This window comes from Amia ocellicauda, chromosome 20, assembly GCF_036373705.1.
Source record: "Amia ocellicauda isolate fAmiCal2 chromosome 20, fAmiCal2.hap1, whole genome shotgun sequence".
NCBI lineage: Eukaryota > Metazoa > Chordata > Actinopteri > Amiiformes > Amiidae > Amia > Amia ocellicauda.
In genome coordinates this window covers 24,417,445-24,561,623 of record NC_089869.1, presented here as the reverse complement: position 1 = coordinate 24,561,623, position 144,179 = coordinate 24,417,445, and the positions used below count along the sequence as shown (strand labels likewise).

The 144,179-nt window shown below is 45.0% G+C and overlaps 2 protein-coding genes across 2 annotated transcripts; both read right to left on the bottom strand.

Annotated features, from left to right (window-relative positions):
• Positions 1-18,174: 18,174 nt before the first annotated feature.
• wdr11 (WD repeat domain 11) lies at positions 18,175-46,506 on the bottom strand. The gene is made up of 29 exons (XM_066693006.1): positions 46,305-46,506; positions 44,889-45,000; positions 43,975-44,128; positions 43,095-43,268; positions 42,742-42,928; positions 41,167-41,332; positions 40,525-40,627; positions 40,031-40,229; positions 39,687-39,787; positions 38,864-39,040; positions 37,470-37,554; positions 35,810-35,916; positions 32,715-32,790; positions 31,554-31,662; positions 30,784-30,905; positions 29,585-29,732; positions 27,897-28,003; positions 27,666-27,780; positions 27,271-27,442; positions 26,883-26,991; positions 26,626-26,688; positions 26,258-26,323; positions 25,038-25,221; positions 23,076-23,171; positions 22,619-22,784; positions 21,058-21,155; positions 20,553-20,698; positions 20,041-20,120; positions 18,175-19,333 (listed from the first exon to the last, which is right to left on the bottom strand). The coding sequence occupies exons 1-29, from the start codon at positions 46,388-46,390 to the stop codon at positions 19,173-19,175; spliced, it is 3,669 nt and encodes a 1,222-aa protein (XP_066549103.1). The 5' UTR covers positions 46,391-46,506; the 3' UTR covers positions 18,175-19,172.
• A 48,877-nt stretch (positions 46,507-95,383) lies between these two features.
• plpp4 (phospholipid phosphatase 4) lies at positions 95,384-129,604 on the bottom strand. The gene is made up of 7 exons (XM_066693549.1): positions 129,146-129,604; positions 112,493-112,601; positions 111,232-111,322; positions 109,468-109,531; positions 108,742-108,866; positions 101,036-101,206; positions 95,384-98,295 (listed from the first exon to the last, which is right to left on the bottom strand). The coding sequence occupies exons 1-7, from the start codon at positions 129,232-129,234 to the stop codon at positions 98,096-98,098; spliced, it is 849 nt and encodes a 282-aa protein (XP_066549646.1). The 5' UTR covers positions 129,235-129,604; the 3' UTR covers positions 95,384-98,095.
• Positions 129,605-144,179: the final 14,575 nt, after the last annotated feature.

Sequence of the window (144,179 nt, the reverse complement as noted above, 5' to 3'; positions counted from 1 at the left end):
GAGCTGAATCTGGGGTGTTGAATTACCCCCAGAAGGCTGTGGCCCGAGTAGATGTTGGGGGGTCTCCAAGACCACCGTGGGGGATCCTCTCGGTGGTCTCACCGGTGAAGATGTTTGATCCCACTTAGACGGAGAAATTGTCCTCAAAAGCTCATCCACCGAATGACTATCCCAAGAGTCTTGGGAAGAATAAAAAATACATTACATTTATATCATTAAACGGTGACCGAAATCAAACTTAAAACAACCTGAGCAGGACATTCAAAACCTTTAGCTTTTTTAGACCTGAAAATAGCCTTAGACATTCACTACACCGCCTTATTATTTACAGACACTATATTTATTAGGACTTAATAAAATCTAAAACCTTATAATAAATGTAAAACAGAGAAGCCGATGAAAATAAGTTGTTTCTTAACCGTTTCTTTAAAAACTATAATATAAAACACATTTATATACACACACACACACACACACACACACACACACTGCAACATTTCATTTTTAAACGAACCTTCCAAGTGTAAACGCTTCCTGATCCCGGGACTTCCTGTTTCACAAGCGTTTTCATGATATGTTTAAATATTAAATACAATGAACACAATCAATGCTTTTCCAACAACCACTTTAAAACAGAAGTATAATAGCGGTAGATATGCCAAACAACTTACTAAACCCTTTCGGACGGCTTAACTTCCTAACCAGACGGTACGGCAATCGGCCATTTCTAAACACGTTTCCCAGAAACAAGCCTAGACATGTCCGGACTTCTACAGGTCTTTCCCAGAACCCCCTGCCCTACATGAAACAGGCTCACATCCCTTAAATATTAACCCTCAACCCTCAGCGGGCAAACAAATCCCTTTTAAAAACATTAAAGTTTGAAAGATCTTACTTACCTCCACAGAATAATAAATTCGTATGTTTTTCGGCTGGTTTAGCTTTTTGCACCGCTGTGAAGGTAAGAGACATGTTTAACCTTTAGCCATGCCGCTTTATAAAAGGCTTTAACCTCTTATTTACAGGCTGCAGATATATACTCACAGCTATCAGATACCGGGGCTGACGGCCTTTCAGATTCTTGAAAGGTTACGGTTCTCGAAGGTAAAACGAAACAAGCCCTCGATGTGGAAGGGCTTTCGTTGTCTCGAACCACGTTTCTTAATACTGTTAGGAAGGATAATTTTTTTTTTTTAATTAACAAAACTGAACTCAAACATCTTACAGAAACGTGATACAAACAACCAGGGGTTTAGTTCTTACCCGGTCGGCAGACAGCCCGTCTAGGGGCAACCACTTCTCTCGGTCGATCCTCAGAGACATTAACCCCGGGCCTTTCGATAGTTTCTGTGTAATTAAAGAGACCGGCATTAATATATATTAAAACGTTTTCAAAACTCTAATGATCCGCTTCAAAACCACACACCCCCCACACACACATCCTTGCATAAGAACCCATGAGCGCAAACACAAAAAGCTTACCGGCGTTGTTCCAGATGATCTCCTCAGCATTGGGAATTAACTCCTGTTGACTGGCTGAAAAATAATTTTACAGAGCTTAAAACAGATGCTATAGCCTTATTTACAATACATGTACACAACACGCTCTGAGTCAATGAAATTAATCTGAAGACTTACCTAAAAACTCGTTTAAATCGAAGTCGCTGATGTTGTTTCTGGCCATTGTTGATCTTTAGTCTTAAATCGAAAGGTCAGTATGAGTCTGTCGAGCTGAAGACCTGACCTTTATACTTATACAGCTGTCCATATGCCGGAGCTGTTTGTAAGGCATTGTTCTGGTCAGGACTTTGTGCCGCCCTGTTACCAATTAACATATCAAAACCAACCAATCAAATGGCACTGCATCAAATTTCAAATGGAAACCAAGAATGAGCCGATCTCTCTCCTCTCAACTCTAAACTTAGAACCTTTTTGGCTCTCAAAAAAACATTTTTAAATAATCTAGACCTATAGTCAACAACCACTAAGAATATTTCAGGCCTTTATAAGAGCTAAAAAACAACCTGAACCAAGAAAATAACTATAAAGATCTAAAAACCATCGCTCTAATAGTTTTTACAGTGATTTTTTTTTTAAATAGCTATGCATTGTTTGGTATTAAACAAGTCACAAACTACCCAGAACAGCGTTTATCACCACAAAAGAGATATTTTTTTTTTTTTTTTTTTTTTTTTTTACAAAAACAATTAACCTATACAGACACACACACACACACGCTTTTTACATTTTATTTTTAATTAAATTTGTCTTATTATTAAACAAACTGAACATCCTCAGATGTTTCCAGAGATTGGTGGGGAGAGACAGAGACAGTGTGGATAACATAAGTACCCTATGCAAAACAGGCATTGTTAAGACCTGGGCCCATTACAGACAACAGAACTTGTTGATCTTATAATGGTTTAGATTTTCTAAACCATAACATGTATATTTATAATAAAAAAAAAAAAAAAAAAAAAAAAAAAAGCCCCCCCAACCACTAAAGGAGGATCTGACCCATTCACACTCTACAGTTGACCAACAAGAACAACAAGAACAACAGGGTTATGGGTGGTCTTGTTGTTCAGGGTTTTATGGGTGTACACTTTCTGCCGGATATGACGTAGGGATAATTAAGGAAATAACTCTACCTAAAATCACGCCCCCCCAATTATGACGTAGGAATATTAATAAGGTTAGGTCATATGTCATAACAAAATAGGCCGCGCCCATAGGACCCTACTATCTACTTACCTTAATTAGTAACGGGTGTTCCAAATTGCCTCAGTGTTTGGAATTAACTCTTGTTGACTTTCTGTAAAATATGGTTACAGAGCTTAAAACGGAGGTTATAGCCTTATTTACGCAACATGAACATAACTCGTGCTGAAACAGTGAATCTGAAGACGTACCGAAAAATGCGTTTAAATTGAAATCCGTGATGCGGTTTTCTGCCTTTGGAGCTCTTCAGTAATCCACTGACTTCTCCCAGATTTGAAGTCGTTGGTGAGGATGCCATGATTACCCTGCCAGCCATTATTTATACCGTTGAGAGTGCGGTGTGGGCATTCTGGGTATTTGTTTTTGTGTCAGACAATTTGTTTTATAAATGAGCTTTTCCCTGAATTGGAGGGGCTATAACGCGTGAAAAGGATGCCGAAGTCTTATCAAAACCTCTGCTTAATATCCATAAGGTAGAGCATTATAATCTGGCATAAGCACTCTTCATGTATACCACCCGAAACCTTTTGTTTTTGTGCTCTCTTTTCCAGCTTCACCATCTGATTTCCGGAAGTAGTAATCTTACGAGAGCAGTGGTTATACTGTAATTGGTTTTAAGTAGGTAGTTCAAGCTCGGACAGGGTTTCTCACCCAAGGCATCAAACATTTCAAGCAAATCCGAATTGACTGTGGGGGGGATTCTATAGGGGGGCATGGCACGAGGCAATTATGTAGATCATTTACAATTTGTAACAGGCCAGGATTCAATTGTAAGTCTGAAAAATCGGGGGTTGATTTGAGGGGATTAATTCTATCGGTGGCAATGGTAGGGGCAGGTTATTTGACTCTTTGTAATAGTTCCGGCTTCATTGGAACATCTGAGGATTCCTCAACATTCACCTTCTCACCTAGAGGGTCTTTGGGGTACCTGTCTTTAGGTATGCTGTTTTGCCCCTCTACCACAAGTCTTTGATTTTCTAACAAGACTGTTAGCAACTCATGCAGAGCCTCTGGGATGAGCTCTGGGGGCTGGGGCCCTGGTGCAGCTTCAAAGGGTAATCCTCTCTGGCCTGGGACATCCACGGCTGCTCTCTGTCCAATCATTTCTTCCCCTGCGGCGTGTTTTTGCCAGGTTGAAAACCAAAGCCATCTCCTTCTCCTTCAACCCCCTCCTCTTTACAGTTTGTTTACCGGTAACACTTCAAAATATGGTTACATTAATAAGCCTTAATAAATGGTTTATAAGGGGTCAATACACAATGTATAACAGGTTATACACTCACCTAAAGGATTATTAGGAACACCATACTAATACTGTGTTTGACCCCCTTTCGCCTTCAGAACTGCCTTAATTCTACGTGGCATTGATTCAACAAGGTGCTGAAAGCATTCTTTAGAAATGTTGGCCCATATTGATAGGATAGCATCTTGCAGTTGATGGAGATTTGTGGGATGCACATCCAGGGCACGAAGCTCCCGTTCCACCACATCCCAAAGATGCTCTATTGGGTTGAGATCTGGTGACTGTGGGGGCCAGTTTAGTACAGTGAACTCATTGTCATGTTCAAGAAACCAATTTGAAATGATTCGACCTTTGTGACATGGTACATTATCCTGCTGGAAGTAGCCATCAGAGGATGGGTACATGGTGGTCATAAAGGGATGGACATGGTCAGAAACAATGCTCAGGTAGGCCGTGGCATTTAAACGATGCCCAATTGGCACTAAGGGGCCTAAAGTGTGCCAAGAAAATATCCCCCACACCATTACACCACCACCACCAGCCTGCACAGTGGTAACAAGGCATGATGGATCCATGTTCTCATTCTGTTTACGCCAAATTGTGACTCTACCATCTGAATGTCTCAACAGAAATCGAGACTCATCAGACCAGGCAACATTTTTCCAGTCTTCAACTGTCCAATTTTGGTGAGCTTGTGCAAATTGTAGCCTCTTTTTCCTATTTGTAGTGGAGATGAGTGGTACCCGGTGGGGTCTTCTGCTGTTGTAGCCCATCCGCCTCAAGGTTGTACGTGTTGTGGCTTCACAAATGCTTTGCTGCATACCTCGGTTGTAACGAGTGGTTATTTCAGTCAAAGTTGCTCTTCTATCAGCTTGAATCAGTCGGCCCGTTCTCCTCTGACCTCTAGCATCAACAAGGCATTTTCGCCCACAGGACTGCCGCATACTGGATGTTTTTCCCTTTTCACACCATTCTTTGTAAACCCTAGAAATGGTTGTGCGTGAAAATCCCAGTAACTGAGCAGATTGTGAAATACTCAGACCGGCCCGTCTGGCACCAACAACCATGCCACGCTCAAAATTGCTTAAATCACCTTTCTTTCCCATTCAGACATTCAGGAGATTGTCTTGACCAGGACCACACCCCTAAATGCATTGAAGCAACTGCCATGTGATTGGTTGGTTAGATAATTGCATTAATGAGAAATTGAACAGGTGTTCCTAATAATCCTTTAGGTGAGTGTATAAACTTTAGTGCATGTATAAATGTATGAAGGGGTTTATTGGCATTCAATAATGAATATACACATCTAAAACTGCTTACAAATGTTGAATAACATTAGCTATGTAGCAACAAAATATTAAAGCCTAGGATATACAGTGTGTGATTTTAGTAGCCCTCAACACAACCTTACAAAGAAAGACACTATAGGTCCCTTTAAATTAAGCATCACATATTTCAATAGATCATCATATAACAAATCAATGGTTTTAGTTGAACTATGAATATGACTAACCTTACTGATGCACTTCAACATCAGGTATAATTTAAAATGATCGTTTTACCTTTATTTTGTCTACCTATGCGATATTGGCAGCAATTTAATTTTTAAATGTTCGTAATTGGATATAGGATTACTGGGCAATATATTCAGAGCTGATTTAAAGTGTCCTCTCTCTAGTTCAAATACACAGGCCAGAGACACCTTCTACCCCAAATTTACCAGCAGGGTCCCTAATTTTCCCTAGGTAGACAAACCGAACAAATGAAAAATAGTTCTAGGGGAACACAGAGAGACAGCTGAAATATGAACAATGCCACAGAATGAGGGAACAGTAGCCACAAATGCATAATAATATCTCCAAATTGTACTAATTGTTTCTCTTCTTCCTTTATAATATTAAAAAAAAAAAACGTAATACCCCGCGACCCTTGCCATGATAAGTGGGTTCAAAAATTTGATGGATGGATTTATTATAATAGTAATTGTTTATGTATGTATATTTCTATTTTTAAAATACTTTATTTTAATGATTGTACAATTTTAAAAGAATAATCTGTATCCTGTATTATGTTTTGTACTTAATCTGTTACCTTCAGTAGTTTGCTGTAAATGGTTTGGAAATACTTAGAACATTTACAGAAAGAAAGTTTACAAATGAGAGGAGGCCATTCGCCCCATCGTGCTCGTTTGGTGTCCATTAATAACGAAGTGATCCAAGGATCCTATCCAGTCTGTTTTTGAATGTTCCCAAATTGTCTCTTCAGCCACATCGCTGGGGAGTTTGTTCAGATTGTGACGCCTCTCTGTGTGAAGAAGTGTCTCCTGTTGTCTGTCTTGAATGCCTTGAAGCCCAATTTCCATTTGTGTCCCGGATGCGTGTGTCCCTGCTGATCTGGAAAAGCTCCTCTGGTTTGATGTGGTCGATGCCCTTCATGATTTTGAAGACTTGGATCAAGTCCCCACGTAGTCTCCTCTGTTCCAGGGTGAAAAGGTTCAGGTCCTGAGTCTCTCAGTAGGACATTCCCTTCAGACCTGGAATAAGTCTGGTTGCTCTCCTCTGAACTGCCTCTAGAGCAGCGATATCTTTCTTGAAGTGTGGAGCCCAGAACTGTCCACAGTATCCAGATGAGCTCTAACTAGTGCATTGTACAGTCTGAACAGCACTGCCCTTGTTCTCAATTCTACACTTTTGATAATATACCCTAGCATTGCGTTTGCCTTTTTTATTGCTTCCCCACATTGCTTGGATGGAGAAAGTGAGGAGTCCACGTAGACTCCTAGGTCCTCCCATAGTGTAATTATAGTGGACATTTTTGTTACCTGCGTGTAATACCTTGCACTTGTCCACATTGAATTTCATTTGCCAGGTGTCGGCCCACAACTGGATATGATCTAAGTCCCTCTGAATAGCCTGTGCTGCCAAGATTGTATCTGCTGAGCCGCCTATTTTAGTATCATCTGCAAATTTGACAAGTTTGCTAACTATCCCAGAGTCCAGATCATTAATATAGATTAGAAAAAGCACAGGCCCTAGTACTGATCCCTGTGGAACTCCACTAACAACCTCACTCCAGTTAGAAGCGACTCCTCTAATCGACACCCTCTGTTTCCTATACATCAACCAGTTCATAATCCATCTACTTACATTACCCTGAATGCCTACAGCTTCCAATTTGAGGATCAGTCTTTGGTGTGGAACCTTATCAAAAGCTTTTTGGAAATCTAAGTATATCAGATCATATGCTTTCACATGATCTACAGCTGCAGTTGTGTGTTCAAAAAATTATAATAAATTAGTAAGACATGCTCTGCCTCGTCTAAACCCATGTTGACTATCTCCAAGAATATGGTTTTCATTAAGATGCTCCTCTATTTTCTGTCTAATATTTTTTTCCAACATTTTACAGGTGATGCAGGTGAGACTGATTGGTCTGTAATTTCCTGGCTCAGTTTTGTCCCCTTTCTTCTGGATTGGTTTGACATTTGCTGTCTTCCAGTCAGTTGGCACATCCCCTGTTCTAAGTGTCATTTGGAATATTTGAGTTAGCGGTCTATAAATAATTTTCCTAATTTCTTTAAGTACTGTTGGAAATATCCCATCTGGCCCAGGTGATTTGTTTGTTTTTAATTCTGCTAGTCCCTTTAGTACCTCCTCCTCATTTATCCTGATCTCTCTTAGGGTTTGACTGGACTGACTGTCAACCTGTGGCATGTCATCTGTTTTTTCTTTTGTAAAAACCTCTGTGAAATACTCATTTAGAACATTTGCCACATCTTGTTCGTTTTCCAAGATACCTCAATTTTTGCCCTTTATCTGTTTCACTTCCTTCTTTATTGACCTCTTGCTGTTGTAATATTGAAAAAAGCTCTTTGCATTGGTTTTAGCTCCAGAGCTATGTTTCTTTCTATTTCCCTCTTTGCTTTCCTGATCCCTTTCTTAAGATCTCTTTGCAGCTCAACATATTCTATGTATTTTGTTTCGTCACTTGTATAACGTTGTCATGCCAATAAAGCCCTTTTGAATTTGTATTATCATTTAATATATTTTTGTCAAATTCTATTTGTTTTCAATGTAAATATATTACAACATTAAACTATGATGATTATGATGCAGCTGTGTTGATCATTATTCTGGACTGATACCTGAAAGGTTCTTGGTTCAAATCCCCTCTGGAGCACACTTACCACATGGAGTTTTGCTCCATATAAACCAGTGAGACCCTACTAATATAATTTTACATAACACACAGTACATATTGGGACAATGCAATTATTTCACAGTAGAAGTAAAATAAAATGTATGTATAGGGCTGTACATTTAAAATTGTATTATTGTCACTTTTATTTTCACGTAGGCTTGTTTAAATTAACCTATTGTAGCTGGTCTAATATAAATCATAGCAGTCTTGTATTATATGTATTATTTAGACATGTATTGGATGCCTTATAAGAGTAGACAAAGTAAAAACTAGGTTCAACATCAAATAAAAATATGATCAAATAATAGCCCTATATTCATCGTGGTACTAATCTGAAACTGCAATTCCAGGAGTAAAATCAAGAAAGTCAAAACGTTTTGTTTGCAAAGTCTTCTGGCAATTCCTTGGTGTGATTATTCTATGAGATAATTCTGTATCCTCCTCCATGCTCAAGGACAGATCGTACAGAAGTAGAAAGCGTCAACACCTGTGGAAAGTCAATGAGTGAGTCTACAGTGGGCATGTCATGTAAATAAGACTACAAACAAAATGTCGATTTTACTAAAGCTTAACGGAAGACACCATTTTACATGTTTTATTGTTAACCGCGAAAAATAACATTTCCACAAACTTTAGGAAGCAGTACTGCATTACTTTCCATGTAGTGTAGAGGACAGCGTTATATTACAAACAGATGTTCTAATAAATAAAACTAATATTAATACAAAAATCGGGTGTATGTTTATTTAAATGTATGCAAGCTGCTGATGTTGATGTTTGACAATGTAAGAGGATTTGTTTTCCTAAGCATGGTTTGGTGTAACTGAAACTCATAGGCAAATTATAATGACCTCAGTAAGATTAGTGCACACCTGTGACTTGACAGTGTCTTCCCTCTGATCATTTGTGACCGATTTTATACACTGAAATATTTTTGTTAAAAAAAAATATATATATATAGAATTAATGTAAAATTGTGAGGTGTATGTTGGGTCAAAATTTTCTGATCCCAGATAATCCGCTTGCGCACGTGACTTTGCTCCAAAGCCTGTATCAAAATGACAATGTGTCGAAACACTATGCTACATTATGCACTTTGATCTTCTGCAGGAAGTGCTTTCCATCCAACAGGAAGTGACCTGACACCTCTCAATACAGACATTGTAAACATACTCCACTAGGTGGCAGCGAAAGTGAAGACCATGCCGATGTACCGCACTGCACTCAGCCGCCGCCCCGCGCTGCTGCTTCACACAGCAGAGAGGAGATCTACAGCAGCGCCATCTGTCTCCGGCTACAGGGTGAACTAGAGACACTGAGAGGACTGCGTGACCGAGGCTGTGCCGCCACCTTGTGATGCACACTGGGCCACAGCGCCTCGGCTCCACCGGTGAACGGATGTGTGTCCGAAGCTATAGAGTGTGTTAGCTTTAGGACACTGGACTGCGCCACTCGGATTCGACCCCTGCAAACTCACCCGCACCCTCCCCACACAGGATGCTTGGATCTTGTCCAACAAGACACCAGGTAAGAATATAACCGGTTTATTAAATGAACAGTTTATACACTCGAACACAGTGCGAAGCATGAAGTGGGTAGCTGCCAGTAACGCAATAAAGTAGGGAATTAATACAAATAGTAAAATCAGCTAAAACCTATACTAAAATGCCTTTAATAAAGTTGACTGAAATACTTAATGTATAAACTTTAAAAAGACAATATTGTTGTTCCCTACAGGTCTTCGTGGAGTTTCACTCAACCTCTATTAAAGATGTATCACGTTAGCAGCTACAGTGAGGGAAATAAGTATTTTATCCCATATCAATCAGCAAGATTTCTGGCTCCCAGGTGTCTTTTATACAGGTAACAAGCTGAGACTCTCTTAAAGGGACTCTCCTAATCTCAGCTCGTTACCGGTATAAAAGACACCTGTCCACAGAAGCAATCAATCAATCAGATTCCAAACTCTCCACCATGGCCAAGACCAAAGAGCTGTCCAAGGATGTCAGGGACAAGATTGTAGACCTACACAAGGCTGGAATGGGCTACAAGACCATCGCCAAGCAGCTTGGTGAGAAGGTCTCCTTCGGTCTGGGGCTCCATGCAAGATCTCACCTCGTGGAGTTTCAATGATCATGAGAATGGTGAGGAATCAGCCCAGAACTACACGGGAGGATCTTGTTAATGATCTCAAGGCAGCTGGGACCATAGTCACCAAGAAAACAATTGGTAACACACTACGCCGTGAAGGACTGAAATCCTGCAGCGCCCGCAAGGCCCCCCTGCTCAAGAAAGCACATGTACAGGCCCGTCTGAAGTTTGCCAATGAACATCTGAATGATTCAGAGGAGAACTGGGTGAAAGTGTTGTGGTCAGATGAGACCAAAATCGAGCTCTTTGGCATCAACTCAACTCACTGTGTTTGGAGGAGGAGGAATGACCCCAAGGACACCATCCCCACCGTCAAACATGGAGGTGGAAACATTATGCTTTGGGGGTGTTTTTCTGCTAAGGGGACAGGACAACTGCACCGCATCAAAGGGACGATGGATGGGGCCATGTACCGTCAAATCTTGGGTGAGAACCTCCTTCCCTCAGCCAGGGCATTGAAAATGGGTCGTGGATGGGTATTCCAGCATGACAATGACCCAAAACACACTGCCAAGGCAACAAAGGAGTGGCTCAAGAAGAAGCACATTGAGGTCCTGGAGTGGCCTAGCCAGTCTCCAGACCTTAATCCCATAGAAAATCTGTGGAGGGAGCTGAAGGTTCGAGTTGCCAAACGTCAGCCTCGAAACCTTAATGACTTGGAGAGGATCTGCAAAGAGGAGTGGGACAAAATCCCTCCTGAGATGTGTGCAAACCTGGCGGCCAACTACAAGAAACATCTGACCTCTGTGATTGCCAACAAGGGTTTTGCCACCAAGTACTAAGTCGAAGGGGTCAAATACTTATTTCCCTCATTAACATGCAAATCAATGTATAACTTTTTTGAAATGCATTTTTCTGGATTTTTTTGTTGTTATTCTGTCTCTCACTGTTAAAATACACCTACCATTAAAATTATAGACTGAGCATTTCTTTGTCAGTGGGCAAACGTACAAAATCAGCAGGGGATCAAATACTTTTTTCTCTCACTGTAGGTCCCATCACACACACCGCTCTTGTTTAAATAGCTGCCAAGATAAGTAATAAGTTCTGGTTCGTCTCCCTCTTCAGGTCGCTGGACGCAGCGAGGAAGACTGTGGAATCAGACGGGTGAATGACCACTGATATTCTTAGTCTATAGACAATGTCCTCTTTTGGGGAAGCAGCGCACCAGCCTATAAGGGGAATAACGCAAGTCTGTATCGCTGTCTCTGTAACCAATAAAGACATTCAACAACCCAGCTGTTCAGTGTCCAGTCTCCTGCGTATTTTCCCATGGCACACATGTCCAATCACTCCAGGCTTCCCCGTAGGACCCTCCTCCCGCCCTGTACCGCCACACTCGTCCCCCTCACTGGCAGCCGTTCTGTGCTGATCTTATGGTTCGGCTGAGGTGTTCCCTGCTGCGGCAAGGATGACTCTCATCGAAGGCAATTATCCGGTCCAGGGCTGGCATTGCCGCGCTCCTGCTTCCCCTGGTTCAAACATGCTTTCCTGGTCGTCTGGACAAAGCTCTTTGTTGTGGTAACCTTCCTTCCTCCTGGCTTACATCCCTCACATGGGGCAGGACAGGTGCTGGTGATTGGACTGCACTGCAAGGGCCGATCCAGAGTGCAAATGCAAACAATACGTGATTAATAAACCCAAAACAACCAAATTAACCCATCATTGTGCTGTGGAAATGTGTATGGTTATTTGTACACTGATAGTCAAAGGAGACCTAACCATGTGCATAAAAAGCAATACATCTACAAAAATAAAATGCAATTAAACTGAGTTTGTGACATGTGTAGTCAGTGTCACTCACTACAGCCTGAGGTAGAGACTCCTGTGACGCCACACACATAAGAACATAAGAACATAAGAAAGTTTACAAACAAGAGGAGGCCATTCGCCCCATCGTGCTCGTTTGGTGTCCATTAATATTTAAGTGATCCAAGGATCCTATCCAGTCTGTTTTTAAATGTTCCCAAACTTTCAGCTTCTACCACATCGCTGGGGACTTTGTTCAGATTGTGACGCCTCTCTGTGTGAAGAAGTGTCTCCTGTTTTCTGTCTTGAATGCCTTGAAGCCCAATTTCCATTTGTGTCCCCGGGTGCGTGTGTCCCTGCTGATCTGGAAAAGCTCCTCTGGTTTGATGTGGTCGATGTCTTTCATGATTTTGAAGACTTGGATCAAGTCCCCACGTAGTCTCCTCTGTTCCAGGGTGAAAAGGTTCAGGTCCTCAGTCTCTCAGTAGGACATTCCCTTCAGACCTGGAATAAGTCTGGTTGCTCTCCTCTGAACTGCCTCTAGAGCAGCGATATCTTTCTTGAAGTGTGGAGCCCAGAACTGTCCACAGTATCCAGATGAGCTCTAACTAGTGCATTGTACAGTCTGAACATCACTGCCCTTGTTCTCAATTCTACACTTTTGACAATATACCCTAGCATTGCGTTTGCCTTTTTTATTGCTTCCCCACATTGTTTGGATGGAGAAAGTGAGGAGTCCACATAGACTCCTAGGTCTTTCTCATGCGTTACTTCATCCAGTTCTATTCCTCCCATAGTGTAATTATAGTAAACATTTTTGTTGCCTGCATGTAGTATCTTGCACTTGTCCACATTGAATTTCATCTGCCAGGTGTCAGCCCACACCTGAAAATTATCTAAGTCCCTTTGAATAGCCTGTGCTGCCGCTGAGCCACCTATTTTAGTATCATCTGCAAATTTGACAAGTTTGCTAACTATCCCAGAGTCCAGATCATTAATATAGATTAGAAAAAGCACAGGCCCTAGTACTGATCCCTGTGGAACTCCACTAACAACCTCACTCCAGTCTAATCGACACCCTCTGTTTCCTAGACATCAGTCAGTTCATAATCCATCTACTTACATTACCCTGAATGCCTACAGCTTCCAATTTGAGGATCAGTCTTTGGTGTGGAATCTTATCAAAAGCTTTTTGGAAATCTAAGTATATCAGATCATATGCTTTCACATGATCTACAGCTGCAGTTGTGTGTTCAAAAAATTCTAATAAATTAGTAAGACATGCTCTGCCTCGTCTAAACCCATGTTGACTATCTCCAAGAATATGGTTTTCATTAAGATGCTCCTCTATTTTCTGTCTAATCATTTTTTCCAACATTTTACAGGTGATGCAGGTGAGACTGATTGGTCTGTAATTTCCTGGCTCAGTTTAGTCTCCTTTCTTGAGGATTGGTATGACATTTGCTGTCTTCCAGTCAGTTGGCACATCCCCTGTTCTAAGTGTCACACACGGGCACAGCCTTTATTATCACCACAGTGATGGAATCTAATCACGGTCTAGTCAATGTGAGGAGAGATGAGGAAGAGAGGGGGTGATGGCACAAGAGGGAGGAGGAGCAGTGCATCTGCAACACCATATATTTCCCCTATTGCGCAGGTGGGGTCAAAGCATAAACTCTCTCATAGGCTGAGAGCACTGCCACTCAACAGGACTTCCACGGCTCCGCCCCAATATTTCATATAGTGGGAAACTCAAACCCGGCAGATGTATATAAATTAAATAATAATAATAATAATAATATAAAAGGATTTCTTTGTGTTCTGTTTTGAAGTGTAAGTAAATTGCCACTGGGAAACGATTGTTTGAAAAGTACTTTTAATATAAAAAGGAAATAACAAACAAGTTCAAGTAGATTTACAGCGGCTCCCGGATGCTGCATTTAACGAATAAGTAAAATTAAGAAGAATAAAGAAAATAACTCTGCATGGAATATTACAGGGCCTTTCACAGGACAATGTGGACAAACTATAAAATACAGACCTTAAATGTTGGAAAGAATAATTTAAAATATATAATATTGCAAACTGAATAACAACTTTACAAAATTCAAATGTGTTGATTTGTTTGGCTTACACAACGTATAACTTTATTTTGAAATTAATAAAAGTATAATAGATTAAACATACTTTTACAAAAAGGTGTAATAAAAGCAGTTGATCCGTTTTCTGATAGGTGACACATAATTCAATTAGCCTGTTAACTTAAAATATTGCACTTGGTGTCGATATCTACCTGTAACATTGTAAAATAGGCTCCAACTTACACCTCCGTGCCGGTCATGCACGGTCATGCTCCAGATGTTCAGACCAGGCCTGACAGAGAAACAGAAACCGAAAGCAACGCAAAACTGTGTTGCTGTGTCTGAAATTAAAAGCACGTTTTCTCCATTGGGCGAGGAAAGAGGTGGCATTGTTGGACGGAGAAAGAGGAGGAGGTCAGAGAGGGAGAGGCATTTATTAACTGGGGTCTTAACACACATCTGTCCGGACTGTCTGCGTGGCTTCGACCTCCCGACCACCGGGTTGAATTGCGGCCCTGGCTCGGGGCCCTGTGTGAGGCTCCTGGAGGGAGGCAGCATGAGCCAGGCCCTCAGTGCTGGGGCTGCACTTTCACTCGCCCCCCCCCAGCTCCAGCGAGATTCAGGTCATATTGACTCTGTGATAAGGAGAGAGGAAGTGCCTCAGACTTGGCACAGACTGTCCATTAAAGCAGTGAAGTATTCGTGAAGGGGAGAGTGGAGATCCTCTCTGGAGATCTGCTGAGAGCAGGTAAGGGGGCTGGCAGAGGAACTCAGGAAGAGGGAGAGAGACGAGGAGAGAGAGAGTGGATAATAATAATCATCATCATGCTAATAAGCAAGCAATGGACTCATTACTCAATAAGGAACGTCGCTTTAGTCATTTCTCCTCAGTGCCCAAGAACTGTTTTCATCACAAACATCATAAAACCCTGAACTGGAATTGCACGGCTGCTTCTCAGACACAAACGACGATTCTGTGTCGTCTTAACTTTTGAAATTCGGAGTCGTCTTTTAGTTAAAAAAGCACACATAAACAACAGGCAGGGGGAGGTGGCTGTCTCTCGGCAAGCAGGGTTTCAGGCCTGTGAGGGAGGCCTTTCTTCAGAGGAGGGAATTACAAGAGCCGGGCCCTCGGGCGTCGGGACAAAAGTCTCACAGGAGACGCTGAAGCCCCATTCAGGCTGAGCGGAGTTTGGGATGAGCGCTGGCTCCGAGCTCCGCTTCTCCGCGGGGCTGAGTGGCTCTGGGAACAGATCCAAGCTGTGATTGAAACGCCTCACAGACTCGTCTGCTCCGAGTGCAACTAAAAACAAGCCCATCTTAGCCAGAGCCTCCGTTAGCGACATATGACTCTCTAAAACCGCTGTAAAACTGCAGCACGACACTTCTCTCTTCTCTTCTCCACAAATTTATAAACACGGAAAACAAACCGAGTCAAGAGAAAAGCCACTGTTCAGACTGATGCGAGAGAATGAATGAGTACAATCAGAAATTAACTTCATGTGTGATTTGAGCACCGTGTTGGTGCTGAGCCCACAGCCGAGCTGCACCAGCTCTGCCCAGAGAGACTGAAAACACACCCATTTACTTGATTGTATCCCCCACTTATTGTGACCCTGTTTAAGTGATTTGTACTGATTTGGTCGAAACCCAGACGTCACTTTAAAAGTTTTCTTGAAGCATTTACTGACAGTGAAGGTGATTCATATTGCTGACATCTACTACACTTTTAAAGGGCAGCACTGACATCTAGTGCTCAACAATGTTCACTGCAGGTGACTTTTAAAGTTATTTTTCAATGAGACAGTCAATTCGGACCAGAACAGAATCACACGCACCCTGGGACACAAATGGAAATTGGGCATTCAAGACAGAAAACAGGAGACACTTCTTCACACAGAGAGGTGTCACAATCTGAACAAACTCCCCAGAGATGTGGCTGAAGAGACAATTTGGGAACATTCAAAAACAGACTGGATAGGATCCTTGATCACTTAGTTATTAATGGACACCAAACGAGCACGATGTGGCGAATGGGCTCCTCTCAATTGGACACTCTCTTATGTTCTCAAGAAAGATCTTATGTAATGCAGGGGGGTGGGGTTTATAGCTACTGATGGCTGTGGATTTTCAATCTCTTCAAGTAAAATATCTTCCCTTAAATCCTTCCAAGGCAGGAAGAGTTCAAGTAACATTTTGGGGTGTGTATAGTTTTGTGTATACCTCATACATGCATACAAATGGGTGACAAATTAAAGGAAAAACCTGACTGGAGGAACATAACGAATGCAGATGCCTCCAAACAGGTGTACTGCATGATACAATTAAGCAATTAACATCCTGTCATGCTCTGTGGCATGTATACAAATGCTGAGCAGGTCCAGCTGACCTTGAGTTTGGGATCAAGATGGCGAGAGGAAAGGATCTAAGCGACTTTGAAAGAGGGGTCATTATTGGGGCACACTGGCACTGTTGTACAGAGATGTGGAAAAAGTGATCTGGTCAGATGAGTCATCCTTCACCATATTCTGGACAAGTGGGCGAGTGCATGTGTGGGACACCAAGAGATCGGGACAGGCCTGACTGCTGGACCCTACAGTGAGGGGGTCCGGAGGCTCTGTTGTGCTGTGGGGGGCATTTTCCTGGCATGGTTTGGGTCCACTTGTCCCCTTAGAGGGAAGGGTCACTGCAAATCATGACAGTTATTCTGAGTGATCACCTTTATCCTGTGGTGACACATTTCTGTCCTGATGGGAGTGGTCTCTTCCAGGATGACAATGCCCATCCACAGGGCACGAGGGTCACTGAATGGTGTGATGAGTATGACAATGATGTGACTCATATGCTCTGGCCTTCGCAGTCACGAGATCTCAACCCAGTTGAACACCTATGGGAGATTCTGGACTGACGTGTTAGACAGCGCTCTCCGCCACCATCATCAAAACCCCAAATGAGGGAATATCTTTTGGAAGAATGGTGTCCATCCCTCCAGTCAAGTCCAGAGACTCGCAGAATCTGTGCCAAGAGCATTGAAGCTGTTCTGGGGCGTGTGGTGGACCAACATCTCACTGAGACACTGTATTTTGGTTTTTCCTTTAATTTGTCACCCGTCTGTACACACATACAATAAGACCATTTCTAACCTCACTTTCTGGAACCCAAAGAACCACAGCCAGCTCAGTGCAGCGTGAACACAGAGTCCCGGCCTGTATATATAATCGAACCCGTGGCTCTGTGTACCAGAGGACGTCTCCAATTCAACGTACACGGACACTCACTCACAAATGCCACTAGCAATAAGGAACGACACCACAGAAAGATTTTAAAGTATTTTATTGCATCTATAAATACAACCCAATTAACAACAGAATCGAATATAAGCCGGTCCCTATGATACCGTTTAGAATCACAAACATGGACAGAAACGGGGACGGCACAAATGATCAGTCTGTGACAAGAATCACAAGCAGCTGTAATACAGGTGTGTGTTTGTACGGAATATTCTGAACATTCAACAAGCAACAGATTCAACACTGAAATAATCCTCACAATCATAAAAAGACAGTAACTGTACTTCATTTGGTTTAATTATCTCAAGTTTAACTCTGGAAATCTTTAGCAATGAGTTCCTGCCTCGAGTCCACAGAGTCTTTCATCCTGACCAGGCATCCCCCCGAGACACAGGCCCGACACGGCACCCCAACACGGCACCCCCCCCCCGAGACACAGGCCCGACACGGCACCCCAACACGGCACCCCCCCCCCCCCCGAGACACAGGCCCGACACGGAACCCCCCCCGAGACACAGGCCCCGACTCGGCAACCCCCCCCGAGACACACGCCTGACACAGCACCCCTCCGAAAGAGATGCCCCGACACGGCATTTTTTTTTTTTCCAAGCTGTAACTTAAAAAAATGTAAAAAAACAAAAGAGGTAAACTACCATCTCATTTCAGCGCTTATGGTTGGTTTAAAATACAATAAATTAATAATTATAATAATAGCAATCATTTTGATAAGGTAGTGCTAAAAAAAAAAAAAAAAAAAAGGGAGACAGATTAATTTCCTCCCACTCTTTACAGAAGAGCTCGCATTTCTCCCCAAGGGATCGAATACTTTGAAATACTGTGCTGTTGCGCTGTTGCTCTGTTGCGCTGCGGTGGCGCAGTCTGCTGTGCGTAGTCTCTGCGACGCTGTTGCTGTGTCAACTACACACAGGGTCCACAAGCCAGCACTCTGCTCGGCCCTCCCAACATGGCTGCCGGGCACAGCAGGACCCCACAGTGGGCGGAGCCTGCAAGTTCCCTATAAACGTCGCTCTCCACCTTGCATAGCATCGCACTGTGTCTTATATTCTTTGATCTGAGCTCAAATTATTTAATTTATTCCTTATCTGCTTCCCACTCTGCAGAGTGCTTTCTGAGCTGTATCCAACACCCTGACAGACACTTGTCCACAGACTGGGTGCCCCCCTGAGGGGGCACAAAGTGCTTCTTTGCGCAGAGACTTGATTCCACCGGGTTACAGTTGATTTTTAATCAGATTACAACTGTTATCGATTTTGTTATGATTTTAAAGCTTAAAAAAACCTTTAATAAACAACCAGGACGGTCCAGGTCTGCCGGCCGACAGGAACCACCCGTGCTTCACCTCTGTGCCATCTGGGTCTGTCCAGAGCACGCCGTGGTCACAGGGAGCCGGCCTGGCACTCAGTATCAGTATCAGAAGGCAAAGGGTTAATTAGTAGTTGTATTAATAATAATGAAAAATCTATAGAAAGAACAGGAACAAAATCATCACTTGAATCACTGTACCACAAACCCTCCCGGACTGTGGAAAGAAACGCTCCCCTCTCCCGGTCAGAGACGCACACAGCGGTGAACACTGGAGGAGCAGGGGCCGCAGGGTGGAGAGCGGAGCAGGGCGTGTGGCGAGGGGGCAGGTCTAGGCAGAGGGGAGCGGGGAGCGGGGAGCGGGGAGCGGCCTCAGCGGGCAGTCAGTGGGGCGGCTCAGCCCAGCCCCTCTCAGCCCTCCTTCTCCGCCCTCTCCGAGGGGTCCGCCAGCTCGGCCAGCAGGTCCTCCCCGGCCCCCCCGGCGCGCGACGCCCACAGCAGTGCCCCCTCGCGCAGCCCCAGGCCCCTCAGCAGGCGCGCGTAGTCCGCGTACACCGAGCCCATCAGCTTATGTGCAGGAGGGTTAAGGAAAGACGGGAGAGTCGATCGAGCCCATGAGCCAATCACAGGCTGCCCTCGTATGCTTTCTGCACACCACCGAGGGCCGGGACTCTGTGCCCCACTGGGTCACCACAACCATTGTGGAAGCAATAAAAAAGACAAACACAATGCTAGGATATATTGTCAAAAGTGTAGAATTGAGAACAAGGGCAGTGATGTTCAGACTGTACAATGCACTAGTTAGAGCTCATCTGGATACTGTGGACAGTTCTGGGCTCCACACTTCAAGAAAGATATCGCTGCTCTAGAGGCAGTTCAGAGGAGAGCAGCCAGACTTATTCCAGGTCTGAAGGGAATGTCCTACTGAGAGACTGAGGAACTGAACCTTTTCACCCTGGAACAGAGGAGACTACATGGGGACTTGATCCAAGTCTTCAAAATCATGAAGGGCATCGACCACATCAAACCAGAGGAGACTGGATAGGATCCTTGGATCACTCAGTTACTAATGGACACCAAACGAGCGCGATGGGGTGAATGGCCTCCTCTCGATTGGACACTGTCTCATGCTCTTATGTCACCAAGGGAGCTCTCCATGGGTCTTTAAACTAAAAGCTGGAGGCCGTTAGGGGCTGGAGCTGAAGACACTTCACACTCGGGAGGCGACTCAATTAACCTCGTCCCCCCGGGTGTTATTCTCACACATTTCAAAGGATATAGGTGTTGTCGTTGGCTTCCATCACCCCGCACTTCAGCGAGGCTTCGATGAACAGCGCTGCTCTGTCAAAGTACCTCATGCTGCAGGACCGGGGGGGGGACCAAAAACACATTAAAAATGCAATAACTTCCCCATCAGCATCTGGGAAACACGTCAACACACATCTCTTGCCCCCGTTATTTAATTCCATGTCATATTTTAATTTACTGTGCATCACATTCACGCAGAGGCGGCTGTCAGGAAGTTTCGGGAAAGAAGATAAAACTCAGTTCTTATCCTGAAGCTGTCGGCTCGGCTGCTCATTAAACCGGCTTTCTAATAAACAGGGCACAACAAACACCTGACTGACGAGAGTTCAGACACCGACGCAGAGACAGAGAAACTGCGCCTACTTCACACAAGCTAACTACACCCTCCTTCCCAGGGGGCTCTGAGAGACACTACGCCCCCTAGTGGCTGAGGTGTCACTGTGGGGGGGGGGCAGAGTGTGGTTCTACAGTAGCGGACGTTACCTGTGCAGCATTTCTGCCACCCTCTGGAAGCAGCCCAGGGACAGGAGCACCAGCATGGCCTTGGACTTCTGGTTGACCTGGGGAGAGCACAGGTGATCCACCCAGCGCTTCAGCACCTCCGAGCACTCGGGGAAGCTCAGACGCACCTGGGGGGGAAACGGCAGATCAGTCCTGGCACACCGGTGCGTCACAACACCCCCCCTTGCCTGGCAAGAGCAAAGGGTTGGCAGTGGGCAACATCATAAACACCACCATGACGGCAACGTTATTGCACCAGCGGAATCAGAGGAAATGACACGTTCACAGCAGACAAAAACCCTGATAGTGACACAGAATGACACAGAAAAAGATCCCTGGCATGTCTGTGCCGAGAGGGAAGCGGCTCAGAGACACTGGTGCCCTGCCATGATCTAGCCCAGCCCGGCACACAGACCCATCTCTCTGTGACACTCTGACTGCAAACTGAGGCTGCATGCAGTTTCAGATAATACTGCCCCCCCCTTACCTTGGCCAGCCAGGCCGCGCGGTTCCACTCCCCGTACGTCTGCAGATAGCGGCAGGCATCAGCGGCTTTATCTATCAGGCACAGCAGCTGCACCCCCTCTGGAAGAGACGCGGCCACAGTAAACCAGCAGCACAGCAAGGACCAGTCAGGGAGATCTATTTCACTCAGGCCTTCGTTTACAGTCCGCTTCTCTCAATCAGGAGAGAGCGGGGATAAGACAGGAACGTTTACTGCGCTGGCTGGCGCCTTGGGAAAACCGTCTCTCTCGGCTTTCAAAGCGGAATGTCGGCTGAGGTGGACGGGATGCCAGAAGCGGACCAGGAAGGACTGAGATGCTTACAAACACAATTACTTCCCTTTACTTTTTTCGAAAACCTCGAATTCGTATTGCCTTGCGAAAATTAAACACTTTAGAGCACAAATCAAGTCTGCTCTTTCCCGATAGTTCCTCAGCACAAGGGGTTTTACCAGCGCAGATGACATCTCCATCATTTACACCTGACTGTCAGGCAGCCCGGTGCCGGCCAACATTAGTGTCGATGGGAGATAATAGGTCTGCCAGCACAGCAGTCACTTTATTTTCTCTCTGTCACGAAGCTAAAAACCTATCAGCGCAGTGTCGGCGATCGTCTCTGTGACATCGGAGAGACACGGTGCCTCAGGCTGCGTAGGATCCTTAACTGCAGGCCTGGAGACAACAGTTCCATGGCTGTCTCGATTAAGTCACTAAGAGTTTGCATTCAGTCAATACGGGCTGCACTGCAGGTTCTTCCAGACTATGATCCAACCCGTCTCATAAGAGGACACTTCTGTTGTATCCCCCCAGAACAACTCTCACCTCCTGACTCCTCCCACCACAGACCCCCAGATACAATTTTTCTCCTGTGGAGTTTTTTTAATTGCATCTCTCCCTTTTCTGTGCCTGATGGATATATTGACCACCGTGCCATATCTGTCCCTGTCTGTCTTCAACCTGTGACAGTCAGAGGAGAGCAACCAGACTTACTCCAAGTCTGAAGGGAATGTCCTACTGAGAGACTGAGGGAACTGAACCTTCTCATCCTGGAACAGAGGAAGCTACGTGGGGACTTGATTCAAGTCTTCAAAATCATGAAGGGCATCGACCACATCAAACCAGAGGAGCTTTTCCAGATCAGCAGGGACACACGCACCCGGGACACAAATGGAAATTGGGCTTCAAGGCATTCAAGACAGAAAACAGGAGACACTTCTTCACACAGAGAGGCGTCACAATCTGAACAAACTCCCCAGCGATGTGGCTGAAGAGACAATTTGGGAACATTCAAAAACAGACTGGATAGGATCCTTGATCACTCAGTTATTAATGGACACCAAACGAGCACGATGGGGTGAATGGCCTCCTCTCAACTGGACACTGTCTCATGTTCTTATGTTCTTAACATAGTATGATATTGTATTATGGCATAAAACGAGCACGATGGGGCGAATGCTCTATGTCAACTTGCTGTGAAGGGCGCTATACAGACTAAAAACTGAGTGAGGATCGATATTTAAACCCAGAAGAGACGTGCCGACATACCTGCCAGCTTCCCGTTGGCGATCATGTTGGTGGCGACCAGTTTGATGGTGCTCTGCGAGGGGCCGGAGGAGGTGATGGTGGTGACCAGGCAGGCCTTCAGGGAGTCGCAGTAGTAGCTGGGGTTCTCCGCACTCGTCTCCAGCAGCAGCTGCACGGCCCTGTCGGTCTGAGAGTGCAGGCGGGGGGGTGAGCAGGGACTGGACCGCAGAGAGAAACGCTTCCCTCAGACAGGAGGCTCTTTCAGTACATCCCTGAGTGGATACGGGGGTCTCTACCAAGGCCAGACAGAGAACATCTCCAACTAACAGAAACAGGCTCCCACTGAATGGACGATGTCTGCTCTGCATTTTTATCAGCCACACTCTTTTCGGCAAATTATCTAAATTATCTTAATTCTGCACGGACTCCGTCCGTAGGTCTGGAAATGCGTCCGTGTGCACGGGGTGCAGTAACTCACCTGGCCCAGCAGCAGGAGCTGGTCGGCACACTTTTTGGTGTGTTCGTAATTGGACCTCTTCACCTCCTGCAGGTGCACCCTCTCCAGCTGGGAGCGCTGGGGCAGAAGAACAGACGGATGAAGAAATACACAGTCACAGTCCGAGAGCCTCGGCTGTCAGTGAGCGATGGGGAAAAGCTCGGAGCCGCAGACGTCGGCGGGAGGGTGACCCGGGGGACCCCAGTGGGCTGTGAGGGCCAGGGGCCATCTGGAGCCGCACAGGAGACACTGAGGTTCAGTCCCTTACTATTCTACACAACTTTACTGCAACCTATTTATGATATTTGTTTTGCCCCCAATTTAAAGTACAAATTATTTTAATCTGCTGTTCAGCCTAATTGAATAGTCATTAAAAATCAGTGTAGTGCTGGTGATGACATGGCTGAGAGAGGGGAGAGAAGGGACAGAGAGGGGAAAGAGGAAGGAGTACGGAGAGGAGAGAGAGGACAGAGAGGACAGAGAGGACAGAGGGGAGAGAGGGAGAGAGAGAGGGGAGAGAATAATCATAATCATCATTGTGCTAGAAAGCAAGGAATGGCCTCATTACTCAATGAGGAATGTATTCAGAGAAAGCTGCTCCAATGCAATCGAGGTTAATATCAATAACGACTTCCCCCAAAAAGCAGAGCAAATCAAAACCCCCGGGCAACTGGAGGAAGTATAACGATGCTCGTTATCAATCAGCAGACACCGCAGGCCGAGCGATATCCAGTCCTGCTACACCACAAGGCAACAGAGTACGAATCCGCACGGGGCTCAATTATATTGCTCAAGCGTGTGTTTTTGTTTTTAAATGCTGGTTTACTGTGGCCGCGTCACTGTGTTTTATTCTCTTCTGCATAGTCAGTCTGGGAGACGTGTAATCACACAATAGAGCATCTCGATTTGTGTAGCAGCTGCTGACGCACTTCACAGCGCAGGCGGGGCAGAGAGCCACACAGGAACACACTCACGCCGCGCACAGGTCTCACAGGCTGTAAATCCACTCTGATTGAGCTCACTGCAGGGACGAGACGCAGGCGTTAATCGCAGGAATGTGTTGAAGCGTACGGAGCGCGGCCGCTTCCTGACACGGCGAGGGAACTGGGGCTGAACGGCCCTCAGCCCACCTTCTCCTTTGTCAATACGCATGTTACTGAACAGGTGTAACACTGACCTCAGAACACCTAACTGGCCACAGGGAGGACGGGCTGAGGGTCCAGGCTTTCCTCTTTCCATCCCCCTCCGTTTCACACTCTCCCTCCCCCTCCCTCTTTCTTCCTCCCCTCCTGCCTTCCCTCTCCCCCCCCTTCCCCTCCCCCCCTCCATCCCTCTTCCTTTCCCTCTCCCTCGGCCCGTGTCATGCCTGTGAATTCCATTTGCTACACTTAGACAACCTGTCTCCTTGAGCAGATCAATATTCAGACGGCGACTCGGTGGAGAAGAGGCTTGTCTCCTGACGGCTGGCGGCTCTTTTCATCGTTGGCATATTCATTTCCGCTCCAGACAGAGCGGATAATAAATGGAAGTTGACTTTTCACCTCGTCTGCCTCTCGTTACAGCGGGTCCCCTCGGATTGTGGCAGGTCACAAAACACACAGAGGAACCTCCTAGCTTGGCATGAACTACACATGTAGCTGGAAGGAGGCCAGAGCATCTCCGTGTGAAACTGAGCACAAGATCCACAACACGGCACTCCCTGTGTCTGCGGCACACACACCTGGGCACAACACACAAAATCAAGCGACCACAGACGTTTGTGCGTGTGTGTGTCACAGTTATATGATCTGTAAATGTTTGTGTGTGTAATTCATTGACACATGTTTAGAAGGAACCTCTGTTAGCAGTGCAGAGACAGAGGCTGTACTAGTGCGTTATGAATGTGTGTATTTAGGTGTGTGTGTCTGTGCATTAATCTAGGTGGGGGTGTGGAGGAGGCGGTACCTGGAAGTAGGCGCTCTCGCACAGCGTGTCGTGGCAGATGTCCAGGTGCCCCCCCACCGGCCTGTCCTGCGCGGCAGACGCACTGTCCTCACTGGGCGTGCTCAGCTGCCAGCCCTGGGAGAAGGCGTGCAGGTAATGCACCGCCACCGTCCAGAACTGCAGCTCCGACTCGTCCCCGAAAAGCCTGCGCACGAGACACAACACTGTAAACCTCACACGAGAAGCCAGAGCAGCATTTTCACACATGCCTACACCTCTCATCTTGTGTGTTAATGTCACCCTGTTCAGCGAATCATCTGTTATTAAACAGTACTCAGTTACCGGCGACGGTTCGGGGCACTTGAATGCTGGTGGTGCCAGTTTCACAGGAGGTCCGACTGTTTTTAAAAGTCTCGTTATGTTTAACCAGGATGGAAACACAACACCGATTGGCTGCTGTAGGTCAGTTACGCAGATTCTGCACCGAAACATTTAAGACGAAGAAAAAGGGGGTTGATTGTTAATTGTAACTACAATAAATGTGTGTGTAAGAGACCTGAATTGATTGACACAACGTGCACACGATGACATCAGGAGACCCTTTCACGAGACCCGTTAACTTCTACACAACACTCTCAACACACCTCTGTGACCCAGGCAATGCAGTACCGCTGAAGTTCGCCGGGAGGAGAGTCCCTGACTCTGAAGATATTAAAAACCTGAACAAGCGAACTGCAGAGACTGAGTTGACTGCACCTCCAGCATGGTAAACAGAACTGGAATCACTAATGAATGAATTGATTAATGAACTGATCTTGGGAGAATCTGTAATTACTTTCTCCAGTCCTTCATTAGCGCCTGACCTCTGTGTAACAAGTTTTAAGCAACGAGACCACAGGCCTGATTATCCCACCGCACAGCTGAAGGATGACCAGCGGCCATGGTGGCCCCCAGAGTTCTCCCTCTCCATCTCTCTCTTTCTCTGTGTCTCCATCCCTCTGCATCATTCTCCTCCATCTCCATCTCTCTCTCCCTCTCCCACAGTTACATATTTGTCCTGATTTTTAACCCCCTTCTTCTAAGCGTCCCTCTTGTATTTACATTGTTTCAACATCATTCTGATTTGTGTCACGCTTTTCCCTTAAAGGTTGTCTATTCTAACTTCCTGTTGACACATGCATTGCCTCGAAATGCGGCAGCCCGAAAGGCGCTATATACACAAACCCAAACCTCAAAGTTACCTTGAGACCAGCAGGCACCTCTGCAGGAGACTGAATTCGGGATCCAGCAAAAGGCTTTTAATGTCGCTGAGGGAACAGAAAACATGGAACAGAACGGGTCAGCCTTACAATCTCCTCGTCTCTGCCCACCGTGGGACTCTATAAATATCTTCACAGGGCCAGTAATGGCTGCCACCCCCAGCCGCTGCGTGTTTATTTATGTATTATTGATGACTGTTTCTCTCTCCATGTGGTGAAAGCTGTCCGATATACAGAATAACACGGGCTGAGTCAGCATCTACTTGCCAAGCAGTTCTGTCCTCTCCAAAAATATAAACAGATTAATTAACCAGAGACAACGGGAGTAATTGAGGGGAGAGTGGACTCACTTGGACAGTGAATTGAGCTGCTCCTGGATCTGGACTTTAACCTCTTCCTTCTCTCTGTAGTCACTGCAGGGGGGGAGGGACAGCAGACGCATTAGCAGCCGAATAAAACACAAACGCGAACACAGACACGACCCCTCTCTCCGAACTACACACTGCTGACAGTAAACCCTTCACAGGCCGATCTCAGAAGCAACACCCGACCCCCTGTCCTCCACACAGCGTCACCCACATCTCCACCCCAGCGGAGTCACACCTACACGAGGGAGAGGTCCAGGGTGTAGGAGTCGCCCCAGGGCTGGTGCAGCAGGAAGGCCTTGAGAGAGAGGGCAGCGCGGGGCAGGAGCAGGTAGGGGCACCAGAGCGGGTCTGAGGGAGACAGAGGCCAGATCTAAGACAGAGTGCAGGGCAAACAAAACACGCACACACACACATACTCACACGCGCAAACTCACACACAGATAGACACCAGGACACAGACTCTCACGCACACACACACGCACACACCATTAGTCCAGGGGCATGGCAATAATGATAATAATGATGATGATAATTAAATGTGAAAAAGGCCCAGGACCGGGTCATCAGCGCCAGACCCAGAGTAACGCACACGCGTGCCCCAGAAGGCCGAGACGCCGCTGGCCCCACCTGTGAGCTCCTGCTCGTCCACCCGGTAACTGGCCGACTTCATGGCCATCTCCAGCACCCGGACGCAGCCGTCGTCCGAGGCCAGCACCACCTTGTCGGAGGTGCACCAGTCGATGTCCAGCACCTTGTAGTTGACGTTGCGGCCGGTCCGGAGGTTGCTCACCATGGTGACCTGCGGGACCACATGACATCAGAGTAACGACCTCTCAACAAACACACCTCAGCTGTGTCCAGATGTTCTGTAAAAGACCTGCATGTGTGGCGTTGTTTTTCTAGATATCTGTGTCATATCAGATGCTAAATGTGTGGTGGTCACTGGCCCAAGGTGTGTTAGAGCGTGCTCACTGTGCTGCTGCCATTCTGTCTCAAAGGCATGTCAATAACAAGATGCTCACCTCCTTGGTGTCCCAGACCTCGGCCCCATCATTGTACATGACCAGCAGCTTCTGGTTGCCCTTCCCCGGGGCGAACCGGATCTTCTTTACCCAGCCACGGTGCGTGGGGATCCCCCTGCAAGCAGCAGGAGAGGTGGAGATGTATAGAGAGGTGGATATAGATTCATATTTCTGCAGAACCTGACACAGCTGTGCAGGAAGAGCCTGACTTCAGGGGGGGCCTCTGCGCACCTGGACAGCCTAGCCTTCAGATCCCAGAAGTTCAGGTTCCCGTCCACGTCGCCCAGCACCAGGGTGTCTCCCTTCCACGCGATGCAGGCCATGCTGCCCATACTGCCCTGAGGAGACAAGGGGAGGAAAAATGACAGAGAGACCCAGGCAGGGAGGACCGGAGCCGAGCGAGAGACCCAGACAGGGAGGACCGGACCCTCGCACCCCTTTGGGCTGAGCTGAGTCACCCAACGCTGCCTGAACGCCGCTCAATTCACACAGCACGTCTTGCCACCCATCTCTATGCAGACATAAACTTAATAAAGGAAAAAAAAAAAACTTTAAGAAATAAATTATATTACCTGTAATAACTGTTGGATTATTTTACATGAACGCAGAAAACTTTTCTATCGCCACTCTAAAAATTAATATAAATGCAAACAAAGACGAATGCGATTAGCTTCGGTGCCCAGCCTTCCCCACAATAAGAGGTAATTTCATAGTGGCAGCTCGCGCACACGGGCATTGTTGTTCTGATGAGCAGAGGAAGGAGATAATAAGCTTTAAGTATCCGTGTGCGGTGATAATTGAATTGCGTACTTTTTTAATATGCTCTCTGGAGTCACACGGGCCGTGTATAAATGGGTATAAATGTAATCGAATGTTAATGACCGAGGCTTTCTTTTAACCGTAGCTGTGAGAGATAACCTGAATAAGTGGACCGAGTATCAATACACACTCTGTCTTCACAACGCTATGAGTTTTGTGTGTTTTACTAGAACCCTTCAGCCCTCTCCACAGAACCACTTCAACAACAGCCTCAGTCCTGCTGGTGTTACAGCACAGGGACAGGGCTTAACAACCACATCAACAAAGAATAACACAAACGAGCGAGATGCAAAGCCCTCAGCCAGGGTTTGATGACAAAGCAGCGCAAGGTCTGAGAGGCCCAGGGCAGCAGGCGTGCCGATCAAATGCGAGGCGAGGAAGCCAAACAGCAGTCAAACTCCTGAGACCCGGCCTCGGCAGAGAGGCCAGTCAGTCGGAGATGAAGGACAAGGTCGCCCGTCCAGCCTGATCTCAGCCTCACTGGGATCAGTCAGACCTTGTGCGAAGGCTGGTAATGGATCAATCAATCAAACTGATTTTATATATTTTTCAGTGAAGAAGGACATTATCCTCAAACTCTCATGCACTCACACATACACTCTCACTCACTCTCTCACACTTGCGCACACACACACACACACTCTCTCACACTTGTGCAGACACACACACACACTCTCACTCTCTCACACTTGCGCACACACTCTCACACTTGCACACACACACACACTCACACAATCTCACACTTGCACACACACACACACACACACACACACACTCACACTCACACACACACACATGGATATGACTCTGACACTCCTCTGGTCCTTTCAGTATTTCCTGTTTCTTAGATGCTGTTTTTGAACATTATGCTTCAACACTTCCCTGCAGCAAAGCAGGACACAGGAAACTGCTCACACAATGCCAGGGCACATCTCTGAGAGAGTGAGATGGAAAAAGATATCTTAAGTGAGGGAGGGAGGGAGAGAGAGAGAGACAGAGAGAGAAAAGGGGGGAGTGAAAGATCTGGAGAGGGTGAGAAAACTCGAGACGGCGCGAGACGATACGAGGGGGAACATGGGAGATGGGGGGCTGACTCTTACGTCGGGGGGGATCCTGGCGCCGTCCTTCACAGTGTTGCCCTCCACAGTCAGGTGGTACACCTGGCCGTCCGTGTCCGTAAACACAAAGTGCTCCCGCGCCGAGATGTTCTGGCTCAGCTCCGACTTGCTCTCAGCCTCCTGCAACAGACTGGACACACAACATCACACCATGACTGACTGAACTATAGCTCTACTGTCTGTGCCCCCGACACAGAACCATGCTGCCCTGTAGCTGCACAGCGACAAGAGGGGCTGGGTTATGTTATGTTGTCTGTACTGTAACTGTAACTATACCTGTAACTGACACTGTAACTGACTGAAATTATAACAAATTCTAACTGACACTGCACCTATGACTGAAATTATAAACTGACTGAACTATAACTAACTGAAACTGTACTGTAACTGAACTGAAACTAACGAACTAAAACTATAACTGACTGAACTATAACTAACTGAAACTGTGAGACTGAAAACTAATTGAACTATAACTGAAATTGTAACTGACTGTACTATAACTATAAGTAACTGAACTGCCACTGAAACTGACTGAACAATAAGTAGCTGAAACTGTAACTGACGGAACTGAAACAAACTGTAACTGAAACTGAACTATAACTGAAACTGAAACAAACTGAAACTAACTGAAACTAAAACCGTAACTGACTGAAACTGTAACTGAAACTGTAACTGACTGAACTATAACTAACTGAAAATGATAACTATAACTAACTGAATTATAACTAACTGAAACTGTAACTGAAACTGACAACTATAACTAACTGAAACTAACCGAAAAACTGAAACTATATCAGAAACTGAAACAAACTGATTAAACTATAACTAACAAACTGGATCTGATAACAAACTAACTGATACTGAAACTGTAAGTGACTGAACTATAACTAACTGAAACTGACAACAATAACTAACTGAATTATAACTAACTGAAACTGACAACTATAACTAACTGAAACTGTAACTGAAAGTAACTGAAACTATAGCAGAAACTGAAACTAACTGATTGAACTATAACTAACAAACTGTATCTGAAACAAACTGATACTGAAACTGTAAGTGACTGAACTATAACTAACTGAAACTGTATCTGAAACAGAAACTATAACAAAAACTGAAACTGTATGACTGACCTATAACTAACTGAAACTGAAACTGAACTGTAACTCTAACTGTCGTACCTGATGACCGAGGACTCCACGTTGCTCTGCTCTGCGTCGGACACGGTCTGCCTGGCCATGGCCTCCCGGGCGGCCAGCTGCTTCTTCCTCAGGCTCTTCAGGTTGTGGGAGGGCGACCATTCCTGAGACACACAGGGGCAAAACACGGAAACTTTGACTGGGGCCCGAACACAACCAAAACTAAAAATTCGGAAGGAGGATCTTTTCTTTCTGGCCAATGCAAACCTCCCGAAGCGTACGTTTTTAAACTCGCAGTCAGGTATTTGTTTATTTTGTTAAAACTGTTAAAGTATCCAAAAGGCGAAAGGTTGGCTTCTGACTCTTATTTCTGAGGGTTTTTATCAGAGGCTGATCGGAAAGAAAATATAAAATAAACAAAGTACTGAAACAGCCAAACACCCAAACCGTGGCGGTTGATGCCCCCCGCAGTGTGCAGGCAGGGCTGTGGAGACTGAAGAGGCACAGAGCATCCCGTGACAGCCTCCTGCCACTGAGGCTGACCCCCCCATCTCCACGCCTCTCACTCTCAAAACTCAATTAAATAAATAAAGCAATGTGACGCTCCCTGCTCTGATAAAAGCACAACGGAAATAGAACCTCATAAGAAATTATATATATAGACATAGGGGAAGAAATTAATTAGACACAATCAACATGCATTAAGATTGCAGAGCATCTCCTGGCACGACCGTTTTGGTTTCCACTCGCCGTCTGCGCTACAGTGCCGTGCAAAAATACTGGATGACAGTCCATGTCTGGGGAGCTCTTACCAGGGCCGTGACCGTGGGGAAGTTCTTGGCCATCTCCCGCAGCAGCGTGCCGGTCCTCACATCCCACAGCTCCAGCGGCTTCTCCCGGAAAACCACCACCAGGTACTGCCTGCAGCGACACAGGGGACAGCTGAGTGACACACCCGCACGGCCGGGGGCAACTGAGCGACACACCCGCACGGCCGGGTAAATTAAAACACAAATAAATGAAATACATAAATACGAAATGTATGTATATATTCAAATACATAAATTATTCATAAATATACTCAATTTCTGTGTGAGAATTAGGATTATGCAATTCTTTTTGCATTTAGATGAATACATTTAAAACGCAGGACCCTCTGAGGACCTGCTCTTCTCGGCGGCTGAACGCTGTTGCCGTCGCGCCACACTGGGGGGTGCAGAGCAGAGAGCTTTTACTGCCCCCTGCGGGATCGACACGGAGCTGCAGACACCTGCCTGAACCAATCAGTGCGCTTATCTATTTATTTAACCAAAACAAATGGGATATCAGAGTCAAATGAAAACACAGAGAAATAAAGCCCTGTCTTGAAGCCAGTGGGTGAAAAGAAGCCCCATTTCCTACAGGTTTGACGGTTTTATTTCTGGTGCAGAGCATCAAATTCAGTCTCAGAAGCGATCGAGTGGGAATGAAAAGCTCCAGTGACACCAAAACACAGACCACTGGGCCCCAGAAGTGACACAGCAGGTCTGAACACCAGGGGCCAAGACACAGGAAAACAAAAACTGCTGAAATGGCAGAGGAAGAAAGGAGGACACGATCGGGCCACGGCAGCTAATTAAGGCTATTGAGCTTTAAACGGTTCAAGGAGGGGGTGTGTGGGGCTGCAGGGAAACAAAGGCAGATCCGACATCACGTCACACTTCGAACTCCCTGGAGATTTCATTTTTTTAAGTTTAATTTAGGCCATCTGTCCTTGGAAAACATTTAATCGGCCATATTCTTCCTCTCGCACAGTGCCTGGGTGAATAATGAAAACCTCTGCTAGGCAATCAGCTCCTGATTGACAACCCAGGCTTTAATCAACTAACTGACAGCGAGGGAAAAAGAAAAGACAGAGGAAAAGAGAAAGAGAGAGAGAGCGCATTATTAAGGCTTATATACTTAAGCACAGTCCGGGCCCAGGGCGTACTTACTTCAGATGAGACACTTTAATCATCTCGATCGCCGGCTCGTCACCACCTCTCTCGCCGCGGAACGCCACGCTCCTGCCTGGAGGGAGAAGATATTTAGACAATCAGAGAGAGATCTCACCCGGGGAGCGCGCGGTGCGGCCGGTGTAATTGACCTGTCACATCCCCTCTGTCTCTCCAGCTCCCCCACCCCTCTGCACCACGCTGCAGCCGCATGCTGACAGGTAATCGCACCTCAAGGGAACTTTTCTGCACAGCTTGAACCGTTTCATTAGAGAAAAAACAACACCTCGACACTCGAAACAGAAGAGGACAAACAAACAACCACACACAGGCGCACATGCTGGTTCCCGGACAAGGGCTGCGGCGCTGCACCTATTCAATCTGGCATCTTACACTGCCGAACAGCACACAGGAAGGCGGCGAGATCACGGTGAAGCACTGATGAATGGGGAAATGTAATCAGAGGAATAAAGCGCCGTGATTGTATGAGAGAGACTGTTTGGGTTGTTAATGTCTTGGTAATGAACAGCTGCAGCCCCCTCCCCATGGCAAACTGCAGCCCATGCACCGGCATGAGGGCCCTCACCGAAACCAACACCGGAAACAATGAGGCTTTAGGATGGTTTAGGGGCCGCTACTGAACAGCACACAACATTGAATAAATCAAGAAGAGGAAGAACCTCCATGATCTGTATGCTTCACACACACTCTCGATACACAAAAAATGAAAAGAAATACAAATAAAAAATGCAGACTCTCGGCAGCTTCAGAGGATCAAACCCTGCGCGGAGCAGAGGAATAACGCGCCAGCACACACCGGGGAGACTGAAGAGCCGGCAATCAGCGGCCTTGTAAATGAAATGCTAATGCGCCCCACTTTACCGCTCTCGTTCACCAGCGATGAACCACCCACATCCCCAGATTGTCTCGCTAATTAGATTTTAATTTTTCATGCGCTCCGTTCCCCCGTCTCCTGGTCTCCGTTACCTGTAATTATGGCGCTCCAGGGTACCCGAGACGCCACCTCCGGGGGGCACACCGGTGCCACCTGCACACACAATCCAGCCAACTCGGGGGAAAGAGGTGCCTAATTGACTAATTATAGTAACGCTTCCCACCCGCTTCCAACACGTAATCCTTTCCATCAGGTCCTACTAAGGGGGCGTCTGAGGATTGTCCCAGCCTGCTGTACTCGTCACCTGGTGGTGCATGTGTCTGCCACCACCTTCAGACATGCAGACACATAAAGACTCTCACACCCGTTCCCTAGGGTGTTTCCAGGCCGTGTTACTGAGTTAGTGCCCCAGCCTGGAGCTCGGTATCCGAGTCACTGATATACAGCAAATGCCAAAAGTACAGCAAAGTTCACAGCCCTCTCTCTGCTCAACACCATTAGACCCACAACAGACAACAACACATTCTCGTCCCCTGTGCTTCACATCAACCGAGAGCTGGTTTCCCCTCTCCCAGATCCGACTGCACTCGTCTATAAACACCGAGCATTTGCCTGCACTGTGAGATATTGGGCTAATTATGATGAAGATTATTTAAGGCACGTTTCACCCTGCGCTCGCTCCACACCAGGCCGACAGATTTCTGCATTTGTTTTTACTTCTCCGATTGTGCCACGGATTCTCATTAATTCTGAATTCCTTCTGCAACCCGTGACAGCCTCCTGCCACTGAGGCTGACCTCCCGTCCCCAAACCCCTCGCGCTCAAAACACAATTAAATAAATAAAGCAACGTGACGCTCCCTGCTCTGATAAAAGCACAACGGAAATAGAACCTCGTAAGAAATTATATATACATGCATTAAGATTGCCGAGCGTCTCCAGGCACGACCATTTGGTTTCCACTTGCCACCTGCGCTACAGTGCCCTGCAAAAATACTGCACCACAGTCCGAGTCACTACGGCAGCTGTATAAAGGTGCATCAGGACAAGTACATGGAAACCTGGGCTTCCACTTTCAATTTTTCTGCCGAAGAGTGGCCCTTTCTTTCCTCGGTCTTCCTTGCATCTTTCCACTCACCGGAACACCCCTGCTCCTACACCCTTTCTGTGCCCTTTAAAACTCAGCGCACCAGATTCCTGACACGGTATGGTTACAGCCAGACCGTCGCATTTCGTATAAGGAGACGACATGAGGAAGAAAGGCGATCCTGTAAAACCACATTTTAGAGAACAGACTGTTCTTGTTCATAACTAGTTTACGAGACACTCGGCTGAATTCCATCACTTCCCGCCATTATCCGCGATCGAGGAACATCATCTCTCTGCCCCTGAACACAGCAGCAATAAACAAGCCACCGCAGAAAAGCACAATAAAGCGTCTGCACTGGCGAATCAATGCAAACGATGCCCAAGCCGTGAAGGATACAGACTCTAATGTGCCAAGCGTTTGATTGCTTTTTTAATCGACTGAAGTTCCTGCTCTGCAGTAATAAAGCAGCCGACACCGGCCCTGGTCGTGTGTTTGACTCGCAACACACGCTGCCGCAGTATCAATTATTCAGCGGTGTGCTGCGCTAGCGAGAGGCAGGCGCCGCGGTCCCCGAGCCTCTCGTTGAGGGGAAGACAGAGAGCCTGGTGTTTGTGTGAGGAGCCGCGCTGCTGGGGCTCATTAGGGCTGTGATTGCATCTCTCACAGAGAGCGCTGTGGGAAGCCAAACGCACCGCACTCACAGATATGCTTTTAAGATCACTGCTGCGTTAGTGTGTTTATGTTGATACACACACTGGCAGCATAGCTACATTTATAAACACAAATAATCAGTGTGTGATCTGGGAAAAGCTACAAACTAAAACAGTAATAATTAGCAAAACCCCCCAATGAGACGAGCGCATGCAGAATGAAGCTGCGGATCCAATCTCCCTCCCCTCTGGCGGCCTGAGCTGCCAGCCTGCTCTGATCTGTGTGATATCTGAATCCCCACCAAGGAGCGCTGACCCGGGAGACGGCTGATCTGCTCCTGGGTGGAGGGAGACCTTGCAGTAACGTACAGCCGCCTGGGCGGAGGTGCGGGCTGTGCGGTCAGCGCTGGGGGGCCCTGTGCTCAGGCCAGGTACACAGGTACACACAGGCACTCACTCACCGGTGGGCAGGTCCACGTGCTGCAGCTCGTTCCGCACCAGACCCAGGTTGTTGGGAGTGGAGGTGGCGAAGGAAAGGAAGCTGGTCAGACTCGCCCACTCAATCCCCCTGCAGAGAGAATACAGCAACACACAACTCTGAGGATCACATACGTCACTGCAGGACAGCGCAGACACACAGAGGTATGTCACATGCGAACACACGTGCCCTGGGCCAGAGATGCCCCAAACACACGTGACCTGGGACAGAGAGCCCCGAACACGCGTGACCTGGGACAGAGAGCCGCGAACACGCGTGACCTGGGACAGAGAGCAGCGAACACGCGTGCCGGGGGAGACAGAACCCCCCTAACACGCGTGCTGGGGGGAGACTGGGATGCTCGGCGCCTGAGCAGGGAGGCATGGCACAGCAGGATGATTAATTAGAGCCAGTCCAGAAATAAGAAGGCAGAGAAGAAATCCCCTGGCAGAGAGAAGGAGGCAGATTCATTCCATCCATTGTGTTCATTAAAATGTGCACAACATGTTTTCACTTCTATACACACGGGTTTACAGATATATTGATTTAATTTAAGAAGTGTGTGTGTGTGTGTGTGGGGGGGAGGGGGTAAAGAACTGGAGTTGAAACTTGGTAAGATAATAGTAATAATAATAATAATAATAATAATAATAATAATAATAATAATGAATTAGGGACTGCTATGTCAGTTTTAAAGTGGCCCATTCAGCACCCAGTCCGCCCTCAGCCCTGGTGACCGCAGTGGAACAAAACACAGCTCCACAGCAGGGGGGAGGAGAGAAAAACAAGGGAGGAGATGTGAAAGAAGAGGAGCAGGACCGTGTCCCCACTGTCGTCTTTGACCACAGAGAGGCATTTGAAGGCGTCAGAGCAGAGGAGCTTGGGGGGGGACTGTGCATGTAAAACACCAGCCTCTCCCTCTCTGGGCAGGACGGGTCTCTCCATAGGCTCAGTAAAAATTTCCTCCAGACAGGAGCCCACTGGGTCACTGGAGTATCACACGTGTGTGTGCCGAGTCTGGTCTCTGGTGCTCCAGTGAGAAAGAAGCTTCTTCCTTCAGCAGAGACACAGCAACAGAGACGCCAACAGCAGAGGCGCAGCAGCAAAGAGATTCAGAGACATAAGAGCATGAGACAGTGTCCAATCGAGAGGAGCCCATTCGTCCCATCGTGCTCGTTTGGTGTCCATTAATAACTCAGTGATCAAGGATCCTATCCAGTCTGTTTTTGAATGATCCCAAATTGTCTCTTCAGCCACATCGCTGGGGAGTTTGTTCAGATTGTGACGCCTCTCTGTGTGAAGAAGTGTCTCCTGTTTTCTGTCTTGAATGCCTTGAAGCCCAATTTCCATTTGTGTCCCGGGTGCGTGTGTCCCTGCTGATCTGGAAAAGCTCCTCTGGTTTGATGTGGTCGATGCCTTTCATATATATATATATATATTCTCCCTCAGATCGAGTTAACTCCCGCTGGCACACGATGCCCAATAACCCACATGGAGAGGGCCCATCTTTAACTGCTAGTGTCCACATGCCAGAAGGTAGAGTGACAGCGAGGGATCGGTCATTCACTCTCCTAAGTTTCTCCCGTCCTGACGCTGTGGAGAGAATGACCGATTACAGTCCTGCTCAGTAACTCGGCTCTTACTTGACTTCGCAGGCGTGGACACTCAGCTCCTTGTGCAGCAGCCCACTGGTGAGGTTATAGACCAGCACGGACCCATTGCTCGTACCTGAGAGAGAGAGAGAGAGAGAGAGAGAGAGAGAAAGAGGACACAGACATGTTCAAGTGTGTGGTGTATATTCTCATTAAACCCGGCCCTGCTCCTCCAGTCTCCCTAGGCCAGCTCAATCAGTCAGCAGTCCTGTTTCAGCTCCTTATCAACAAGCCAGTTTACGGGCATCTGTGGGACATTTTAAATTGAATTCTCTCGCCTCGAAGACATGCACTGACTGGCAAAGCCCCAGTCCCGGGGCGACAATGCCGCACACAAACAAACGAACAACAATGAGGTGACAAACGGCGGAGTTAATATGGAGAATGATCTCCCCTCGAAGGCCCTTGATTGGTGGAGCCGTGCAAGGAAGGAGCCCCTCTTCGCCTCACCGCTCCCGGTCGATCGCTGCCAGAGCCGGGAGGCGTCGTTCACAGCAGCTGCCGCCGCGGTGCAGCCATGCCGTCTGATTGCACTCGTCAGCTTCGTTAATAGGAATGGCTGATATTCATATTGTCACTGATGGCTGAGCATGGACTTTCTGAACGAGGACAGGCTGTGTTTGTGTGTTTGTTTTGGTGCGGGTTGTGTTGAGATGTTGTGCCCTCTCTCACTCCTCAACTAAAAGGTGTAGTTGTTTCCTGAGGGAAACCCAGAAAGAACCGCTGGACAAAACCGCACCTTTTAGTTGAGGAGTGACAGAGAGAGAGAGACGGACAAACAGACAAATGATCTGTAATTCATGATTATTGTTATTTATTAATTTAATTATTTTCATGATGTTTAATTGATCTATACATTCTTGTTGTTTTTTTATGTATTACCACCTGTATAATACATGCTTTGGCAATACTTGTATTAACATGTCATGCCAATAACACTCGTTTTGAATTTGAGAGAGACGAACAGAGTGAGAGAGACAGAGAGACACAGACAGACAGACACAGAGAGACAGACAGAGAGGGTTGCAGTAAACCCAGAGGAGAACAAGGAGCTACAGACTGTTTAATCTCATTGCACCCCCTCCTTTGTGAAGCACCTGCACTCGAATTAAAATAATAATAATAAAATGCCACTACTTATTAGATCACAAACGGCTCCATTCACGCTAATTCCCCGTCTAACACACAGGGCTCGATTCTGCTCGTAATCAGGAAGCCTTAATTAAAAAATAAAAGAAAAAAATCCTCCCCCATCGCAGCTTAAACGCAGAACACGGGGACTCGATTAATTAGCACCTCGCACCGGGAGACGCATAATTGAGGGATTTTGTTTCAGGTAAACGGAGAACAGGGAAAATGATAAATGTCGCGGCCGCTCTACTCACCCACGGCCAGCAGGGGCTGATAGTGGCCGATGTTCTTGGTGGTGAGGGGGGGGCACATGCGGATCACGAAGGGGGGGTGCGGGAGCCCCGACAGCAGGCCGGTCAGCAGGAACTTGAGCTGGACCTCCTGCTGCAGGGGGGTGCGGGGCGGCTCGTCCCCCGAGATCAGGCTCTGTCCTGTGGGGAGACAGGCGGCCGGTGTGAGAAGACAGGCCCCTCCACTCAGACTCCTGTTCATTCATCCTTTCATTCCCAGACTCGTGGTCATTATTCCATCTATTCACTCACTCGCAGACACCTGATCAGTCATCCATCCATTAATTAATTCCCAGACTCCTGATCAGTCATTCATCCATCCATTAATTCCCAGACTCGTATTCATTCATCCATCCACCCTTTCATTCCCAGACTCATGTTCATTCATCCTTCCATTCCCAGACTTGTAGTCATTCATCCATCCATCCACTCCCAGACTCCTAGTCATTCATTCATTCCCAGACTCCTATTCTTAATCTATCCATCCATTCATTCCCAGTCTCCTCTTCAGTCATTCATCCATCCAACCATTCATTCCCAGACTCCTGATCAGTCATTCATCCATGCATTCATTAATTCCCAGACTCCTGATCAGTCATTCATCCATCTTTTCATTCCCAGACATCCATCAGTCTGTGTCAATGTGAGCGCCCCCCCACGGAGCCGGGGACAAAAACACAAACCCATCAGACGCATCAGACGCACTCTGACGTGCTCAGCGCTGCTGGCAGGCGTGTCTCTGGGGCACTTCTCTCTCTCCAGTGTGGGAGTAAAGGCGCTACATTACCGATCATGCTGTCCAGCGACAGGTCGGGGATCCTCTTCTGATGCAGCGCCAGGGGGATCCCACAGAACGAGGCCGGAGAGAAGAGAGGAGACACGCCCGAGCTGCCAGACAAGAGAGACGCACACAAAGAGCATGGATCGGTGTGTGCGTGAGAGTCCCAGGTGTGAGTCATGCGTGTGTCTGGTGTGTGTGTCATGCGTGTGTCCGGTATGTATGTCATGCCTGCGTCCGGTGTGTGTGTCATGCCTGTGTGTCATGCGTGTGTCCGATGTGTGTGTCATGCGTGTGTCCGGTGTGTTTGAGTTCCGGTGTGAGAGTCCCGTGTGTGTTTGGCCGGGGAGTACCTGTGGTGCTGGCTGGGCCGGGCCGGGTGGGCCTTGAGCTCCCACAGCATCACCCTGCCGTCGCTGATGAAGAGCGCCGCCGCGTTCTCGCTGCTGGGGCACAGCGCCATGCTGAACGGACGCACTGTCTTCGTCACGCGGATGGCGTCGCACTGGGAGCGCAGGTCATACACTAGCTCCTGCACACTCTGCTCTGGGTCTGCCGGGACCGTGGGGGGGGGGGGGGGAAGAGAACACGCTCAAACACGTGAGAACATGCAAGGGCTTTCTCTTCTGTACGCACTTATTGCCTTCTAGGGCTAAATGACATGAACTAAAGGGCTAAACAGACACCATGTATCAGCCGTGTAAAGGTGAAAGCACGCTCTCGCTGAAGGCCTCGCCTGTTCTTTCTGCACATGTCGCAGGCATGTGTTAGGAAACAGATGAACATTAATACCGTGTCCAGAAGCGCAAAGAGCACAGCGTGTGACGGAGCTCTGGCCGTGACTTGCCTGCGTCCTCCTGCGCCGCACAGCTGGAGCGGCAGATGCGCAGACTGATGCAGCCGTTCTCGTGCAGGCAGAACAGCGCGTCCCTCTGGGTGCACGGCGCGACCTACGGGGGGAGAGCTTCATCATGCGGGGCTCTGAGGGGCTGCAGACCGGGGCCACAGCCGACGTGTGCACCGTGGACACTGCGCCCCTCAGATCTCACCACATCAGAGCAGACAGGATTAAAACACCCATCAGCAGTGATCCTGCCTCCGCTCCCCAGAGATCACTCATTCATCGGCCCTAAACGACAGTCTTCTCCTATCACACAACCAATATTTCCTATTTACACACTTACCGCACGTGGCACACTTTCTCATTTTATTTAGCTTTTCGGGGGAGGACAGCACGTCTCCTCCAGCCTGGATCCGCTGCCTGGGCTCTGGGTGTGTAACTGGTGATGCACATTGCATCCCTGGCACATTTATAACACGGAAGAGAGCCTGAGCCGAGTGGAGGAGCGTGACAGGAGGTCAGACACACTTCATCCGAGTCACTAAAGCACAACGGGGTCCGCATCAGGAATGCTCTGAGCAGGAACGGCAAGGGACGTGCGAACACAAACGCACACGCACACGCACACACACACACACACACACGTACCTGTATGAAGGGCACACCGGTCCGCTCGATGGCCACCACGCCCACCGTCTGGCTGACCTCCAGGTCCAGCACTAGGATCTCGCGCGGGTACAGCAGCAGCATGTGGTTCCTTTTGCAGGGCAGGTACGCGAGCTGCAGGCAGTCATTGAGCGTCACAGACTCGGCGCTGCCCGGGAGGAGCACAAACATAGAACCTCAATTCCCCTGCGCGGCCCAGGACATACTGACACAGAGCCCCGGCACACGCACAGGGGCCCCCGACACACGAGCCAGCACAGATTGACATCACATTGAAACTGAAAACAGCAGTAGCAGCACATCATTAGTCCTATGGAAAATAATATATTTATTATACAGGGTCCTGTACAACTGTATCTTGTAAACTGTCACTGACGGCACAGTAAGATGATGATGTTTATACCTCGTGTCCTGCAATATCGCACTGGGACCCACACGGCCCCCAGCAGACTGCGTGAGATTCAGACTGCAAGAGATTTTCTCCGAAAGGAAATCTCAAAGGAAGCATCACTACCCGACAGCTGAGCTGAATGCTGTGAAACACACGCACCGTGGCCGGGACCCGGAGCCGCTATTAAACAGCCTCCCGCGGGCCGCGCTCCGGTACTACACAGTCGCAGCACCAGCGCACATCCGAGTCAGTCACGCAGACGCAGTCGAGACAGAGTTATCCTCCTTTCTTTTTCCACGCTGATTACTGTTTTGCAGTGGAACATTATGCACTAGTTCTCGAACCAGAAGTTAATATTAATTCATGCATTGTGATATTCATATTTTTTTAACGCAAATTAAGGCAAAAAGTCAAGGATTTCTGAAAATGTAACCAAATATTCCGAAGTCACATTTTATGTATTTTTAGGTGTTAAATGTGCACTGAAGTGAGTAAAAAAGGGACCTTATTTTAAAGGCCTACTCTCTCATGCCAGTCACACAACTGTTCATCAAATTAAATATATATTTCTTTATATCTTCCCCCCCCATTGGGCCGGACTGTCTGACTACAATCCAGTAACAGAGTACGACAACAGGAGAACAACCCCGGCATGTGTGGGATCGCAATCGGCACAACCGCCGCAAACCAGGGGCGTCCGTCTCCCCGACAGAGCGCCTAATGGAATTGTACACAGCTAAACAACACCCGTAATGAAAATGAAATACAGCACAGCAACATGGCCCTCGGTCCGGCAGCGACTGAACATTTAAACCACGATCTGATGAGGGGGGATCAATGAGCGCAGATTAGAGGAGGGACACCGGCTGAATATAGAACCAAAAAAAGAGCGCATTTCACAAAAAGCACAGAAATAAATAAATAAATCTACAGTGGCTGGCCCGTGCAGCTGGAAAAAAATGATCCGTTACGTTCACACACAGAGTTGCGTTGAACCCCCGACACACAATGGCCCGCACGGCGCTGATAACAGGCCCTGAGTGACAGCAGGCCGGGAGACGCGGTTTATGTCTCCGATTTCTCTATTCCATCAGTTAACTAATTTGCACACTAACAATGTCACCCGCTCATCATAAACAATGGATGAAGCGCGCTGCGGGACTTGCCTGGGCTTCTCGTTGGTGATGAGCACCTTCACCTTGTTCAGGGCCTTCTTGGCGCCGGTGGGCGGGGCGGGCTTGTTGTGCAGGGGGCTGGAGTGCGGGCTGGAGATGTACACCTTCTTCCCCGTACTGCCGGGGGCCTTGGAGGGGGAGAAGTCCGAGATGAACACGATGCCCTCGCTGGTCAGCACTGCCGGGGCACAGGGGACACAGGGACGGCTCAGACTCGGCCGCCACAATTGGTTTCAAACACACAACTCGACACACAATGGGCAGGGGACGCTATGGAAGTCTTTCATAGCATTTCCTGCACACTTGTGTAGCGGTAACACACAGACAGGAGAGAGGGCACGTACGGGCCAGGTTGGACATGTTGAAGGGGTCGAAGGAGAAGGACAGGATGTTCTCGGCGTAGCTCTTCTTCCACAGCTTGGTGCCGGTGTCAGCGTTCCACAGCACAATGTAGTTGGGCGGGTGCACAGCCAGCAGCAGGTCCCGGGAGGCGTCCTGGTTCCACAGCCACTCCATATCTGTTGGAGAGCACACAACGATCACCTGCAAACCCTCAGCCCAGCACACGCGGCCTGGGGGAACCTGAGGGCAGATTCCAGTGCCTCTCTCCCCCACCCCCCACTCCTCATTTAAACCCCAGAACATGGACCTTTAATTCCATCTCCATGGCAAATGGGCCGTACAGTCACTCGGTCACATATTTGAACATATATATAGTTCATCCATCTGTTACTCAAACCTCATTTTCAAGCAAGAAAGAGAAAGAAAGACAAATACGGACAAAAAGGACTGATGGAAACCTGACACGTTTAAAAAACCAAGGGAGTCCCTGAGCAGCAGACCAGACAGACCCCATTCCTGACAGTTAATGAAACTCGTTACGGCAGCAGAGCGCCACGCAGAGTGGGTGTCAATCAGCTAATTACTCCCACAGCGGCAGGAGCCACACTGGGGTGATTCGCAGGGAAGAGAGAGGGGGCCCTTTACGTAGAATCAGCCCTGCATGCCTGATCTCTGAGATTCACCGCTTCCACGAGAACCGAGGGTAGGATGATCAATCCGGCGAGATGAAACACAGAAAGGAGAAAGAGAGGAAGAGGAACAGCTCTACCCTGGCAGCTCAAGAGCAGCACATGTGTCAGAGTCATCTGGGGCCGGGTCCCGTGCAACCCCCCCCCCCCCCCCCGCCCCGCAGTGACAGCCGACTCCTGCCCCACCTCCCACCTTGGATGGGCTTGGAGTGCTCCTGAATCTCGCAGCGCGCCGTGCCACTGCCCACGTCCCACACGATTATCTTCCCAGACATGTCTGCCGACGCCAGCCGCAGGGAGTACGGAGACCCCAGGCTGTGGTGGTAGTTCTCTCGGGCCCATTTCACCTGTGGGGGAGACACACACACAGACACACACACATGGACACACAGAGAAACAGAGACATAGAGAGACACCGAGACACCTGGTTACGTGAGTGGAGGAGGTCATTTGGTCCGTCTGTTTGTTGCTGATTGACCAATGAGTTTCACCCCGGTGTTTATAAAGGGGTGCAGAGTCAGCGTTTATGTACACAAGTGATTTATAAGACTGAAGTGAAGCTGAAATCACCCTGCGGTGGCCGATCATCACTCGAACCCCAGACCACAGAGCCAGTGCGACACTAAAGGAAACTCCACAGACATCAAGCATCCTGGCAGGCTCTTTTATTTGTGCTGTCGGATTACACAGAAAAAGACTAAGTGCTCTTCAAACACTGCCTAATTTATGAGGCAATATTTTAATAAACAAGCACATTAAGACCTCAAACAACAAGGACTGAACCTCAGCGCAGATTGAATCAGGTTTTATGAAGGGGGAGAAAACCTTCTATATTGCTATAATGCGTGTTTATTGCTCCAAAATAACACATTGAACAGAGGAGTGCTTCATGTTTGTCATTAATCAGCCCGACTGTTATTTCTTTACAGTTTCATAACACGTGCTGTGGGCCAGGCGAGGCATTTTTAATTTACGTGCATCTCCCACAAACAGTACAGTGTAATAAAATGCAGAACTAGGCTGACAACCCTGGACAGATCCAGACAATAATCTCGAGCTCAGCTCAGGCACGGCGAACAGTACAGACCACGAGGCTGTGTGGGTTACCTTCACGACATTGGCTTTGTGTCTCTCCAGGACCTGGATGGTCTGCGCGGTTTTGGGATCAATGATGAGGACGACGGAATGACAGCCTTGAGCGATCAGACCCTGCCAGCCCCTAGGGAGGGACGAGAGACAGATACGTCAGATCCCTGCGACAAAATGTTAGGGTATATTGTCAAAAGTGTAAAATTGAGAACAAGGGCAGTGATGTTCAGACTGTATTCAAGACAGAAAACAGGAGACACTTCTTCACACAGAGAGGCGTCACAATCTGAACAAACTCCCCAGCGATGCGGCTGAAGAGACAATTTGGGAACATTCAAAAGCAGACTGGATAGGATTCTTGATCACTTAGTTATTAATGGACACCAAACGAGCACGATGGGGCGAATGGGCTCCTCTCGACTGGACACTTTCTTATGTTCTTATGTTTCTTCCTCGGCAGCCCTCACCCCAAGGTCAAGATGGAGAACTTGCCATCAGGGACGAGGCACCGGCCAGACCAGCATCCCACCTCTCTCTGCCTGTCTGAGGTGGGGGTCCTGCAGGTGCCTGGACACACTGACCAGACATGGCAGCCTGGGCACAATACATCACAGTTACCCCTGCACCTCCCGATATCCAGCCACAATGGACAGCAGGCAGAGGTCTGCTCTCCACAGGGTGTGAGGGGCTCAGACTGCTCTAACACCTGCAACCACAGCAGCACCTACCAGACAAACCCGCCCTGATCCCTGAGTGATGTCTCAGTTGTGTAGTGCAGTTTCTTGCTGTTGTTATTCTTATTACTCAATTTCTTCTGTGCTTTTTCTTTGTGCATTTATTTTTGTGCATTTTATTAATTCCTTAATCAAATCCTTAATTGAACTTACAAAACAATATACCATTCAATTAAGCAATTAAGAGCTTGGTTGGAAAGAAACCCAGCAGGGCAGGGGGTACTCCAGTACCAGTTTGAAACCCACCGGTCTATAGCAATCAAAACAGAATGAAGTGTACATGCCTTAGGGGAGGAGTCAGCTGTTATTATGTTATTAGTCCATGGGGTACCAGCTGTGTCGTCCTGAAAGAGTGTAGTACGTGGGGTGCTAAAATAACTTGAGATATAAACCAATGAAGTTATTATACGGGCAGTCGAAGCGACAGGTGAGTGTTGAGTCTCTCGGGCCATCGTGGTGCGAATTAAAGAACCATGAAAGAGAAGCACTCGGTGTCACTCCGAGATCAGACCCTGTCCACACTGCGGCGGGACACACAGGGACACACGGGGACGCAGCGCTGTGTCACGGGTTGTCATTTACACCGTCCACAGAGCTGTCAACACAATTCAGTGACACAAATGTCAGTAAGAGCAGACACGGTTCCTGGTGCTGTCGTCGAGGCCGAGAGAAGCACTTCCTCATCCCCGTGTTTACTCACCAGTGCACGGCCGTCTTATTGTGGCCGCTCAGCGCCCCGGTCAGGGTCCGGGCCGACAGCTTGATGTTCACGGTGTAGGGGATCATAGCGGCAGAGCGCCTCACCAGACCGCACGGAAACAAGCCGAGAGCCGGACGGAGCTGCTGAACCCGAGCTGCGCCGTGCGGGACGGCCCAGCGTAAACAGGAAGTGACGCGTGCTCCGGTGATGTGCGGCTTCCGGTCCGACTGGAAACCGCCCCCCGCAGAAAGGTTCCCAGGGCCAGGAAGCATCTCGGGTCACTGTGGCTAACCCACATCATCCTTTACAGATATATCATATATTATTATATAATATGTTATTAGATAGATAGACAGAAAGAAAGATAGATAGATAGATAGATAGAAAACTTAATTGCTCAACTGCATAATGTACTGTAAATGATCACAGTTTTCTCAGATGAAATGTCAGTTTCAGCAAAGGAGGTTAAGATGTATTAAACACGTAATGATAATAATACCAAAAAAAAATACAAAAAAAAAAAATAATAATAATATCATATAAAATATACATGTGGGTTTTTATGGATATTACCCAAAACATAAACACGGGTGACTGAAGGAAAAACACAGGTGGTTGAGTATTTAGACATATAGGGCCCCGAAACTGTGGAACGATCTTCCAGCCAATGTAAGAGATGCCCCCTTTTTAAATCACAGCTGAAGACTCATCTGTTTAGTCTCTTTTTTCTAGACATTATAAGCCATAGCTCCCCATTGTCCCATGGACATGCAATGCACAGTGTATTCTGTCATGTCCTGCATTTTATGATCAGCAGCTGAGAACAAGTGTCTCTTTTTGATTTCCAGCAATAGTCCCCTCTGAGAGGCTGACAAAGCACCTTCACCTCCTACCTGGAAGCCCAACGAGGCACTACGCACCCCAGAGGCCCCCCACCATGGAGGGCTAACAGGGCACCCCCACCCCAAGGTCTGACAAGCTATCGCCAACCAAGGGCTGTTGATGTTCCAACCCCCCACCCCCGAAGGCCGACAAGAGGCCCCCACCAGAGGGAAGACCACAGCCAGCAGCACCGACTGAGAACTTTCTGATCTCCTTAACTGCTCTAACAAATAGTTATACTGTCTGGAGGGGAGGCAACCATTAGGCCTGGGCCTTAAGCCATGGATTTTATATTGTTTATGGTTTATTTATTTGCTTATTTTGTTGTCTGTTTGTCAATCTGTAATGCACTCTGTGGCTACCCTGCGAAGGGCGCTATACAAAATAAAACTGGATTGATTGACTGAAATAAATACAACCATCATACCAATCCGTCAGAGCTGTGGTTCACCTTTGCGCTCGGGCATTTTAAGCACATCGATTGTCTTTGGTCCGCTGGCTCTCATTCATGCAGAGAGAATGGGCTGCGACATTGATTAATGCTCTGGTAATAACTTACAGACATTCTAGACACAGTGCTTTGCTTCAGCTTTTTTTCTTGCTATTGTAACCCACAGAAATCATTAAACAAATGTATAATAGCACTTTCATTTATGTATTTATTTCCCAACACCCATTGGTCTTTATGCATTTAATCTGTTCTCATTTACACTGATCTTAGGTCAAAATACAATGTATCTATAATTCATTTTAATAGATCAATAAATACATTACCCTCTGATTCTGTGAAACAATGCGTCAATTGCATGAGCTACAGTAGTCAGGTGGTTACAGCGCTGAGGTACAGGGCTCGCGATGAGCTGAACGCCTTCTCTTGGATAACATAGTGGTGCTAAATAAGAATTATCACAAGAAAGTGTTTCGGAAATATAGGAAAAGGATAGCGTACTTATATGGAATGGTCAAAGTCATATTAATCAGTACTAAGGCCCTGTGTATACCCATTTTATTTTTCATTATGATTGTAGCGCTCTGGGACAGTTGTGTGACATGGAGTGACTGCAGCGTGTGTGTGTCAATCAGTTTGGGTGTAACACGGTCAGACGACAAGAGAAGAGGACCCAAGTGCGGTGACAATGACAGGATGGAAATCACAGATCCAAAAAGAAACAGGCAAGGGGTCAGGAACCAGTAAACAGGGCAAGAAAGGCAGTCCAGTAATCTTGGCCAGGGAATCAGGCAGGAGTCAAAACCAGGTAAGCAGGGCAATATGGGAATCCAAGAGTCGATAAACAAAGAGACAGGCATGGGTCAAAGCACGGGAAAACTAACAAGGGTATTGTGATGTACCTCTTGACTATCTGTAATTAAGAACAGAATGACGTATCAGTTGGTACTTAAGGGGAATTAAAAGAATTACGTTTTGAACTGCAGCTCTGCAGTCTGGCTCATTTATATTACAGGTATAACTGCTCAGACTGAATCTCTAGGAGAAAACAAGCCTTCGCAATGAGCATAGGGAACAAAGGGGTATATATACTCAGCACTGATGCGTTAGGGCCATTGGGGCAGGTCTGCTCATTGATTGGGAGATAAGGATCAATTAACCTACATTAAGGTGCAGAGGAACAGAGATCCAGGGAGAAGGAAAACTAAAACTCAGGAGACAGAGACCTCTGGAGGCGGAATGGAGAAGCGAGTGGTGAGGACATGACAGGGATTTTTTTTTTGGTGTTTTACAATTGATTGCAAATAAATAATTTATCAATAATATATAATGCAAACAATGCATGTAAACAACGTATCTTCAGATATTCTGTTATATTGTAAAGTATCTGCTCCAGTGGCTGCTCACTGTTGATAGTGAATGATCTTGACACTATATAGCGCATTTCACCCCAAGTGATCCCACTTTACAATGCAGTGGGGGTTCACTTCACCCACTATAGAAGAGCAGCCCCCACCTGGGAGATAAACAACCAGTTGCAGCTCCCCACAGTGGACTGGGCGGAGAAGTGAGGCTTATTTACTCTGGTAAACTGCAGCGTGATCTCAGCCGTGATTAAAAGGCATTTGCCTGACTATTGAGTGGAGTGCTGCGCCGACAGGCTGACTATCAAATACAGCGATCACTCAGGGGGAGTGTGCAGGAAACACAGGGCACCGTACGCCTCTTCTGCATTATTGATAGGAATAAATAAGCAAAATACTAGTCCTGCTGTGTTCGTATAAAAGAAGGCACTGGGGCTAAAATACAGCAGCATCTAACTAGAAACAGTGAACTGCAGTTGGATCGAGTCCTTACAATAAATTGCTTGGCTATAGGTTCATCTATATGTTAATGACTCTCTCCATCTCCACCACTGATCCTTTTCAAATCCGTCCAGTTTGACACCAGCCTGCTTCGTTTGACAGGCATTTCCACAGAGCAGAATAATCGACAGAGGCGTCTAAAACTGCCATTTGTTTGTACGCATATATATAATACAAATTAAATGACCACAAGCAACAACCCACTTGATGCAACTTCCATAGTAATTGCCTTTTCTTTCTCTCTCTCTCTCTCTCTCTCTCTCTCTCTCCTGCTCACCCTCAAAGATGTGAGGGAGGCTGGAACAGGTTACACAGCTATTATTGAAACAGAAACCCTGATGGATTAACTCCATGGATCAAATAGTTATTAGCACTGCAACCAAAGGAGCTAGATGGACAAAGTGGCCTGACTGCCTTTTTTTATAACTTCCTTATGTCCTTCTCTCTCCCTCTCTCCCTATCTCTCTCATTGCTCATTGCATTGCTCACAGAGAAGCTGCTCCAGTAGCCATGAACGAAAAACCTGGAGCAGACACTTTTGAACAAGATCTGAAAGTGACAACAGGAGCAGGTAGACAGAAAGTGTTTCTACAGGGTTGTGTTTCTCGGGCTCTAATTGAAAAAGAAAAGGAACAACTCTCTGGAGATTGAAACTCGCCAACACACAGCACCGCCGCCTCTCGCCGTGCAGAGATCAATCAGCAGATTTGTGTTCAACAGAGCTGGGAAAAGATGTGTATCAGCGCCCGGCACGTCCGGGCCATTGTGCTGCTTTATTTCCATACACTCCATCAGCTCGCCACAAAGCCCGCCCCTCCGCCTCCTGCCTGCGGAAAAAACGAGCTGAGAGATTTTTGGAATTGGAGAATCATAGGCAGTGTAGCCCTGGGAGCGGACTTGTTATGTGTAATAAAAGTGAGGTAATGAAAACAGTGAACCAAAATAATTAAATGTCAGATGGCATAAAATCTCAATTAGTGGAGAGAAAGGCTTTGTGTTTGTCAGCCGTTCGGAGAGGGACCAGGTGGCCTCTCCACCACAGAGGGGAGTTGTCCACTTAATAGCAGATACTGCCCCTCGGCTGGGGTCACCTAACGGCTCGTGACCTGTGTTTAAAGGCTTGTTTTGAGCGGGGCGGGTAACTGAATTCAAAGTCTCTCTCCCGGGCCTCACATCTCCCTCTGATCAAACGGCTGGGCCGCAGCAACGCCTCTGAAGCCACTTCTGTCTCGGCGCAGCGTGGAGCACACACAGCTCGGCAAAATAAAAGGGGGCTTTCATTTGTGCGGCTTTCATTACTGGACAGGATCTCTATCAGCGAGGCGGTTATTAGCACCGGGGAACTTTAAAGCCACGGTGGCTGATTAGCTCCTGCAGAACATGGGCCTAAATGACATAGGAGGATCTTTCTTGAGTTCTGTTTGCGAGAGATTGCTTCCTCGATGACACTTTACGATAATGGGCCCCGATTGTTAGGGAACGAATGCATGAACCCCACAGGAATAACATATTCATTAAGAATTGGTTTTTCTTAGGTTGTTTGCGAGAGATTGGCTCTTCATATAGGCGTCCCATCCGAGATACTGATGAGCCGATCAGATGCTGTTTGATTCTCGTACTTTTCCAGTCAGTCACGGGGCAATAGATCTGTGTACCTGTGGCCTTGTGCGTGTCTGAAAGCGTATGTATCTCGGCACGGTTATAGTCAGGTGAGAGATATGACATTGAGTGCAGCGTTGTGTGATAACACTGTTAGGACCAGCTCAGCACACACTGCAATTATAATTCTCCCTGTGATACAGATGCAGCTACAGCTCTTCTAAGGATACGTCCCGGTGACCTCCACCCGCTCAGACGCACAATATCACTAAGGACGCCATTTTAACTATCTTTGTTACTTCTGTGTGTCTCCCTCAATATCGCACTGCTGCTGTGTTTGGGAGGCACTGTGCCCAGTCCCACAGTGGGCTGCAGGAAGACACTGTTGGCTCATCTTCTGCTCTGAGATAGAGGATGTTAATGAGGTAGGGGGTATTATCCTCTCCCCCACACACACACACTCACACATGCACACACACGCACACACACCAGGATTTTAACATTTTCAAGTGTTTGAATCAACATTCAGGGGTTGACTTTGATTAGACAGGAAACATCTGGTTCAACAGAAGCTGCACATCAGATGGGAATTCATTTTAACCTTTTTTTGGGTTTTGTTTTCTGTTCAGTTTTGTTTACTTTGTCTTGTTTGTTTATCTGTTTGTTTGGTTGTTTCTCATGTTTCTGCCGCATTATAATTTAAAACGCTGACAGAAACCCATAATATTTGTTTATAACAGACATTATGAATCCCGAGTTATGGATGAGCGAGTGCAAGATGTTCAGTAATAGCAGAGAGGCGACTGTGAGCACTAAAGCGCAGAGACAGAAGGCAAAATATGGACAGATCAGTAGGGGCGTCCTGACAGCCGAGCATTGAGGGCTGAAATGTGTTTCTCCGAGAGTGGCGGCTCCAGAACTCAGTCCAGGTCACGCTGACACCGAGAATGCATGCTTTTAGACGCAGCCTCTCCTTCATCTCGAGAGAAAGGGTCTCTGACATGAGAAGTGTTTACTGCAGCACCATGTGTGTTTGAGAGCCGAGCAAGAGTGAACAGTACCCGGGGAAAGGTGCATTAGCAAACGGGGGGGCTGTGGCAGATGCCACTCTGTGAATTATTAGCTGAGCGGATTGTGCCAATCACATCCCACCAAGCTGACGTGCTCAACCTTCTGAAGCCTGTCTGTTCTGTTTTTTTTTTTATTCCTTCTGTTACTTACTCCTAGTGCTGCAACGAAACAGCACTGAAAACTGCAGCAATGTGTTTCAGTCTGTTTCTGTGACTCGATTGTTTTCCCACCTACTTGTACTGGTTACAGATAATCAGGCTCTGTGTGAAGTCGGTAATGCAGGAGTCTGCCGCTGTGCTCAGACACCACGGCTCCCTCCCTCCCACTGCAAAGCTGTCCTTTAGATAACATTCTTCATTTTCTTTACCTGCCTTAAACTCCTTTGGATCAAAACATTACAAAAATGATTAAAAAACGAACAGATGTTTCCCTCAAAAGCTGTTTTCCTCCCAGTCTGCATTGCTGGCCAGTGTGATATGATGTCACAGAAGAAATGTGAACGAGAGCGAAGCCAGAGCAGAGACACGTCCTCAGGTCAACATGCAGGGCTCCGGAGAGTGTCTTCACCCTCATACAGCCGATCAGCGGACCTGCACGCGTCCCTTTAAAACCCCAAACTATACTGAGAACCATCGTATTTATATATGGATATATAATCACAAACATCACGCTTGAGCTCAGAGAAAGCTGGCGTCTGTTCCCTGGGGGTTGTCTGTCTGCAGGTACGGTGGCATCAGTATAGAGTAGACTCTGGTAATGGGAGTTTCCAGGCTACAGTCTTCAGACAGGAGTGTTAATTTCTTCATCAATCACCGAGGACAGCATGCCAGAGCAGCAGATGGCGCAGAGTTATTGCAGGTAGATCTGACTGAGAGCCACTGGTCTGAGACAATGCACTCATAATCTCCATGGCCTTCCTGGGCTCCACTGCATCTGATCAAGGATGTGGCCCCTTTTTCTGTCTTAGCGTCTGTTTGCAAAGGAGTCTCTTTTTAAACCAACAAGATCTCAGGCGTCGTTCCCCAGCCATCCGCAGCAGCACGGCAGGGGGGTGCGCCCCGTCTGGGACTCCATCTCTCACAGCGTGTGGCAGCTGCCTCTCTCTGGTGATTACAGACAGATTACACTCCATTTCCAGGCCCTTGGTAGCTCTGCTTGTGAAGGATTGCTGTGTTAAATATGCAGAAAAGTCTTGCCGTTCTCCGTGTCCTCCCCTGTGCCATGCCGTGTGTTTACTGTGCTGTACCCTGTTCTGCTGAGGCTTCCCAGACCCGTGCCTCTCTCTCTACTCCACCAAGCTGTTGCAGGGCACGGCACAATCAAGGCGACAGCTTAGTGTAGCAGAGAGAGGCGACGTGGTTTTGTCAGGATGTAACACATTACATTTATATGAAGGTAATCAGTGAAGAAACAGAGATATAGTGCAATGCAGTGGCACAGTGCTCTGTGGATGTGCTGTGAATCGCCACAGGTTTCACTGCCTCCATCAGTCAGGATCGGAGTGTTGGAGCCTCCGGCGCCTCCTGGCCCAGACTCATCCGGGTCGGCGCTGCCAGAAGTCTGAGAGCAACAGTGTGGGTTCCTGCAGAGTACGACCGGTGTGTGTGTGCATCACAGCTGAGGTCTTATTCAGGTCATTCCTGCAGCACAACTGACTTTAACGGCACCACCCCCCCACTACTCACATCCGTCATGTCTTTCGATTACACAGAGATGTCAGCCACCGACACGCAGCCCCCCCCTGGCTCCTGAGTGGCTCTGGGATCTGGAATCAGTCAGGTGGAAGTCTGCAGCACCTTCTCAGCACCGCGGGGGGTGAGGGGAGGTATCGATCCCGCAGTCGCAGTCGAGTACACAAGGACATTGAGCAGAATCGGGAAAATAAATATCATTCCCATGCAGAGCACATCCTGGTGATGATTGTTATGAGCTGTCTGAATGATAAAACCCCAACGTCACCCACGTGTGGATCGCACCCCTGCTCTGCTCTGTGATCACTCACACTCTCCCACCCTGAGACACTGATGGCTTTCTTAGGATAACGGGAATCACTGGCTAAAGCAACAGCTTGTCAGACAGGTCTGGATCGCTCAGAGGCGGGAGGCATGATGTTCGGGTTAAAACGGTGAGAGTTCTTTCTGTGGATAGAGAAGCCATGAGATCTTATTCTAGTACAATAATAACACTGCGCACACAAGAACTCAGGTATCAACAGAGCCACCTGAAGCACGTCTGTGCAATTATCTGGTTATTAGTGTGAGGTACTGGCTCAGTGGAGTCAAGCTGCCAGCCTTTTAAACCTTAGAGCACTTTTAGAAAAATAAAAATACATGATGATATGAATTAAATTAATTGCCTTTGGAGCTGTGGGGTTTGTCAAGTAAAATAAACAAGCAAATAAATGAATGAATGCAGAAACTCCAAGAGAAATGACTCTGATTCAAATTCAGATGAGCTGTCGTTCATCGAAAACAAGTAGGAAAAGTAACTATAGATCTTAAAATTAGTTTATTTTTCAAGAAATGCAAATACATCACCAGGCCTGTTCCGCTATTTTACATTTCTGTGTCTTTAAGGAATACTTTAGACATGGCACATTTGTATTATTTATCGATCGTCTTTGTAATTGAGGGGAGATATTCTGCCCCTTTTGAACACCAGCTCTCTCTCTCCCCCTACCTCCCGCAGGAACGACTGCATTTCCTTCTCATTTGAAACTGTCACGGAGAGAAATACCCCGGCAGGGCTTTACTGTGCGGCCCTCAGTGCCTCCAGAGGGGCCACAGTAAGGAAGCCCTTCTGTGGGGACCCTGGGACTGAGGCCGCATCCCTGGTCACCTGACTGGGGTCACAGACTGCTCTGTTGCCGGCGATGTGTCTTCACTGGTTTAATAAGAGCAAGTGCAGCCGCTGTGTTATTCCCCTCTTTTCAGCTGCTATTTTCTCTAGGGCTTATTTGATTACTTCCATCATTTCTTTCTCTTTTTTCTCAGTTCTTGCGTGGGGATGAGGGGTGGGGGGAGTTCTCTCTTCTGTTCTCTTCATCTTCTCCTGAGGACCGTTTCAAAGACATTTGTGGCGCAGACGGCCCAGATGACCATCAATAAATCAGCAGGTGGAGCTTTAGTGATGACTTACAAATGCTGTAGATATAACATAAACTGTTATATATATATATATGAGAGAGAGAGATGTAGATAGACATATAGAGCTATGTACTGTATATATATGGAGAGAGAGAGAGAGAGAAAGAGATATAGATATACAAAGTGAGTGAAAAAAGTGAGTGACAAAACACATGAACACATCACATGACCACAATTAGACACTACTTGACTGAACAGTAAACTGGTCCTTAGCTTATTGTGCATCTCCTGTAGGCAGCGAGGGGACTTCGGTCACAGAGGGGGGGCTCTGACGCTGCAACACATCTGTGAGAAACTCTGAAAGCTTCAGTGCCAGAGAAGAGGAGATGGTAGCAGTGTGTCCAGCAGAGACTCACATATCGCAGGGACTGTGAAGGTGCTCTGTGGCCGACCGGGGCCGCGCAGGTGGACAGCAGGGGCTCCTGGGGTGTGTCTCATTAGATGACACTCCCCACTATCAGGACCACCCCCCCACGCCTCCGTGGTGCGAGCTGGCTCTCCCAGTCGCCCGCTGGCAGCAGTCCCTCTGATTCAGTCCCTGCTAAGGTTATCAGACTCTGCAGATACCCGGATCTTTCCAAACGTGTGTGGATATTATCAGTGCAGAGCCATTCCGGTCCTGCCCGGACTGAGATTAACACACTGCCGGAGACGTCTGGCTCTGGGACAATTAGGAACAGCTGTCCTGGCATACAATGCATGTCTGGTCCCGTCTCGACCACAGGGGGGCTTCTGTGAAGTTGGCTGCTGTGCAGTGTAGAGCAGAGCCCTGCTGCAGGTGTGACCCAGTTATTTATTGCATTCGATTCACCTGAGGCGAGGGTGTGGCCCATGTGAACACGTTACACACCGAAACCACATCCGAATGGGACAACTCAAACTCCAGATGTAGAGCACAACGTCTGTGTACAGTATCTGCAGTGATTTCACAGCAGGATCACTTCACAGCGCTCTGTCAGTTTCTCTGCTTGAATAACTGACTGACTGGTTGACTGCTATGTATTGATATCCAATAATAGAGAACAATTTTACAGATCTTCTGCCTGTTTACTGTTCATCCTTAATCGAATATGTTGTTGATGATGTTTATCCATCGCAGCAGGAAAGCCCCACACAGCGGCCCGCTCTCCAGCCGTCACTGAGCCCTGGCTGGACTGGGCAGTGAATGGGTTTCAGAGCAGCACCGCAGACAACACAGGCAAGGAGCATCTATTCAATAATTAACACTCGGCGTGACAGAGACAATGCAGACAGCTCCCCTCTCTGTGACAGCGTTCCACCTGTGGATGAGAGCAGTGTCATCGACCCAGTCCCCTCTCGCTCTCTCCACACACACTCGTCCCATCACACGTTCAGCACATGAGCTCTGAGAGCTGCCCTGATCGTCCATGCCAGTGTTGTTGCAGGGGAATCTGTGGGGACACCTCTGACCACCTTGGTCACCAAAGCCACACGGCCTGGATGGGCGACATGTCCATAACATCCTGGAACAGAGGAGACTATGGGGACTTGATCCAAGTCTTCAAAATCATGAAAGGCATTGACCACATCAAACCAGAGGAGCTTTTCCAGATCAGCAGGGACACACGCACCCGGGGACACGAATGGAAATTGGGCTTCAAGGCATTCAAGACAGGAGACACTTCTTCACACAGAGAGGCGTCACAATCTGAACAAACTCCCCAGTGATATGGCTGAAGAGACAATTTGGGAACATTCAAAAACAGATCCTTGGATCACTTAGTTATTAATGGACACCAAATGAGCATGATGGGGCAAATGGCCTTCTCTTGATTGTTGGACACTTTCTCATGTTCTTACGTTATATAATCAGCCCTGTAACCTTGACACTCATTTTTCCTTCATTTGGAAGAATTGTTTCTATCCTAGGTGATGAAAACATGGAAGCCTCTGGACCGGGGGTCGGGAAGCTGCCCCAGTTTGTCTCTGCTATCTTTATACCCCGGCGCTAGAGCTCCAGTCCTCACAATCGTGGGCCTGAATGACCACAGACCAGCAGCAGAGTGTGGGGCTGATTCTGATGAATTGTAATTGATTTAAATTGGCTCCACTAACAGGATGAATGTTTCAGACTATTTAAGTAACAATCATTGAGGAGTTCTGGGGCTCAGAGGAGCCGGGATTGAATTAGTGTAGGTGGGTCCTGTAGTTCCTATTGAGACAAATGGAGAGGTCAGTCTTAAGTAAAACTGATGATGTTCGGTGGCGGAAGGAATCAATCCTCCTGCAGAGAGGAGAGTCCTGGAGTCGGGCTGTCTCTCTCCCCATGACACACACACACATACACACACAAGAGAAATGAGACACAAAACAAGCCCCCTGACACTAGTTAAAGAACCAATGGCAAACTGTGATCACAATATGGGCTGGATTAAATCAAAACTTTGACCTACTTGCTAATATAAAACTACAGAACTGTACTCAGTTGCGGCTTCATTTTTAGTAAGATGGCACTTTCTTCTAATCAGAAATGTAACCGCTATAATGTACAGGTTTGTAGTTTGCTATTAGCGGGTGGGTCAAAGTTTTGATCTAATACTGCCCATGGTTAGCTTTGAGGCATTCTTTCAAAAAACAAGGACCAAGTCTAAAACAATGGTCTACAATTTTAGAAAAGCAAACCTTGAAGGTATGAGACGGCACTTAGAAGAGGTAGACTGGAGCACATTGGATACAGAGTCAGTTGAAAATGGATGGGTATTTTTTAAGAATATACTTAGCAAACTTAGGACCGAAAAACATTGGCCAAAATGATTTAATAGAAGTTTGCAAAAAAATAGAGGGTGTTGATAAGAGGAGTCGCTTCTCACTGGAGTGAGGTTGTTAGTGGAGTTCCACAGGGATCAGTACTAGAGCCTTTGCTTATTCTAATCTATATTAATGATCTGCACTCTGGGATACTTAGAAACTTGTCAAATTTGCGCTCTCCTACACCCAACACATCACCACGCTGACACACAACTGTAGATTATTCCTGAGCAACATATGTCAAATCCGACCCTTCCTCACCGACTACTCGACTCAGCTGCTCGTCCAGTCCCTGGTCCTCTCCCTCCTGGCCGGCCTGCATCTACTACCCGCCGCTCCAGCTCATCCAGAACTCTGGTGTCTCGTCTGGTGTCTCTCTGCCCCGATTCGCACACGCTACTCCACTGGCTCCTGATACCGTCACGCATTCAGTTCAAGACTTTGACCCTCACCTACCACTGTCTCGACCACACTGCACCAAGATACCTTCAGTCACTCATATACATCCCCTCCAGACCACTGCGCTCCTCCAGTGCCAGAAGACTAACTCTGCCTCCTCTCCACTCTCCTTCCTCCAGAGCCGCTCCTTCTCATCCCTGAACCCTAAATGGTGGAACGACCTGTTTAATGTAAATTTGAATTTGTAATGTTTGATGCCTTGTACTTAACTATATTATTGCACTTTGTATTGCACTTATATTGTAAGTTGCCCAGGATAAGGGCCAAGAAAAATAATAATAATAATAATAAATTTGCAGATGATACTAAAATAGATGGCTCAGCAGATACAATCTCGGCAGCACAGGCTGTTCAAAGGGACTTAGATAATATTCAGTTGTGGGCAACACCTGGCAAATGAAATTCAATGTGGACAAGTGCAAGGTAATACATGCAGGTAACAAAAATGTTCACTATAATTACACTGTGGGAGGAATAGAACTAGATGAAGTAACACATGAGAAAGACCTAGGAGTCTATGTGGACTCCTCACTTTCTCCAGCCAAACAATGTGGGGAAGCAATAAAAAAGGCAAACAGGATGTTAGTGTACACTCACCTAAAGGATTATTAGGAACACCATACTAATACTGTGTTTGACCCCCTTTCGCCTTCAGAACTGCCTTAATTCTACGTGGCATTGATTCAACAAGGTGCTGAAAGCATTCTTTAGAAATGTTGGCCCATATTGATAGGATAGCATCTTGCAGTTGATGGAGATTTGTGGGATGCACATCCAGGGCACGAAGCTCCCGTTCCACCACATCCCAAAGATGCTCTATTGGCTTGAGATCTGGTGACTGTGGGGGCCAGTTTAGTACAGTGAACTCATTGTCATGTTCAAGAAACCAATCTGAAATGATTCGACCTTTGTGACATGGTGCATTATCCTGCTGGAAGTAGCCATCAAAGGATGGGTACATGGTGGTCATAAAGGGATGGACATGGTCAGAAACAATGCTCAGGTAGGCAGTGGCATTTAAACGATGCCCAATTGGCACTAAGGGGCCTAAAGTGTGCCAAGAAAACATCCCCCACACCATTGCACCACCACCACCAGCCTGCACAGTGGTAACAAGGCATGATGGATCCATGTTCTCATTCTGTTTACGCCAAATTCTGACTCTACCATCTGAATGTCTCAACAGAAATCGAGACTCATCAGACCAGGCAACATTTTTCCAGTCATCAACTGTCCAATTTTGGTGAGCTTGTGCAAATTGTAGCCTCTTTTTCCTATTTGTAGTGGAGATGAGTGGTACCCGGTGGGGTCTTCTGCTGTTGTAGCCCATCCGCCTCAAGGTTGTACGTGTTGTGGCTTCACAAATGCTTTGCTGCATACCTCGGTTGTAACAAGTGGTTATTTCAGTCAAAGTTGCTCTTCTATCAGCTTGAATCAGTCGGCCCGTTCTCCTCTGACCTCTAGCATCAACAAGGCATTTTCGCCCACAGGACTGCCGCACACTGGATGTTTTTCCCTTTTCACACCATTCTTTGTAAACTCTAGAAATGGTTGTGCGTGAAAATCCCAGTAACTGAGCAGATTGTGAAATACTCAGACCGGCCCGTCTGGCACCAACAACCATGCCACGCTCAAAATTGCTTAAATCACCTTTCTTTCCCATTCAGACATTCAGTTTGGAGTTCAGGAGATTGTCTTGACCAGGACCACACCACTAAATGCATTGAAGCAACTGCCATGTGATTGGTTGGTTAGTAATTGCATTAATGAGAAATTGAACAGGTGTTCCTAATAATCCTTTAGGTGAGTGTATATTGTCAAAAGTGTAGAATTGAGAACAAGGGCAGTGATGTTCAGACTGTACAATGCGCTAGTTAGAGCTCATCTGGATACTGTGTACAGTCCTGGGCTCAAGAAAGATATCGCTGCTCTAGAGGCAGTTCAGAGGAGAGCAACCAGACTTATTCCAGGTCTGAAGGGAATGTCCTACTGAGAGACTGAGGACCTGAACCTTTTCACCGTGGAACAGAGGAGACTACGTGGGGACTATTGACAATGAAAAAATGATATTGTGAAATGTTATGGGGCGCTATACACTCACCTAAAGGATTATTAGGAACACCTGTTCAATTTCTCATTAATGCAGTTATCTAACCAACCAATCACATGGCAGTTGCTTCAATGCATTTAGGGGTGTGGTCCTGGTCAAGACAATCTCCTGAACTCCAAACTGAATGTCTGAATGGGAAAGAAAGGTGATTTAAGCAATTTTGAGCGTGGCATGGTTGTTGGTGCCAGACGGGCCGGTCTGAGTATTTCACAATCTGCTCAGTTACTGGGATTTTCACGCACAACCAATTCTAGGGTTTACAAAGAATGGTGTGAAAAGGGAAAAACATCCAGTATGCGGCAGTCCTGTGGGCGAAAATGCCTTGTTGATGCTAGAGGTCAGAGGAGAATGGGCCGACTGATTCAAGCTGATAGAAGAGCAACTTTGACTGAAATAACCACTCGTTACAACCGAGGTATGCAGCAAAGCATTTGTGAAGCCACAACACGTACAACCTTGAGGCGGATGGGCTACAACAGCAGAAGACCCCACCGGGTACCACTCATCTCCACTACAAATAGGAAAAAGAGGCTACAATTTGCACAAGCTCACCAAAATTGGACAGTTGATGACTGGAAAAATGTTGCCTGGTCTGATGAGTCTCGATTTCTGTTGAGACATTCAGATGGTAGAGTCAGAATTTGGCGTAAACAGAATGAGAACATGGATCCATCATGCCTTGTTACCACTGTGCAGGCTGGTGGTGGTGGTGTAATGGTGTGGGGGATGTTTTCTTGGCACACTTTAGGCCCCTTAGTGCCAATTGGGCATCGTTTAAATGCCACGGCCTACCTGAGCATTGTTTCTGACCATGTCCATCCCTTTATGACCACCATGTACCCATCCTCTGATGGCTACTTCCAGCAGGATAATGCACCATGTCACAAAGGTCGAATCATTTCAGATTGGTTTCTTGAACATGACAATGAGTTCACTGTACTAAACTGGCCCCCACAGTCACCAGATCTCAAGCCAATAGAGCATCTTTGGGATGTGGTGGAACGGGAGCTTCGTGCCCTGGATGTGCATCCCACAAATCTCCATCAACTGCAAGATGCTATCCTATCAATATGGGCCAACATTTCTAAAGAATGCTTTCAGCACCTTGTTGAATCAATGCCACGTAGAATTAAGGCAGTTCTGAAGGCGAAAGGGGGTCAAACACAGTATTAGTATGGTGTTCCTAATAATCCTTTAGGTGAGTGTATAAGGTTGTATGATTTATTATTATTTTTAATAAATAATAGAGACCCAGTCTCACCTTGTCAATATCCTAGACAAAGACAAAGGCCTCCAGCATCGACCTTCATGTAACATCTTCAATATTTGTCTTGCAGAGATAATGGTCCACCAAGTTAAAGTGTGAGAAACACATTGTGTCAGATCTCGACCAGCTCGGCGATGTGGGTCAATACAGCAATAAAAGTCAGGCAGTTTGTTTCACAGCTTGGGGATTTGTTCTCAGTTTGATTTGGATCAATCTGATCTTTTATAGGCAGAGGGCAGTGTGGACTGGAGAAATAAACAAACAGATAAATACAAATGAGCAGATACTGTTATTTATGCTACATAAGCTTTATAATATTTCTTCAGCCGTTTCCAAATCAAAATGATCAGTAACAAAGATCTAGAATTAATCTGCTTGCTTCCATACATCAATTAGTAAAAGGTTACTATTTTGTTATTGTGGACCACACAGCCACAATCACTGACTGCCGAGGGACAGCAGCCTGTTTTGTCACAGCTGGCCCTTCTGTGCGCAGGACACGGATGACATCTACACCCAGGGGGGCCCGTTGCCCTCTGGTCCGTGGAGCACCTGCAGCTCGGCGCTCGGGGGTCCTGTTATTTACCAGGGGCCGCGAAGGTGAGATCGCAACCCTGTGCGGGGAGAGGGGTTGAGCCGAGGTCCACCTGTTCTGCCCACCTGGAGAACATCAGTCCCGTGGTGAAGACAGGGCCACCGGGGGCCGAGGGACACTGTGGAGACATGTATGAGTGGGCTGGCATGGCTGAGCCGCCACACCGAGGCCGGCTAGACTACAGTTCTGCCGTCTCCGCGCTGCAGCTGGCTCATTGTAAAAACAGAACCGTTTGTACGAGCACAAACAAACAGGCAGACACACAAACAACATGTCACAATAAATACTACACGTACAAGAGTTAGTATTTGTAGTCGGCCTCACATCTCATTAGGTGCATGTGGACTCTCTCAGGCATAATGTGAAAGTAAAATGCACACTCTACAGCAGGCATAGACACAAAGCATTGGTTTTTATTTTAGACACACTGAGTGCATCACTCTGTCAACCCCCCGCCTCCCCTCCAGGCCTCGACCGGGCCGAGCCGGACGTCACTCCATCACCCGACACACGTCCGGTACCAGCGCACGCGTTCACGGAGGCTCATAATATCTCCTCTTTTGAAGCCCTGATTTCAGATAATGGGCAGAAGAGCTTTGAAGGACTTACATCAGCCAGAGTTATGTTGAGCATAAAGCAAAGTGAAATACGTGTGCTTCTGCTCTGTGACCTAGATTACAGTTTATTCAGAAGACAACCGACAATCGGGCTGTAAATCCAAACACAATATTTCACAGATGGATACATTTACTTATTTATCTTTTTCTTTCAAATCTCAGCCGAAAAAAGCTGAGATTAAAAGCACAGCCACGACAGATAAATAAAGAAAACCTGTGATATTCAAATTTAGTGATGAAAGAAGCTTAAAGACACAAATTGTACAAATGTAATTTCTTAAATACTGCAAAGACTTTCCCTGTGTCTGTCCCCACCAATCAGCACCCCAGCAACCCCTGCCAGAGCTGAGCACGCCTCCTTCCATGCCTACTCATGCACAACTCATGCACAACTCATGCACAACACACACAATGCCATAGTGTATTTCCCCAGCCTCAGTAACACTGCTACACTAAGGAGGATTGTTTTTCTGTTTCTGTTTTCGCTGGGCAGGTATCGGGCCACTGGATAATATCAAACAACCAGAGAGGGACCCTCAACAGGGGCATGAATTGTCCTCTGCCCAGCGAGTGTGACTTTCCTGTCAGCAGCAGCGAGTGACTGGGCACAGGAGGGCACAGACTGGAGTCCCGATGAAGTCAGCAACACCGAGCTCAGACCTGCTCAGCTTGTGAAACAGCGCAGCGTCCTGTGCACAAAGAGCAGGAGCACCATGGGAGCAGAACAAAAACCAAACAAACACATTAAAACTGTCCTGCTTCTGTGCAGCACTAGTATCTCACTGACGATACATGACAGCCACTGTCTGGACATGCCCGGAGGGGACGAGCGCCGAGTGAAGCACAGTGAGAGCTTGTCCCATTCCTGGGCTTGTAGTGCAATTGTTGTTTGACTTTTAAGTGCTGTGTGCCCTGTATATATGTTTTGTTAAGCAAGGCTTCTCTTGCTCTGATCTCCAGAGGACGTGCACTACAGTGTACACCCTTATCCATCTCTGTGTACTGAACTGGCGTGATAGAAATAAAACCGCGGCTCTCAGCTCAGTGACAATGGTGATGAACCAGTGATGCCCCTTCATCCACAAAAGCCTTTGTGTACCCCTCCCTCCCTCCCTCTCCCTCTCTCCCTCAGGAGCAGCACGATGGCAGAGGGCAGCAGAGCTGCAGAGGCACGCATGTCGACTCGATGGTAATGAATAATAAAGTCTGCAGATTCAGTCACCTGTTTTACGGGGGGAAACAAAGACAAGCGAATAATAAAGGTGTCAGAGCGAGAGCAGGATCCTTCCGCAGTGCGCTTTCAGCCCTGATTTTATCACTCGGGTTTATTTTAATAACCCAAACCAGAACAGATGAAGCAGGAATCCTGACAAAGTGTTTGTGTGTTTATTGGCATCTCAGCTGCATGATTACCAGGAAGCAGAGTTTAAAATACGACAATATTATCACAGCGTGTGTTTTTTAATTAAGTTTCCTCCTCATTGATCTAGATACATCCAGTCGTTTGAGAATAATTGTTATTAATCTGCATGTGAGAACATGCAGCCTTGTTCTCTTGCAAGATCTTTCTTCTTCTTAATAATAAGATTATTGTTGTTATTATTACATTCGGATAGTTCTTGTGCTGCACCAACCAAACTAATGCTGCAGTCGGGTGGTATTGGAAACTGGGAAATAACAAGCGGGCAATCAAGTCATAATTACAAGTGGGAAACTGGATGATACACGAGTTATGATCAGTGACCTTTCACCTTTCCCACAGCGGAAAAACAGCAAACTATTCAACACCAAAATAAAAAAATGACATTCAGGGGTGTTTGATAAGCCTTGGGCAAGATTAACAATTATGTCAGGATATTATGTCTAATTTATTAGGACAGGAACAGGGAAATTGGCAGATGAATATGAACACACACAGCTAAATATTGCTGTGGTAAATGTGACCATAATAAATGTGAAAGAATAAAACATCCGCCTGGTGCGTTTCCTGTCTCGTTCCCTCCTCATCGACAGGAAAGCAATGCGGGTGTCTATGTGCTTACATGAGCAGCAGCAGAATAAGCATCTTGTGTCGGATCTCCATGCGCTCTGATTTAGTTTTTACCACTTGACCAACTGGTATGACTTTCCCACGAGCACCTGGGATTCTTAACATGTTGCTTCTGCTTTTTGTACGGATAAGATCAATCATTATTTATTTGTAATCAATCAGAAAAACACCACAAATCTCATTGAAAACAACACACAACAGTAAAACAATGCTAATCTGCACTGAAACATGCGATCGATAGCAACAGTAAGGAATTACCATCGTTCGAACAAATTAAAAGAACGTTCATATTCACTGTGTGATGTTCAATCTCTCGGCATTGCAGTTCTGCACCATGATTTCCTAAAAACGCATTTAACTGACTCAATATCATGAACAAACCTGCTATTATACTACAGCAACTAGCCTACTTAATCGGACATACTATTCCTGATGAATACTACTACTCCTTACCTATATTATTACTATTTCGATAACAAACTATCCAATGACATTACAATTCTTCTCAGCTGTTACATACTGTGACTGACACTATAGACATAAAGAGCAAGAGTCGCAGCACACGTATCAATGTGTGTGTGTGTATAAGTGTGTGTGTGTGTGTGTGCCTATGAGTGTGTGTGTGTGCGTGCCTCTGCAGGATTCGAGACAATCACACCAACTCAGAAATGTTAAAGAAAATTAAATGGCTTCCTAGCAACACCAAGTAAGCAGTTTCTTCAGCTAACGACCAAAATGTCAGCATTTAAATATTTTTAGAGTCTGCGATAGTCTCGGAAATTACTGCCACCGGGCAGGAATGTAATGTTCCAGTGTCGAGACTACAGCGTCGAGTGCAGTCGTGCAGACGCCAAGGAGTGTGCTGTGCTAAGTGAAGAGGCAGTGATATGTCATGTGCTGAATAACCACCTTAATGAGACAGCTCCTAACAAACCTTTCATAGCTTCCCGTGCGCTTTTATTTATATATTTATTGATATCATTATTTCTGTGTTTGTTTTTTCAAATTGGTGGGGATTGCTTCCCAGCTGATTGTAGCGCCTCGTAATTGCGGGATTGTAATATCTGGGGCTTGATTGCAGCACACAGACTTTAATCAGATACAGAGTGGATACCTGCAGCAGCCCAGATCTGGTCAGATACGGCCTTCTCTCGCTTGGGTGCAGTCCAGATGAGGGAGAATTATACGGACAATCGCATGGAGCTGGGCTTTGGTCGACCACACCAGATTACCCCGAGGCGACTGCAGTGCAATTACAGATCACAGAGAGCAACATTGCCAGGGTTGAACGGACCGACAGGGTTCGATTGAAAATGTCAGGAGGGGTGTATGACTCTTGTAAGGTTTTATTTAGCTGTAGGAGAATGGACTACACCCACACACCAATCAAGCTCTGTGTACTCTTGTTTTGATGGGGGAGTCTCTTCTCAGACTCAGGAATAATATTAATTGATAACACAAAATACATGGTAATTTCAACATGGATGGGCAAATATCAGCAGTTGTCGACCTTCCTGTCTCAGAGCATGGTATAAAAGGTTTAAACGCAGAGCTTGTTTCTCCCACAGAAGGCTGAGACCAATTCACTGTCTCAAGAATGCATGCAAATGACTTCTCATGAGCACAGCGAAAAACCTATGCACTGACCTCATCTGGATACTGTGGACAGTTCTGGGCTCCACACTTCAAGAAAGATATCGCTGCTCTAGAGGCAGTTCAGAGGAGAGCAACCAGACTTATTCCAGGTCTGAAGGGAATGTCCTACTGAGAGACTGAGGAACTGAACCTTTTCACCCTGGAACAGAGGAGACTACGTGGGGACTTTATCCAAGTCTTCAAAATCATGAAGGGCATCGACCACATCAAACCAGAGGAGCTTTTCCAGATCAGCAGGGACACACGCACCCGGGGACAAATGGAAATTGGGCTTCAAGGCATTCAAGACAGAAAACAGGAGACACTTCTTCCCACAGAGAGGCGTCACAATCTGAACAAACTCCCCAGCGATGTGGCTGAAGAGACAATTTGGGAACATTTAAAAACAGACTGGATAGGATCCTTGATCACTTAGTTATTAATGGACACCAAACGAGCATGATGGGGCGAATGGCCTCCTCTCCATTGGACACTGTCTTATGTTCTTATGCTCTTAAACCCACTATACCAAAAGCCTGGTCCCCTGACACTTTATGAAGTTGAGGGAGGAGCTCTGTGAGGAGCTCACATGCTCTGAGGACTGTTGCTCTGGCACAGGGTCCACTCCAGTGAGCGGTGCAAGATGCCAGTCCTGCACAGTCACCTCACAGAGACATTAACAGGGACGTCAGGCACAGAGATGCCACTTTGTGCCAGGGCCGGTTTACTGCAGCTGCAGTCAGTTTACCACAGCAGAGCCAGCGCAGGGAGCAGGGATGAGCACCGAGTCGCTACACCCCCCCCCCCCCGCACCGCATTTCATTCGCTGGTGCTTTGTGCGATGGGTCATTGATAACATGATCAATTGCTCTTTTTCTTGCGTTTATTTATTTATTTGTTCTTCCACTGATCTGGAAATGACTGTATTGCGTGAAGGCACCCTCAATATCTCGTAAACACAATTAGCGGCAATGATCTGCATATTTAACCAGGCAGATCGATGAGACGCGGCTGCTTCTGAGGACTTTCGAGAGCAGGAATGCCTCACAGATATAAATCAAGTCCTCAGAGCCGCAGTTCTTTCCTAATGATGAAGACATGCTTGCCAGTTTGTGCCTATACAATTAAAACTGTATTGTTGTTTGTTGATTAATATTCTGTATTATTCATTCCTCACACTCTCATTACACAGCAGAAAATTCCAGCAGCTCTAAAACCTTTTGCACAGTTTTCTGAATGAACTTTTACAATCTAGACACATACTTTTTAAACTGGGTCACAAATTGCCAGGTCCTCCCAGGTTCATAGATGCGGTCGGCGCATCCCCCAGCTTCACAACTCACTAACCCTTATAGCCTCTCAGCTCCTCGGCTGCAGTAAACTGAAAACGCACAAGCCGTGGGATCTGGAGCTACACAAATCAAGATCTGAGTTATAATCATAATCATATTAATATTGATGTTCAATTTGTATACACAAGATGTTGTATTAAAGAAGCAATGCATGAAATATTGATCAATTGGAGTTGTTTCTGTTATAATTGTAGTTTTCATATGATTTTATTTTAAAGAAGCCCAGCCTGTGAAGGATATTAACGACCTGAGACAGACCTGCTCTCACGTGTTGTGGGCATTAAACTAAACCCATCACATTCAATACTACAAAATCAATGTACTTTATGACATCCTACTAAAAGCAGTACTATCTCTCTCTCTCTCTATCTACCCATCGAATGTATAGATTATTTCAGGATGGCTCATGTGATGAAGCCCCTGGTTTCAGAGGGTGCCCCCAGATACTCAGTGCAGGAATCAGACACACGATGAGCCACAGCACACAAGAAGACTGATCATTTATGAAAAAGCTTATTTCAGGGCGCGTCTCTGGAATCGAGTTATCAGAGCATGTAGGAGTGCGAGTGAAATGGCTGGTGCTGAGGGACTCCTAGACCGGCCGCTGTTTATCCAGGAGACAGGACTGATGCTGTAGAGAACGCTGCAGGGAACACACTCTTCATGCACAATAACACACCACTGCAACGCTAACCTTAAGTTAACCGCTCCGCGCCGCACAGCCCATGTGTTTGGTTTGCAATTCAAATTGAGCAGTTCTGGTCAGGGGTCTCTGACTTGCCCAGCTGCATCATAGCTAAGAAAACAGACAGGAGCTGCAAGGCGTGCTTAGATCGGCAACTAGCTCTTCCTCCAGTATTTTAGGGAAGAACATTAATCCCGAGGATTTGTACAGACAGTGTGAGGAATTAGCACTTGTGAATCTGCTCAGAAAAGAGCTTGTTGAAAATGTAACAGTAAATACAAACAGCACGAATCTCAGGGCAGTTATCATTCTCTTAATTGTGCTGAGTTGAGAATCTATCTCTTCGCTTTCCCAGTGGCTTTGCCCAAATAAATAATAAAACACCGAAGCAGTGCATTTTAACTCCCAGCGAACAGCATCGCTCACACGAGCCGGTGTTTCTCCGGACGATTCAAAGAGAAGACGCACAGCTCCAACACACCAGCCTTCGATTCATCAATATTTCAGTGGAATGAAACCGCCTGTAAATCAGTGTTAATATCACACATCTTTAAATGGCTGCAGAGGATATTTACCACATCCGCGGCACATTTTAAAAGACTTTTGACTCTGAATGCTCGACTCGACCCAGGGTCAGGCGTGTAGGTGTGTGCCGAGGAGCGCACAGCCACAGGATGTGGAAAAATATATTCAACAGTGTTATAATGCTTTCTATTTTGTATGTATAAGAACTATAATTTAGGAAAGTAAAATGAAAATTAAGTCATAAAAAATACGTAAATAAGAAAAACATAAGAAAGTGTCCAATCGAGAGGAGCCCATTCGCCCCATCGTGCTCGTTTGGTGACCATTAATAACTAAGTGATCAAGGATCCTATCCAGTCTGTTTTTAAATGTTCCCAAACTTTCAGCTTCTACCACATCGCTGGGGAGTTTGTTCAGATTGTGACGCCTCTCTGTGTGAAGAAGTGTCTAATGTTTTCTGTCTTGAATGCCTTGAAGCCCAATTTCCATTTGTGTCCCCGGGTGCGTGTGTCCCTGCTGATCTGGAAAAGCTCCTCTGGTTTGATGTGGTCGATGCCTTTCATGATTTTGAAGACTTGGATCAAGTCCCCACGTAGTCTCCTCTGTTCCAGGGTGAAAAGGTTCAGTTCCTCAGTCTCTCAGTAGGACATTCCCTTCAGACCTGGAATAAGTCTGGTTGCTCTCCTTTGAACTGCCTCTAGAGCAGCGATATCTTTCTTGAAGTGTGGAGCCCAGAACTGTCCACAGTATTAGATTTGAAGAAAGGTCCTTTACATTTACACCAGTAAAAGTGTGAATACATTATCCTGCAGTTGCTGTTATCACCTCAGACCTCCTACACCTGTGTTTTGAAAGTATTTATTATTTCAGGTGATGTCATATTGCTAATTGCTATGAGAGCTTAAGCACAATAAACACACTTTCAAACCTTGAATTCATTATTTCCATTGCAATAATTACATGTTTGAGCGATCATCCAATGGGATACTTGTTTAAGAGGTTTTAGTCTTGATTGCTTTGTTTTATGAAGCTCCTGTTGACCACGTGACCCTCCACAGCCCATATAAGGAGGTCTCTGCTGTGTCCCCTCAGTGCATCAGAACGCAGATTTCTAATCGCTGAAAAGTCTCTTTGATTTTGTCTTGTTTGGTGTTGGTGTTATTTTATTAAAAGGTGCCTTCAATCTGACACAGCATCACGTGCTGGGGGCTGTAAATAAAGCCAGTATAGCTCTCTGCTGTGGTCTCCCTGACCTTGGGGTGCACTGCTTTCCTGCTGTGTCCAGCCTTCTCTCTCTCTCTCTCTCTCTCTCTCTCTCTCTCTCTCTCTCTCTCTCTCTCTTTAATCAGGCTACACATTCTCTCTGCAGCTCTTGCCCCACGTGCCGCAGCTCCCTGGCACTGTGCTGGGATTTCTACTTGCCGACATGTCTTTAATTAGTTTTACTCCACTCCATCAAAGCTGCCTCTGATCTCTTTATTTTATATTTTTCAGATTGCCTTTAAGCTAGAGTCCTATTCTGGCTAGTACTGTTTTTCTTTAGCCCATGAGGAAGATTGTAACAGGGATAAGGCACAAGGCAGGGTAACAACCACACACACACACGCACACACACTGACACACAAACACACACACACACACACACACACACACAAGGGCAGGGCAAAATAGCGCAGCCAATTGACCCAGGCAGCTTGTCTTTGGTAAGTGGAGCACCCAGTATATATAAACATAAACCCATAGAAACAAGCACACTCCAGTGCCCTCGACACCCTGGAAAGCAGTGGCACTGTGTGTAGATTAATTAATTAATTAATTAATTAGTGTATTAGTCAGCTGTCGTGGGGTCAAATATCAAATCCTGCTGTCAGATGTTGGCCTCCGCAGCCTGTGGTATAAACTGCAACCTGAGCTGAAACACCTACAGATCATCCTTTCAATTGTCTTTAAAATTCACAACCTTACTAAACAAACAATCGTGGCTTGGCGTGGGGTGTGAGCCGTGTCCGTTTTGGGTCGTGGCTTTGTTTTGCTGTCATATGGGGTTGTTTTGGAGGATTTACCAGACCCATCGTTAATGTTCTGGGATAGTGTTTTATGGGGGCTTGTCTATCAGATGTAGGTCATATGTGAAGGACAGGTTCTTTGCTTCGAGTGTTGTTGGGGGGGTGTTTTTATACCGGTACTTAATGCAGGACAGGTGTGTGTATGTTGGCCAGCAGAACAGGTGCGTGACCTGGCGCTTTCACCGTCACTTAGAAAGGTTGATGAAGGAACCGTGCGATCCTAAAGTACCTCCTCTCTAAACCACTCCTCCCACACTGTCGCACAATGTATTGCTGATTTTCCAAAGATGGATGCTGATCAGACAGCATGTGTTAGGTCTGAACTGAGCATAATGACCGCAGTGACAGATTAATACACACAGCGGTGTAGCTCTGAGGTGTGTAGTGCATTCCTCACAATAATTGGGAAGCTGGAAAATAATTTTGCTCTGTATAATAGTTTGGTGAAGAGCTTTGCACATTATGAACCCATCTGAACACAAGCGAATGTTGGGTATTTAAGCACATCTGGCACAGTTGCTGTCTGACCATGGCCTTTACTCTCAGCGTCAATGTTGCTCATGATTCCAGCTCAACCTCTTGGTGAATCTTCTTGACACAATACGTGAATGTCTCCTTTCTCCAGAAGCACGGTTAAAGACCCAGCTGCTATTGGCTCTGGTTCCCTCCACCTGCCGTCAGCTGATCCTGTCCCCTGGGGGAGGGTGGCAGCAATTTTGTTTCTTTAAGCTAAAAAGACGTAAGCCTGCTATAATTCTGTCACTTAGGCTGCTGCACTGAAGTTGTTGGCAAAGCGTTCACTTTGACCTTAAATTAATCCAGAGGAGCCCTGAGAAGGATTGATATTCATCCTGAGCTAAGTGGTGGGAGGTTTTCATTGGATGCAGCACTTCACCTTCTAGGACAGGGCCACTGACTCTTTATGTTTGCAATGTACTGTAAGCATTCAAAAAACGATCAGTAGAGACAATCTGTAGCTCTAGTATGATACTCCAAAGTATACAGACATGTGTGGCGATGAAAACAAAGCGCCTGCAGGATGAGCAGTGCGGCTGCGTCTCCAGGCTGATGACAGAGCGCGGGAGTCAATGAAAGTTCAAGAGAGCAAGCCTTTAATTCATCATTACAAGGACTTCAGCCCGGCCTTGAGGAAAGCCACGGCTTACGAGTTGGTAGCTTAACAAATGTGTTTGTGATCGAATTGTTTTCGGCTTGAATATTTAATGCAGGTAGCTTATTGCTCAGGCTGAGGAGTCTCTGTGTTGTTCTGCTCTGCTGGGGTAAGTCTGGCCAGGGGCGCTACACACACCAAGGCCAGTGTGCCAGATCCACTGCGCCTCACCGCAGTCTCACGTCAAAGACACATCAAGCTGGGCTCTGCTGACAGGCTTTAGTCACTGTACCAAAATAGGGTTTGCATAATTAAAATATTTGAGGATGGGATGTGTCCTCAGCATCCACAGTCATCCACTAGAAAGGTACACATCAAGAGCATCACAAAGAAGCCTGCAAATGTGCAATCGCATTCCCCATCCGAGAGCGCGTGACGGACAATGGGGCCGATCGTTGGACCCGTTCTCTTCTGCGTCAGTGACATCACAGCGTCACGTCCTGAGCTGCAGCTACACTGGGGATTTGACATGAAGCTGACGCCCCAGTAGAATCTCACTGTCAACATTAAAAGTGTGGATAACCTGGACACGAAGTTTGACCCACAACCTGCAGTGGAAGCTTCTGCCCACCGATGCCCGTCCCTCTCTGCAGGCTGAGCGCGGTGGAGACGGGGCTTGTGTTGTGTGCCAGCCCGTGGGGGTGTCCTCGAGCAAAGTAGCCAGCCTGCAGCATCTCTGCACCTCACGTACCCCGGGGACAGCTGCTCGGGGGGCGCCCAGCGTGAGACCACGGACCGATGGAAAAGGCAGTGGCGTGGCACGCTGTGCACACTACACCCTTTTACACCAGAGTAGAGGCCGGATTACGTGCCGACGAGAAACAAAGTAGAGGATTAATTATTTTGGTATGGAAGTCAGCAATTACATTATGAGTCCACAGAGACGCAGTATCTCTGGGCACCAGTGACATTGAATAATAAGGCAGTATGTGGCTGCATTGGATTGTGCTCCAAGAGCGGGGGACAGACGCTCATTAAAGGCGATGCATTGTCTCCGTGTCGTCTGTCTCGGCTGGCCTGGGTGTCTCCTGAAACAGGGAGTTTAATTGAACTCTCAGGGCCGCGCTGCTTAAAAAGAGATGAGGTTATTACCTTCCCCACGTTTACCAGCCTAGTATCTCCAGCAACTCGCTGCGTTCGCTGTTCTCTACACTGAAACATCTGCCAACCCCTGCCGACCGGCAGGACAGGGACAGGGGAAGCACAGGGACCTAGAAACAGGCAACCGCATTCACATTCAGACAAGCCAGGCATTGTCTACGTGCAGGAACAGTCTCTGTGTTGTTTCATTTGAGTTTCTGCGGCTCTGTTGTGAAATCTACTTTCCCAGTCGCTCGTACACAGATTGTGTTTCTCTGCGTCTCCGCATCCCAACTGTTAATGGCTTGGCTGAATCAGTTATTGATTTAATAGGCCTTTAGCTGCTAACGATATTCTGTTGCCGATACTGTGACTGGCCCTCCAGGTCCAGAAGAGAATATTGCCCCTTTAAATCAGAAAAAATGGAAAGCAAGCAATAAAGAATATATATTTCACCTGTAAACTCCTGTTGGTTTACAAATGCAATAGAAGCCGCTTCTGCGACGGGACTGAACAAATCTCCCAATAAAGAAGACAGACTCAAGCTCAGCCGGAGATGCTCACGGCTTAGAGTCCGCAACTGGGGATTTGCCCAGAGCACCCTGCGAGGAAACGTCTCCGTGTTCACTACGGTTTCCTCAATTAAATTCCCTCGCAGTCAGACGGGGGCTTTTCCACTTCGTTGCCCTGCGTGAATGTACTCAGGGGTGTCCATCAGCTCCAGCCTCGTCCCCCATCACAGACGTCTAATGCCATGTGACGGCTGCTGCGAAATGCTGAGTAACGCAATTTCTCTGTTCGAAATGAAGTTATCAGTCTGCCGGGATGTGTTTCGGGGGAGAGGAAATCGATGAAAGGCATTAGCGTGGGGTCCTGAAGTAAACAAGTTTCAGATGAGCTTCTGCCGTTTTCCCTGCGATGGCGCCTGCAGTCCTGACAGCTACGAGTAACTTTGTTCAGACTCCGTAGTATCACATTTCCCCAAAAGACGCTGGAGCCTAAGCAGCCTTCAAGCCATAATATAGTGTTTAAAATCTGCCTTCTTTAGCAGCTTGACAACTCCGACGCAATTGCCCTGGAAAGGCAGAACTGGCAGAATCAGCAAACTGCAAAGACTCCTAAATCTAGTGTGCGCCAATGAAGGTATAATAAACACCAGCAACCATGAATTAATATATTCCTAATACAAATTCATATATTAATTAAGGGCACATGGCTATATCATAACAAACACAGCGTCCCATTTAAAAATTAGCCAGAGTATGAAATCGAGTAACAGTCATGCAAGTACTAATGTTCTCTGTTCAGTGTTGTGAACAGAAAGCCTGAGTAAAAGCCTGTAAATGGCTGCTTGACTCCAAGACTGTATTCCACATTGGTAGTTTTTTAAACCAAAACAAACAACAACAAAAACACACGTATTTTAAATAATTTATTTTCCAAGTGAAAAATACGAATAATTCTCATTAATATTCCTTCTTTGGCTTGCTCAATAATACACTGAGGTTCAATTGTCCTACAAGGGAGAAGCTGAAAGCACGTTTTAAATGCAGATCTTCCCAGCAAACTCCTAATTCCCACATTCTTACCTGGTCAATATCCTTCAGTGGGCAAAAGCAAGTTATGATTGCAGATGCATTAAACATGCCGTGGAAAATCTCACTGAACACATATGCACAGCTTCAGAAAACTAATATCTGCTCCCCTCAAAGAGACGAGAGGCAGGCGGTCAGAGCGGGCAGGGTCTCGGTATTCATGACTGCATTTCTATTGCGAAAGCTGTGGCTTCAACACTGAGCCGGGTGAAGTGCATTAAGCAGGAGACGGTAAAATATAAATTCTGTTTTCATCATCTGGTATCATCTGCTGTAATGGATTCAGTCTGCGATAGGGTTATGGCTTTTTCTTTTCTTTTAAAGCAGTTTTGAACCAATTCTATGCTTACCAAGAAAACAAATACATTTATTCTAGTTTTAAGTTTGTATTTTCAGAGACAATATCACAAACACAAAGACAAAGACAAAGACAAAGGGCACACTGGGAGGTAATCAAAGTACAATTAAATCAGTAGAACCAGGTATGCTTCAGTTAATGCCTATTCTGACACTGCATTTCATATAAGATATATCCAGGATTGAGCTGCATCCTTCAATATCACATTCCTTCACCCAGTTTCAGCCCCAGGACAGACCTGGTGATTTCCAATTTCCAAACCTGCGGTCCGGCATTATGCAAATGTTTAGAAGAAAATTATAATCCATGATTACACAACTCAAATATATTGCTCCCTTCCTTCTCAATTTACATCTCCCAGGCCCTCTGGAGATGTAAAATTAAGATTTCCCTACCACTGGAGGCAAATCCAGTCAGATAAATCCAGCCGTATTGAGTCTGAGCTCTTTATCGCCTCACAGAGAGAGACGATTGAGTTGTAGGTCTGGCAAAGACAGAACTCCATCACTACTTTCAAAATGTGATGATTTGTCATGTTTGTTGTGATATTGCAGCTCAGTGCTGTGCTGCGGTGAAGCGTCAGAGCTCCTCCAGAGACTGTAGCACTGTGTATCATGATCATTTTTATTTGTGAGGATCAATATGCTCACTTTGTCTCTGCTAATGAACTTTGAACACGGATAAAGGCTTCCCCGCACCTGTTGTCAGATTCCTCCTCTATCAATTCATGTAAAGCAGTTGTTGATGGCATAATGTGCCTTGACAGGATTCCTCCTAGAAACCCAGAGATCAGGAATAAAGAAAGTGCAGCCCCCCCCCACACTGACTCACACACGTACACGTACACGTACACCACACTCCTTGATTGTGCTTATGCTGTATGCTGTATTAACATAGAACTTTGATGTCAAGAACTCCTCTACTGTTTTGCACTATTATGAACATGAACTTCAATGAACCCCTACCACCCTCACACACTTGGTTGTAGGCAGGATATGATGTCACAGTGTAATGATCACCCTGCACGACTGTTAAGCAGCCGCACTGTCCTCCAAACGGAGTGATTACTGGCCTATTCAATAAACAGTTAAACTACGTCAGCAAGGGTGACAAACAGCAAACTCAGGGACATCGATTGTGTCAATTCTTAACAGTTACAGTTTATTGTGGGGATTCAGTATGACAGAAACAGAAATGGGATAGATAGGAAAGAAGCCATGAAATAAGTAAAGCGTAGAAGGTAAGACAAGAGAAACGACTATAGGATAAAGATAGAGAAGATTTTTTAATTGATATATGGTAAAGGATTTGGTAAAAGGTAGGAAAGTACTGGGAATACAAGAGGAAAAAAAAGAATAAAGTCTTGAGATGAAGAAGGAGCCCAAAACACTCATTAACATTCAGACCCTCCACAGACAGACAAACCCAACAAACACACAATGTAGAAAACAATTAGATAAATGGGATTGAAGTGGATGCAGTCCAGGAAATGAGAACAGGCTGAAGAAAAGTAACAAAATAACAGTCAAATGAACGGTGCTGCAAAGTAACAAAATAAATTAGCAATTAGTGTTGATGAAAGTGATCCTGGAAAAACAAACCAATGTCAACAGAATGGAGCGAGCTCAGCCAGCAGAAGTCCAGTGAAAACAGCAATGAAGGATGAGGAGATTGACTGGAAAAATTGAGAGCATTGCAATGGTCTTGGGGAATAATCCAGGAATGATGAGTGAAGGGGAATGCAGCAGTGAGGGAAGTCCAGAACAAACCAAAACACAAACTGTAACAGAACACCCGACAGGATCCCACTCAAGACAAAACCATAAACCCCTACATAAACAACAGTGCTACTAGAAAACAAAAAACAAAGAAGTATGTAGATGTCTGAATGCACTGTTGGTAGGTTTGATCAAAGTAGACACAATAGAAATAGGATGGTATAGAAAGGTTTGCGAAACAACAATAGTAATGGCATCAACCCAGCTATGACTGCCCTATATATACTAAACAGGTGCTGCCTAGGCTGTGATTGGATAATGGAGGATTTGAATGAGCCAATGGGGGAAGAGATAGAACCAGAGGACTGTGGGAAGTAAAGTTTTTACCTGGCCAGGCTACTGTATCTAGTTAAAGGGACAGGTGGGTGTTTAATCACCCACTTGTGTAACATTGTGAGTGTTACAACAGAGTCTTTGCAGACAGAGCATTCTGATTGGCCAGGCCAGAACTCAGAGACTCCATTACCCCACTGAGACATGGCACAATGCTCACAATGCTGTACCCATGATGACAAGTCAGTATTAAAGCAGCCAAGCGCCCAGGTGAGCTCATAATTCAAGTTGCAGCTGGGAGAGCCACATCGAGAGGATGGATCGAGTCTATACCACCCCAAGCATCAGGCGTTTCTTCACACGGTTCCAACCAAAAGTGCCGCAGCCCGGAGGACTGGACCGTGTGAAGACATCTCCAAGCATCAGGTGTTTATTTGAACAGTTCAGACCAAGAAGGCTGCAGCCAGAAGGACCGATGGAATTGGACGTCCTTCATGAAATTGAAGGGGAAGCAGGGGAACGTTATCAACCTGCACGGCTGACAGAGGTGCAGAAGACCCGATGCTTCTGCAAGGACCAGTCCCTGGCGAAGGTTGAGATGGAGGGAATGGGCCCTCTTCATCTCTGTAGCCCGATTAAAAGAGAGTGGAGCCGTGTGCAGAAGCTCCCACTGTAGGTCCTCACTGAGTTTAAAAACACATAAATAACTGCATCAGGAGAACTATCCCTAGCGCTGTAATAAATCATAAATGACAGAAAGATGCATACATAGTTAAAATATGGTGTTAAAACTGACATAACTGTTGACTTTACTCGGGAACAACGGAGAAGACCCTCATGCTGCCGAAATGTTTTGGGGCCTGGACTCACTGACGCTGCTTGCTCTCGCTGCGCAGGAAAAACACCTGGAAAGCAAAACGCAACACAGCGACCAGCCTGCCATCACACATGTCTGTACAATAAAGATATTAAAGTGACTAGTTTGACAATTCTTTGTGTAGAAACAGAAACTGAGCTGAGCTTCGGACAGGATATTATTACAGGATAAATGAGGAGGAGGTACTAAAGGGACTAGCAGAATTAAAAACAAACAAATCACCTGGGCCAGATGGGATATTTCCAACAGTACTTAAAGAAATTAGGAAAATTATTTATAGACCGCTAACTCAATTATTCCAAATGACACTTAGAACAGGGGATGTGCCAACTGACTGGAAGACAGCAAATGTCATACCAATCCACAAGAAAGGGGACAAAACTGAGCCAGGAAATTACAGACTCAGTCTCACCTGCATCACCTGTAAAATGTTGGACAAAATGATTAGACAGAAAATAGAGGAGCATCTTAATGAAAACCATATTCTTGGAGATAATCAACATGGGTTTAGACGAGGCAGAGCATGTCTTACTAATTTATTAGAATTTTTTGAACACACAACTGCAGCTGTAGATCACGTGAAAGCATATGATATGATATACTTAGATTTCCAAAAAGCTTTTGATAAGGTTCCCCACCAAAGACTGACCCTCAAATTGGAAGCTCAAGGCATTCAGGGTAATGTAAGTAGATGGATTATGAACTGGTTGATGTCTAGGAAACAGAGGAGTTGCCTCTAACTGGAGTGGGGTTGTTAGTGGAGTTCCAAGCACAGCGCTGCACGCCACAGCCGGTACCCGCTGACCACAGTCCAGCCCCGGGAGAGTTGCAGACCAGCAGGCGCCAGGGGGGGCCCAAGGGGACACTCATTAGCCGCGAGCCAAGAAAGATCCGGACGATTTAGGCCTCTGATCGGTCGGCCGGTTGCTCCTGGCTGCGCTCTGTGATGACTTTGTTTTGAGACGCTGTGTTGCAGCATTGCATTGTGTAGCTGCTGTACGTATTATGGACCATGAGATCAACAGCTTTATTTTGACTATTTTGCACTTTGCTAATCATACAAATGTAGAAAGTTACTCACCAGATCACTTGTATTCAAAATCCGGTCGTGTTTTTGAGTGACTTCAGAGAAAGTTCTCCTCCACAAAGGATTCAGGGTTGGTTGACATGTAAATGGTTGTGTGGATGTTATTATGTTTATGAGTTGTCCTCTCACAACTTTTTCTGTCTCACCCTGGCTCTTCTGAAGGAACCTGGCACAGCGCCCTGCCTTCCCCTCTGTCTCTGTCTAGAAAGAGCATATGAGCAGACACCAATCAATCAATCACTCAATCAAAAAATCAATCAATAAGAGGTTTGGGTCAGAGTGTTCCTTTGCTTTGAACCTGTTGTGCGCACTAAGTGCTACTATATGTATTGTTTTCACTCATCATCACTTTGATTAAATGTCATTAATTAAAATATTCCACACCTTTGTGTGTTTCTCAACTTCCAGTATACAGTCACTCATATCATACAGTAGTTGCTATGAGTTAAAGCTTATACTGTTGTATGTGCAACAATAACCAAAAAATAAGTTATTAAAAGTGGGGTACAATTAAACTAATACATTTTTTAATGCAGCGTTTATGGGTGAAAAGGGTGTTTCACAAATAGCACGTACATGGGTCCGTTTTGAACCATTTGGTTGTGAACCTCTAAGGTTCCTACCAGACAGCTTCAGACATGGATCTACATGGAACCTTGTTGAGGGTCAGATATGAAGCGAGCCATGGAACCCGTTTTGGATCTATATGGCACCATTTATTGTAAGAACAGCAATATCTTTCTAGAAGTGTGGAGCCCAGAACTGTATAGCAAATTACAAACCTGTACAACATTGCGAATACTTTTTATACAAATATGTAGTGACTTGTGTTTTGTGATGTATTAATTTGAGATGTGTGCACATTCTACTTAAAACTAAACACACCAGTATATTGAAATGTATTTGTAAGCTAATTGCAGTTACCAAATAAATAAATAAAAAACTAGACTGGGTAGACTGGACACACACAAAGTGGGTTCCTCCCTTCCTGGACCAAAACCTACAGCATTCTTGGTATATTTTTGTCCAATTTTCTTTCTGTGATACAGTTCTGTCCCCCCTCAGTGCACATCCTCACACATGTATTATTTTGATCATTAATATGTGACTTCTGTATTCACATAATTGCAAGATGTCATTATTTTTGTCTCTTGTGTAAAATAAAGTTTAGTCAGGGCTCCTAGGATGGGGGTCAGTTACATTACATTTGAGGCCATACAGAAAAAAACATTTTTATGTTTGTGTTTGCAGATTTGCAATATGTTCTGAGTTCCCATTAGATGAGCACAGGATCAAACATTTCTTTCTGTGACAGAATGCTGAAGGCAAGAGGTTTCCTTTTTATTTATTCAAATTGAACAGTTGGAAGAGTGTTGTAAAACATTTTAAAAGTAAAAAGAAACAATTATCACTTAAGCAAAAAATCATATAAGTGCAGTGAAGAAAGGATGAGTCCAGCGCTGGGCCTGCCTGTCTGGATCCGTGAAGCACTGGAGCAGCGAGATGAACAGAGGAGCTGAGTCACAGTGAGACCTACAGGTTTCACATTGACAGCTTGAAAAGCGGCTGCTTCTGCTTCAGCTGAACAAAGGCTGCAAGACACTGGATATGCAGCTAAGGAATATAATCAAGTCATACAATTTAGCATATATATATACATATATATATATATATATATATATATATATATATATATATATATATATATATATATATTTAATGTTCTTGTTGGAAAATGTAAGTATTATCTATATAAAACAATATATCAATTAAGATTTGAATTTCTGAGTTAAATATATGGTGTTTTTATAATTTTATGACTTTTCACCCTGGCTGCTGTTAATACTGACTCTGGGTACGGGCTCAACTGTAACGTCCTTTGTCTACAACCTTCAGACTTTTTTTGTATGCAAATGTGTAGTGTCTTGTGTTTTGTGATGTATTAATTTGAGATGTTTGAACATTCTTCTCAAAAGTAAACACTGCAGTATATTGAAATTGTGATACGCTGGGGTATGTACATTTTAGACATCAACTTATATGTCATCTTTATATAGAGCTGAACTTTATTTGTGAGCTAATTGCTGTTGCCGAAAACAACAAAAAAGGTACTTTTAAAGACATTAATACTAATCCACTTATTTTACCATTTTGTTTCTGTGTTGTAGTTTACTTTTATATATCACACAGTTTAAATCAACCAAATATTAGTTTTTCCCCCCACCCCCAATCAGTCTAATTGAATTTGTGTGTAAATCGTCATCATTGAATAGAGAACAGCTGTGTGTGTAATAGCTGGTGACACACAGTATCCTGCGCAGTGTTGTCTCTCTGTGCGTTCAGAGCGGCTGTTCTCACACGACAGTGTGTGATGGAGCAGTGGAGGTACAATACGCCAGTCTGCTAGAGGAACCTGCTGTACAGCAGCTCTCAGCATTAGACTGTGACTCGTGTTGTAAAGGTTTATCAGGTTGAATATCTCTTCTACTAATATTCATCATAGAGTCCCCACTTGGGGGGTGCCTAACAACACGGGTCCCCACTTATATGGTGCAGGACGACACTCACACTCCTGTGTCCCCAGTGGGATAGTAACCAATGACCCCTTGGATAGCACAGACCGACACTCACACACCAGTGTGTGTGTGTAAGTACAACGCTAGACAACATGTAACACATCAGAAGCAGAATTAATAGAAATGTATTTTTAAATATATTATGGAAGTATTCCCATCCGCGATTGTGTTTATATTTCTCAGGGGAGTTTAATAAAATGGAGTCCCCACTTAAATAGGCCAGAACGACACTCACACACCAGGGTGTGTGTTTAACTATATTGTTAGAAAATAAATAATATATAAATATATAAAACAAACAAAGAAAAACATGTTAAAGATCATCTTATTGTTCTCCAAGGAGTCGGATGAAGTCCCCACTAAGATAGCAGAGAGCGGCACGAGTCCCCACTTATATATCCCAGGACGACACACAAACTCACACTAATTACATTTTAAACACATTATATATTGTTTTATTTTTTTAACAAGTCGTTTTAGGGAATACTATACTACTTTATCAATTCAGATGTATTTACTTATTAAGATTTTTTAAATTTAGATTATTGTATACATATTTTATCATAAATACCATGTAATCTGAAATGGGATCTGGATGAATGGGGTTAGGATTCAAATGCAATTTAAAGTTTTAAAACATGTTTTACTCCTTTTTCCTAATGTTGTTGTTGTTGTTAATAATAGTAATGTTATTATGATGATGATGATGATTTATTATAACTACTAATAATAAAGATTAAAGTACCTACTGTCAATATAAATGTCAGTGCAATGTTCTGAATGACAGTCAGTTTCAGCCCTATATGGTTTCAAGGCCCTCAGTGACAGATCCCCAGCTGCCTCGGAGGCAGAGTGTGTTAGGTTTGCGTATGTGTTAGTGACCGAAATACCAGCTCCAGCCTACAGGGGGCAGCACCTGGGACCCCCCAGGTCCCCACTTGGTCATTTTCAAAAAACTTCACTGGGGGGGTCGAGGCACCATTCTAACATTCTAAGGTCCCCACTTCGTTTCCAAGTTCCCACTTCGTGGGTGTGTTACGATGCTTAGGTCCCCACTCATAGGTAGATGAGAGCACACACACACACAGAGACAGACATTCACACACTCACATACACACAGACTCAAACACACACACACACACAGCTGTGATCACGTGCCGCTATAGGGCTCTCCCCGCAGAGATACTCAATTTACTGTTCGATTTTGAGCACATTTTATACCTCTCTTTATCTATGAACTGTTTAGTGTCTTCTTTATTTTGACATTTGTACCACCTTTACTGCAGTCCTCATAAACCCATTACTAGAATTTAAATACCTCACCAGACCTATTTTTGCTCAAAGAGCTGAGACCCTGCTGGACTGGACTGTGTCTCTCAGGACAGGCCAGGAGATGCCAGATGTTTATATATTATAGTGGGAAGAATAAAAAAGCAATTAAAAACACCTGCTCTGTTTGTCTATTGTATTTCCATCTTGTTTCTTGGGAAGACACTGACATTGTATATTGGAAACGATCACCTGTCACTGATTTCTCTGTGTCTTCAGCTCAGACAGCCTGCTGTAGAAACATGGCAGATTGATAATGTGCAACAGTATCTCATTTCTCGTGCTGCCGAATGTCCACATGATGTGTGGTACAGTTAATAACTTAACTCCGAGCACACACTCCCCACACTCCAGGAGAGATGTTCTACTCATTTCATAGGAATTCCGGCACACTGTGGAATTCTTTTTTATTATTATTTTAGAGTTGCTTTCTGGCTTCCTGCACGGCCCCCCTAATTCTTCACATCAGACGAACACATTTCAAACCGCACACAGCCTGTTGGCGGATGCAATTCATCTCCTCCCACATGGGTTTTCTATTGGCCCCCAGGACGCCTTTAATCACAATAGGCTTGTAATATATACACAGTATGAGCAGCCGAGCAGGAAATCACTCGACTAACCTGGACTGGATGAGACAGCAGGTCCTGACCGCTCTAGATTGGCGTAATCCCTGGTTTGTGCACTACCTTGCCCCAAACGATGGAGTAACACAGAGCTGAAATAACTCCAATCATGTTGTTGATAGCCTGTTTAAAATGATATCCAGCCCTGGTGATGCTAAAGGCCCCGTTCTAATGGAGGAACCAAACTGCCCTGTCCCGTTTTACCACTAATTCCATTTCACAACCTTCAGCCGCACTCCTGCAACAGCACTAAACCCCTAAAGGAGTGGGAGAGACCAGCGCGCTTGCAGTGAATGGTTTTAACTTTTTTCATTTTCAGCTACACCTGCCAAATAAATTAAAGCTGACACGTATTATACAATAGGATACAAATCCTGAGCGACGGCTGCAGCCGCTGCAGGAGAAACTCAGACCATTCTCAAGAGCACGGGAACGAGCCACCGGTTCTTCTGGGTAATTATTTTGATCATCAAAGATTGCCACCGAAGATTGCTTTCTCAACACCCGTGTGCCTGTAATCACTCGTTCACCTGCAGCGTTAACAAATCCACGGGAGAGAAAGATGTGATGATGGGTATTTTTGTAGAGTGTGATATGAAAGTAAAACCAATGAGATGTCCTTGTAATGCACAGCGCAGAATTATCTTTGCAGATGATTTAAGTATAGCTCTATAAGAGGTTTGCACTGTTACATTAAGCATTTATTATTACAAACATGCCAGGAACCTGTTGGTAGAATATGGTGCGTGGTCTTTAGGTGTTATATCCGGGCAAGTTTGATTTTATTTTGAGCATTCATTTCTATCATAAACAAAAGGCATGTTTGCTTAATATCATTCAGTTACAGTGGCTCTCAAAAGTATTCACCCCCTTGGACTTTTCCACATGTCATTGTGTTAAAACATGAAATCTGAATGGATTTAATCAGGAATTGTTGCCCCTGATCAACACAGAAAATTTCCATAATGTCAAAGTGAAAAATATAATCTGCAAATTGTTCTAAATTAATTACAAATACAAAACAGAAAATAATTGAATGCATAAGTAATCACCCCTTTGCTCTGACACACCTGATTGAGCTGTGTAAACCAACTGTCTTTAGAAGTCACATAATTCGTTGAAAGCACCAATATGGGGTAGAATATAACAACAATTCCAAGGCATTGAATATCCCCCAGAGCACATTAATTACTTATGCATTGAATTATTTTCTGTTTTGTATTTGTAATTAATTTGGAACAATTTGCAGATTATATTTTTCACTTTGTTTAAATCCATTCTGATTTCATGAAATGTGGAAAAGTCCAAGGGGTTGAATACTTTTGAGAGCCACTGTATAATACATATCCACTGCTAGCTGAAGTTCTCCATCACTGATTGATTATGGCCACAGTCTCAGGGGACCAGGGCACTGCATCCTGTGAAGCACCTCCAGACAGAACAGAGGCAATCAAAAGCAACCCAGAGAGTCTTGGGATCAGTAATCTATTGCATGATTTGGAGCAATGGTCCCAGCTGGGTACAGATTATTTGAATACAATGGCAGAAGTTCCAGCTCCTCCGGGATGATTTTGATGTGTGAATTTCTCAATTTCCTTGAGGAAGCAGGAGAAAATGCCCCCAAGCTCACCCCAGCCCTTCACAGCTCAGCACAGCCAGGTCCCAGCGTTGGAAGTTATATAGATGATGGTATATAGGGGCTGTGGTGTCTGTGATGTTAACTTTATTAAAGGATTGCATACAGTGAGTGCCCATAAAACACCCATTAAACCAGCTAAATGGGTGGAACTGATTGAAGATAGATGTGAGAATGGCAGCTTCTACTTCTCAATGAGATAAACGCCCTTGAATTGTGGTCTAACCTAAATATACTGTCATCGCTGTGCTGGCGATCAATTGTGGGACAGTTAATTGGTTTTATGGCTGTCAGGGGAGCAGTTAATCGGTATTGTTCAGCATCAGGAGGGATCGATCTCAAGGGGTTAATAGGCTGGTCAGATACCCCTATGTCTGCTGATCAGGACATGGAATCGTCTCACCAGCCATCAGATCATTCGCTTCAGTGAGAGATTAGAGATCTTTTAATATGCCTTCTCTGTGAGAACACTTTGGGCCGTAGAGAAAGGTCAGGTTGAGTTTTACAGTATGACTCTTCACCCCGTGGCAGCACTGACAGTCACTGACAACTGGACTGTGCCGCATTACTCCACAATGCAGTTTCCAGTCATCTATATCTTATCTCTTAGTGCACTTTTGTCTCCAATTGAAAATGCAAACTCAAAGCTGTTCCATTGGTCTTTGGACTTACTAGTAATGCGTGTGCGGAGTGAAAGGGCCGATTTCATCCCAACGGTCTCAGACTCTCCTTGATGTGTTATAGCTGGGATAGGCATTGAATGGCTTTTCAGATGTATTTCAACTATTAGTAAATAAGTAGTAGTAGTAGTAAGTAGTAAGTCAATATTAAGTAGAAAGACCAGGGGTGTAACTATCATTGTGCAAAGCTGCCCCAGGTCCAAAGACTAAAGGTATCTGAGCATTGATGTGGAAAAAAAAACATGCAGAAATGTCAGAAAATGGTGGCTAATCTTCGCCAGTAAGGCAATGAATGTGAAGATGTGAGATTTGATGGCCCCTGTCTTGTCCACTGGGTCCAGACCACCTAACAGGCAGGGGCTTCTAAACACATGTGTCTGTCTTAGGGGGCACAGCTGGATCTGTTGGTTTTCTTATTTGTTTGGAATGGGGAAATCGATACTCCGGGGAAACACATTCAAATACCTTTTTAGATGAGAATTAGATTTACTTCAATATAAGGTTAACCCATGGAAGGTTTGGTCGTGGGTTTCGCTAGGAAGGCACCCAGCACCCAGAGTCACAGATGCGTCCTGTTTTGGAGCTGGCATTTGGACTGTTTTTCCTGTATCATTTCTCAAAGCCACATCTAAGACTAATTCTGCATTATGTCTTTCATGAGAATTGGTGTGTCATTCATCATCGCGTTTCCAGCACGGCAGTATGTAAAAATAAAAAGAGAACAAAGCACAAAGTCACTGAAACATGAAAATCTCTTTATCTCCTCACAGAGCTGCTATAAATCTTTAAAATGAGACAAAGGAATCCTTTAGCTGTGTTCCTGTTTCCATTCTGGACAGCTTCCCCGTTGATGTGCGCAATGAATGTCTTTAAATATACTTCTAATTCGGGAAACAATTAAATTCCTCCACAAGAGCAGGCTGTGGGTGAGCCGTGCTTAATTCCTATGGGGACGCACTCTCAGGAAAAGATCAAAGCCCGGGATGGTGTCTATGCAAGACCATTCTTGCGGTTTACCCTTGTGTTTCAGAGAGCAGCCCTGGATACTCAGATGCTTCCCCATTCTCCCCATCAAAAGCTTCAGCCTTGATACCTGAATGCTGAACAAGGTCTCTCTCTTCCTGCACTAATTCTTCTTCATGTCCGTCTTTTGATGATGGCATGTCACCGGCGTCATCTGAAAACTGGGAGGGTTGGCTAATTAACTCTGTGTGCTGGGCTTTTCTGCACGAAGCCTGGACTCTTTAGATCATATGTAATAGAAGTCCTCTTTTATGATTAATTTTTTTTAAATAAAGCGTACTGTATTTCTAAAGCTGATATAATTTGTAGAAAGTCAAGGGGACACAATAGCTGGAGACAATGAGCACAAGTGCATCGTTTTTTAAATACACACCAGGGAAGTGAATGTGTTTTCTAAAGCTCTTGCTTCAAGAATCAGGTACCGTCATCACTATACGTATTACGTTATAAATGTGTTATAACATGCCACACACCATAACATTATAATACAATAGTATGACAAACAATTTAAATGGCAGTAAAGTCTATCTTTGTACCTGAGTGTCTTTGCAGCATGCATGCACAGCATATTCTATTAAAATGTGTGTATCCAGCAGCAATGTAATTACAGTTTCATTACATCTTGATTGTCGTCTTTTCTGCTGTTATTTTATAAAGCTGTGAAACTTGTTTGCACTCTGAATAGTGAGAAGCATCTTTAATCACAATGCCTTGAATGGATGTATTCATCTGCATTCACAACCTCCTAATGCAACTTTCCCTTAGTATCTTCACCGTTGGACTTTGACAATCCCTTACTACATTGGAGCATTAGTAAACTACTGTGTAATATAGCAAACATATCATACAAATCATTATTATAGTATAGTATAGTCATGGTATCTCCATAGTCTGTACTTACTATAGTAACACCGCAGTAAAACCAAGTGACAAGTGTAAAAAGTGTTAGTAAATTTACTAAGGTAAACGTGAATAAGGGCTATAGATTTAGATCTGTCCTTTAATATAAACTATTTTTGTACAGAACACAGAACACACACACAAAAGCTTAGGTATATCGTGGCCGTCTGTCCTTTGTGCTTCATGTAAATTGTCTGTACAAATGTAATGATCATCTGCTGGGCAGTAAGTAAAAGCACAAATATACTGTATGGTCCATGCCACACGTGAGCTTTGCTAACAACCACATGTGCATCTCAGAGAAATTAATTTAATTCTACATGTAGATCTCAGAGCAATCAGCCGTCAATGTTAATTACATTATGTCAGTTTGCTGTAATCATGAGTAAAGTTTGCAAAAGTTGGTAAAGCACACCCAATTAATGCATGGTCTCCTTAGATTTCCTTCTTCCTTTTCTTAAGCAGGGCAAGTGCATCTAATAATCTTGTCTTCAAATTCTCCGAGCTCATTCAGGCAGTTTGAAGATTACAGTAATATAATGACATTTGATTTTTTACTGTTCAGCAGCTGCTAATTATTTCTAGACCTTGCTTCACTTTGATTTTGATCAATTTCTCATCTGTACAAATGTAATGGGGAAAAAAAGTAGGTCATTGGAAAAATAATAAATTACAGTATATGAATAAATGAACAAAATAAAACTTGTTAACTTATTATGATTTATTCATTTTATTGTATTATTTAAAGTTCAATAACAGGCAAAAATATTTAAGAAAACTTGTTCAGGGACTTTTCCTATTGTCTATGTCCTTCATCTAAAGCAGCAAGGACATGGATGGGACACTTACTGAAACATCAAGGTTCACTGTGTTTTGCTGTATCAGATTAGAACATACTGTAAAACAGGAAGACAGCAGAGAGAGCTTCCCAAAAATACTGTAAAACAGGAGGACAATATAGAGAGCTTCCCAAACATACTGTAAAACAGGAAGACAGCAGAGAGAGCTTCCCAAAAATACTGTAAAACAGGAAGACAATAGAGAGAAGTGCCCAAACATACTGTAAAACAGGAAGACAATATAGAGAGCTTCCCAAACATACTGTAAAACAGGAAGACAGCAGAGAGAGCTTCTCAAAAATACTGTAAAACAGGAAGACAGCAGAGAGAGCTTCCCAAACATACTGTAAAACAGGAAGACAGCAGAGAGAGCTTCCCAAAAATACTGTAAAACAGGAAGACAATAGAGAGAAGTGCCCAAACATACTGTAAAACAGGAAGACAATATAGAGAGCTTCCCAAACATACTGTAAAACAGGAAGACAATATAGAGAGCTTCCCAAACATACTGTAAAACAGGAAGACACTAGAGAGAGCTTCCCAAACATACTGTAAAACAGGAAGACAGCAGAGAGAGCTTCCCAAACATACTGTAAAACAGGAAGACAATAGAGAGAGCTTCCCAAACATACTGTAAAGCAGGAAGACACTAGAGAGAGCTTCCCAAACATACTGTAAAACAGGAAGACAGCAGAGAGAGCTTCTCAAACATACTGTAAAACAGGAAGACAGCAGAGAGAGCTTCCCAAACATACCGTAAAACAGGAAGACAGCAGAGAGAGCTGCCCAAACATACTGTAAAACAGGAAGACAATACAGAGAGCTTCCCAAACATACCATAAAACAGGAAGACAGCAGAGAGAGCTGCCCAAACATACTGTAAAACAGGAAGACAGCAGAGAGAGCTTCCCAAAAATACTGTAAAACAGGAAGACAGCAGAGAGAGCTTCCCAAACATACTGTAAAACAGGAAGACAGCAGAGGGAGCTTCTCAAACATACTGTAAAACAGGAAGACATTAGAGAGAGCTTCCCAAACATACCATAAAACAGGAAGACATTAGAGAGAGCTTCCCAAAAATACTGTAAAACAGGAAGACAGCAGAGAGAGCTTCCCAAACATACTGTAAAACAGGAAGACAGCAGAGAGAGCTTCTCAAACATACTGTAAAATCTCAACATGTCTTTCAAACCCAGAGGCCACCCCCCTCCTCTGCCACCATCTGTCTTGTAAAAGTAAAATATAGTCGGATCAGAGGAATTATTTGGATCATTACTCATAGGGACAATTACATGGTCATTGATCCACCCAATCAGACATTACATCCTGCCTCACATTTCAGCCTTACTACTCCCAGCAGCCACATTTGACAGACGATTGACTCGTCCACTGACTCCCCAAAGAGCACATTCAAGGCAGTAATGGCCGCTGTGCCTGTCCCTCTGCATCAAAACCGCTGAGAAAGTTTGAAGGCAGTGTATGGGGGGGCGATTGCGATTGTTTTTGCCTCTATTTCCAAGGGGGAAAGTGAAATGAAAACCCACAGCCCCCCCTTCTGTGCAGCATAGATTTAAAGTCACTCATAGAGCAACAGAGTCCTGCTCTCTCGGCCAGTGTGTGACGGGACCATCCCCTTTGGCTCAGAGAGATTGTTAAAGATAATATATGGGAAGTGGACAATCCCTAGTAGGGTTAATGTCTATAACCTTCACTCAGTCGTTGTAGAATAACTTTGAACAGATCAGCACAAGCCTAAATGGTGACCCATTTATGGTAAGGATGGTAACAATGGTAAGGAGCATTATAATCATACACTATGATTCACACTGTGACAATGAGGCCAGTGCCACCCCTATACCAGGCAGGGCTTAACTTTGCTTCCTGAGAGCAGGCAGTTACTGATGCATGCACTGAAAGCTTCTTTACAAACCTGCAACACCGAGAGCATGCCGTAGGCACAGGCCCTGCAGTGAAGTACAAAGACCCCTAAACTGTGTGTTCGTGTTACTTCAGACTCCCAGCCTCTGGGCTGACATGCAGCGTGGTATCAGTATTGAGAAGTGTGTACATGATTTCATTTTTATAATGAACCCAAAACAAATGCAAAATTTTAGCTCGGCTTTCTTCTTTTTATGAATGTTTTCCACAGCTGTAGTAATCTGATTTAGTGAACGTTTCAAGCTATGGTAAACTGACATAAAAAATGTAAGTGTGCATGTGTCTGTTCTTTAATTTGTAAACAAGCCAAGAATAAAAGGGGTGGGAACTTCAAGTTATGTATCAACCATACTTGTATAAATAATAAATCGTGCACTATAAATATGAGTTTAATCCAGATGTACTGTTACTGTCAGGGGGATTTATTTGTGTCTGGTTTTATATATCAGCTGAACCTCCTCTGGACTCGGCAGCACAAAGCTAAACACAAATGACAAAATGCATGACTTGTGACATCTCACTATTATGTGTGGGGATCTGTGGTTTGTGCATTATTTAAAACTCATTAAATGACAAAAAGTGTTTATTCATGGGGTTTAAAAGCAGCAACTAAATCAGAGGCCCCTGCAAGTCTTGGCAGTTAAGGACTGTGGAAATGACACAGGACATTCAGGCTGAACAGCGTGGGGGGGCTCAGAAGGTCCTCATCTCCCAAAAAAAGCAGTATTGCTGTAAAGTTATAACCATCTCTATTATCACTTTTTACATTGCATTAAATTGCTCATTGTCATTGTATATGGAATAATGATGTATGAATTGGTTTATATAGAATGTGTGTTTGTTGTGTATTTGATTGTCCTGCACTGTGTGAAGCTGCTTTGGCCACACTGCCTACGTTACTTCACGCTGAATTGAATTACTGGCTCAGACCTGCCCTGCGTGTTTTCTTTTGCAGATCACCGAGCTCCTGTCCTCCCGGTGATCAGGTCTGTCTCGTGACTCGTGGACCAGCATGTCTCTGCCACCAGTCTTTGACATTACGCTCTCAGTTTGAAGCCATGGATTTCCCTTTTGCTTAGACTTGGCTTTAAACCAAGTGTATTTATTCTTCAAGGCTGCTGAAATACCAACTCACTTTATTTATTGATTGATTTATTATAATTTGTTTATTGATTTATCTTCAGAAAGACGTTTCATTGTGTTAGTAAATTAACAGTCGGTACTGAGTGTGGATTTATTGTCTCTACCCTCTGTCTCTGAATTATTATTCATTTGTGCAGCATGATGATGAGCATGCTGTTAAATACCAGTGTATTATAAATTATAATGAGATACACATTCCTCGTCTGGCCTTTCAGTGTGACGTTTCCAGGACTTCAGCATTAATTCAATTCAGGTAGATGTGATTCATTCCTCTATATAGGACAGTACACCAGCATTACATTAATAGAAGTATTATTTTTATATCAGAAAACACCGACCTGCCTCCAGGGTCTGGAAATCAAATAAAAAACACTTTTTCCATCCTGCCACATAAAAACACAATATTTGCCTGTTTCCCAAAGGGGGCTGCTGCACTCCTGACAACCTGGGGCGATATTAGACGGGTTTGTGTAATGAGCCTTGTTACAATCCCTACCTCTGAACTCCACAGCAATCTCAGCCGCAGAGTAGCGCCGGTCCCGACGGTCTGAGTCATGGAACCAGGGTCTGAGTCACGGCACCAGGGTCTGAGTCACGGCACCAGGGTCTGAGTCACGGAACCAGGGTCTGAGTCACGGAACCAGGGTCTGAGTCACGACATGACAGTGTGATTCGCGGCACCACAGTCTAAGTCACAGCATCATGGTTTGAGTAAGTGGGACTCACGCTGCCCAACAGTCCCAATGATGCTTCTGGTAAAGTTGCAGGTCCTTATCGCTGTACGCTGCACACAACACTGCAACTGTTGTATTGAGTTAGCACGTAAAACACCCTGCAGCACTGTGCAGATTTATCTCAACAAAAACATTTGGGCTGAATTGCATTGAATTTTAAATGTTAAATCAGTATTTTCTGTCCTGTATGTATTATGCAAGAAGATTTGTTAATGTCTCCAGGTCATTGATATGTTCCAGCAGCAGCGTAGTTAATAAGCCTGGCCCCTTATTCCCAGAAGATGATCTACATGCTGGAAATGAACTTCTTTCATATCCTGCATATGAGCCACAAACAATCTAAATATAAATATAATTGCGTGATTTAATAAGAACAACAGGCACGCGGTATATCTCTGGGCGTGAACGGCAGGCTGGAGCCGCAGAGGCACAATTGAAATCTGCTTTGTTGGATGCTCATTATTTCCTTGTTATAAATGATAAAGGATGTATGTGGCTATGATAAGAGTCTGGTTCTGCTGAGTGGTTCTGCGGTCAGCACTGCGGCTGCATGATGCCAGACATGTGGCCGGTCTGACACCAGCTGCGGTCATGTGACGTCCAGGGAAAGACCCATTCAATCACAGCTCTGATAGGAATCCCTCTACATCCTGGCATGTGTTGTGTATTCAGCTGGACACACGTGGGCCCGTTCCCTTGTCATTCTTGTCATTCCATGTCTTTATAGTTTGATATTTATTCATTCACTTATATCTTTTTTCCTGACACACACAGTATGAATGCAAACATTGGATCAAATTCTGTTCCTGCGGTTCTGTTCACAGGCTTATTAAGACATACTGATGGTTTCCGATGTTGTGCGAGACTTTAATCCTATGGGGTAAAGCAGTCGCAGCCAGTCTTCTGTCATTCAGTATCTCCACCAGGAGGGCATAGCTTCCTATAAACAATTAACCTTGATGCGTAGTCTGCACATCAGTTAAACACTGTCACCATTAGACACTCACAGGAGAGCGGTGTGCATGGCATTTAAACAATAAACAAGTCAAGGCTCTTTCCTGAGAGTCTCTTCACCCTGGTCACACTTGTTAAAGCCATGATCGTATGAGGCCTGGAACTGAAATGAATTGAGAAGCCAAGATAATGTTTGAAAGGCCTTAGTAAATTGTTGACCTTTCCTATTACTGCATGACAAATGGTGCAGGCACTAAGCCCAGGGGCTATCCACTTCCATTTTGACTAAGGCCAAGACCAAATCAATTCACCTATCAGCGAGTTGCGAATTACAAACCTGGTTGTGTATTTCTTTTTAAGCAGCAGAAAGCAGCTTCTGACAATAAATTGAACTGGGATTGGGTACAATCTGCTGATTTGTGTATCCTAGGTAGGTTAGTTTGCCCTAATATTCCCCTAATTTCTCTACAATATTGGACCATGAATGACTCCCCAAAGTTGTGTATCATACCTGTGATTGAAGCCCAGGGTTCTTGTACTACCCAGATTTTATTTATTTCCAGTCTTAAAAATTTGCCTACAGAGCCACAGTGTGAAAAAGAGAATAAAATGTAAATGTGTCAAATGTGAATGTCCCTTTGGATCAAAGTATCTGGCAACAGCTGCCAGAGTGAAGCAGGTACATTGCCTGGGTATTGTTTTCATCTCTTCTCTCCACTTCTCTCTGTCTGAGAGAACATACCCAAGCGCCGCACCAGATACAGTGTAATTTGATGGCGGCACAGCCGGACGAGGAGACTGCGGCGGCACGACATCAAGGCGGAGCGCGCCGTCGCTTTGCAGCACAGACTTTACGGGCGGTAATCCGCAACATCATTCAACGGCTGGGTGACTTAATCGCGAATAATGGAGGTTGCATGCAGTGCCTGAAAGAGATGACTCTCCCTCTTATCCGTCAGCGATTGAGACACAGCGCTGAGAAGAAGCTCGCTGACAACCGCAGCCCGGCACATCTGTCAGCGCCAAGCCCCGGCCGCCCTGGGAGAGACGGAAGAATAAATCACGACCGCTTTAATACACGTCCTCTAATGTGGAGGCTGTCAGTTCACTCCAAACACCCTGTATCTCCAACTGACAGAGCCAATAGCTTCTTAAAAGCTCTTATCTGACTGTCATCCATCTCGTGTTATTATTATTATTGCCAGAATACACAATGAGCTGTTTTCTTAATGCAAGTGCTGTGTGTTACTTCAGTGGGAAGTAAAAGGGTGAAGAGAACGTGTCTTGTTGGTGCCCCACAGCCCGAGCGCCTCTCAATGTGCGTTTAGTTTGTTTCAAATGACCCACACTCAGGTGCAGCTTTATTGATGCATAACAATACTACACACACCTTCACTATCAACAGTTAGAATACACTGTTTCACAAAATGCCGTAACACAACCCACATCCACTGGCAATCGTCTATTTTCAGAAACCCAGGTGTGTCACCAGTTTGGTTTTTGTTTTGACAGGGACTCTATTCTTACATTAGCAAATTCCCTGTGCCTAAAAAAACAAACAAATAAACAAAAATTAAAATATGTTCTACTTTGTTGATATGCAAAATCTTTTTTCTCATACGTTCGTACAGAACATGAACAAGATTGCATTTAATTTTATATACACAGATATAAACAATAGTACACAAATCAAAGTGCTTAAACACCCTCTCATGCTTTTCCATATAAAATAGTTTCTTATCACAAATGGTATCTGCATGCCACAGTCTATGACGTCTTTTCATGAGTATTATTTGAGTATTTTTTTTATGAAGAAACAATGAAACATCGTTAGATTCAGGAAGGGCTGCTGACTTCTGTCCAGAGAAGAAAAACACTTTCCTAAAGCTGTGATTGGTTGTTAAACAGGCGGTACCTGAACGTGTTGATTTGGATGTGCGTTTCCGCCAGGTAAACACCAAGCCCCGTGACACGATCGCACCTTTAGCACCTACAGAGCTGGGCCTGATGGGTTTACTAATGCAGAATGGCAGGACAGATATGGATCGGAGTTACATCCAATACACAGTTTAGCTCCTCACACAAAATGGTCGCATGAAGCATCCATATATGATCATATTTTGAAAAACTGCAACATTTAATCAATTGAATCGAGGCTGCCATTCACGAGTAAATCTTTTACCAGCTTTGGGAAAATGAGTCCCTCCATATTGTACAGGAAGGATATAATAAAGCTGTTGACCACGCCTTCCTCTCTCCATCGGCAGTGGAAAGACTCTCACAGTGACTGGCTCTGCTACTGGTTCCCAAAACGGTTTCACACACAAGCAGGGTCATTAAGCTTTAAAACGGCAGCTGCTCAGGACACAACGGTATCTTCAGTGGGATGGAGAATTGGGCACTGGGCAGCAAATCAAATACAGACATGACAGGCGTAACGTAACAGACCGGTGCCTGAGCTCTCAGACTGAAATACAGGCCCGGTTTGTTGCAGATGTCAACACAGAGCTGACGGTTCTCCACGGCTGACCTCTGAGGGCGGGTCTGACTGGAGTGCAGCTCAGAGCGACGGTGAGACAGGAGGGAGGAATGACAGTTTCGAGAACGGCTCCATACACAGCGCCGTCACGCAAAGATACACCAGTTCGATGAAGGTAGCAGGATGACTCTATGACTTCCTAAGTCCAACACACTGGTTCCCATATCCGACCAGTTCCACACCAACTGCAATTGTCTATTACAACCGCCTGTCTGTGTCACCTCTGTGATTGTGTATCAAGTCGGCTTTGATATTTTCAGCATCATTGAGCCATCACATCTTTGCTGTGCTTAGAGAGTGAGTGTATAAATCCAACTCGAGCAGAAAAAATACACTTTAGGTCTTTATCTGCCAGATAGTTGCTATGGACAAGAAGAAACTTTCCAAAGGAACCTGGAATAGGCAGCAGCGTCCTCTCCGCCCTGCTCTCCACAAATAAAGATCTTACTGATGCCTACATAGCAAACCGCAAGGGGAGTCGACAGAGCTGAGCTGGTGTTGGAAGATAACAGAAGACAAGTCTGCATTAAAAATATGTCCATTCTGCAGAAGCTTTGAGTACAGATGCAGAAACTGGATGTGTGGGCAGATTTTCCTGTGAGTAAGAATTGACTCTTCTTCCGTTCTCTCTCTCTCTCTCTCTCTCTCTCTTTCTCTCTCTCTCACTCTCTCTCTCTTTCTCTCCCCTCCCTTTCAAGGCATCCTTCAGATTTCACTGAAAGTGGAGATGGATTGAAGCTGTGGCACCCTTTCTCTCTGCTACAAACAAACGTGGCAAAACCCTGCATGAAAAATGCAGAAAGCAGAATGTGTCCTGGCATCCCTCATTCCCCGGTGACTCTTTGACTTCCTAACTCCATCACACTGCCTCCATGGCGCATGCTTGAAGGAGGTGTGGGAGGAATTGTGGAGTCCTCACTGCTGCTGCCATTCCTGTTCGCAGTTGTCAGGTAACCACTTCTATCCTCTCACTATCCTCACCAAACTGGTGTATCGATGTGTGACAAAGCACCCAAGGGAAGACAGTGGGAAGATGAAGAGACTGGGATCATGGGATTCATGATGGGGGATGCAGACCCTGTCTTGGTCAGTTTGTTGGGGGTCATTATTCCAGTTCTTACAGGACTTTGGATGGCAGCCTTTTCTGTCCTGCCTTTATGACAGAGCTGGTCAGCAAGAGCCCTCACACTGCCGATGGGGTGCATTCATCACACAGAACCAAGCCAACAAGATGGAGGACGTAAAACAACAACACAGATCGGAACAGAAGTGCCGAGGAGGATCAGGAAGAGTCTGCTGATTCTAATAGTATTATTTTTTAAAGGTAAAGTAAGGAAAATAAAAAAAACATTAACTCAAAACTACCGATCAGCCTTGTTTATAATACAGTTAAGGATAGGTTTGTGTTTGTCTGCCTCTGTCTGGATCCCCCCCACAGCCCGAGCGCGGCTGGGTGAGGAGAGAGTGTCCTGGTCACTGGAATGTCGAAGTCCTAGAGGCCCCAGTGGCGCCAGTCATACGGGCCCCTCCGTCAGCCCCTCCAGGGGCAGGCTGGTGGCGTTGTCGGTGGGGGGGGGGTCCTCCTCCATGCTGCTGGGGGGGGCTGCGAGGCTGGCGTAAGGCAGGTGGCAATCCATGTGCAGGAAGGGAGGGTAGTGCTGCCGGTAGCAGATGTAGGCAAACAGCAGGCCGATCACGCCGCCCACAAAGGCATCTGCAAGACAACACAGGGGTATGATTGGGACAGTGCTGGGGGGTCAGCTCCTGGGGGGCCACTGGCAGTTTCTGTAGGCTTACATGGTATAAACAACACCTAACTGCCACAGTTTAGCAAAGAGACGGATCAGTTGAGTTATCAAGAGCGTTGGGTTGCCCACCACTGGTGTATGACATCATCTGCCTGTGACATTTGCAAAACAGCCCCTCACAATGCCCCCACCAGGAGAGTCCCTTCATGACATCATCTCTAGGAGACACGGTCAGCTGCTGTGACACTCATTTACATGGTGGGACCAGTGGACCTCTGACTGGTCCTGCTTCACAAGTTGCACTGTAGACGACCTCATCAGCACCAGTGACTTCAGAACACCAAGCACTGAGTTTTTTGTTTAGTGTTTCTTGTTTAAATCTTAATTAGCTGCCCATCTGCAATAATACAGTTTATTTGAATTGTCTCTGTGTTTCCCTTAAGCAACAAAAGCTGATTGAAGCCTCAAAAGCATGGGCACCTTTTCATGTCTGAGGAATAAAAAAGAACAACAGGCTGTTTTTGATACCAGCCAAACCCCACTTCTCTCTCTGCTCTGGGACTCTGGCATATCAGTCTCTCTCACCGTGTAAGCCATCTCCCCTCAGTCACTTCAGGTCACATATGTTGCACACGCCAGTTCAGTGTCATGACCGCGATTCATTTTAAATGCATTACAAACGGCTGTAGCCAGAGTCCCACTGAACTCAAAATATCTTCAATCCCAGCCAAGGAGAAGATCCATTACAGACATTCCTGTAGTGTTATCTAACCACTGAAGCCATACTGTAACTGAGCAGGACTGTCAACCGCAGTAGAGCTGGAAAAAATACAGACATTAGCTTTACAGGCTTCTCCCAGTACTGCCACAACCTCCCTCCCTAATTATCACTGCCCCCAGGGGGAGCCCTCCGCCCAGCGGGGAGACCAGCTCCACAGGTCCTGAGAGACGCAGGAACTAAATTACTACAGTTCGAACGAGAGGCTAATGTGGAGTCCCACTGTGTTCACCGAAGTGCTATACTGACAGTCATTGTATTTAATGGGCAATACTGTTCACAGTTGTTCAGGGGCCACTGGAGTAGGGTACACAGGAGAGACTTAAACGCACGTCAGCTCTCGTCCCTCTAATGCAGGCTGGCAGAGGACAATAAGAATGACTGCTGTCCCCTAAATTACACGTCTCCGTGTGAAAAACATAGGCATCTGAGCCTTCATTACTCTCGGTGCAAGCTAGCAGGAGCGGCACTGAATTATTCAGGAATTCGACAGTGTGTGAGGTCTGTGTTGTAAAACTTGAGCGCCGAGGACATGACAGACCGCTGCCTCGCCACGGGTTTCTGATCCCTCACTGACGATGCCAATGACCTTCGTATAAATCCAGCTTGCTTTACACTTCATGTCACTGGGCTCACTGTTATAAATGTCTTAGGAAATATGTCTAATGACAGGCGAGCGTCTAACGGCATTGGCTTTGGGTGAATTAATGACGCGTGGAGAATGTGAGCCTTTTAAAAACTGGATCTAATTTAATTGCAGCTGCGAAATTCATTATGTACGTACCTATAAGAGGTAATTTTCTCTGAGACAATAAATAAAAGGGTAAAAAAACTACTTTAGCGACTGCAATCAAATTCTTGTTCATTACTGCAACATTTTTCGTCAGTGCGCGACATTGCCGGTGAATCGGGCCAGCGCGGGAGCCCTCTCCATTACCTGTAGTAGTTTGCACCTCATAATGTGCACAATGTGGAATAATTAAAAGCTGAAATGGCATTAATGGCTGACAGTCTCTATGGTGATTAATGAGACCAGACCCTCCTTTACTCTCCCAACCTCACCTCCTATTCAACAAATACGATAATAAGTTTACTGGGTAATATTAGATGGTTATAGAAGACCTAAAATTACCTTCTCTTACAATTGTTGTTATCTAACTTCGATTCTGGCATCTCTTTTGAACATTACCATAGTTTTCTGTGATAGAAAATGTATCTGGTCTCAGCAACATTTTCCAAGGCATCTCTGTAACAGTATCTGATAGCACCTTTGCTAAGCACCCACACCCGAGGATCACAACACATCCTCAGTCCCGCCAGCTAACAGTTTCCCTCAACAAGAACCCAGATAACGAGAGATGATGCAAAACCAACAATAATTAAACTGCTCCCTGAAGCCTGAAACACAAAATCTGGTTTCTATCTGTTCTGGGTGAGAAACCAAACCCTCGGCTCGTCGGGAGTAGTAGAGAGTCGCCCTTCAGAGAAGTATTTGACAGGTTTACAGTTTGCATCTAAGCACCTGTGAAGTCTTGATCTTTTTGGGGCCGTTCAAGGACAACTTGTCAATTTCTAAGTGTGAGATTTCAGCAGCCTGGGAGGAAGCCGGGCCATTGAGAGTACGAATGCAGATAAGATTGAACACAGCAAGCACAGCGAGCGACTATCAGGCTGTTTCGACCGTCCTCTGCATTGCTTTGGAAATTAATAATACTAATAATCATCATCATCTTCATCAAAATATATCTTATCTTTGCAAAAGCTTGTACACATTCTAATTTACTTGCAATGTATCATCTCAAAGGTTACAAAGAAAAGATAAATGATGTCGATAGATACAGACAGATAGACACACACACAAATGGATCGTGTAGTCGGGTGGAACAACGAGCAGACTGATGATGTAATAGATCACATGACCCTGTGACCTTGCCAGTGGTGTTTGTAGTCGCAGGTGCGAGACAGGGCGATCATCATAGCACTGTAGAGCGGCAGGATGGTGGCGCACAGCCTCCAGCTCCGCCCACGGCCGCAGTCCGTGAAGCACTGCAGCTTTCCGGCCAGGTAGAAGGAGGTGAAGCCCAGGCCAGAGAAAGCAACTGCAGAGAGAGAGAGAGAGAGGCAGTGATGAAACGTTTCAGTTTTACACACGTTTATAAATGTGTTATAACCAGGTCTATAGAGGTGGCACAGAGCCAGCTGCCATATGCATCAACCATCAAGACACCCCATCATCAACGTTTGTATCTGTAAATATATATATATAGTTGTGTTCCTATCAAACCCAGACTGTGGTCTGTCTCTGTGAGTGCAGTTGATACTAGTCTGCGGTCGGTTCCTCTGGCGCTGGCCTCTGCTGCTGTGGGTTTTAATGGACGCCCCCCTGAGAGCGAGGTAATGAGTGGCCACCTGATTAAAGCTTTTGAAAAATGTAAAACTCTTTCAGGACCAAAAAACTTTACTCTGAGATCTCAGCATCAATACGAGTCATGGCAGTGAGCTGCATTTTAATTGTGCAAATTCAATCCCAAAGACAAAACTGTGAGGAGGAGCAGCGAGACAAGGGCATCTGTTTGCTTGGATTACAGCAGCCACATAGATTAGCTGACTATTTGTCATGAGCAGAACCCGACACGAATACTAAGAGACTCTGACCAAGTCAGGTCCAGAGGCACTCAGAGCAGACCGTGAAAAAGTAGGAAAGGAAGGGCAGTCTGGATCTCAGCTGCCAGCCTCTGACCTATAGGATTGATTCTGTCCTCCAGAGTGACTCGTCTACCTGATAAGCCGTCCTGAAATCCTTGCAGCTACTTTTTCTCCACAGATGTTCCTAAGGGGATTAACTGGAGCTGCACTTGTGCCACAAGATTACAGTTCAGCATCCTACGAATAGGCAGCACACCTATACACTTGTATATGAATGTAAACTGTTTTTGAGTTAATAATTCGGCGTTACTAGCTTGGCTATAATACATTTATAACCACTTAAACTACAGTGGTACCATGTTTGCAAGCAGAGATTTCAAGGTGAGCCGAAAACATTGACCCTCGCACTGTACCATAAGTGTTCACTTACACTAGCAAATGCAAAACCAAATGGGTTTGTGTTTTTCTCCAATTTGTACCTTCTTCTGTGTCATTTTTTTAAGGAAGAGATATTAAACCAAATGCAGTGCACCTCAAAAACAGAATGAACAAACCTATCATCCTTTTGTAATGTCAACATGAAGGCTGTACTGCTTTCTGCTGAACAACATTGCTGGAGTAAAGGCTTTGACTTGTCCTGGTTGTAGTTTTCATTGCACCTTGGAAGCCGATTATCAGTTTGCTTGTGAAACTGAGTAATACATTATCTTATGATCGCTCTTACTTACTTATAATTTAATTACAACAGCAGGGAAACATACCCTGTTTAAATAGAATATAATTAAGTGCAGATCAATGTAGCACAGTGTGCTTTCATCCATCACAGAGTGTCTTAATTTAGAAATGCATTCCACTTAAAGATTTTGGCCTCACCGTCACAGTTCTAACAGAGTTAAAAATCCCCAACTTTGTGGAGAACATGGATTCATAAATCGAGGCATCATAATTATGCTACTTCATACATATTTATGACACAGTGAAGTAATTCCTCCAAGAATAAATAGTCAGAGAAATGAGATCCCAAGTCATTAAAGGAATCTGATGCTGATCTAGTCTTTAGATGTACACAAGGTTATATTTAAAGACTCATAGTGGGAACAGTGGCTACAGTGTGCAGTTTCAGGAAAACGGATAATGACGGGATGAGGCCGAGTTGAAGAAGAGTGGACTGAATAAGTTGCAGAAATGATTGAAAGGGGGTTGTTCAATTAAAATATCTATTACTAGACACTGCAATTTTATTTCCAAATCTGCCAAATCCATATCCAGGGAGCGCTGGGTGAAAGGGTATGTTTAGTATGTTTTCCAGAATGCCTTTGATAATTTGCCTCATCGTTGTCCTCGACACCCTGTGGGGAAGCAATAGGAGGTATAGTTTAAAGTGTAGAATTTAAATTGAATCAAGCTATTCAAATGTTTGCATATGATCGCCACTTTACAGAACATATATTGCTGCTCTGGAATTGGCTCAAGGAAGAGCAACCCACATTATTTCTCTTTGGTGTAGAGTAGGGATAAACCCATGAGGCCTTCATGGAAATAGTGTAGATCCTGCAGGAACAGACGGACAGACAACCCAGCTGACATCTTCACAATCAACAGTGACTGATGGACAAGAGCACACAGGCGAACACTAAGGAATGCCTCCAGTAGGAAAGAAGGCGCCCCTCACACAGAATGAGTCTACAGCAATCTCCCCAGCCTGGCTGGTCAAGCACGTGAATAATACTGAGTTACTGGCATACAAGGCCCTCTGGCAGGGCGAGGCCAACGCCACGAGACAATGTAAAATCATTTTAACACATTGTTAATAATACTGGGCTTGTCAAGCATGATTTGTCCTGACCGAACCAGCGTCTACGTCTGCGAGAGGGAGATCATTATAAGAGGAAATTGCTTTTCCATTTATGCAGTCCTCCAGTACAATGCTTATTAGCGGCTGTCTCAGTGGTGGATGTAATTAAAGGTGGAGGTCTGGTCACCCTGCTGTGAGTTATTGTGTCCCCCGCTGTAAGTGGGATGGCACTTGTGTTTATTGTGAATAAGGTGCCTGGTCTCAGACAGCGTAGGTACGAGATCACCTGAGCTGCGTTATAGTCACCTCTCAGAAAACCATACTCTTTTCTTGACTTCCTCCTTGTAGAAAAAGCTCACTGAAGCAAATGTGATCTATCCATTTATATCCAGAGCTGCTAAATAAGCAGTTTATCTTGACAAGGTTTGACAACGCTTACGATGCGCAACACCAGCTCCTGCTGGGATCAGACTGAGAACCATCACTAATAGCGACTTGGAGCAAAGAGGGCCGAGTCTATTCATAACACACAGGCCTCAGATAAAATGGAGAAAATGGCAATTCTCCGCACTGCCATTGACTCGCTGTAATGAATGCCATCCCATTAGGCGCCAAAGCTGACGGTAATTAAAATGTCACGATGGCACTGTAACAGTTGTCACGGCAAATACATCTCAGAGAGCGTGATAGCGGCAGCCCGAGTCGTACAAATGTGGATTGTTACCCGTAGTCTCTATTGGCAGCAGGCAGGTATATCTGTGAGCCGGGGAAGAGAAGGTGGATTGCACTGCTGCCCCGGTGTGTCCCCTGACAGTTTCTTTTCAATTTTCAGTTATTTTTTCCTCTAATGTGATGCAGTCTGCTTTTCTGTCTGCTTTCTCAAAGCGCAGTACTGCCTCTGAGACCAGGAGAGACCAGGAGAGACCAGGAGACATGGGGTCAGTCCTGGGCTAAAACTGCTTCAGTGAACTTTTTGCTTTGCAGTGATGAAGCATTTCTGCTCAGCAGCAATGAAAACAAAGGGAACTACACCTGAATCCAGCCCCGGGGTTTGAGCACTACCAAGTCTCGTAGAGTGACATCACTGTAATAGGCTCATTGCCCACAATCACTTACAGCTACACACAAATATTTTCAAAGCCATTGTGGCTGAATTGCATATATGTACTGTGACACTGTGCGGGGTGTGGTACAGGACAGGAGATATGTTAGGACCTGGTGGGTCCCCCTGTTTGAGCTGCCGAACCCAAAGCGGGGCAAGAACCCATACACCGAGCAAGAGTTTGGAGAGCTGGAGATCAAGAAGGAGAGAGAAAAAGAGGAGTGCCAAAGAGTATTGACAACCTGGATCTTGACCAGTGCCTGATTGAGACCCTGACTCGGAAACGCAACACGATCTGGCTTATGATTACCGCTTTGACCCAAGCATCCCCATAATGACTGTAAGACCATTTTACAACAGTTTTGTGACCGGGAGACCGAGTAATGTCCCGGAATAGTACTAACCCGGGCTAGGGGCTATTTTCTTTACACAGCCTTTTTCAAGGCTCCTCTTTACGATTACACCTCACTACACCCCAGATACCCAGAGGTCAGCGTTCGACACCCCGCACCGTGTCCCAGTACATATATATATAATCTTCAGGTTCTCATCTGTGTGTTCATTTTCTCGTGGCCTGAATGCTGATGGGTTTACCACACCTCAAGTGAACCGTGATCCACACACAGATGTAACAGAAAATCTCAAATTACCTCCCGTCTAAGAAAGGCTTGTGTCTGAATAAATCTTCAGAGCTGCTTGTGGATGGTCTGACCTTTGATAAACGCGGGACGTGACCTTGGTCCTCAGCTGCTTCTGTAAGCATATCAGATGTAGTCTGAGACCCAGCAGGGAATGTATATTTGCTCTGTAAAGGTCCAAACCTCAGCGGACGAATTCAATTAAAATTCTCCAATTCAGGCCGTAGCCATGCATAATGAGGGGTAATGTATTACAGCCGGCAAATCTGCCAGAATCGTGTATTTCCATGGCTCCATTGTCTCTCGGCCAAAAGCGCCAGGAAGTGCTCGGGACCCATCCGGAAGCATACGTTTCGATGAGAAATGGTGGGACATGTTTACAGCCGAGTCTTGACTGAATATCAGCTCATTTCTGTACAATACAAAGAATCAGCAAAGTAATCAAAGATTATTATATCAGGAGCCGCCCAAGGCAGTAATTTAAAATGCATTAGAAGCCTTTCTCAGTGCTGGTTTGTTGTTTTTTCAGTTTGTTAACATTGGATGGAGGTCTTGGATGTTTCGATGCCTTGTAATGTGAGCTATGGGTCTCTGTTCGTACAGACAAACATCTGACACAGATAACCAAAACTGCCCACAGCAGGAACATCGCTGGCACAGGAAACAGGGGGTGCTCTCTCTGTCAGTCCTCTCTCTCGACGCACTGACAGCGCACACGGCTTGCAGCGCGTCTGTGTTGAGGTGTGTCATTGCAGCCACATGCAGACACAGTAGACTGTGAAGTAATTACACACAGCCTGCTGTAACACCGCAAAGCTGCCATGTGTGGCTTCTTTAACTAATTAATCGGAACCAAAACTGATTGCAAAAGAGTTCCTGGCACGAGAAACACAGCGCCCAGGTCGCTAGATTGTGAAAAGGTGAGATGAGCAAAATAAGAAACACTGGATTGTTCCTCCTACAGGTATTCAAGCCTGGGCGGAATTTGACTCTGAACTCCTCTCTGGTGGGTGCTCTGGTACATTACCAACAATGCTGTGTGTCTGAACCAAAGTCTTGGAGTACAAACGCCTGGATTACCTTCTCTGACACAGACCTCCAGACCTCTGACTTTCACAGACGGCTGGCGTTCCTGAAACACCTCTTACAGCTTTTGGTCCAAGTACATCTTGATTCTCATTTAAAAATCCTCCAAATACACAAACACAAGGCTTTATCTGATGCCCTAGTTACAGCACTTTCTTTTCCCACAAGCGGTTCTCTGGGAAAGTGTGCATCAGACCTGTAATAAACTGCAGAAGAATTCAAACCTCGAATGTGAGAGAGGTGTTGCTCTGACAAGACGCTGCATCAGTCTCCTCCGCCATGGTTAAGCAGAATTAATCGGCAGCTCTTAATCGTGGCAGCGAGAAACACTGCAGAGCCCTTTCCACACTAGCCAAGGTCCTTCTTTGTGTTAAACCTCACCGATTTCTGAAGACAGATGAATACGCCTCTCTGAGCGAAAGCTAATATGGACCCAAGCGTCATGATTAGCAAGGCAGATCAATCTTAATGAAATCCCGCTCTGGACTTGGGAGACATCGGGTTAGAGATGCAGGCTTCAAAGGAGACTTCCCCCGTTAAAAAACAACATATTTTGGTTTAATTCAAGGTAGACTCAATGAAGTTGCACTGTACCTTGATTATCTGCTTAATTGGATGGATGGGGGGAGAGTGTAATGAAGCTAAACGAAACACATGCCTCAGTCTTTGCATTCACAAGCTGTGCAATTTTCCACACTGAGAAATAGCCTCGGGGTGCGATGTCATACACACGGAGGGTATATATAAACCCAGGAAATAAGATTTTAATGACAGTCATTTAATATGCTCCCACAAGACGATTTATATGATGTGTTTTTAAAGCGCTGATATAAAACCCAGGAGCTCGTAGAAAACAACATTACTTTCCTGTCCTATTTTTTTTTAATAAAAAACAAAATGCAATATAGAGTTCAATTTATAATGATGAACAATTAGGAAAAAATATAGCTACTTTAACAGTCTCATGCAAGAGGCCCTGTCACTTCTAGTGAAGCAGAGTCACATCTGACAGTCCCAGGAAACGTCTTTGTTGATGAAACTATGAATTTTCTTATTTCAAAAATGCAATTATTCAAACTTAATACATTCTCCATAACAGCACCGACTGGGCATTTAAGAGAGGTTTTAAATGACCAGAAATAAGCTTTTCAAATACAAGACTATTTATATGTATATTTATATTATTTATATTTATATTTATATTTATATAATATGCATACCCATATGGCACTATATTTCATATATTGCAATATAATATATATTGGTCAGCTGTAAAATATAATGCATAATATATTTTGGTGAAATACATTTAAATAAATTACATTACCTGTATATTTAAAAATGTATTTAAGCACAAATTTGAGGCAATAATCAATAAGCTTAAGAACGGTTACTCTTCCGCTCTACAAATACAAATATATCTATGCACACAGATATACATGTCTGAGAAATGGTTTGATCAGAATTGCTTTCAAGTACTTTCTAAAATGTTGCAAATGTTGGGAAACATATTAGTTCCAATGTTGCATTTACTGACTCATGATGAAGTCATCAATATTGTCCAAAGGCTAAAGTTAGTGTGTATATCTGTTGTGAAGAACTCTTATTTGCTGCCCCTGAGAAATGTACAAATTACCATATTTACTCCCTGCTAACAGCCGTTGTCAAATTGTGCTGGTCCAGGTCTTTATGTTTGTAGTTTTGGATTCAAACACTACCTAGTTACTGTAATATTGAATACATGTTCTCTGATATTACCTGTGACTTTTTATTATGCTTATAAACATATAAAATACACCTGTGTTTAAAAAAGCAAATGTAGGTTTTGATTATATTGATTATATAATATGAATATTCTCAAAACATTTTCTTCTAATTAGAATATTAATAGTGACACAATATATAGGTAATATAAGTAAAATAAATTTAGATATATTTAGAAACATATATTTAGAAACATAACAAAAAATATACCATTTTTATATTGTACTATCTATCAAATATATTAGACATATTTTGGAAGTAGTTATATGTTGTCAAAAATATATATCAATATATTAAAATGGCAATAATTTGTATATTACAAATATATTGAAAATATATTTAAATTTAAAATTTACATTTTTAAACATTTAGTTTTTTTAAGAAATGTGTGTTTCCACACTCAGTGACCTATATTGCACCACTGACCCGGCGTCTTCATCAGGACAATTTCGTAGCTCATCAGCGCAGGATATTATTATTTTAAAACTCTGATGTCTAAACCCTAAACGCTAGACCCAGTTTAACACTCGGTGCCGTAAGTGAATGGACACTGGGTGCCGTAAGTGAATGGACACTCGGTGCAGTGACTGAATGGAGACTCACAGGAGGAGTGGCTGCTGGGGAAGCTCTTCCGGCCCTCGGTCACCAGGTCCGGCTCGCCGGTGCACAGCATCTTGACATTGGCCTGGCCGTCCGGGAAGCAGCGGTGGAAGTAGTCTGGCCGAGGTCTGCAGTCAGGACCAGAGACACACACAGATAAAGCTCCAGCCGGCAACTCAATACACAATACTACACAGGTCCGGCAATACAGCGACAGAGAAAATCAATGGCATGGCTCACACTAAGCTGTTATAAATCAAACGTTCTGCTGTTTGTTTGTTGTTTGTTATCAGCAGCAGGAATCTCTTTCATTATCCATTAATCCAAAAAAGGACGAGAGCGAGGCTGTAGTTATGCATTCAGAAAAGGTCACTCTGTGAAATTCATGCGCTTTATTTTTTTGCACTGCTGCAGGAAGCTGCACATCAGAAATAAAAAGACACGTCTCACTGTTGCAGCCTCGACTGCTGGGCTATTCTGAGGAGATCGCGCTGTAAATGTGACAGATCTGATATGAAGCTTTAAACCTGCAGAGAGAACATGTACAAATGATTAGTGTCGTCTCTGCACAGGCCTGTATATCAATATTGTGAAATGAATCTCTTATTGGGCCATGACCGGGATTGATTTTCACTCTGAACTTGGGACTAGACTGCTTCTGTCATCGTTATTTATTTAGGAGTTACAAAAACAAAAAACACAATTAAAAAACAATTAACAATGACTTACCTGCCCACTATCAATTTAATAGTGTTGGTAAAGACTCCATTCAGGGCTAGAGCCAGGGATACAGCTAGGGAAAGAATAAAACAGCATGGATTGAGCAGCAGCCGGGGAACAGAGGCCCAGTTCATTCAGAGTGATATTCTCTGTTCCTCACACTCGATTACCCCCGACATCATTACCGCGGGGGAGCTGGGAGCCGCACCAGATTTCCCCTCGGAATAAGTGATGGCAAAAGATTGTATATTATATTTATTAGTATGATCTGCTTAATTTGCTCCGTATAACTTATTTATATTTGACATCTCCATCCCAACACAGCTTTCAACCTCTCTGGGAGAAGAGAGAGCGCTGTGGTGTGACACAGCATATGTGTTTCCATCGAGACAAACCCCAGAGATGCACGCTGCAAATGCTGTGCAATTAAACACAGTTTACGTGCCGCAGATAATTACGGGGTCCATGCGTGCTTCGTGCTTGGTAGCAGTAGTCGTGTGTTCGGAGACGATCCCATCCCGGCAAAACGACAGGAGACGAGGCTCAACTGAACAGGAAGAGAAGCCGGTAGAATCATGCTTTCAGAGCAGATTCATTGCTGGTGTTAGGTGTTGGAGGTCTGCTAATAACTGTGTGCTCTTAACCTGATTTGTGAAGGATTATTTTAAAAGCTTGACTGCAGCATAGAGGGGTAGTAAGTGGCCATTAAGCTGCTGGTTAGATATAAAGGCTCAGCTGAGAATAGAGACGCATATAATGAGCCGCTTGTCTTCCTGTCGACCAATTCAATTAACTCTCACACCGAGAGAGAGTAGACTCATATGAATTTGTGTTACAGTGGGGAACATGTTGCATCTTTTTCACCGCTTTAGGAATTGTGAATAATAGGAAACACAAACTGATTGCATGTCACAGAGCGAGAGAGACGGGGTGGATGAAGAGATCCTTAAAGAGGATTTTTTAAGATTAATATATATATATATATATATAATTTACATTTGAATGATTTGTCTGCACATCTGCCTTGCAAGGTTTATTTAAATTATGATATTACAGTACACAGAAATGAACGGTATGAGTTGTGTGATACAGTCACTTCTGTTGGGTTTATTAAACTGCTTTCCTGTGTTTCTGTTACCTGTAAATACGGCAGACCAGTGAAGACTGTAACACAAACCAAGAACATGTTGTCGCTGCCATGTTTACAGACCCAGTCGACTGCAGTGAGTAACTGACAGTCACATCTCTTCTCTCTTCCCCCAGATTCTGAGATTAAGTAAATTAATTAAGTTTTTTTAAAGTCCTCGCTTTAAAGTTACATTGACTCAATAAACATTAAATGCATTATTGCAGGAGACTTCAATCTAAACTTTCAAATACTGTACACCGTTTCATCTATGATTGTGTCTCACTGCAATTTGCTACATTCCTGCTGGGTCATGTATGTTGCACGCCTTCCCTCTGGGACTTACTGAACACAAAGAAAGTTTCAAATCCCCAGGATTAACCAAATGCTTTTTCAAACACAAAAAATATATAAATAAATAAACATCATAAAATAACAAACAAACAGCCTTCTCCTGGCTTTCTTCAAAGGCTGAACCAATCAAAGAGTTTCTGTGTGTGGGATTCAACGGAACAATAAGCTCTGAATGCTGCGGCCAGTGCCTTAACCGTGATAGACCAGAACAATATACACGGAGCAGAAAAGAACATAAATCCTCAAAATAAACAGCCAGAAAAAAGACAAAAGCAGTGCGTGATATACCATACCCAGGCAGGCCTCCTTGATTTCTGTTTTATCCGTCCGCCTGATAATTTTCACCACGAAAATCACCGCCAGTGGAGTGAGGAATGAAATTGCCTGTAACAATAATATAAATCGATTGTTATTTGATATAGCGCCTTTCACAGAAGAATTGCTTCACAGGATCAATGATTACAAGTACAAACACTACCAGGAAGTTTATAAATTATATTTAGAAAAAACAACACTCCAGCAACAACAGCAAGAAGCACGCTGTTGCAGGTCAGCTGTGCCGAACGGTGATTGCCCGAGAGTCGTGGTGGTGTCGGCACTCCCGGTTGGCTCGGTCAGGGGGAGCCGTGTTTGGCCTCCTCCCAGGAGCCCCAGAGTCTGCAGCCGCACACACTCCAGCTGCCACAATTACTCCCTTTCCCTGCAACGAGGCCTGCTGTGGGAAGTGTGCGGCAGGTGTTGCTGAGGTATTTGGGGAACGATGTGCCGAAACCAGTAGGATTGATTAGTCTGAGCCGTGGACTTGTTATTGTGCCCCAGCTAAGAGGCTTGGAGATGAGACTTTTTCAACCTTCCAACAAGACCTCTCTCTGACATTAGCACTGTTGGTTTTTGACAGTTCAGGGACACAGCTGCTCTCCAAGAACATGTCTCCGGCCCTGTCCTGTGCAGAGACGTCCTCACTGAGCCCAGAGCAGCGAGTGGGACCCCAGGCCCTCCCCAGTGTGTCGGACCGGCTGTGACACTGCCCTCTGGTCTACTGTTTCTGCTTCCAGCGTGTTAGTGCTCGAAGGCCTTGATTTAGACAATGCAGAGACAATGCTTTTTGAATGCAGTGTACAGGGCCCGTAGTTCAGACACCATAAGCACATCCGACCGTGACAGAACCAGCGCAGGTCCAGGTGATTGTTGTCTCCATTGTGCTCCCTGGCCTGGTAACCCAAAAGGGATGATGGAGCGTCCTGAGAACCGAGGTCAGCATTCACATCGTTCTCACAGAGAACGTGACTGCATGTTTGTGTGGGTTAGTTCTATAAAGCAAACATTTGGATTGTCGAAACAATGCACCTATCTGTGGCTAAATGCACCACAAGATTTCCCTTGATTATCCTGCGCTGCTTCCGTATCGTTGTCCTATAATTGTTTTATTGTTAATTCATTCTGAAAAGCCCTACGTGACATAAATAGTTCAATAAATACACACATATTCAAGTAAAATACAAATAACCACAGTATGCACAAATGTATGAAAATGACGGGAATATGGATACTCACAAACATCACTCTCTTTGGTATGTGGTCCGACTCCACCAGCGGGTTCTTGTAAAGCCACAGCTCCTCAGGCTGGATGACTCTCTCGAAGGGCTCCAGGAACTCTGTGAACCTGGAGAGAGACACATCGGACTCGTCAAAACAGGACTTAGAGACGCTACAGTCTGGGAGCTGCAGCTGCTGTTCTTGACTGTTTCTTTCCTTGTTGAAAACCTGGATTCCAGAAGTTTCCACTTTCAGATCCTCACAATCAGCAACACCGTAATGCACTTACATATGGCATCCTCCTTACTGTGCAGAACTCTGCTCTACATTTTTCCTGCCAAGAAATATATTGCCATAAGTGATGCAACTGAAAGAGCACGGTATTCTTGGCAGGTACTTATTTTTTTTACCCTTTAACTCTGTTCCACTTAATGTATTCCTATATGGGTGTGGTATCTGTTCAGCCGATACTTCTTGAAACACACATGTCATCCCGGGCTGTTCTCTAAGAGGAGACGTTTCCCATTGTCCTCAGAGACAATGTCCAACTCTACATCACTGGCCCATTTTAAAAGAGAAGGTTATCCATTCAGGGAGGCAGATATATCTGAGGGAAGGAACGATCGGAGGGAGGCAGAATCAACTGTATCACTCTTATCCTACAGTCAGCATCTGTTGGTGGTTTCATTGTAGCTTACAAAGAAGCCAGCTGAGAGAGTAGAAGAGAAGGGGAGAGAGAGAGATAGAGAGAGAGAGAGAGAATGATGTACACAATATTCTAAACTGACAAATATCTGCTTTAAAAAAATGAAAATTTAAAGATGTAATTGAGCGACTGATGGCTGTAAAAACATTACATGACTGTCCACTGCGTACGACAATCTGTTCGGCATCATCAGTTGTTAAACGTTTAATTTAACATCTGATTTGATTGTATTTTTTCCAATGCTTTATTCACACAGCTTCTCTCGAGCAAACATTCGAGCATTAGCATGCCTCGGCTTCCTCTCGATGTCCCTCAGCACTGGCCAGACTCAATCAATGAACCCTTGTTCCTGATGCCTCTGTGGTGAAATAAAAGACCTCAGTCATGCCACACTGCGCTGCCCTCTTCCACCGGGCGCTGCCCTTTCGCGCCCGGCGGGTTACAGGTTAAAGTCGTCACGATGATCCAGCCCCAGCTGTATCAAGCACAATCGTTGTGATACTCACCAGATTGCAGGGAGAAATGAGAGACAGGGGCGTGCTATGAAGCAGCGAATGTGTGAAGTGCTTAATGGGAATGCTTCAGGCTCTACAGATTGTAATGGGAAACAAGTGAGGGATTGCCAAGCACTCAATTTTCCAAGCCCCAGAAAAAACAAAAGCTTGTTTCCATTGCATCGGGTTTATTTACAAAACACCGCCAGACTCCCGGGCAAGGGAGAGGGAAGCACTGTGCCTCCTCAGTTTGTGATTTCTGCACTCGACTCGCATTGGTTTATCTCTGCCATCCTCGCCTCCAGGTGGAAGGGAACTGAGACACGGAGACGGCTCAGCTGAGGGAATCAGACGGATTATGCCGCGGCGAGTAGAAAGCACCGCGGTGGTGTTAGCATCTTTCTTAACCAGATAGCCACCCACGCTGTGTAACACCGTCGCTGCTGGGCGTCAATGTTAATTGAGTTATTCTTAGGGCTCAGTTCTAGATACAAGAGATAATCCACCTTGTGCCTTTTTTTAATCACACAATGAGACACAGCCGTTGTGACCATACTGGCGTTGCTTCGGCTAACAATTGGTTGAAAATGCTCGGGCTTGAAGATGCTTTAGCTTTACCACTAGCACAGATGATATATATTAGGACACAAAGACTGAAGTTACAATCCGGAAAGTGAGCCAGTTTGCCTTTATACCTATCTATATAAGTGACTTTATTTCTCTCTATGGATTCTGGTCTTTGTGCCCTGGTCTGTGTGGGAATCTCACCTTCCTTCAATCTCGAGTGGAAGAGCGCAGATTTGGTGCTCATCCGGAGACGTATGCCCGACTCCTGCACCCCCCACTGCTCTGGGGATGCTTATGATTCTGTGCCCCTTAATGTTTGTTTAGGATTTCACAGCTGGAGAGACGCTGATGCCACACCCCCTGGACTCAAAATGCGGTGCATGTTCTGCGTCTGACTTACAAGACAGAGAGCACTTTGGATCTCAGTTCTTGTGTATGGCTCCTGTCTCTGCGCTCTTCCAGGCACGGTCTTCAATATGATACTGGCTTGTCGAGAGCCCCTGAGGTTAATTATAAAACCACAGGAGATCTGAACACGCCTGACGCTAATCACTGTGTACAACTTCCCCTTCTGATGGGAGGGCCGCTTCTGTCCGTGTTTCATAATTCAAGCAGAGAGGTGAATAAAACCGTGTGGCTGAGCTGTCTGTATTTGTCATCGTGTTTCTAAACAGAACATGAGGCCGGATGTTCAGGGCTGGGGTGGGATTCTTCTGACAAGAGGTGATTAATAACAGGGTCTGAAATAAATTCGATCTTATTCTGCTGTGTTGAGATGTAATATATTGTTTCATATTGTGTCATATTAGACATTGCTGTACTGGATTGGTGGGTATTGTATAAAGTATCACTCCATCTCTCTTTTTCACTCACTCTGCTTCACACTGAAGAACATTCAGAATTATTTAGTGGCATCCCCTCTCTCTCTCTCCCTCTCTCTCTCTCTCTCTCACACACATATACAGTATCTCTCTCTCTGTCTGTCTGTTTCTCTTTCTCACACACACTATCTCTCTCTGTCTCTCTCACACGCACACATTATCTCTCTCTCCCTTTCTGTCTGTTTCTCTCTCACACACACAGCATCTCTCTTTCTTTCTCTCTCTCCCCTCAATCATTTATCAAAGTCATTCGAATGCTTCACTCAGGTAAAGCAGCCAGAAAACAAAGACATCACCCAGTCTAGGCAAAGCTTCCTACTACTACTGCCACCAGTATTTCTGCTACTACTAGTAATAGTAATCAGCAATAACTGTAATTAACACAACTTTCTTTAGTCTGTCCTACTGGGGCATGAGTAATTAGCATTCTGAGTTCATCCTGAGATGCAGCAGTACTGCTATGTTTGTGTTTGCGTGTGTGTGTGTGTTGTTAATTATGTTTCACAATATGTTGCCCCACTCCGGCATCTAATCACACCACGGCTCTCTACCACAAATTGACAAAAAAAAATGGATGAGTCTTTCTCCAGGCACCTTATATATTGCATAGCCTTCCATAAACTGATTACTTCGTATTACGGTTTCTACAGCTCCGTTTGCCTTTCAGACTCTGCTCTGAAGCCGGTTATTTTCCAGAGAGGCAGCAGGAACAAAGATCTCCTTCACTCTGGGGAAACGTTCAGGAGACGTACACCAATAAATATAAAGTGCCCAACACCAGAGTGTCTGAAAACCGGCCTCAGAAGTGAATGCTGCTGAAAATAGCAGTTGAAAGATAGAAAAGATAACGGGAGAGAACAGAGGGACATTTGTGAAAGCCCCCTAAACCCGTCAGTGGATGTCAGACCCCCAAAAACACCAGGGAGCCAACGCACTCCGGGCTACTCTATGAAAGGTACTCTATGGAAAGAGCCTTCCTCACTCTCTCATGCTCTCGTTCTGGAGGATGAGTGTGGCAGGCACACACTAGTACAATGCATGGATATAATGCAGGAGGGGAGTAGGAAGCACACCGTAAACGACAAAATTGTGAGCGTCACAGTGGAGGCCGCGGTACATTCCCAGAGCAAGTGTTTAATCAGGACACAGCTGTCTTCATCATCTGCTTCCACCTTAATAATTCAAGGACCCGCCACACGAAATACAAAACGTGAGGCCCCCTCCCCCCACGGGACCCGCTCTGCTCGTCGTCTCGCTCGAGAAAGTGAGCCGCGAATTCAGATGGAACGAGTTCTGCGCCGCGAATTACACCTGTTTGGTTTCTCTGCATTGTTCTCCTTTGCAGAAATGTCAGTCTGGTCCGGGGAGAGATGGCAGGAGGAAAGGGATTCATTACAGACGACTGTTTTCTTTTTTGACAAGTGTGGCAGCTGCATATTTTGAGCTCAGATATGACAACGCTAATGTTCCTGGTGACGAGATAAGACCAGTGTTGGGGCTCAACAGACGAAGCATTTCACGTGGCTGTCAGGGGCTGGGAGGAGGATGAAAGCACGAACTATTGTCAGAACGTTTTTCTGTACAAACTTTGCTTCATAAAGAAGATATGAAAGTACACATATAACTTGGCTGATGAAGAAAACATTTTTCACACTGTGATGCTCCATTCACTTCAGTCTAACTTCATCCAATTATTGTTTGACTTTTCTAGAGATGCCAGACACAAAATAACACATTTGAGTGTCACAACAGAGAGAGAAGAACAAGCAACCTGATAGATGATGTAAGAAAACTTAATTTAAGAAAATATAACAATAATGTGTCTTTGTACACTGGAAACTGCAGCACCAACACTAGTGCCTGAGCGATCGCCCATCCTCAGCCTTGAGCTGGAATAAAGTCTTTCTCTGACAGTTTTCATCGATAACTGAGAAATCCCGCTGCTCTGTGTTGATTGCTCTTATACAGCAGTGCCTATTCAAGGAGAATTGTTATAATTCCCCCCTGAAAAAGGAGCAACAAAGAAAGATCTACAGCTATGAAGTAATCATGGATACAAACATCAGAATACAAAATACTAGGAATTGCTGAACAAAACAACTAATCAAGCAGACATGATAGTCCTGGTAATTTCACCTCCATCTGATTGTCTGACACTCACTGACTGTGGTGCAGTTCTGACCCTGAACCGGCCTCATCTCCCTTCAGGTCCGCTCAGTGCTCGGCTCCTGACATCAGGTCTTATTAAGCTCACATCACATCCTTCAATTGGCCCTTTACACAAAGCTCACAACAAATCAGCTGTCCGAATGTAAGCTGTTCTATTTTTCTCTAGGGGTTCCAACCTCCCCTATCCTCCAACTGGATGTAAATGAATGAATGAATGCCCCCCCTTCCATCACCACCACCACCTGCACCACTTTGACTGAAGCTGTCAAACCCCCGTGGGCCCCCACTACCAAGACAGATGTGTCCTCAGTGTCAGTCCCCAAAAGTCTTCCCCTGCACCTCCTTCCCCTGCAGGGCGCTGGCGGAGTGACCCCAGGAAGCAGACGAGTTAACTTAAATAAAGAGAGAAATGCCAGCAAATTCTTGCCACTTCTTTTCCTTTTCCAATTTCTTTGTTGTCGTGTCAGAAGAAGCGTAAAGGTTGCTGATGGTTTCCAGGCGTGATGGAGAACTTTATTATAAATCCAGCCCCATGATACGTGGACACCGCTGATTGATGGGGGAGAACGCTTTTTCAATTTCATGTCTCATAACCTGGTAACAGACCTGTCGTCTCCCCTGCAGGCTCTGCCAGTCAGCCGGACCGGCGGTGCGGAGACTCCGGAGTTCCTCGGCACACTGACAGCCACACGTCACCCTTTAACACACACAGGCCGGGCAACAGGGAATATGCCCATCTCCGGCAGACTGGACACGCTATCTGCAGACCGCCAGGAGGAAATGTACAGCTCACTTCATCTCCATCTGTCAGGGAGCTCACTTCAAATCTAAAGGCTCTGTCTAGACATTTGAGCACATGAATGAATGGATATCCTCCTGGTTGTTGTGTGAATGGATGTGTTTTCTATGTATTATACCCAGTATCGCCACTGAAAAGCTCCTTGAATTATTGTTTAAAGAGCCATCAGAAGTTCTGAAATACTGTGAATAACCCACAGGATATCTCTGAGTTATTCCGATGGGGTTTTTAAGAGTACACAAACCCATCAGTGGAGAAAAACTGGGCCCTACAGTTACCTCCTTCTTCTGCAGTGTCACAATTACAGCCACTGTTACTGAGCTATCAAAGGCACTACTTTATTCAAGGGCCATTGAGCTCAGGTCGTGTATTTATACATCTGCAGACTGTCTAAGTGCTTCAGTTTGCACTTCTTTTTTTCCGCACAGTTTGAGTTTGAGCTCCACGTTGCTATCTTCTGTTTAACTGAGGCTATGGGTACAACACATAACGTCTTTATCCACTTAGGAGTGAGTTTGTACATATGAAAAGAAAGCGCAGACGCAGCAGTGGCAGCAGCACGCACGTTTCAGCATCTGATTATTACACGGATGGTATACAGGCAGGTCTGCTGTGCGTGTTTGTGTATTAAGACAGCTGGGAGTCAGTCAGTCAGGCAGTCAGTGAGTCAGTGTGTTGCCTTTGAATAGTTTTCCCTCTTCTCTTAAACTCTCCATCTCTGCTTCACTAGTAATCCAGCTGGATTAGTGAAGGATAATTTCCTAATACTCAGGAAAAGTAATGCTATTCATTCTCAGGTATTCAAGGGAAGGAAAGACAAGATATGCATCCTTCTGTGAACTTAGAGATATGAGTATTTAAATATTAAACAGAATTATTATTATTTATTTTGTAGTTATTTAATTCAGACAGATTTCCACGTAACAAGTGTGAGAGAAGATGGAGAAACAGTATTATTGTTTGTTTGTTTGTGTGTGTGTGCGTGTGTGTGTGTGTGTGTGTGTGTGTGTGTGTGTGTGTGTGTGTGTGTGTGTGTGTGTGTGTTTGACAGCTCGCAGGGTTGATGCTGGTTCAGACCTCAAACCAGAATGTAAGAGATGATTGCTCTGGTGATGAGGGACTAGCTCTTTCCCAGGGGAAGAGGGTTTGAAAATGCCTTTGATATCTAAAAACATACTTTGTCCTTAAGTGACTCAGAGCCGGCACAAACATACACACAATAAATGAAGTAGAGCGAACTCCAATTAAAACCACCTTCAGAACATCTTTTTCACTTTCTTGGTTTTTCACTGATTATTTTATCCATTTCCCTTTTGGACTGTGAATTCAGAGGCATGGAATCCCTTCCAAAATCAATAATAGATGTGGGTTCAGCCTAGTAAACAAGCAGTTCAGCTAGTGAAGCAAATACAACAAAAACAAAACACAACTGTTGCCTTTGGTAAGTTCCAGTGGCATCATATTAATTTTAAACCATTTTTCAGTTTTTTACTAATGTGGTTTAATGTATTAAGCCCAGATCGATACCATGAATAAAAAACCCAAATAAAATGTAAAGAGCAGTGCACGCTTTGATTTAATTATAAACACTCTCTAATTTGATTTGGGCTTTGGGGTCACAGTGGAGGAAGAGCCAAGAACAGCAGACAAATTCAATTTACTTGAAGAGCGCGAAGGAAACGTCTCCTGTACAGCAGTGGGTGCATCGTAAGCACAGGTTTCCCTAATCAGGGCAGAGTAACATATATCTGACGGTAATGTGATGGCCAGACCTGGAGCTGTTCGCTCTCAGGTGCTGAAAGTCCTACGAGATATTCCAGTCCACTTCAATTTATTAAATTAGCAAACAACACAACACAGTCTCTGACCAAAAAACATAAGAACATAAAAACATAAGACAGTGTCCAGTCGAGAGGAGGCCATTCGCCCCATGGTGCTCGTTTGGTGTCCATTAATAACTAAGTGATCAAGGATCCTATCCTGTCTGTTTTTGAATGTTCCCAAATTGTCTCTTCAGTCACATCGCTGGGGAGTTTGTTCAGATTGTGACGCCTCTCTGTGTGAAGAAGTGTCTCCTGTTTTCTGTCTTGAATGCCTTGAAGCCCAATTTCCATTTGTGTCCCCGGGTGCGTGTGTCCCTGCTGATCTGGAAAAGCTCCTCTGGTTTGATGTGGTCTATGCCTTTCATGATTTTGAAGACTTGGATCAAGTCCCCACGTAGTCTCCTCTGTTCCAGGGTGAAAAGGTTCAGTTCCTCAGTCTCTCAGTAGGACATTCCCTTCAGACCTGGAATAAGTCTGGTTGCTCTCCTCTGAACTGCCTCTAGAGCAGCGATATCTTTCTTGAAGTGTGGAGCCCAGAACTGCACACAGTATCCAGATGAGCTCTAACTAGTGCATTGTACAGTCTGAACATCACTGCCCTTGTTCTCAATTCTACACTTTTGACAATATACCCTAGCATTGTGTTTGCCTTTTTTATTGCTTCCCCACATTGTTTGGATGGAGAAAGTGAGGAGTCCACATAGACTCCTAGGTCTTTCTCATGCATTACTTCATCTAGTTCTATTCCTCCCATAGTGTCATTATAGTGGACATTAGTGGACATTTCTATGTAATTACCTGCATGTAATAACCAGTAACAACTTTAGATCTGCAACTTCTACATACTGACTGGCCCACAGACAAGGGGGCTGATGCAGGAAGGGGCTTCTTATACAGCACTTAATTACATTACTAGTGCAATTGTTTAGTTAACTGCAAATTAAACATTTCTGCCAGCCCTCCGAATGTTTAATGCAGGCCGTGTCTTCAATCCCCTATGTGTTTTAAAACCACATCTTGAAAATTGTCTTCGACGTGCAAGGGGGTAAAAAAAGGTACCAGTAAATATTTGCAATTATGAGCAACGTGGCGGATCAATGCACTAACTGTGACCTTAACCTGGAGAAGAAAGAGCAGGAGGCCTTAGAGACCAAGGAGAGTTAGAAAGTCGCATCCTCCAATATAAAAAGCCATCTCAAAGTCTCCCGCTCTACTGTGCTAAAGAACACAGCTAGAACAGCGGCGAATAAACTCAGACCTTGAGATGTCAAGGTGCAATAAACTCTCTCTGGTTAGGTATGACAGTCAGACACAGACAAGGGTTCACATGTTCAAAAGCAATATCTTGAGCCGTGGTCTGCAAGGGCCGTGTTGCCTGTATTTCAGTCCAGGATGAAATAATAATGTATGGTGAAAATTTGTTTAAAAAAACCCTACAGGCTGCTTTACTTCAAGTGAAAAGGCGAGGCTGTTGTCTGTTGCCTCACTTTGAGTAAAAGCAGAGGAAATGCTGTCCTGCTATTCGGGAAGGATTTGAAGCTGAGCAGAGGCTTTCCACATCAGACCACATCAGTACAGCAATTCCAGTCACATTTGCACCTCATTTGCATAGCAGCATCCAAATGCACCGAGCCGGGCTCTCCCGAGCAACCAGCAGGTCAATGAATTCAGATCCTCTAACTGCATATCTTAACACCAGCTTGCTTGTTTAAATTTAATTTCCCAGTGTGCTTTTGTAAGCAGAGAAAGGAGGAGAACAATCATATAACAAGGCGAGCCACAATGCACGGTTATGTAGGAGCTATAAAGCCATAACAAGGAGGGCAAACTGTGGGACACACAGGATGATTTCCAGTGACACAGAAGTTCACTGGTGGGAGCAATGGGAGAGAGACATGGTTGGTTGTTTTTCTCTCTCACAGAAAGCTTTTTAACATGTTTACAGACCATTTTGGGAAAGGTGGGTACATTCTGCACTGGAAAGAACCACTTTGAAGTTCACCCAGCCAGTAATATATATATATATATATATATATATATATATATATATATATATATATATATATATTGAGAGTGAGAGAGTCTACCTGTACAGAGTGTAAACATTCCCATCGAAATTCAAACTAGCTTCTGGCTTCAGCTCAGACAATTCGTCAATAATGACTTTCATCACACAAGCTCCCTGTCAGAGCATCGTCTCTGCTGTCTGGCCGCCTGGTCCTCTGCTCTCTGTGTGAGCCAGCGTGGCCGTCATGAGACCTGGCTGCCCTCGGTAGCTCAGCTGCTCCCCCTGACACCTGTATGACTTTATCCCACCCGACCCCTGCACCCAACTGACGCCTCCTCCCATCTGAGCCCTCCTCTTCCTCCATGCGCATAAACAGCCTGACTTCCCAGGAGGCAGTGCCACCCTCCCCTGATGTAACTGAAGCAGATGAGATGGCTTTGACCTCATTTCAGCCCAGGTTTTCAGATTCAGAGCTTGTTGTTCCCGAGCAATTACTGAGTCCCCAGGGAACAGCCGCCCCTTAAATGGCATTGTGGACCCAAGGCAGTGGTGTTTAAACTTGTATCAGAAGAGAAAAAAAAAAAGCGAATTACCGTGAAAGTTAAACCGTTTGAAACCGAATGGAAAACGAACATGGAAGAAGGGGGCAAAAAGAGAAAAAATAACAGGTCTGTGTTGTACTTTTAACCTTTAAAATAATAGTGTTTCTGATCTTTACTTTGGGGAAACATCTGAGAAATACTGCCTGGAGGCGAGGCAGCCATTAGGGCTCGGTCTTCAACTGTGGACCCCAGAGATTTACTTTCTCCAATAACAGTCTGTCCTTCTGCAGGAGTTTTGGAGTTTCTCTCCTCTGTGCTTAATGGTTTGCTTTACTTTTTGTATTAATAGCACAAATTGGTGTTGTTGTTTCAATGGGTAAAGCTCTCTGTGGCAACTCTGCGAAGGGCGCATTACCAAAAAAATGTATTGATTGATTGAGTGATAATGGCCTAATTGACAAAGACCACCCATGGCAGCAGAGCATGTCCCGGCAGGGCTGCGCTCCAGTGAGAGTCTGTGAATCGGCAGGACTCCGCTCAGTTGCTCTGTGGAGAATAAGGATTGAGTGTCTGTAGCTCATGGCCTGATAACTGAGAGATTGATATCGATCAGAGAAAAGGGACAAAGCACTGTTCACTGTTATTCAAACTTTGTAATGTATTAGATGCCAAATGCAATTTAATTCAGATGATACACTTTGGCTGTCAGTAGGATTCCAGTGGAGCTGGCATTTACATCTTTAAGCTATGATTTAAAAATGGCTTGATTCATCTTTGTCACTATTTTCATTTTTATTTCCAGATTAGCTCAGTTGTAGAGGGACTGTTTCAGCCCGCTCACAGTCCCGTTGGTTGGAATCAGTGATGACAACACAATTGTTTCCTTTGACTGACCTGTGCAACACCCCCCAGTTTTCTTCATCTGTATTCAAAAAGACAATCAGCTGCCTAATGTGTAAAGCTAGGTGTCAGTTATTACAATTTACAGGAGGAACTGATCAAATGAAAAGGAAGACAGACATCTCAGTGTTACCCAGTTTAAAAAGCCTGTCTCATCCTGAGTATATACATGCATTGTCTTATTTATGCATAAATATAGGAAGCATATTAAATCTTGACTTCTGTAGAAGTAGGTTGTGGCTACAAGCCAGGCATACAGCCCAGCATGCTTACTTTGAGTACCAAACTTACATTTAAATGTATAAATATAAATATACAAATTGAATCTCTCTCTGTAAACACCAGTTGAGTTATCTCGCTGTCTAATCTGGTCTTGTTGTGTTTCTTCTTTTTCTTTTCTTGTAACTCTTAATCTTTCCTTATTTGTTGTTGTTGTCTGCACTATCCGTACCAGAGTAATGCTGCCATTACTGTTAATGTTTTTTATGTGTTCTCTGCCTCTTGAGAGAGGACCCGTTTCAGATGCGATATTAATGTCACGTACAGTTTAATTATCAAGGGTGGCAGAAGGGCTGGAATCAGAGGGGCTTTCTCTATTACTGAACATTTAAATCCTGTTGTAGTTTGTTATAATGCAACCATACGCTTTTGAAATTGTGTGTAAATTGAGGTGCTTAATCAAAACAGACAGAAAGTCAAACACTCACATTTCTCTTTTGTTACACTGCGTACATTTCTGTATAATTACACTGCACACAAACAGTTGTAAATTATTGAGCGCGAGATGGATATTTATAACACAGGGGGTTAAGTATAGCGGCACAGAAAAAACAGAGCTGGGTTTCTAAATCAGATTTCACAGCTTATATATATATATATATATATATATATATATATATATATATATATATATATATATATATATATATATCAGTGTCTATATAAATAAACATGCTGTATCCTTCTGCACATTCAATGCATATTCATGTTGGTAGACCTTATTCTGTACTGCTGTCAGCACAGGGATGAAATAAGAAATGAACAAAGATAAACAGAATATATGTTTTATAAAAGAAATGCTGGTAATGTATTTATATATATATATATTGCTGAAGAAGATTAAAAGCACCACCAATTGCACACACTCCAGTCTAGTCAACACTGAGACCATAGGAGCGCCTGGCTTGACGGATGCCTGGGTGCTACAGTGGAGCTCATCATTTCACCATCAATGGGTTTGACCAGCAGACCAGCTATCGTGGATATACAGTCAGCTGTTCTGAGCCGGTTAAGGCGCCTCTAGTATCTGTGTGGAGTCACAACTCCCTTCAAATTCCATTTCCATTCATCTGAGGCCCGTAATTGCAATAATATACCAACTACACCAGTAAAATTGCTGTTTTCGGTAATCTGGTTTTCATTCCCCAATGTTTGCCGCTCCTCTTGTCACAATTACCTGATAGAGGGATGGCGGGCTTTGCTGCAGTGTACAAAAGAGCTGCGTTCATTGCACACAATGCATACATATTGAAATTTGCGAGAAAGCAATTTCACCACAAAAAATTACCGTGTTTTTCACAACACCGCTTTATTGCCCTCCCAAGAGACACCGGAAGCACAGTAAACCCATTTCCCGAGGCAGCAGTGCAGTCCGGTGTCAGGTAGTGCCGCTGATGTATTGCGCTGCACTGTGAAACATATCTATCAGCTGTTTCAGTATTTTTTTTCCACATTTCACATTTCTTTCATAAACTGTTGCCTTGGTTGAAGATAGGTTGCTGTTGGGCATGCTTGGGCAGAATTTGCCTGGCTTTGGCAGCAGGGTTCACTACAAAGTATGTTGCCTCAGAACAGAATGAAAAATGTGTGTCTGCAGCTGCCGAAGAGGGAAATCAACCGTGCATTCACCTGCCTGCGAGGGGAGGGTCCCGGAGACTGAGGCAGGGCTGCATGACACACTGTTCATCACTCTCTCAGGAGCTGCAATGCCAAGGAAAGGTGGGGAGATTAGGGAGGCATGGCCACCCACCCCAGGGTGCCAGTAAGACTAGCCATCTTTTTTATCTGTCACATCGATTACCCTTCTAGTCTGAAAGGGGCTGCAGGATGTTTACACCGCTGCGTTAATCATAGGAGAGCTGGCATACGCGAGCCGGTCCCCATCAATCAGCAGTGAGTAACTTCTCACTCTCCAGCTCCTGCAGGACGGAGCGCATGTACAGTCACCCAGGCGCGTCCCACCTCATCTCGGGGAACCTGAACTAAATGCAAAATCATCATCATCATCATCATCCAATTTGTTTTGAATCATTGATTGTCGTTTGAGTCATGTAAATTTATCAAATGATTTCTCCTGCCCTGCACACCAGAGTGCCCCTGCTCTGAGAACAATAGAAAACAGTATTGATTCAAGGAGTCAAACACAATCTTTCAATTAAATATGAGGTGCATACTTGTGTTTACATAGAGGAGATGGAGATCAAAGGAGAGAGAGAGAGAGAGTTGTGACTGAATATGTTGTTTGAAAGTAGAAAGGCGTGAATAGAGGGAGTTTGCAGGATTCTATTTGCATTCACTGACCAGTTGGTGCTCCTGTCCCCCTCGCTCAGTCAAACCCAGTCTGGTGTTCAGAGACACCCTGCTGGCCTGTCCTGGGTTTGACTGACCTACTCCTTAATCACACTGAGCCTCTACACAGGTGAATCTCTTTTGTGAAGGTTTGTATACACATGCTTATCGGACCCGAATGGACCCTGTGGACCCCCAGAGATTTATTTTCTCCTACATGCCATCCATAGGAGTTTTTGTTTTGACTTGGATACCAGATAAATCAAGTTAAATGCATAATACATTAAACAAAACATCTAATTTCCAATAGTTTGTTTCTCTGAACTCTGAATCTCATCTGACGTTGCCTGACAACATGCCCTCCAAGCTGAGCCAAGTGTCAAATGCAACCAATAACAACACTTGACATATGAATTTTAGACTAGACTTGCTCTCTCCCCTGATCCCCGGGGGCTGTTCCAGACTGGAAGGTGATTGATTGTTCACTTCATACATTTAATCCATTCCTATCTACACTGACCATGACATTATTTCATCCACAGCCTTGTACTGACCCAAAAGAGGCTGTTTCAATTTGTGCCTGTTAGCATTCAGCAAAAACAACAGCAACAACAACCGCAACTACAACAACAAAAACAACAACAGCAACAACAGTGGCTCCTAAAATCAAAGCTTAATGGTTCTCATAGAAAACTACGAACACAGAAAATGCACACCCTCACAATGGAAGAAGCCGTGAATACAAAGGAGAAATCAGTTGCTATGGGGCTGCATTAGAGACATATCTGCAGGAGATAAGTTAAAAAGAAAGGATAGAAAGAAAGAAAAGAAAGAAATTAACAGGATGTTCCGAGTTATTAAACCAACGCAGCTCATTAACACCAAGCCGGTCACAGAGGCTCCTTGTGCTCTGTCCTTCGGCACAGATGTCAAAAGCCAGGTGCTGCAGTAAGTAGCTCAGCAGCAGCTGGTGTTGGTGCAGACGTCACTCCAGCTCCTTGTCTGTGTCAGTGTGTAAGAGTGGCCACTGAGGACCACATCGTTTCAAGTACACACTACATGTCTTTGTGTGTGTAAGCATTCAGGTGTGTGTGTGTGGGAGGGAGGGAGAGAGGGATTGAGAGAGAGAATGTTCAGGAAGACCGGTCAAGATTAATGTCTCACTATTGTGCTAATCCATCTTTCAATTAAATGATTTTACATTGTTTAGAGATCAGTAAAAGCACTACCTACAGAGAGCAATTATACCCCTGGAACGCTCTGGATCTGTCTCAATGAAAATGGGCTTTGTTGATTCATTGGCTGGATGAAGATGAAGCTGATCGTGGCATCTCTCACTTTGTCAGTGCAGGACACAGCCGTTTCGGCAGTGCTCTGGGGGGGTCACCTCATTGGTGTGGACTTAATCCCTGTTATAACAGCAGTGAAGCACTTTGGAATGAGAATCAAAGACATTTTGTGGAAACATTTGCTGTCCGCCCCAGCCCTCCGTCCAGCGGCATTGTGGACCTGAAGACAGAGAAGTCCAGATCTCCTGCTCAGCCATTGTTTTGTTCTGTACAGGTTCTGCTCTTTCTACTACAATCCCCGCTGCCTGTTCTGTCCCTGCTACTGGTTGTCTGACAGAGCCCTATTGCCTGTGGGTATCTGGGCCTCTCTTTGTCTGTGCCTCACGTGCTCTGAGGGACAAAACCCTCGCTGCCTCAGCAGGACCTAATCATGGCGAGGCAGGCAGAGCTTAAAGTCCCTGTACAGCGGATTGCTTGTTGCTGCTTTTCCACGTCCAAATCCTTCACACTGAATCACCTTTCTGTGGCGATTATCCGGAAAATGCAGCAGGTAAACAAAAAGAAAGACTCCTGAAAATCTCCTCCAAGCTGCCTCTCACCATCTCACCTGTCTGTCCAGGTGAGGAGCACACGCCTCTGTTCAGAGCGATGGCGTTAGACAGAGCACCCCAGCCACCCTGTGTTGCACTGACACACTTTCAGACTCCAGTGAAGCGCCATCTATTCTGGTACACTTGAACAGGCAGACGCATCGCCTGGGTCTCAACTGTGTTTGAAAGCAGGCTTCAGCTACAAAGCAAACCTAGAAAACCCGAGTCAATTTCACATTGGAATGGCAGCCTGGGCAGTTATTTCTGCTTGATTGAAGCAGCGCGGTGATGCACTGGGAGCTGCAGCGTGCACCAGAGTCTCACAATCAGACAGCAGACACTGACTGAAGACCACAAAGAGACACAAAGCTGCTACAGCACACTGCCCAGGGGACCGTGCAACACCCTCACGTATCACAACCCCTGACTTTATTAACACAGGGGTGGGGGGGTAACATATGCTGTTGCTCAATAAATCAGACAGACACATAATGTGGCAGCTGTTGAGTTGCCATGTCTGTCAGAGAGCCCCTCTGTGGCTGAAAACCTCAATGTGACAGAGAGCCCCACTGGAGCTGTCCCTTCAGCACCCTTCGGCCGCCGCTGTCGCCGGGCTGAGCAGAGGGAGCCGGCAGCAGGTCGAGGGAAATGCGCAACGCAAGACAATCAGCCTTGCTTTTGAGCTGTGGTCTGGTTTCGTCACTCCAGACGAACATCTAATCAAAACCACAGCGCGATCTCCCTCTATATACAACACGATCCCATTGAAAGAAATACAGACACTCAAACTTAACTAGAGCTTGTAGCGCGCTGCTTGACAGAGGCAGTACACCAACCAAACCATAAAAAGCATGAACACGTCGTATTTATGATGATGATGATGTGGATTATTATTGTTCTTGCTGTTGATGTTGTTGTTATAAACTGTAAACACAAAATGATTTTTATGAATTCGTACAACGCAAACGACAATACGACTGCAAGAAACACCGCTCTGAAACCCCCCGGAGAAAGACGCCAATAAATCCTCCAGCCGGTGCCAAACGTGCTAAATGCGGTGCGGAGAGTCAGAGAGTGTTCTCGACAGGAGTGAGGGATCTTTTAGTCCCAGAAAATCACTTCCACTGCCTAGAAAAGATCAATGTGAATCATTTCACAGGAATTCAACTAAACCCTGATAATAATACTAATAATAATACTACTACTACTACTAATACTAATAATAATAATAATAATAATAATAATAATAATAATAACAGCAATAATGCAAACGCAGTGGGAAAATAGGTCAAAAGTAATGCAACAAGCAGGCTTGACTTTTGCAGCCGTACTCACACAAACACCCCGAACAGCAGGACTCGTATCCCGACCTCCACAGCCAGGTCGCGCATGCTTTTCCTCCGGTCAGTGGGAGACAACTTCATGGCAGCTTCCCGTCCCCGGCACCGGACCCGGGCAGCGACAATCCGAGCTCGCCTCCTTCACGGACCGGCGCTCAGCGCACATCCACAGCCCGCCGGGAGCCGCGACTCTGCCATAGAGGCTCGAGTGCGCTTCTCTAAACCTCTTCTGCGACACCTGCTGCGGAGAGTACCTGTCCGCCCGGAGGACCTGTCTCTCTCTGCGCTGGTCAGCTGTGCAGATCTGTGCAGGGATGTGAGCCGGGCTGTGCGCAGGGATGTGCGCAGGGATGTGCAGGGATGTGCGCAGGGATGTGCAGGGATGTGCGCAGGCGGCTGCGGCTGCACGGGCTCCGGACCGCAGGTGAGGCTCGCGCTGCTCGGATCCCCGTCCGCTCGCTGCCACGGCAACCGCGCACTGAGGAGCGAGGCTCGCGGGATGTGCACGTCATTTCTTTCTTTCTTTATTTGTGCGTGTGCATATTCCTGTGCTCACTTATTCAAATATATCAATAGTGGTCACTCCCCCGTTCTGGGTGAGGATGACTACCACAGTCCTGCTCAGTAGGCTGTTACTGAGAGTAATTGCACTTTGTATTGAGCTGGGGGTCCGTGCAAACGCCTTATTTTAATTCAATCATACCATATAACACGTTACTATTGCTGCTGCTGAACTTAAGGCATGCTAGCTGATTAGTAGTATTTTAAACATGTTTTTATTAATTTGTTTAATTTAATATAATTGTGAACCAGAACTAAAAAGTTTGAACACAGATTCCTTTAATTTTAAATAATTGATCTCTCTATTATTTGTCATACGAATTAGAAATAAGGGTTTCGGTTTCTCTTTGTTTTCTTGTTTGTTTTTAAAGCAACACTTGTTTGGGTGCTGCGGCTCCACGGGTGTTGTGAATTAAAGGGTCCCCGGTGAAATCTGCGGGCAGCTGGCAGCTCTTGTCATAGCTGTAATGCATTGCATATTGAGAGCAGCAGCACCATCATCTGCGCGCTGTCAGACCAGTGAAACCAGCAGGTCAGCAGCCAGCGCTGTCCCGAGCAGAGCTGCACCGAGCGGATTGGCAGCGGGCATTAGCGTGTGTCTGATGAAACTGTCGTCCTTTAAGTGTGGGAATCAACATGACAAATACTAACCCTAGTTGTATGTAAATTGATACGTATATTGGTTTTACTGCTATAGTTGGACAGAGATGTTTATAGAAGATGCAGCTTCGTGTAAATTATATCTGTGCATTCCCTGTGGGGCTGAACAATCCTTCATAATACAGTAGCTTTGCACTTACGCACAATGTGCTTTTTATGTGTGTGTGTTTATACACAGCAGCGCTCCTATTGAAAGGAAATCCACCCATTTACCTGAAGAGAAAAGTATTTGATCAATGCATATTACCAGTGAAAATGTGATATATAGCCTATGTGCACAGGGGAGAGAGAGGAATAATCACAACCCCTTCAGTTATTGTTTTCTTTTGTTTTGGAGTTGTTGTTCTTAGTTTGCCAATACAAAGGTAAAGACTGGAGAAAGGTGACTGGAGACACTACCAGGCTGCGTCTCTTGTGCTGGGACTGCTCAGTCTTCATACTTCACACAGCGCAAAACCCCAGCTGAAGGCCGCTGTTGAAATGCTAAGAGTCTTGTTTGTTTTAGCCAGAGAATTTGAAGGCATACATTATTACTTTGGCAGGAGCGTTTTGAAGTTATGGATCGGCTCTTGGCGCTGGCTCCACAATCACTTTGTTTTCCTCAGACAGATCCATTCAACAACTGAGTGAGAGGGAGGAATATATTGTGTCTATTTGTTGTTATAATGCGCTGCTAATGATGGGACTGCACGGCCCTGTTTTTGACAATCAGCTTCAGAGGAGAAAGCAGGTCGGAGCGGCAGCAGTGATGGAGAGGTCTAGCAGAAAGCAAACTGAATGCACTGTAACTATAAATGTACTGCAGAGAAAGGCATCAATATTTTACATCCACTAAAATAGGCTTTCTATTTACCACCTGTCTCTCGTTTAGTTTTTAGTTGGGGGGTTTTGGCAGTAGATTTTTTATACATGCAGGTTCTTTCTTCTCTCTGTAAAGCTATTAACTGCAAAACAGAGTTTTCTGTAGATTAATAATTCTGTTTGTGTCTGAACCTTTACTTGATGTTCACTTTGAATGTTTACTGGGCTGAATGCAGACACAGAGATCTTGAAGAAAGCTTTTACATTTTTCTCATTTCATCAGCACTGGCCTTGTAATCCTCTCGTTATCTTTCTCTCGCTAGCTAATGAGGACAAAATAGAAACACATCAAATGATTTTGCAAGAAAAGTCTTTTCCTGCAGCCATCGCTTCACACTGTGGCAGCCCCCAGGTGCCTGTCTATTAGTCAACACGGGCACATGCTGTTTTCTCCACAGCTCTACGTTCACAGTAATATCAAGTCACACTGTGGACTGTGATATTAATGGGTCGATTAGGAGGCTAATAAATTGGCTTGGCGTGGAGCCAGTCCTGGGTGTGAGTGGTCACTCTCTGGTCTAGTGAATCCTCCGTCTCCCCTCGGCTTTCAGTGCCTTATTATGCCTTGAAAGATGTTTCCTTGGAATAACAACATCTGCATCTGAGAACATCAGTGTCAAAGTGTGAATGTTAAAATGTCAATGGAACAGACACTGCAAAGATGAACGGATACGGACAAAGTACACTAGTGAATGGATCACGAGAGATGAAAAAGATGAGCACACAAAAGATGAGAAGAAGAAATTATTAACTTTGCAGGCGTGACATACAAATGGGAAGCTATAGATCAAAGCAAGTGGAAATATGACATCTTGGGAAGGCCTTCATCCAGCAGTGGCTTGATATGGGCTGTTGATGATGATACATACATATACACTCACCTAAAGGATTATTAGGAACACCTGTTCAATTTCTCATTAATGCAATTAGCTAACCAACCAATCACATGGCAGTTGCTTCAATGCATTTAGGGCTGTGGTCCTGGTCAAGACAATCTCCTGAACTCCAAACTGAATGTCTGAATGGGAAAGAAAGGTGATTTAAGCAATTTTGAGCGTGGCATGGTTGTTGGTGCCAGACGGGCCGGTCTGGGTATTTCACAATCTGCTCAGTTACTGGGATTTTCACGCACAACCATTTCTAGGGTTTACAAAGAATGGTGTGAAAAGGGAAAAACATCCAGTATGCGGCAGTCCTGTGGGCGAAAATGCCTTGTTGATGCTAGAGGTCAGAGGAGAACGGGCCGACTGATTCAAGCTGATAGAAGAGCAACTTTGACTGAAATAACCACTCGTTACAACCGAGGTATGCAGCAAAGCATTTGTGAAGCCACAACACGTACAACCTTGAGGCGGATGGGCTACAACAGCAGAAGACCCCACCGGGTACCACTCATCTCCACTACAAATAGGAAAAAGAGGCTACAATTTGCACAAGCTCACCAAAATTGGACAGCTGAAGACTGGAAAAATGTTGCCTGGACTGATGAGTCTCGATTTCTGTTGAGACATTCAGATGGTAAAGTCAGAATTTGGCGTAAACAGAATGAGAACATGGATCCATCATGCCTTGTTACCACTGTGCAGGCTGGTGGTGGTGGTGTAATGGTGTGGGGGATGTTTTCTTGGCACACTTTAGGCCCCTTAGTGCCAATTGGGCATCGTTTAAATGCCACGGCCTACCTGAGCATTGTTTCTGACCATGTCCATCCCTTTATGACCACCATGTACCCATCCTCTGATGGCTACTTCCAGCAGGATAATGCACCATGTCACAAAGGTCGAATCACTTCAAATTGGTTTCTTGAACATGACAATGAGTTCACTGTACTAAACTGGCCCCCACAGTCACCAGATCTCAACCCAATAGAGCATCTTTGGGATGTGGTGGAACGGGAGCTTCGTGCCCTGCATGTGCATCCCACAAATCTCCATCAACTGCAAGATGCTATCCTATCAATATGGGCCAACATTTCTAAAGAATGCTTTCAGCACCTTGTTGAATCAATGCCACGTAGAATTAAGGCAGTTCTGAAGGTGAAAGGGGGTCAAACACAGTATTAGTATGGTGTTCCTAATAATCCTTTAGGTGAGTGTATATAGATTAAAATATATACATATATCAGTGAGCTTTGGTTCTAATGTGAGGATGCTTTCTGACAATCCAATTTTATAAGTGCAGTGAGCGTCTCTTGGCAGGGGCTGAGTGTGGGTGTCAGACACATGGATTATGAGCATGTTCAGCTCCTTCTATTAATCATATATATATATTTTTTTAAATAGTGTCATCAGCATCATTGGCTGGCGTCCTGTGAGTGCGAGACGGTGTCCTCTGAACGCCTGTCTCTGTGCTGAGCTAGCAGGGGTGGGAGTGAGACTGGGAATCAGGCGAAGCGTCTCTCCACACATCGGGCCGCCACACGGTCAGCGAGCCGCTGCTGAGACATGAGCAGAGTGCATCATGCGCGTCTCTGAAGTTGCCTGGTGGGCCCGTCTCGGCCTGCTGGGTGGATGTGTAGCAGCGGGGCTCCTGCGGTGAGGCTGTGGAGAGGGGCCCTGCGGAGAACATTACGATCGATAATCAATGTGCGCTGGGCTCTGCAGCTGCCACCCACTTCTCTGTGTGGAATTGACTGGGTCACCAATAACAATAGTACAATAAAAGAGTTCACTGTCACGTTGTGAAAGTCTGTGTGTTGTCTTTTATCTGTATGAGAGAGAGAGAGAGAGAGAGAGAGAGAGAGAGGGGTAGAAGAGAAAAGTTCTGTTCCATACCTGTGACACATTGATGGAGGGCAGTGGATCAGGACGATCACTTTTGTCAACAGTGAAACAGCAGCCCTGCTTCATCGAAACGCGCAGATCGGGCTGCCATTGCCATTCATTTCAGGTAAACAGATTTATCATGTTTACATGGCAGATCAAATCCCGCTCCCAATCTCACCGAATACTCAGCCATGTGAAAGGTGCAATCATTGCCAGGATATTTATAGCCGTCAAGTTTTCATGTGAATCCAGCGGGCCTTTCAAGTTGCCGGGATGTTATTTTTCTGCACTTCACACAAAGGTAGCTTGCCATTCGGAGCAGTTTGTTTCTATTATTAATATCGGCTCTCGGAGGACCAGGAGCCCGACCTCTCTCAGCCTCTCACTCAAACCCCACTGCTCGTAGAAAACGTTTGTGAATATCGAATGCTCCCAGAAGTAATATAATCGATATTTAAAAGAAGAGTAAGTGCGAAAACAGGGGCTGCGCTGTTGAGTACAGCTGGTATGAATCATCAAGAACAGAAAAAGGAAACTTCCCCTTATATATATTTATCCACTAAGGGATATGTATATATATTGTTTTCTTAAGAAATTAAGAAACATAAGAAAGTGTCCAATCGAGAGGAGGCCATTCACCCCATCATGCTCGTTTCATGTCCAATAATAACTAAGTGATCTAAGGATCTTAACCAGTCTATTTTTGAATGTTCCTACATGTTCAGCTTCATCCACATCGCTGGGGAGTTAAATTACTCTGTCAATGAACTACACTAAATAAATAAGAAAACCCTGCATCAGTAATTGGCATCTATTTACAGAAGATATGCAAGATAGTCCCTGTTAAACATTCACCTGAGAATTATCTGACAGCTGTACTATAGTGAGCGTTTGTGGTTTTTAGCTCAATTAACTGAAAGAGATATCATTCTGTACGGCCTCCTGCAGTCCTGACAGAAACCAGTATAAAAACACACAGTAATACCCGCAGTTTACACACAAGACAAGTCACAAGACGCTGCCGGCCCCTGGGGTGCTGAGATTGGCAGCTGAATATCCAGAGCGCCGGCGGGGGCTAGTCAGGTGCCCCAGTTTCTCCTGCGCTGGAGTGAGGCGTCCAGGCGGCGTGGAGATTAAATGCCCCTCACCCCAGCGGTGGTGCGCTGAGCACTGTGTTCTGGCCTCCATATAGACGCCCGCTTTCCCCCGGTAATGAGGCAGAGAGGGACCACAAATGAGCCAGCAAATTAATTTACTTTCATCAAAATGCAAATTATACCAGTCCTTAAAAACAGTTTCAACATATTTGCTCACACACACACAAACACACACGCCACTGTTTAATGAGAAGAGCAAATGCTCAGAAGCTCCAAACAGAAATTGGAGGCAGACTGAATCCGCAGCAGCATCAGGAGACGCAAGAGTCTGACACAGGCCTGTGCCGGAGCCGCACTGGGAGACCGGCACTGCACCGGCACTGCCACTCAGACTTAGTGCCACCATGGTGTGGATCTCACACAGGTCACATCAACGTCTTGTGTGTGTGTGTGAGGCTTTTGAATCTGTTGCTCTGAGCTTAGCGCATGTGCGTTTCCATGTTGTTTACATTGTAAATGTTGCCTACAGTCGAAGAGAAAGCAGTACCAGCCCAGATGCCCACCGGGCAGCGGAACATAACGTGATAAACATCACAGCTCCAATCCCATGTGAACTCTGATGATACACCAACGCACACATCTGTCATTGTTGACTGTACGTTGTTGACACGTTTGTGATGATACGGCTCCCTGTTTGTGTTGTTTGTTCAAATCTCTGTTTGTTACGCTGTGGCAGAACTGATGAACAGAGCTGCTGAAAGGTGTGCTCACAGCGCACTCTCAAGAGGTGTGCAGGGGACGCGATTTAGTGCTGCACAGCGCTTTGAAGACACTCTCTGTGCCTCATGCTGAACAAAACAGAGATGCGGACTCATCCAGCATAAATCATCTTCTTTCATTGCATTCCCATCTAAAAAACGAAATAAAAATCAATCCTACGGTGGCATTTTGTCAACAACTAGAACACCACGGTGATGTTTTATGTGACACGTTAGAAAGATATTTCCTCAGCTTATGCTGCGAGTCAATGAGACGAATAGCTGCAGATTTTTCTGAGCCTCAATGACAGTGATGGCTTTGAGACCCATTCATCCCGGGAAGCGAGGCCGGCTCTGTGGGCTGGAGATCCCAGGCGACCGCAACGCAGCAGCAGCACACTGCCACCCTGCCTGTGGGACCGCTGGGTTGTTTTCTGCAGTGTCGATGATAGTGAATGTGACCAGTAGATCGTCTAGGTCGAGTTTGTTTTGACAGCCCTGATGTTCAGGTTGTGTTCATCACATTTAATCAGTAAGAAGGGAACAAAACAAAAGCATGAATCCTATTGGATGTCAGCGGTCCAATCAGGGCCTGAGGCTCACTTCCACTCTGCAGAATAATGATGGCGCCATTACTACAAACTGCACCGTCGTCCCATGATATAGGTGTGATATTTATAAGCACAGACACATTATTACAAACAGATATCGATGCGTCGGTCAGCTGCCACGCTGAGCTAGTGGAGTGAGAACACGCTTCACAGGCGCTCAAATGAGTGGACGAGCACCTAGCGCCCGCGGACGTCCTCCACTGCAGCCCTGCCGCCCACAGTGATGCAGTTTCATAAGTGGAGGGTCCGGAGACTCCGCAGGCCCCCCCTCGGTCCCTCCCCGTGGCCTCCAGGTTGCCATAGTTACCTGAGGGAAAGGCAGAGGAGAAAGCGTGCGCCACCGCGCTTCCCGCCTGAGGGGACTGCAGACACAGCACCATGCTCCAGACACCCGGACAGCACAGAAGTGTCTTCCCTATCCATCACCTCACAGTGCTGCCTTCCCTCAGGAAAACCAACACAGTTTTGTTCATGTCCGTTTGGATTGATTGATTGATTGATTGATTGAAAGCAAACAAACAGATAAACAACAGAGGGCTGTGGCAGTGCCAGGTCATGCAGGCTAATGGGCACTGGTGTGTAGAATGCACTGGCACACATGATTACAGAGGCTCATCAACACGGGGAGCAGCAGCAAACTGTGGTCATGATTTCCCTGCATAATTGGACATTAATGGCATTGAGACATTTGTGCTCTATATACATGCATAAAAGAAACCGCAATGCATAAATATCAAGTCAGCGCTTCATAATTCACCCTCTGGAGAATAACTATTAAAAGACTGAGACAGGAAAGGACAGGAGAAAGGATCTGGAGTTGCCGATTATCTCTCCGTCCTTATGCAACAATCAGCAATCGCGTTGAGACAGCGCTGCCTCCGAGCTTGCGATTGTGTGCATTATTTATGCGTCTCTTGTTTGTCTGTTTGTTTGTTGTCTGTGACACTCACTGACAGCCACCGGGATTCAGCTGACTTGCATTCCAGTGTTCGTATTATCAAAACAGGCATTCCTCTGAGTAGCAATTACTGCACTCACACTTAACTTGTAATAGTGTGATGGTCTGATTGTTTCCTCATGTAATATTTAACCATTTATATTTTATACATAAGGTTGTGCTGGAGGGAAAAACACCTGTGAACCTGGCAGACAGGGACAGGAAGTCTCAATGCTCACAGGGGAAATGGGGTCCCGGGCAGACACTGTGCTGAGAAAGCATGCGGAGTGCAGCAATTGAGAAGTTGTGTTTCCTTCTCCCTGCAATGCTTTTTTACACACAGTTTTACACGGAAGGCAGGATAGCTCTTGCCAGGTTTATGTCATTCAAGTTGCAATATTCCTCTTAGCAGCTTTGACCTTTTCTACCTACTTTCCGCAGAGTACAATTCAAAATATGGAAGCTCTCAGTGGCCAATCTGCCCTATGCCTGACCTTGTTTTTAATGTGAAAGTCCTTGCCTTGGGCTCTCTGTGTCTAATATACTGCCCTGGCATATTCCTAGCCTTTACAGAGGATTAAATAATAATATGACAGCTTCATGGTCTCTGGTGTCATAAACACAAATTTTAGAAGCCACTTTTATCAAGTTCACCGACAATGAACGTGGCTCGACATGGAACAAGACCACACTGATAAACGTGTGTATTGAAATCTGCAAAGGAAGGACTTTCAAACTTCCTTCTAGTGTTGAACCCCCGAAAGGGGAGATGATTGTGAAAACAAGCACAGTGTTTCCTCAATAAAGGCTTTATCGTGAATCAAATGCAATAAAATATACAATACATACTATGTACAATAGACAATATAATGAATTGAGATGTGCACACTATCAGGAAATCAGCCTTTACATATTGCTTTACAATAATATATAAACTAAAGATATGCATAATCTACTAATTATATAAATACATTTTACTTTTATACTGTGTACAATTTTCTTATAACATCTCATTCTCTTATTATAACTACACATGTAAACGACAGCTATGTCTACTAAACAACAGAGTCTCTGATCTCCTTCCGGCACTTACTCAAAACACATCTTTTCAGACTGTACTAGTAATTTAGCCATTTACTCTCCTGTGAGATTGAACTTGTACAATGTTTTGTCATACTCTTGCCTTTGCATTACTAGCACTCGTATTGTTGATTTTGATTTCTCCTATGCTCCCTCTCCCTCAGCTCTTAGCTTTGACTTAACGTCTTTTCATTCTAGGATGTAGACCTTATATATTGTTTACTGTATATTTCATATACACTTGTGTAAACTGTGAATTTGTAAAATGTATTATGCCTTGAATTGCACAGTATTATTGCACTTTGTTATTGCTCTTATATTTTGTAAGTCACCCTGGACAAGGGTGTCTGCTAAGAAATTAATAATAATAATAATGAATACTAGTGTAAAGCACAGGCTAAGCAAAAGCTTTATTACAGCAATGTCACATGGCCGGCAGGGTTGGGGTCAATTCCACTAATTCAATTCCAATTCCATTCTTTATCCTTTTAAATTCCATCAAATCAATTAATTATCCAAAACACTTTCCTAAATTCCTTTTCAATTCAATTCATCTCAATTCCAAATTCAGATCAATTCTGCAAACTCAATTCCAATTCGATATTTCTCCCACACCAATTCCTTAATCCTTAATGGTTTCCTTCTTTGTTAGCATCACTTAAGTTTTCAAAGTGATCAAACACCAGAGGCTCCTCTGACATTGTGAAAGTGTTTGTCCAAATCGGTAGGCAGTGGGTCCTCAGCCAGTCCAGGTTCAATCACAACATCAGGTTCTCAGTAACAGTCCAAAACACAGTCAAAACCACCGCAATCCTCCTACCCAACAAACAAGGAGAGCGAGGTAGGTCCTTATATAGTAAGTTTTAGAACAGTGGGTAATTGCAAGTAATTGAGATGGTTCTTGTGATATATCCTTCCCAACAAGAGGGCAGGACTAGGACACTGTCTTGTATGAGTGTCTATTAGGTGGATGAGGAGCTCATTGGCTGAGATTCAGATAATAGAAATTCCTCAGTTGCTAGGAGGCCAGGAAACATTGACCTGAGAAGCTGCTGAGAAACATCTGCCTGTAATTTTAATAATAAAACACTGTCTTGTAAACATTGTTTTGTCTAAATCATTGGAAAATTTGATGAAAACACAATTATTACAAAGTAAAATAGTTTAAGAACAGATAATACATCATTATAGATGATTCATAATGGATTAAAAAGGGTAAAATGGTAAAATGATTAAAACAAGGCACATGAAAAGCATTTCCAATTCAAATTCTGAAGTATGAGATATTGACAATTACAAACTCAATTCCAGGTTAAAATGTCTAAATTCCAATTCAATTCCAATTCCAAAGACTGAAACATTCACAATTCCATTTCATGAATTTGAATTACAAGAATCATTAAGAATTCAAATTGGAATTGATCAATTCAAAAAAGTATAATATTTGAGAAAATGATAAAATACCTGAAAGAGGTCATGTTTGTGAAAACAAGACTCAGCACATTGATTCCTCAACAAAGGCTTTATCCTGAATGAGGAAAAACAGCGAGAGCTCCTCCTACTGCATACTTGCAGGCATAAGTAATCAATCCTGGTAGATTAGTCTCTACCAATCGATACACGATATAGGACAATTATCTTTTTAAGAAAACAGCATGAATTCCGACAGTTGGTAACTAACATGTAGCATATACGTTAACATATGCATATACTGTTAATGGCATAATGTGCATTTGTATTTTATCTATCAAACTAACATATATAGCTACCAGCATATACTGTTAAATGAATAATGTGCATTTTATCTATCAATCACACTAGCTCATGCAGAAATATATATATATATATATATATATATATATATATATATATATATATATATATATATATATGTGTGTGTGTGTGTGTGTGTGTGTGACTTTGGTTTCTTCTGAAAGGCAAAACACCTGAAAACCTGCAGCTGTGCTGGCTGTGCCATGGCCTGGACTCCCGGCCTGCATGGGCCTGGAGGAGACTGGGAGGAGAGGAAGTGCCAAGGAGAGGGCAGCCTTAGGACCATCACCGGCACAGAGACAGATGCAGGGACTGGGCAGGGGGCTAAACGCCTCTGTGCGTCTCTGCCAAGGCCTACTGGAACACAGATGGTTTAATTTGACACACAGGTGGCGTCTGGCTGTGCCTGACAGGTAGAACAGACCTGCTTCCCCTGTCAATTGTCTTTTTTTAATTTGGTCTGAGCCACTTGTAAATCACTGAGATACTTAGGGGCTTAATTCACAGAACACCCATTACAAATAATATTAATTATAATCAAAGGGGGAAAAAGAAACATAATAAATATTTGATAACCTGTGCTGTATTAATTTCATATCTGAGGAGTTCTGGTTAGACTCAGATGATTTTAATTTGCTGTTGCTACAGCGAATCTTCATTAAAAAGGCTTTAACATTCAGTGCTGGCTCAATGATTGTGAAAACCATTTGAATATCTTCTCAGTAAATTAAGTCTTTGCTTTCATGCAAAATTGTTCATGATAAATCTTTCCCCTGGCCTGGCTCTTTAAAATGAAATCATTTTCGATGTGCTCTGTGGCCTTACAACCAAGGAGCACCTGTGTTTCTTCACCACGTTACCGCACCTTATTCTGAAGAGGTTTTTATCATTATTCATTTCTAATTCAGTGATCTGGCCCTGCCGGAAAACATGAACCTCATGAAGTATGAAAAATCTACCTGTACAGAGGGAGGGAGGGCAAACACATAACAAATAAAAAAGATATGAAACAAATGCAGTGAAGGATAAGTATAAAGTGAACAGGAGCACAATGTGCATTACTTTGCATTCCCTGATTCAGGCTCTGAGCTCTGCATTGGCTTCAACCACAGTCCCAAGTCAAAATCTGGGTCAATTAGGCACAAAACACCAAGCCCTCGTACCTCGAAAATATTGCAACTGTATATGTTTGGCATAAAAGAGCTGAAAGGCATTTCCTGTAAATTGTCAAACAGCCATCAGTATTATGTGTAAGGAGGCTTCGTACATTTCGGAAGCACATGATATATCTATATAAATCTTCTGTCTTTTGATTCTCAGATCGAGATCAAAGCGAAACCTTTCTTGTTTCAGCTGTGGGTCTCAGCATTTCTGCATAAAGGGAACCAGCGAGAACTGGTTTGGAAGAGTGGAGAGAAACAAAGCCGACGCTGTTCGTCACAAGGAGATACGGGGGGATCTGATAAGGAAGCCGTCGGAGACATGGGGGGATCTGAAATATTCTGGACAAGATATAGTGACCTTGGCCTCCTTGAATTCTGCAAATCCTTTTCTGTCCATCCAAGTCATAACTGGCCTGATTGACGTGTTTTGTTCTTTTGTGGGACTCATACTAACTCTTATCTCATTTTCAATATTAATTCATTTTCAGTTTTAATGATGTCTGATCTCAATCCGATTCCAGCATGGCTTAACAGGTCAACACTCAATCTGTTTCATAATTCGGCGGGTGTTTTTCTACAAAGGTAAAAACTTCATACATTTCTCTCGCTCACCTGACACACTTTCATGAAAAGGTCAATGAAATTGGAGTGGAGTTGAAACTCTCTGGCCCTGTGCATTATCTGTGCTGTGCCGGACCTCCCATTTCATCACTGCTAGCATTGCTACATTACCCCTCTTTTAAATAGAGGAAACAGATTCAATCAAGTAGACACAGAAACCAGCAGATTTGCTGTCCAGAGCGAGGGAAATGTGTGTCAGATTTCACGGTCCTTCTCTCCACAGTCCCCCGAGGTATTGTCCTAAAATAAAAACAGATCTCTGACCTTTGTGGCTGAGCTTTTCATATATTAAACATATATATAATTATCTTCCATATGTGCATGCATTTATCGGATACTGAGGCTTGGGGATTGACGTTGCACACAGTAGGACTGACGTGTATGTTTGTCTCTACAGAAGCTGCATTAATGGCCTGCTAAGCAGTGCAGTCCATGCAAAGAGAGGCAGTCACTGGATTATAAAAGTGGGCGTTACAACTTTCAATTGTATTTTTGTCTTTCTGATAATCTCTCTCTACATTCTCAATCCGTTCTTGTACAGAAGGTGTGAAAAAAATAACTGGAAAGAAAAACAGAGCCACCTGCGCTGGCGCTCGGATCCCCGTGCCCCCGTCGCCTGGCCTGGCACTCTTTAAACTGAGCTTCCCCAGCGATAATCCAAGGGCACCTCTGCTTATCTTCATCACGGCCCATTTTCGCCACACATTTCTCTTTCTGCAGAGTCTCCTGCCTCTGATCCACCACTGATGCCAGCCTCTGTGTTTCACTGCTTTATTTCCAGGAGCTTTCTCCCTCTCTCTCTCCCTCTCTCTCTCTCTCTAACTCTCACTCTCACTCTCTCTCTCTCCCTCTCAATCTCTCCCTTTCCACAGTGTATTTCATTATCAGTAGTGTAAAGTCACTGATAACACAAGATGAGCCAATGTACCGAACAGCTAAAGGTCACAGGTCCTCATACACTCTCTATATCTTATATCTGCACCAGAGCCTCTCTCCCAGTTATTGGTATTCGAGCTGCAATGCAGGCGTGCTCAGTGCATTGCCATAATGATGTAGTAACTGCTTGTGTCCACGTTGTGGAGAATTTAATTATGCGCAGTCTTCTACAGTGTAATGGGATACATATACCTTGTTAACATACAGAGTCTGTTATTATTCGTATTAATATTGTTATTGTAATACACTGGCGTGTGTCTTAGTTCGGCTGGAGAAATAACTTTAGAGAGACTGTTTTTGAGGACATAACAGGGCTGTTTATTTCAGCACATACATTCAGATCTTCTCTTTTTCATTTTCCAGAGCCCATCTCACACAGCTGTGTTCACGGTCACTATATGAAGGCGCTGCTCTCATGTCATGTTATATAACAATTTTCATTATTAGTCCTCATGTGAGAACACGCAAACATGAATGAATCAAATCCAGCACCGCCGCTGTAGTTCCGAAAAAGAACAGGATCAGTAGAGATGAGATGATAGCAGGTAGGTCAGTGTCCCCACTGCTTCGTAAGTTATATATAATTAGTAATAGTAGTGTGTGCATTCATTGTGGCTAAGAGACATTCATAAAGTACAAGGGGACATTCATAGGGGCCAGTGGTCCTTCAAAAGGTGCAGGGGACTTCATAGGGGACAGGGAGGAATTCACAGGGGAACGGAACGGGTCTTTTATCATTAATATGACACTTTTTGCACTCATATGACATTTTCTGGATGAGCATGAACCTTTTTGGCTTCTTATGACACTATGTAGCCCTGTATGACACTGCATGGCCCTGTATGACACTGTTTGACAAACATAATTATGTAACAAATAAGCAATGAATCATTCTCTAGAAAGTAAATAATCCTGGATGACAGATCTATGGAGTTGCTGTTGTTTTGTTTTGTTTCGTTGTTTCTTCAGTCTTCCTCTTAAGGGCTCGGGCACTTTATTTATTATCACCCGTGACCACAGACACACAGGGGGGAGCCGCTGGGGAGAGCAGCCGTTGTGATAAAGTGTTGCGGTCTCCTAACAGAAGTGGTGAAAGAAAGTGTCTCCGGCCCGTAAAGGCCACAGCGGTGGGGGGGAAGCGAGCTGTCAGGTTGATAAGGACACCCATTATCTTGGCCGTCCGGGACGAATATTTAATGTTGGGAG

Bases quoted from the DNA above. Each gene is read 5' to 3' on its own strand.
- wdr11 (XM_066693006.1), bottom strand. From the start codon at position 46,390: ATGATCCCCTACACCGTGAACATCAAGCTGTCGGCCCGGACCCTGACC. The intron at 42,929-43,094 runs GTACGTGCCCTC...GTGCCCCGGCAG, and splicing joins CAACATGTCCAACCTGGCCC to TGCTGACCAGCGAGGGCATC. The intron at 39,788-40,030 runs GTACTCCCCGGC...CTTGTCTGGCAG, and splicing joins CGGCCCAGCCAGCACCACAG to CTCGGGCGTGTCTCCTCTCT.
- plpp4 (XM_066693549.1), bottom strand. From the start codon at position 129,234: ATGAAGTTGTCTCCCACTGACCGGAGGAAAAGCATGCGCGACCTGGCT. The intron at 112,602-129,145 runs GTGAGTACGGCT...GTCTCTCTCCAG, and splicing joins CTGCTGTTCGGGGTGTTTGT to GTTCACAGAGTTCCTGGAGC. The intron at 101,207-108,741 runs GTGAGTCTCCAT...CTCTCTCTGCAG, and splicing joins CCCCAGCAGCCACTCCTCCT to TTGCTTTCTCTGGCCTGGGC.